General features: G+C 42.7%; 1 long non-coding RNA gene across 15 annotated transcripts; it reads right to left on the bottom strand.

Moving 5' to 3' along the window:
• Window positions 1–45,962: 45,962 nt before the first annotated feature.
• On the bottom strand, window positions 45,963–137,873 carry LOC140641187 (uncharacterized). 15 transcript variants are annotated; one of them, XR_012037705.1, is made up of 11 exons: window positions 137,739–137,873; window positions 127,796–127,886; window positions 87,292–87,641; window positions 86,732–86,906; window positions 83,414–83,542; window positions 82,760–82,857; window positions 82,528–82,672; window positions 69,723–69,821; window positions 59,548–59,619; window positions 47,260–47,312; window positions 45,963–46,336 (listed from the first exon to the last, which is right to left on the bottom strand). It is a non-coding gene; the product is annotated as an uncharacterized lncRNA (long non-coding RNA). The 15 variants fall into 15 exon arrangements; XR_012037702.1 differs by having other exon boundaries at window positions 69,723–69,876; window positions 82,550–82,672; XR_012037709.1 differs by having other exon boundaries at window positions 45,963–46,264; window positions 69,723–69,876; window positions 82,550–82,672.
• Between the last annotated feature and the right edge of the window lie 6,306 nt (window positions 137,874–144,179).

Here is a 144,179-nt window from a genome sequence, read left to right as displayed (position 1 = left end):
TCCTGAATCTGAAGTGGCCACTGTTTCCTGGACATGGCCAGATCAGTCATGGTTACAGCCATTAGCTTGCAGATTCTTAGAGCTGAGTATATTAACCCAAGAATTTGCTCCCTCGGCCCAGAAGAGTTACAATCCAGCAAACAGCATCTCCTAGAAAACGTACAGTAAAAACTCACAAATCCCAGAGCTCCAGGGAGAGAATACATGTGAAGTGACTCACTGAAAATTCAAGGGCTTCCTAGCATGGACCCCAAGAGCAGAGGTGGCAATCTCTCCCCCAGGGGGCGGGTTGCTCTCCACATTATATAGTTCCAGAAGAATTGGCCAACTCCATCCTGGTGCGAGGTGAACTCTAATATGACACCTTGTCTCTCACATGTTGTGCTCCCAAGTTTTTCTCTCTACAGAGTCTAGGGCAACTTTAAAGAGAGGTTTGACTTCAATACTACTGGAAATCTGAGCATCTCCAAACATTAAATTCTTCAAGGGCTTGGGGAGAAATTTATTTTGGCACGAGTTAACTTTAGAAGTGTTAGAGGATGACAGATGTAAATATATGGATTTTTCCCTTCATTGGTCAGAGTTAATTTCAGAAAGCAACCCACAGTTTCAAAAGATGGCAGAGAACCTGGAAAATGAGAACATTGAGACTGGCACGGTTCAATAACTCTTTCTGTGATGAGAGAAATGTTCTCTATCTGTGTCATCCTACAGATCCTGATTACATGTGGCTGCTGAGTACATAATACACAGCTAGTACAATGGAGAAAATGTTTAATTTGATATAATCTTAATCTAAACTTAAACAGTCACATGTGGTCACTTCTTGAAGAGCATATTTTTTTTCAAACCTATTTGACAACAGGTCTTACAATGATATAAAAATGTCGTATTTATGTTGGGGAAATTGGACAGCCACATGCAGAAGAATGAAATTGGACCACTTTCCAATACTGTACACATAAATAAACTCAAAATGTATGAAAGACTTAAATGTGAGACAGGAATCCATCAAGATCCTAGAGAGAATACAGGCTTTGACCTTGGCCACAGCAACCACTTGCTAGACACCTCTCCAAAGGCAAAGGAAACAAAAGCAAATGAACTATTGGGACCTCATCAAAATAAAAAGTTTTTGTGAAGCAAAGAAAGCAGTTCAAAAAACTAGAAGGCAACCTACAGAATATAGAATGGGAGAAGATATTTGCAAATGTCTTATCGTATAAAGGGCTGGTACCCAAAACCTATAAAGAACTTACCAAACTCAATACCCAAAGAATAAATAATACAGTCAAGAAATTGGCAGAAGACATGAACAGACATTTTGTCAAAGAAGACATACACATGGCCACTAGACACATGGAAAAATGTTCAACATCACTTGGCATCAGGGAAATACAAATGAAAACCACAGAAACACCATCTCACACCAGAAAGAATGGTTAAAATTAACAACTCAGGAAACCGCAGATGTTAGCAAGGATGCTGAGAAAGGAGAACCTTCTTATTTGATGGGAATGCAAGCTGGTGCATCCACTTTGGAAAACAGTATGGAGGTTCCTCAAAAAGTTAAAAATAGAGCTACCCTATAACCCAGCAATTGCACTACTAGGTATTTATCCAAAGGATGCAAACATAGTGATTCGAAGGGGCACCTGCACCCCAATGTTCATAGCAGCAATGTCCACAATAGCCAAACTATGGAATGAGCCCAGATGTCCATTGACAGATGAATGGATAAAGAAGATGTGGTATATATATATTCAATGGAATATTACTCAGCCATCAAAAAAGTATGAAATCTTGCCATTTGCAACAACACGGATGGAGCTAGGGGTATTATGCTAAGCAAAATAAGTCAGAGAAAGACAAAATCATACAATTTCACTCACGTAGAATTCAAGAAACAAAACAGATGAACATAGGGCAAAGAGAAGGAAATATAAAATAAGATGAAAATTGAGGGGATCCCTGGGTGGCTCAGCGGTTTAGCACCTGCCTTCGGCTCAGGATGTGATCCTGGAGCCCTGGGATCAAGTCCCGTATCAGGCTCCCTGCATGGAGCCTGCTTCTCCCTCTGCCTGTGTCTCTGCCTCTCTCTCTCTCTCTCTCTCTCTGTCTCTGTCTCTCTCTGTGTGTCTCTCATTAATAAATAAAATCTTAAAAAAAAAGAAAATTGAGAGGGAGACAGACCATTAGAGATGCTGAACTCTAGGAAACAAACTGAGGCTTGCTGGTGAGGGGAAGGGGTAATTGGGTGATGGGTATCAAGGAAGGCACTTGATGTGTTGAGCACTGGGTGTTATACGCAACTGATGAGTCACTAAATTCTACCTCTGAAGCTACTAGAAAAATTATAAAATGCATCAGGCAATCAATTTATGCAGAATAAAGAAAATCCTAAAATAAAATTGCATCAAAATATAAAGTCCTTATAGAGAGTCAATAATAAATTGACTGCGGAAAGTCAGCATCCTTTGAAGTCATAGCTATATGTGTCTTTCCAATTTAGAAATTTGGTTTTGGGGGCATCTGGATGGCTCTGTCAGTTAAGGGTCTGCCTTTGGCTCAGGTCATGATCGCAGGGTCCTGGGATGGAGCCCCACATCAGGTTCCCTGCTCAGGGGGGAATCTGCTTGAGATTCTCTCTCTCTTCCTCTCCCCCTCCCACTGCACGTGCTCTCTCTCTCTCTCTCTCTCTCTCTCTCTCTCTCTCTCTCTCCCTCCCCCAAATAAATAAAAATCTTATTTTTTTTTATTTTGGAGTGCCTGGCTGACTCAGTTGGTAGAGCCTATGATTTTTTTTCTTGAGGCCATGAGTTTGAACCCCACATTGGGCAGAGAGATTACTTTAAAAATAATAAAATATTAATGCTTAAAAAATTAATTAGATTTTAATTAGACAAGTAGCAAATGAAAACATTGTTGTAAACTCTTCAAACAATTCAGATAAATATCAAGCAAGCCCCTTCTACCCCATTAGTCAATTCCATTCCCACATCCTCTGGGGGCATGGCAGAAATTTCAGAATTTCTTCTATGCGCTTAGAAACATATTGGTATATAGATACAGCACAATCTATGGATTCATGTTAGACTAAATCAGAACATATTTTATTGTTGTCAGTATAGTTACACATAGGGATGCCTGGGTGGCTCAGCAATTGAGTAGCTGCCTTTGGCCCGGGGTGTGATGCTGGAGTCCCGGGATCGAGTCCCACATAGGGCTCCCTGCATGGAGCCTGCTTCTCTTTCTGCCTGTGTCTCTGCCTCTCTCTCTCTCATCTCTCATGAAAAAATAAGTAAAATCTTAAAAATATATATATATATACATGGTTACACATATACCTCATCCTTTTGCATGGCAGTGTAACATTCCTAAGGTGAATTTTTTGTACGTGGCTTATTTGACCATTTTCATCATTCTTCCCTTGTTAGAATCCTAATTTATTTGCTTATTTTTTCTATTACAAACAATATCACAATAAGCATTCTTTTATACAAGTCTTTGTGTATATCTTAAATTTTAACAGATTGCACAATTTCCCTCTATGATGACTGTATAATTCATATTTGCCATTGCCTCCTCTGATATTAGCAAAGTTTTGGGGGAATTTTTTTTGCCAATTTGATGAGTCAAAAGGGAATCTTTCTTTTTTCTAAAGATTTTATTTATTTGGGCAGCCCTGGTGGCTCAGCGGTTCAGTGTCACCTTCAGCCCAGGGCCTGATCCTGGAGACCCGGGATCCAGTCCCACATCAGGCTCCCTGCAGGGAGCCTGCTTCTCCCTCTGCCTGTGTCTCTGCCTCTGTGTGTGTGTGTGTCTCTCTCATGAATAAAATAAAATCTTTAAGAGAAAAGATTTTATTTTATTCATGAGAGACAGAGAGGTAGAGACACAGGCAGAGGGAGAACAGGGTCCCCAAAGGAAGCCCTGGGCAGGACTCGATCCCAGGACCCTGGGATCATGACCTGAGCCAAAGGCAGACACTCAACCACTGAGCCACCCAGGCATCCCCAAAAGGGAATCCTATTTAGGTTTTTATTTCTTTATTTACTAATGAGGTCAAGCAGTTTTCCATATGCCTGCTAAATTTCATCACTTGTGAATCGACTATCTATATCATTCACATCATTTTTTTAAATCAAGAAAACACATACTAAAATATAGAAAGACCAGGGCTGAATTACCTTTTTTGGAATATACAATGCCTTGCATATACAGCTCCATAAATACTTATATATGAATGAATAAAGCAGCCAACATCATGAAAATCTCTCTGAAATTAAGAGGATGGGGAGGAAAAATTAAGCCCATACTGTTTTGGGTTTTTTTTTTTTTAAGATTTTATTTATTTATTCATGAGAGACAGAGAGAGAGAGAGAGAGAGAGAGAGGCAGAGGGAGAAGCAGACTCCATGCAGGGAGCATGACATGGGACTTGATTCTGGGTCTCCAGGATCACGCCCTGGGCTGAAGGCGGCGCTAAACAGCTGAGCCACCGGGCTGCCCATCCATACTGTTTTTAAACTAAGATCCATATTTCAGAATATCAGAGGTAGACAGGTAAATGATAGGTTTATGTCACAACTTCTAAAATTCCCCATTATTCTACTAGAGAACTAAATTCTAAAAATCCAACTAAAAAATATGCATTCTATAACCCCCTCAAAAAGTATTTTTGATGGAACTGTTATTCTAAATCTCAGTAATTTTTTTCTCTAGACTTCAATCTCCCCAAATTCTCCATAACAAAATAAGAATATCTTAATTCATGTGCTTTTCATATTTCACAGAGTTGATTGCCACAGCTAAACAATTAGGATAATTCAAGCTACTTTCCATCACAAATACCCCCAAAATGTTTCCACTCCTGCCGTACTTACCAACATTGGCTCTCTTCTGGTAAGAGTACACTTTATTTTCTTGGTGGAATCTGCTCCTGACCAGTCTCAATCCACATAGCATCTGTAAGGCTGACTCCAATCCCAGCCCTCTGGGTGGGTTTAGAAGCAAAAAGTGGAGCCAATTATATATCACCCCAGGGTTTTGCAGCAGCAGTAGGGAGAGGTAGTCTCGTTCCAATGTAAGTCCAAAGTGACTCGCAGCCATTTTGCTACTTGGTCTGAAAAATATGCAAAAAAGAAGCAAAGAGGAACAAAGTCTGGAAATGGACAGAGAAATGGGGCAGGAAAGGAGAGAACCACATCTGGATCATGAAATTTAAACCATGAGATCAAGTTGCACTTGAAACCACATCTACCCATTGATATCTCAGAGTATCCTAAAATATGAAATAAAAAAAAAATTTAAGTCCTTTTTTGCTTGATATCATTGGAATTAGGGTTTTGGTCTCTTACAATGAAAAGTATCCCAACCAACACATTTGGACAAGAGGTGTATTTTTTGAGGAACCATTCTGAATTATTCGGTGTCCAGATTACCTCAGATTCCCTCTGCCTCTCTGGTTTTTAGAGACTTTGTCTGAATCTGCTTGTCTGTGGTTGACAACAGCATCACTTCTTAGGTGTGAAACATTTTTTCCATGTTATATTCTCTCATGCAAATAATGGTGTAGAAGCTATACGGAACAAATGCTATTATCCTTGTTCTAATGAGAAAAATGGAGACATAACAAAGTAACAGTGTTCAAGGTCTGCGACAATATCCAAGATTTCCAACTCTGTTGCTTCTTCTGAGCCCATGAATTTCCCACATGATGCTAAAGGTTCAGTGAATGAGCGGGAAGACCCAAGACTTGACAGAAAGGGTCTGGTGACACCATCCTGGATACTTCCTGGCCTCACGCAGTGATTTCACTTTTAATTTATACTCTACATGAAGGTGTATGGAAACACCCTCCTCTACAGTAATAAATAGCAATGGCAGAGTCTGCTTCCAATCATAGACAACACTGATCCCACCAAATGACTCAGTGAAAGGACAGTGGACACTGATACACAATCCATTACACGAAACAATTGGAAGTCACTAGACCTCTGGAATCCAGCTTTTTAAAGAAAACAGGGTAAACTGTAGTGGAAAAGTTAGGAACATGATCTGGAATTAGACAAACTACTCTCTATCATAAATAAATCTTAAAAAGAAAAAAGAAAATGGAATTAGACAAACTAGTGCTTGAATGCGAGCCTTGTCACTTATTACTTGTGCGACATAAGTATGTCATCATGCTCTCTATTTTATTCTCACTGCCTCCTCTGAGTTGGCTCAACTCTCCCAGTTCTGGTGAGTGGCAGGAAGGGGAGCAATTAAGCACCTGTTCCAGCCTTGAGAAGCCCTATCAGATCACAGGCCAAGGAGTCTCTGTCCCATGCCCGTCCTTCTTGCTCCCTTCCAGGCAGTGATGACATGGTATCATGTACTATACAGTTTGTCATCCATCTTGACTTGCATTAGAGCCAGAGGAGTCACAGGACCTGCCCCATACCCAGTACAGGCTCAAAGTCACACCTCATTCTTTACCCACATCACAAACCTCGCCTGAGCTCCGTCCCAGGCTTTCACGGGAGGTGAAACTCAGGAAAACAGGGAATGTGGCTCTGAGTACCACTTACATAGATTATGCATGGTTGGTTGTTTTTGTTTTTGTTTCTGTTTTTATCCATTAGAATATCACGTATTTGGAGAGGAATTCCTGTTGTCTGGGAGTTTGCTGCTGGGTAGAAATAGTCCTTTCTTTTTGGATGCTTTGCCTTGTTTGCTCAAACCTGAAAAGTGTCAGACACAGACATTCCTCAGCCCTCCTCCACTCCTTATTTTGTTAGCTTCTGGAGGTGCAGGCATCGGTCAGCGACTCGCTCATTCTACGTATTCCAACTAACCACCCCAGATGCAGAGATTTCTCTGACTAATGAAGAATACTCAAACCGGTCCTCTCTGAGCCTTGATTTCTCCATCTGTAAGATGGGAGGTTAGGGACAAATTTGTGCTCAAATAGAAGACAATGCATTATCTGGAGGATATTCCTCTGAGAAGTCATTTACAGCTATTCAACCTATAGACCTGCAAATTCTGTCCAGTTAAGTAGAAATTCAGGTGACTTCCGTTACCCTTGCTGTAGAAAAAAATATGTTTTGCCTCCATTTGCACATTCACTTCAAGACTTCCGATCTGCAAACGTTTCTCTTTTCCGGATTCTCTCTTGAATCAGTTGTAACATTCTGATTTATGAACAGGGTAACATCTTTAATACCCATTCTTTTTTACATCTGTAAGATAATCATCATTTCACCCTTTCTGAAAATTATTTTTAACAGCAATTAAAACATGACCTATCTCAGAGGGCTGCATTGAAGCTTTAGGATAGTTGGAAATGTCGAAGAGATGCAGATACGCTGTCAAGGAAGTAATGTTTATAAAACATAGCATGCATTAAATACTCAATAAATGTTATCTGTGATGATTTCAGAAGAGAAGCTCATTTTTCAACCAATCACTTGTTATTTTTTAACATTTAAATAAATCTTTAGATAAATGACTCTATATCAGAATTACTAACGATAGATGTCTGGGAAAAATGGACCTTCCCTCAAAATTATTAATAATAATGGCTCCCAGCCTGACCAACCTAGTTCAACAGCCACCCTTTTCAGGGAATAATGCCTTACTGAAGCTTTTACCCATCTGGGCATTTTCTTCACAAAACATAGCAATCAAAACATGGTAACAGAAATTTTACAACTGGCAACAATAGGGAATTTGTGTGAAAAGTGGAAGTAATTATTTCCAAGTACGAAGCAAGAATGTGCCTCTAAAAACAAATAGGAAAGGTTAATTCTCAGGCTTCCGGCAGATCCATTCTGCATTGTTCCAAAGTACAACCACCTTGCAGAAGCCCCAACAATAATGATTTGTTCGAGTTTTTCTTATTAAGCTTACAGCTAAAAAGACATTCCTCAGGCATTTGTTGTTGCTTACTACCAACTGCTGGCCTTTCTCCTAAGAAGGACAGAAATTCCTTCAGATGAGCGGGAAGGATGGCAAAGAATGTGAAAGATTTTATCATCTTTTTTTTCTCCAACCATATATTGTGATGAGTGATTATTTGTGTAGCCAGTGATGCAACTTAATAAAGATTGCATTCAATCTTATTTTCCTAAGTGTTAACATTTCCAATATTTGCATTTTCTATCTTGTTTCTCATTTAGAGAAGGAGCTCCTGTCAAATCTTTAGCTTGCATGGTAAGTTCAGCCAAAGAAAACTGTACCCTAAGAAAACAGTCACTGAAATGCTCCATACTTAAGGATCTAATATTATAAAAATTCCAAGGAGATTTTATGTTTTCCTCACCTTTGCTTGCTTGCAACAAACACATCCTGTCTCCAAAAAGGTTTTCTATTTTTACCTTATTGATTTAAAATTTATTTTTTAGGAATGCCTGGGTGGCTCAGCAGTTGAGTGTCTGCCTTCAGCTCAGGGTGTGATCCCCCATCCCAGGATGGTGTCCCACATCGGGCTCCCTGTGAGGAGCCTGCTTCTCCCTCTGCCTGTGTCTTTGCCTCTCTCTGTGTGTCTCTCATGAATAAATAAATAAGATCTTTTAAAATAAATAGATAAATAAATAAATAAATTTATTACTTCTATTTTATTTGTATTTTTTTCTATTTATTTTTCTATTTATTTTATTTTTATTTCTAGTAACCTGATTGGCTTCTTAACAATGATATCTAGTCCTGGTGACCAAATCTATTTCTAGCTTGTCAGTGTAGACATTTGGGTCACCACAGTAGCCACTAGATGGAATTGCCACGTGCTTGATTCAATTAAAGGTCTTCAATATCACATGTTCCCTGTCACATCATGCAGTTACTCTAACCCTCCCAAATCAAATGCACTATGCACATTCCATTGATTGCCTCCCTGATCCATCATTATCACGGCCTAGAAATGTCATCAAAAAGAAAACCATCAATTCAAGCATACCATGCAGTCCTCTGACAGAGTAGAGATCCTGGAACCAAGTTAGTCTGGTGCAATTTAGTAGAGCTGGAACTATCAAAGAGTGGCAGCCACTCTGTCTAAGACTGATAAGAACATTCCCAGTTGGACCCTAGAAGAGTCTATACCAGACACCCATGCCCCCATTCCACCCCTGTAGACCTGATTCACAGCATGGACCCAGGCCCTGCAGAAACCACCACCAAAGCAGAGCATTTCAGTGGTGTGGTTTGCAAATGATAAGTAATTCTAACTTACCAAGTTCTCAAAGAAACCTCAATCGGTAGGGATGCCTGGGTAGCTCAGTTGTTGAGCATCTGCCTTTGGCTCAGGTCGTGATCCCAGGGTCCTGGGATTGAGTTCTGCATTAGGCTTCACGCAGGGAGCCTGCTTCTTCTCCCTCTGCCTGTGTCTCTGCCTCTCTTTCTGTGTCTCTCATGAATAAGTAAATAAAATCTATAAATAAATAAATAAATAAATAAATAAATTTTTTAAAGAAATAGAATTGATAGAAGTGCACTTCCTCGTCATCACGCTAGCTTCCTTATGACTCACATGAAGCATGTTTGAAATAACAGTACATGAGAAGACAAACATAGCGTGAACTCTGCTAATCAGGGAAAGCTTCACTGAACCAACAAAATCCATCCTTTTTTTTCTCACATACTTCTCTGCATGTCTCCTGAAAATACACATGCCTGATGTGTAACCAGCCTCCTGCACCATACCCTAAGAACATTTTATTCCTTTTTGTATTCTCAGCTCCCCAAACCCATCACAACCTATAATCCAAGACCTTTTACCTGAGCTACTCACACCACTGGCGTCAGGCAGGCGGGGACCCTCCCAGACTTCTGTATACTGATCCCCTCCACACTTGTTTGGGCCAATTGCACACTTTTTATCGTAATTATTAAATAAATAAACATGGGAACAAAAAAATCATTGTAGTCCTTCTGAAAAGCAAATTCAGACTTTAGAAAAATTTGATAAAGGTGAGTAACTACGAAAAAAATTGCTGTTACGTTGGTTGTGGACCAGACATATGTAAATAATCAGGGAAAAACACAGATTTCTGCATTCAGGTTGCTCTGCATATACATGTGAGTTCCTGCTCCTTTTTAAACAAACCCTGAAAACGGAAATTCAAGACAATGTATTGTGGGAGTTTAGATGAGAAAAGCTAGAGAACTCCAGGGAGGAGGCTGTGGGCCAGCATCAAAGGTTAGTAAACCAATGTATGTTTGTGTATATTGCATTAAAATATTTAGGTTAAAAAAATTTTTGTGGGGCACCTGGGTGGCTCAGTAAGTTAAACATCTGCTTTTGGCTCAGGTGATGATCTCAGGATCCTGGGAGTCTCACTCTCACTCTCAATAGATAAAAAATAAAAAATAAATTTTTGTGCACAGTTCCCTGGTTTGACTTTTAATCAGCTGAACAAGCGCCTGCCAGTCCCCGTTGCTTCAAATGAAAGAGTTCTACCATAGGCAATTTTCAAAAAGTGTTAAGTGAAAGACTCTCTGATTAAATCAAACTAGAACATAAAGGGTCTACAGACCCAAGACAGCAGAATGGCAGGATGGAATAGTGCTCAGGAGCAGGCATGGTGAAGTTTCAGAGCAATGGTCCTTGCCTTTCCACAGGCCTGGTTCCAGGGATTTTGCTCTGCTCAGCTGGCCTCGTTTTAAGGGACAAAGCTCAAAACTCATTTTCTCCCTCCTGGGGCCTTTATTTGTCCCACCCTCACTTTAAATTACTTGCTCATTAGCTTGAGCCACTTAGAGACATTTAAATTTTTTTTTAGTCATTTTATTTCACATCAAAATATGCCGTGATGTCAATACAGGTCATGTCTGGATCCAGCCTTAGGTAACACACTGTATTTTCCACATTTTATATTGCTTATTAAGAGATAAAGATTTGGTTTTGTTCATTAATCATCTTCTCAAAAAATGTTATGTATACTTACATTGATTTCCTGTGAGAAATAATTCTTTTGACGTTTCTTAACTGGAAATGTTTTAGGAAACTCCAGACGGCAGCATCATACAGTGAGTTGTTAATAGAACTGTGCCTTTTCAAGGTTTGCTCAAAGAGAAAGAAAAATGCAGTTATAAAGGCTTGGATAAAGATTGGATAACTGAATTCATGAAAATCACCTTTTAGGGGCGCCTGTCTTCAGCTCAGATCATGATGTCCTGGGATCAAGTTCCACGAAGGGCTCCCTGCTCAGTGGGAAGTCAGCTTCCTTCTCTCCCTCTGCCCTTCTCTTCTGCTCGTGTTCTTCCTCTCTTTCTCTCTAATAAATAAATAAAATCTTTTAAATTAATTAATTAAATCACCTTTACCCTCATTTTGAAGTTTACCTTTCCGAAACTACACTGGTATCCATCAGAAGCCTAAGAAGTGCTCAGCGCTCCCCAAAGCTGACAGTTCAGACAAGCCTACAGGATCTTTGATGGGTATCTCTTCCCCTGCTTTCCACTCACTCACTGCTCAGAAACCCTTTACTAATTACTATGGGCCAGGCAGGGGTGGGGAGGGATGGAGGGATGCAAATGAATCTTCAAACCGACATGTGTGAGCCTGACCTCTGCCTTAATGTGTCTGTTAAGAAGACAAAAAAATGAAAATAAAAATAAACAACAACAACAACAACAAGGAAAAAGCCAGGCTGGAAAGAAAGAGCCTGGTTCAGCTGTAGATAGTCACAACTATGATTTTGATGAGCTTCTTATATTTCACATTCTAAACACTGATAACCCTGTTCCATGTTTATAAAATGCCTTTTTCTCCTTCAAAAATATGTGATTTTCCCTGGAGTGTGGCATGCATAGTGATTTCTTTTATGGGTATGTGATCACAGAGGAAGGGGATCAGTTCCACTCTCAGAAAACAGAGTTGATAAATGATAGAAAGATCAATAGATGATTAGAAATAAAGAGATCTATGATTTGTTGTGTTTGTATGAAGGTGAACCACAAGTGTATTCCAAATATAGATAATATCAACACCCTTAGTTCCTAAGAAATCACTCTTCCCAAATTATTATGGCTTCCACATTTCTTAACTTTTCCCACTGGGGTTGGCTGATCCGACTACTTGAAACAAAAGTAACCATATTCTGATAAGGACTTCCGAAAATCCCAGAAACAGTTCTGGGTAAACAAAACTCACGGGGAAGAACTGGCATCTCTCTCTCTCTTTTTTTTAATATATATATTTGGAGCTGTATTAAGGTTCTTAGAGCAGCTGCAGGATTCCTGCCATCCCTCCTATTAGCTGAACGACCAAGGCTGGCTCTGGAGCCTGCAAGGCCTGGGGTCCCCCTCAAGTCTGCTCTTCCACATGCACCAGTTCTTGTCTTGTTGTCTGGTTCAAGTCATCTGCTCTCATCATACCTTCTCAGAGACATCTGGGGGATTCATTTAACCCTACCATTTTATTATTTGTCATCAACCACAGGTCACGGACACTTAAAACTTTGTGCAAGTTGTTGTTAACAATCCAGGTCTCCCATACTGTTGATGCTGAGCTGCGGAAGGTGGCATGCTTAATAACTCAGCATGTCCGCTGAGAACATGAGGAGAACTTCACTGGGTTATATTTGCTTGTGGCCTTGTTGATCTGAATATAATATGATGATGTATGTTCACAAGAATGCAGGCAGTGGTAACTGTATTTTCAATAAAGTTTCATAAATGTTTCATAGTTTACATAGTACATTAAAAATGCTTTCTGCTGCAAGCAAACAGCTCGTAAGGCTTTATTCAACAGGATTTTCAGAGAAAGCTCAAACATAACTCCTCTCTCCTAATAAACAGGTATACAGTGTCGCAGAGGTTCCCTGATGCTATTTGAGTGAATGAAGTGTTAGATCTGGAAAGTGTGTGCTGTGCTCTATTCTGGGCTCTTCTACTTTTCTTCTAGCGTCCCTCACCTTAGAGCAGCACGTCCGTTAAGCACGGTCCCGGCCACTGTGCCTGCAGCCAACCAGAGAGCTTCGTGGTAGTTTTTGCAGCACTAGCAGGTGTGAAATCCACAGTATCTTAGACTCAGTCAAATTGCAATTGTATCGGAATCTCCAGGATGTCCAAACAGGGTAGGATGTGGACGTGCATATGAGTGATGTTGGAAGGACTCAGAAACCGTGGGGAACAAGGGCAGGGTTGGCAAATCCTAGCTCAACAATCACCACTATCGCTCTCTTTCCTTCTAACCAGAACCAGCGTCCAAAGTGCTTCTTGGAGTAACCGGTCTGCCAGTGGTCTCCAGGGACGATCAAACGTGGCACTTGGGGTTGAATCTACTCGCTGTTCCGCCAGGTTACATTTCAGGACACAGTGGTTCCCCCAAATATTGGCGGGCCAGAGGAGAACAGTTCTTCTAAACAAGATAAGCAGACAGTGTTGTTGCATCCTCCCCCTCGCTTTCAGGGGACTTGCCTGTTGGGGGACTAGCATTTTAAAGGCCCAGGGAAGTCCTGCAGACATGAAGCCTGGTTCCTTTGATGAAGACAGCATTTCCCACACTTGCAAAAATAACAGAAGGTCCCTCGGAATGCATGTGGCAAAACCCCCGCACTTAGAATCTCCTCGTCCTCCATGTGTGAGGCCAGTGTGCACACACAGCCCTTCAGTGGGGTGGCTATAGAAAGAGAACCGTGGTTTCCTCTCTGGCGCTCTCACATTCAACAAACAGTCCCCCAGGACGCCCAAAGTCCCCTAGAGATCTTTGCATATAAAAGGCAGTGAACAGAAGCCCCACAGCAGCCAGCAAACACTATAGAGCCATAGCTATGGAGCCTCTGGCCCATTGGCTTCCTGCCCTGGCAAGGGTACTGGTCCCTTTGTGCTGACTCCCTAAATACATGCTGCTTTTCCTGTTTACTAAGAATCTGTAAGTGACCATGTTTGTTTATGAATTGTTGATCAAATACCATAAAACTATGTTCAAATACACTATCGCCTTAGTAACCTAAGTTAAATTAGATAAACTGCACTTTGAACTCATGAAAATTAAAAGAATAATTAAATCCGAATTTTCTGCTTGATGAAGATCTCAGAGGTCTAATCCCCTCATTTTACAGGTGAGACAATGGAAGGCCAAGGAAAGAAAATAAATGTCAAAAGAAATTGATTTGGTTGTTTTTAATGGAGCAAAAATAATGCGAACTACATGTTGACAATTCATTAGGACGTAGAACAGATTTTTAGGACATTGAATATTACATTAAAGGGGCCTTGGTGATGAGGAAAATCTTAAAAACTGATTGCTTTCAAACAAGCAACTCTCCTTCAAACATGCTTATTCTGGGGCACGTGGCTGGCTCAGTCAGTAAAGCATGTGACTCCTGATCTCAGAGCTATGAGTTCCAGCCCCACATTGGGCTGGAAAAGTAAGTAGAGCTTACTTTTATCTATCATTTATTTATTTGTTTTACTTACTTATTTTGATTACACTTTTTGTTGATTTACATTCCATAAGGTAAAAGGGTACATATCACTTTGGTATACTTGTAGCCACAGAGGGGGGCCCTTTGGTGTTCCGTGCCTCAATTTCATGTCACATAATCTAACCCAAGCCTTTAACACGAAGTACCTGTGTTGACTGAGGCTATGGGTTTGCTTCCTGAAGACAGAATAAGAGGCGATAAATAGATAGGTAGGTAGAATGATAGATGAGAGACAGATACAGCTAGATTTGTCAGTTAAAAAGAGCAATGCTCACAGATCATTTAAGACTTCCTTAAATTTCAAGCTGACATGGGTCCCTAGCTTTGCACTTCACAAACACTGCTAACATCCCCAGTACTGCCTGTGCAAATATCGAGGCAAATAGGCTAGGAGCTCACTATAACAATATCATAGAAGCTGAAACAGCAGGTTGCAAAGCAGAAGACCTCATCTTTAGCTTTTCCACATTTCATTCAAACCTGTCATGTTCTGGGCTGGAGAATGAAAAGGCATCAGAAGGTCAGGTTTTCAAAGATCAAACTTTCCATTGTTCTTTGAATCAGAGATCGGGCTGTGAGTACAGAGCTTTGCATAAGAATTAGTCCTCTTCCTTGTATCAAGTCAGCTATTTTCAGCACAGCCTAGCAATCTTCGATTTCTGGTTGTGTAACTATGGCAATAAGATTAAATGGCATTCAGTAAAATTCATTTTACAAATTAGCTTCGGAGGGTGTCCGTGATGGTGATGAAATAACAATGCAAAACTACTAGGAAACAAGAGGGAAATGAAATAGGGTTTTAGAATCGTCTTCAAAATAATCCTCAAAATCATCTCGTGCCATATGGCAGTTTTCGAGTGATGTGTGGTGACTTGGAAAAAAAAGATCAGATAACTGCTTGACAGGTTCCTTGACTCAGCGGAAGGTACCACACCTCTCCACTTGCCTCTGGACCATCATACAGTGTCCTTTGTCTGTGAACGCCTATGTGTCTGTGGGCATGCCAGAGTCTTTGATCTGGGACTTTTTATACCAAATAACAGTCAAATCAATTTCAAACACCTTCATTACAGTACACAGCTCATTATGTTCTGGAATAATGTTCGGTTCCAAGCCCCAGGCCACGTTATAATGAGGACAGGAGTGCACCCTAGTCCACACACCACAGTGTCTCCATATTTCTAGGCGATGGTGCAATCACCACTGGTCCAAGTGGAAAGCAGGCACTCATTTGCAGCCTCTAAAGACGGTTTTCTAATGTTTTAAACCATTTGCCATAAAACATAGTACAAGTTGTTTTTGTTTATTTTAATTGAAGTCTACCTGACATACAATATAGATTAGTTTCAGGTGTACAACATAGTGACTCAACATTTATGTACATTATGAAGTGATCACCATGATAAATCTAGCTACCATCTGTCACCACGTAAGCTTGTTACAATATTATTAACTGCACTGTACATTGCAGCTCCTTGTCTTATTTATTTTATAACTAAAAGTTTAAACCTTTTAATTCCCTTAATTTTGTTACATTGTTAATGTTTTTTCCTTTCTGTTGGAAGCTCTTTTATGAAAACCATATGTAGATATGGAAAAGAAGACGCTGGATAAATATTTTTCCAAATCCTTAATGAGTGGTTACACGCACACACACACGCAGTATGGTACATAAAAAGTCATTCTTTTAAATCTATTTTAATTAATTAATTTTAAAAGTTTTATTTATTATTTGAGAGAGACAGATCAAGAGAGAGCACAAGAGGGGTAGGAGAAGGGAGAAGCAGGCTCCCCATTGAGCAGGGAGCCTGACTCTGGGCTCTATCCCAGGACCCTGAGATCATGACTTCAGCCAAAGGCAGACACTTAACTTAGGCAAGCACCCTTAAATCTACTTTTTAAAAGAAATTGTTTATATATACAATGTTTATTTCTCTCTACGCCTATGTCTCTATGTGTGTGGGGGTATATCAAATTCTTTTCAAAAAATAAACTTAAAACAATTACTTTACATGAAAAGTTAGAGGACAGATTGCCATCTTAAGCCACTGCTGGTTCACAAAGAAACTCAAGTACGTGGAAAGGCCAACAGCTTTATGTGTATTTATCCCTCTTATTTTGGTAAGGCAGGAAAATGAACATAACTCATGGCCCCATTTCTACTCCCTAATATTTGCACCATTTCAGTGCCTAAGTGACCATCCATGAAACTGTGACATTACACTTGAAATAAATGTGACACAATGTTGGCTGCTAGTGTTTTTCCTCTCTGATTTAATTATAAATTCTTGCTAAAAGCCAATAATAAGGGAATTACTTCACTGGACACACAAGACATTATCAAAATTACTTGTGTTTCTCTGTTGCTGGGAATATAAGGTAGTGGGGTAGAAATTCTTCTTGCTGTCACAATTGATTATCAGTGATTAATTGTTTATAACTCTAGATGGAAACAAATGCATACTGGCATATAAATAATCATAACTTGTTCTTTTGCCAGCAAGTCATAGTCTGCTTGGCATCTGAGAAAACGCTGGTATAGCAAAGGAATTGCAATGTTTTTTTTAAAAGGATTGTTACAAAGATAAAACAGGTTTTTATGCAGCATAAGCAAGTGATAACAGTTTTCATGTTAACCTTGAAACTCTACTTGAGAACAGGATCCAGCAATATTTTTATAGTTAGCCCTGAATATCTTAGAGGGATCCCTGGGAAGAAAACAGTCCTTATGTAAAAGACACACTGGAACCATCGCTTATAATGTAGTATGACAGCCAAGGTCTAGCACAGGGGCCAGATTACTAAAAGCAGTATGTTATCTGCATAATCCAGGGTCAGCAAATGGAGATGAAACAGACCAAAGGGAAACTTGAAAATCAAGTCTTGTCCTTCAACACATGTCATTAAAAAAAAAAAAAAAAAAAACACATGTCATTAGAAGCCTTGGTTTCAAGTGGCAGAGGTGATCGTATCTCAAGAATGAGAAAGCTCACTAATCACGAAGGATGCTGTTCCCAATAGGTCTATCACCTGGATCCACACCTTGTTTGCAAATGTTGAAATTAAAGACAAAGTGCCAGCTAATGTCCAAAACAGGGAAAAAATAATTCTCGAAACAACCTTCACATCAAGCAAGCACAGTAAGAAATCAATCTAGATTTATGAACAATTTTATTTGTCTTAAAAACAGGTTTGGGGCATCTGAGTGGCTCAGTTGGTTAAACAACTGCCTTTGGCTTAGTCATAATCTCAGGGTCCTAGGATTGAGCCCCCTGTCAGGCTTCCTGCTCAGCAGGTAGGCTGCTTCTCCCTCTCCTCTGCCCCCTCTCTCACCTGTGCTCTCATATATTCTCTCTCTTTCTCTCAAATAAATAAATAGATCTTTTTGGGAAAAAAAAAAACTTTTAGGTATATCTCATAAACCTAATACATTATGTTCATAAAATAAGGGTTTTGCATAAATAATGGCATTTGAGGGGCACCTAGGTGTTGAGTGTCTGCCTTTGGCTCAAGTTGTGATTCCGGAGTCCTGAGATTGAATCCTCCATTGGGCTCCCCAAAGGGAGCCTGCTTTTCCCTCTGCCTCCCTCTGTGTGTCTCTCATAAATAAAAATAAATAAATAATATCTTTTTTAAAAAATAAAAATAAATAATAAATAATGGCATTTGAGTCCCTAAAATTCATTCCATACCAAAAATTTTCAGGTCAGGTATAAATGAAGGATACACAGATTTCACTTCCAAAGACTAAATTTCAATCTCTTCAAATTTTAGGGGTGCCCAGGGTGGATCAACTGGTTGAGCATCTGCCTTCAGTTAGAGTCATGATCCCAGGGCCCAGGAATCAAGCCTGTATCAGGCTTCCTGCTCAATGGAGAGTCTGCTTCCCCTCTCCCTCTTTCCCTCTGTTCTCTCTATCTCTCTCTCTCTAAAATAAATAAATAAAATCTTTAAGATAAAATAAAATAGCTGTTTTATATCTTGGCATAAGTGTTTCTATGGATAAAGAAATGAACTGCTTTGAATCAGTATGAAATAAAAGATACGTCTTGAAATGCAAACATGGACCTGTTTTTTAAACAGGCATTAATGACCTGTAATCAAGGTACTAATCATTAAATAGCAAAACAGTGAAGAATGTGAATTTTAAAAAGAAATAAATGTTAGTGCCCTGGAACATATATACACAGAAAGCTAAATGCATAAAGATCCTTCTGTAATTACTGAAGATTATTACAAATCAAATAAGAAATTAGTATTCCAGCTTCATTAGCTTGGTAGCACCTGTTCATTAGACAACAGAAATGTTTGCCATTTGGGAGGAGAAAAGAGACTTCCTAAATAAGTATTAAAATGAACTGCCTGCTACATTTCTAATCTTTCACAGAACTTAGAATCCTACAAATGGGATTTGAAGAAGACTACAAGAAGACAGGTCTCACCCTCATGCAGTGCTGATGGGGAAGGAAAGTGGATCTGCGACGTTGGAAAACAGCTTGGGAGTTTCTCCAAGGGTTCAACATAAAGTTTTTATGTGACCCAGCAATCCCAGTCTTAGGTAAATACCCAACAGAAATGAAAATATGTATCAAACCAAAAACTTGTACACATGTGTTCATAGCAGTATTATTCATAATAGCCCCAATGTGGGAATAATGCCAATGTCAATCCACTGATGAATGGATAAATGTGAGAGCCACACCACAGGATCATATCCAATAATAAAAAAGATAGGAAGTGGGGCACCTGGGGGGGCTCAATTGGTTAAGCATCTGCTTTCAACTCAAGTCATGATCCCGGGGGTCCCCAGATGGAGCCCCACATCTGGCTCCCTGCTCAGTGGGGAGTCTGCTTCTCCATCTCCCTCTGCCCCTCCCCCCGCTTGTGCTCTCACTCTCTCTCTCTCAAATAAATAAAATCTTTTAAAAATTTTTAAAAAGAGGGATGCTTGCATAGCTCAGAGGTTGTGCATCTGCCTTTGACTCAGGTCATGATCCCGGGATCCCTGGAGGGAGCCAGCTTCTCCCTCTGCCTATGTCTCTGCTTCTCTCTGTGTGTCTTTCGTGAAAAAATAAATAAAATCTTTTAAAAAATAAAAAATAAAACTTTAAAAAAGACACAAAGTACTGCTACAACATGGATGAACCCTGAAAACATTAGGCTAAGTGAAAAGAAAACAGCCAGAAAAGACCACATATTGCATGTTTCTGTATGAAAGATTCAATAGGCAAATCTATAGAAACAGAAAAGTAGATTAGCTGTTGCTTAGGGCTGCTAGGGAGAGGCAGGGAGGGTAATAGCAAATGGGTGCTGAGATGCCTTCTGGAGTTACAAAAACTTTCTAAAATGAGATTATGGCTATGGCTACACCAATTCATAAATAAACTAAAAACCATTGAACTATATACCTGAAACAGGTATCTTTTATGGTATGCAAATGGTATCTTAATAAAGTCGAGTTTATGTTTTTGTCTCTTATTTTTCTATTATTTAAAGTATTGGGCAGCCCCTGTGGCACAGCGGTTTAACGCCGCCTGCAGCCTGGGGTGTGATCCTGGAGACCCGGGATCGAGTCCCACGTCGGGCTCCCTGCATGGAGCCTGCTGCTCCCTCTGCCTGTGTCTCTGCCTCTCTGTGCCTCTCGTGAATAAATAAATAAAATCTTTTTTTATTTATAAAAAAAAACTTTTTTAAAAATCTTGTTTTATTTATTAAAAAAATCTTTTTTAAAAATCTTTTTTTATTTATAAAAAAACCTCTTTTTTAAAACTCTTTATTTATTTATTTATTCACGAGAGACACAGAGAGAGAGATAGAGGCAGAGACACAGGCAGAGGGAGCAGCAGGCTCCATGCAGGGAGCCCGACGTGGGACTCGATCCCGGGTCTCCAGGATCACACCCCGGGCTGCAGGCGGCACTAAACCGCTGTGCCACCGGGGCTGCGCAATAAATAAAATCTTAGGAAAGTAAAATAAAGTATTTTATTTATTCATTTGAGACAGAGGGAGAGAGCTCAAAGCATGAGTGGGGGAGGGGCAGAAGGCGAAGCAGACCCTCTGCTGAGCAAGGAGCCCCACAAGTGGCTCCATCCCACCACTCAGTGATCATGACCTGAGCCGAAGGCAGATGCTTAACCAGCTGAACCGCCCAGGGGCCCCTGTTTTTGTCTTTTAAAAGACATGCTTTGGGGAGCCTAGATGGTGCAGTTAAGTGTGGACTTGTAGTTTCAGCTCTAAGGTCATGATCCCAGGTGATCTCAGTCATGGGATGGAGCACCAAGTTGGGGCCCCACGCTCAGGAGTGAGTCTACTTGACATCTTTTCCCTCTGCCCCTTCTCCCTCGAGTAAATAAATAAATCTTTTCATAAATAAATAAAATAAAAATAAAAGACAAGCTTCACCCAGCTCAGGAAGAGAATTCTTACGTTAGCAACGAAGCTGCTACAGAAAAGCAGCAAGAAGCTTCAAATAAAAGCCTGACTTTAACCGCTGGCTGCCTGTCCCTACTCACCACCAGCCCCCATCCCCCAACACACCCCTAACCACCCACTTCAGTAGCCTGTATAATCTCTCTCTTACTCATTGGTTTGGGTTTGGGCTTTTTTCTAGACAATGGTGTGCAGACAAACACTCAAGGTTTACTAAGATAGGGAATACGGATACCTCCTGTGAATGGTGGTTCTTCCCTTTCTTTTAACTAGTGAATGCCCCGCACCCCCCAGAGCCTGCCTCTGATGGAGTGGGGTGTCCGGTGGTTACAGGAGCCTGTGGATAAGGTTTACTCTCCCTCCTCTTGGGCACAAGGAGAATAATGCAGAAACCATTATAACGCAGGAGCTGTGGCTTGGCTGACAATAGAGCAGATCACAAAGAACCGATGCTTATCTGTGACTGAGAAGCCCCCACCAACCCTCTTTCTACCCAAGTAATCTTAAACCCCTTTTCATTTTTTTTAAATCATTAAGTCAGGAGGCTTTGCTGGTAACTTGAGGGAGCGCCACTGCCTCATACAACTGAATACCAAAGGACGGGCATCTCCACCTGTCCTGGAAAAAAAAAATAGGTGTTGTCTGCTCTGGCCTCCAATATTTTGGGGGAGGAAGGGTGTGTGTGTGTGTGTGTGTGTGTGTGTGTGTGTCAGTTCTTGTTCTGTTTTGTTTTGTTTTTTACTTTTCTCCCAGGGGGCAAACCTCATACGGTCCATTGGTAGAAGAAGTTCCCCAGGAAACTTCCATTCAGAGCTGGAAAATGGGTAGAGGTGCAAACTGCAACCCAGGGGAATGTTCCTGGACACTGGGAATGCTTCTGCCCGGTTGTGGGGTTTCCCCGTTGACAATGAGCAGGAAGATCACTTAATGGGAGGCTTCAGAAGGGAATTTCTTTGGTGCTCCACTGTATGGGCCACTGGACTAGGACAGATCGAACACTCTGCTCTAGCACTTGGGCCATCAGCTGTGTGTTCTTACCCGTCAATGTGGAGATCCAGTTCAAGTCCACTTCATCCCTCTTTTACAGCCTCAGATTTCATTTAGACCTTGAACCTCTCCTTCCAAAATGAATTCCCTGACCTATAGGGAAAGGAATGCCACGCCCCCCCCCCACTCCCTGCCTGCCTTCGTACTCCCCTTGCCTACAGCCTTCTAAATATTTTGATGCATGGTTTAAAAAGTTCAGGTCAGATATCAAATGCACCTGGTTGTTCAAAGTTCCTTAAAGTGAATTTTAAAAATTAGGGATGACATATTTAGATAACACACAGCTATCTTCACTTGCTGTGGAAAGCCCAATTACAATTGATATTTCAAGGTTCTCTGGAGAAAAAGAACTTTCTGTGATGTCTGAAAAGCACAGAGGGTATTTGTTATCAATATTTCCTAAGAGAAAATCATGAAGCATAGTGGCAATACCTTCCATGGGTATAGACAGCCGCAAAGCACTCTCACCTCCCTTGTCTTATGGGGGAATGCCAAAGGTCATTTGAAGTTCAGAAGATAGAGTTGTTTTATAGACAAGGAAATGAGCCTAGCGACAGAGGAAGGCTCATCAAAGACATTAAAGCAGTAACGAGAAAAAGCCAAGACCGGAACCTATGCCCCTCACCTCTCATTCAGAACCAATCTGCCTCTTTCAGTGAGTAAGCATCACACCTGATCCTGCCGCCAAATGGAGCCTTGAATCCCTTGTTCTGGTGAGATCAGTCTTGCCCTGGCCAGAAACTACATCAACAATTTAGTCAACCACAAATAGGATCTTCTACTTGCAGAGCTGTCAAGAACAAGTGTTGGAATTCAGAAGGAATAAGAAGACAACATCCATGAGGGGACTGAGGGACACCTATAAAGCGGGCTCCCTGTGCCACCCCTCTACCCATGGGCAGAGGTGAGCCTCCGAGCGCACAGGTAAAATGCCAAGTCTGCCATAGGTCTCTGGAGTTCTGCAGCCAGACATGAGGTCCGCTCCATGGATGCCACGTCTCCTGTTTCTATTTGGAATGGTGTTGACGTTGAGAAGGAAAGCTGCCTAGCATCTTAGAAAGAGCATAGTAGAGAACAAACTGAGGGTTACAGGAGGGGAGGAGGTGGGGGGGGTGGGCAAAACAGGTGATGGGGACGAAAGGAACGCACTTGCCGTGATGAGCACCAGGTGATGTATGGAAGTGTGGCATCCCCATATTGTACACCTGACACTAATAGAACACTGTATATTATATTAACTAGCTAGTCTGTAAATAAAAACCTGGAGGGAAGGAAAAGAGAGCCCTGTATGTGGAGCCAGAGGATTTGAGTTCCAACTGTGACCTCGGATGTGTGATTTGACCCTCTTGCAGGTCTATGGAAAGGGCCAGAATTCAGAGCACTGCTGTGAGGATCCAGTTAGCTAATACTTACAGAACATTTGGCAAAGCTATATCCTCCATAAATGTTAATTATTGTGATTATCATTATTAATCTAACAGACCCATTTTATAGAAAAGAAACCGACGCACAAGCAAAAGACACAGCTTAGGGGCACCTGGGTGGCTCAGTGTGTTAAGTGTCTGCCTTCGGCTCAGGTCATGATCTCAGGGTCCTGGGATTAAGTCCCACATGGGGCTCCCTGCTCTTGGAGAGTCTGCCTCTCCCCCTCCCTCGACCCTTCCTCCCTGCTCGTACTCTCTCTCTCTCTCTCTCTCAAATAAATAAAAAAATCTTTAAAAAAAAAAAAAAGACAAAGCTTATATTGAGGGAAAGATGTGTTAACTATTACTAATAATAATGCCCAACTCAGAAGTTTGCTGTGAGAATTAAGTACATGTGACATGTGCCTTCTGAAATGTAAGTTATTTTTGTTCATATGATCATACACCAGGGGCAGTCTGTCCTTCCTTTTCTCCAGGCCCCAGAGCCTGGAAGAGCCCTTCCACAGAGTCAATGCTAATTGAGTGTTCACCAAATTAAATCCACACACAGCCACTTCAAAGGATGTCAGACATCGGATCCAGAGGTTATAAGCTATCGAATTTATTAAATTTATTGGATCTATGCTTCCAGATTCAACCAAGACCTACTTTTTCACTACATTACCAATGAAACACCACTGATCTTTGATGTGGTAAGTGACCAGCCTGCCCTCTGGTGTAGACAGCCCCTGAAATGGTCTGAACCACTTCCATTGCTAAGCACATAGATTTTTCCTCCTGTCAAGTGGGTCTGAATGTCTAACTCTCAAGCATTCATCTTCTGTTTCCAGAAGCTCATCTCCAGCTAGACCAGGAGGCCAAAGGTAAGGCAAAAGGAAAGCTCCTCAGTAGTAAGCACCATAGTCCTCCTGTATCTGCAACTCACTGACTTCCTCCAAAATCCATGGCTCACTTCTTTTATTTAGCCCCTTGCCAACCACTGTATCTGTTCAGGACAGTTCTCAATTGAAAGGCATCCAGTGGGCCTTGCTGGAAAAAGAGATGTGTAGGTGCCATTGGATACGTCATCAGCATGTCCCCATGCATAATTGCTCAGAAGAGGCTAGACTGGTGCTGTATCAGGGGAGAGACAAAGGCTGCAGGGCTTCAGAATCTAACAGGTGTCTTTTTTTAGATGAGTCCTGACACCAGCATGGAAAGCCCTCATCAGAGAGGTGTAGATGAGCTGCCAGCACTGCTAGTTCCCCTCTTCTTATCTGATCCAGAGAAATTCATCTTGAAACTCCTTTAAAACCCCTAGTTTTATCCAGGAGTAAAGCCAGATCCAGGACATCTACACCAGGTATTCTAGAAATTTCAGATTCAAAGTTCTTAATGGCTGAGAATGAAATTTTAGATCTTTAAAAAAGATTTATGTATTTATTTTAGAGAAAGAGAAAGTAGGGAGGAGGGACAGAGGGAGAGTAAGAGAGAGAAACCCAAATAGACTCCTCACAAAGGTCAGAGCCTGACCAGGGGCTCAATCTCACAACTGAGATCACAACCAAGAGTCAAACGGGTAACTGGCTGTGCCACCCAGGTGCCCTGAAATTTTAGATTTTCATCTCACCTCTCTCTCTTTTTTTAAGATTTTATTTATTCATGAGAGACACAGAGAGAGGCAGAGGGGGAAGCAGGCTCCCCGTGGGGAGTCTGATACGGGACTCGATCCTGGGATCATGACCTGAGCCAAATGCAGATGCTCAACCACTGCAGATGCTCAACCATGCTCCCTCACCTCTTCTTCTTTACATCAGGGCAACCCAGCCTCGTGAAGCAATGGCCTTTTCCAGTGTAAACACTGGTTTTAACACCAACAAAAGAAAAGTCAACCAGAATCTGGTTCTTTATGAACAAACTAGAAATAGGGCTCGGAGTCACTGGAAGAAGGTAGAAGCCTATTCATTCAATTTTCTGACAAGGAAAAAAAAAATCATTCCCTGAGTTTCACACTCCAGTCCTGCTTAGAAATTATTCTAGGAACACAATGCCAAATCGTGGGCATCCAAGGACACCCTGGCTAAACCAAAAAGAAAAGCAGGTGAGCAATGAACCTTATTAGCATGTGTCCTCCCGGGCTGATGACTGTCATTAGGCTGCTAGAGGGTGACATCATTTTCTCTAAGAGGCAGTCAGCTCGAAAATGTCAACTCTCGCGGTGAATTAATTCTCGCAGCTGCCTCATGTTGCCTTCTGCTCCTTGCTGAAAGAAATGGACGTATTTCATTGCTGGGATCTGTCAGACATGTTGCTGTTTTAAATATTACATTTTAAACCCAAGCCAGCCCGAACATATTGTGTTTGGAGAAGCCCAGTAGAAAAACGTTGCCTTCAATAAAGTAAAAGGCCAAAGTGTAACACTCGGTAATCTCGTTTGAAAAGTCATCACTTTTTTGGTTCAAATTGCTTCCAATTTGTAATGGCATTTTTTTTTTTCCAAAGGCTCCTCTAGTATGAAGTTAATAGGAACTCTTACACTACAAGGATGTAGTCATCAGGTAGTCATATGGGGAGTGGAGGGTGAGAGTGATGGAGGGCGTGAGAAGGGAGACGGCTTTCAGAGCATAGATAACCCTATCTGCAAAACCAACATGTTCCAAAGTTCTGGCCTCTGATTGCAGTCCTTGTTCATTGCACCAGCCACAGGAGAAAGAAATATATAGATGGTGCTATTTATTCTTTTTTTTTCAATAAACATTATTGAATGCCTCTATCTTTTTTCCTGCTCCTGGAAGGGGCACTAGGGAAATGGATGTAAGACACTTCCCACCTGTAAGAGAGCTCCGAGTTCAGTGGGGGAGGGAGACATGTCAAGGGAAATAATCCATCTGGAAGTTCCATAGGAGAAAGAGAGTCAGTAGTTTTCCGAGAGTGAGATTTAAAGGAAAATTATGTGTGGAGGGTTTTTTGAAGATTTTATTTATTTATTCATGAGAGGCAGAGACACAGACAGAGAGAGAAACAGATTCCCCACTAGAAGCCCGATGCGGGACTCAATCCCAGGACCTCAGGATCACAACCTGAGCCAAAGGCAGACGCTCAACTACTGAGCCACCCAGAGTCCCAGACTATATAGGAATCAGGAATAATCTTCACAAGTGAATAAAACACCTTCTCATGGTATCAGAAGCACCAAAAAAAGGTCAAAGGACCCCAAAATATCTTGTTTTCTGTCTAACATATGAAACACTTTGATTTGGAAACTAATACCTTAAAGGCATCATGAGACCTGAGAACGTGAGACCCATGATGCTAATAAACACGAGAGTGTAACTGATACTGTCCTGTCTCTGACAGTAAGTTTACAGAGAAGTGACCAGGAAAGCCTAATGCCCAAAGTAATAGGAAATGAGCAAAATTAAGAGCTAGAAAAAGTGGTATGTTTCCTTTCATGGTTCTATTTTACCTTATTTTAATTTACATGCAGGAAAATACACAGATCTTAGGTGTTCTGGTTTGATGTTTCATGACTGCAACTGTTCGTGTAGCCCATGCACCCATCAGGACCCAGGACATTTTCATTGTCATAATCTCACCAAGTTCTCCCCAGCCCTTTCCAGGCAATCTCCACAGCCCCCCTGGCCAATCACTGTTCCAGTCCATTTCACCGTAGATGAGTATTGCCTGTGTTCTTCAATTTTGCAAAAATGGAAAATTGCCGTGTGCGTCCTTATTTCTGACATAGTTCTGACATCATCGTTCATACAGCACAAAGTACCCACTTGTTACAAAGACCAGTGGCTGCTTCCTTCGTCTCGTTGAGCGGTGGTCTGTTGTAGGAATGTACCACGCTCAGCTCTGTTGACAGACATTTGTGTTGTTGGCAATTTTCAGCTATTATGGACAGAGCTACTTTGAACATTCTTGTGCAAGTCTTTTGGGGGCTTTCTACTGGGTCAATAGCCAGGAGTGAATTGCTGGGCTCTAAGGTCACTGTGGGTTTTAACGTTTTTAGGGAGACTTATTATAAAAGTAGGAGCATTTAAACTTGACCTCGCAGGATGAGGTAGAAAAGGAAGTAAGGGAAACCCAAGCTGGTGGAGGAGGACAAGCAAAAGCAAGGGTAGAAAGGGAAGTGGCTGTGGAATTTGGGAAGGTGAATGGTCAGATGTGAATCAGAAGGTGCACGGAGGGTGTTCTTTCTGGCAAACAGCTCCTGGGATGTTTCCAAAAGCTTTGTTATTGTTAGCAGAGTCTACAGAGTCTGAGCTAATTACGGGAACTTCTGCAAGTGTTACTAAGCTTCTCAGAAAATGTCATTGTTTCTGGTAAGCCTAAGAAAATAGCAAGAATAAAGTCCTGCCTTCTATTCAAATAGACCCGATTTGGTAGAACTGGTATCCTACTGGGTGTTGGGTAGAGGGCCCCCCACCATCATCCAGACATCATTTCCATTGTATCTTAAAAACAGGGTCTGGACTAGAAGAGGTTCTTTCCCTGGTGGGACCCAGTCTCAGCCACCTTAATGGCACAAGCCAGTTCTCTGTCCTTTTCTCCATACGTACGTCTATACCTAAGAGCTGTTGTAGTAAACAACACAAGACAGCTTATCAGCGGGAAATGTACATCGTTCAAATACTATCAGGTCTATTTTGCCAAAGCCACCTTGAAGTGTATTATTAAATTCTTTGAATGGGAACACCTGGGTAGCTCAGTGGTTGAGCATCTGCCTTTGGTTCAGGTTATGATCCTGGGGTCCTGGGATTGAGTCCTGCATCGGGCTCCCCATGGGGAATCTGTTTCTCCCTCTGCCTGTGTCTCTGCCTCTCTCTGTCTCTCATGAATAAATAAGTAAAATCTTTTATTAAAAAATTCTTTGAATGGATTAGGATTCTTTTTTTTTAAGTTTTTATTTAAGCAATCTCTATACCCAATGTGGGGCTCAAAGTTATGACCTCAAGATCAAGAGCTGCATCCTCTACTGACTGACCCAGCCAGGTATCCCTGAATGTATTAGGATTCTTATCCATTTGATCATTAAAAAGGGAAATGAAAGGTGATTGAGGGATTCAATCTACCCTCTTCTTTAGTTTTGCAACCCAAAATATGGTGCATAATTATGAGCTGATGACCAAGATCTCTAGCTCTCCATTACTTTCCTTGTCTCTGCCAGTTATTCTCTAATAGATCCCCCCCAAAAAAGAAAGAAAAGAAAATAGATTCCCAAACCACAAATCCCCCCCAAAAGCCCTAACTCTCAAGAAAGGTATATAATATTCATAAAATTAAATACAGCAACAGCAATAAGACACACAGAGTCACATCCCCTACTACATGAACAGTCAACAAGTGATCATGTAGTAAGAGTTGGGTGCTGTTCCCACATCATCCTTCTGAGGGGATCTTATGTGTCCATAGAACTCAACCATTCATAAACTAGTCATACAGAGGATCAGACAGCCTGGGCTAGGTTACCCTTCAGTCATATGGGGAAAAATCTCAATGACATAAAAACAGAGGCTTATAGCTCACTCCCACTACTCACTTGCACTAGAATGTTGTTGGAAAGATAAGGAATAAGGAGCCATGGGACTAGTGTTTCTATCACTAACCATGTCTCCTGGATCAAGACCTGTATATAACCCTCTTCAATCTATACTTCATCTACAGGATATGAATATGGTGCCAGATGATCTCTAAGCCCCTTTCCAATGCTGGAATTCTGTGACAAAGAAAAATCACCAAATCACCAGAACGCTCATCAAACAGGCACATCTTTTACTAGACAGATCCAATTTGGCTGCTCCAATTACTCTGGTCATTTCCACGATCAATAATGTTCTCAGTGGCCCAATCAATTATGCCACTGGCTATGGGGATCATTACGGTGACGATGGAACCCTGACGGACCATGCATGATCTGCCTCTGTGCTCAGCTGAGGCTAAAGGGAAACCTGTCCAAATGTCCCTCTGACTCAGGCTCTTTTTCTCATATCATCTTGGTCCCCTTTTAGTTTTCAAGTGGAAATGACTAACGGTGCCACATGGGTAAAAGAAAACAGAGAATATGGAGCCAATATACAATGTTGGAATCTTAAAAACTCCTCCCTGGCAGAGACCCTTGGACGAGGTACAGGAAAAGCAAACTGAGTGAGACTTGCTTCTGGCCCTCAGACACACACGCTCTACTACGTGGGTGAGCAAAGAAAGAACTCTCTCGCCCTGAGATCCTAGCACTCCTGTTCTCAGGCCTTTGGATTGGGACTGAATGACAACACTGGCTTTCCTGGGTCTTCCGCTTGCATATGGCAGACAGCTTCCATCACTGTGAGCCAATTCCAGGAGCTTGAATACATTTATCTCCACCTGGACCTGTATTAGAGTTCTGGAGAACTCTAATATACCCACCACTTCCAGACATAAGGGTTCCAGGGCTGAACAGTGTTGGGAAAGGTTACATACCATTTCCCTCTCTCTGTCACAATGGACATCAGCCTAAAGGCTCTCGGGCAGGCTGCAGCTAAGAAATCTGTCCAGTTGTAGTGAATCCGACTCTTCACAAACTTGTGTACGAGAGCACTTTGACATCCTCGCAGGATGAATGTTTCAGGGGAACTGACTTTAGAAGACAACTGGCTAGAAGCAACATGATTTTACCATGACTATACACTGCTTAAATATTTTCCTTGAAACAATGCATTAATAATAGGAGCTTTAATTTGATGTCATGTCCAGAATTAGTCTTCCACTTTCTCAGGATTCAAACAGTTAAGTTGAATCAACAACCGTTCATTCATTCATTTTAAATTAATTTTTTAAGCAGTCTCTATACCCAACATGAGGCTCAAAATCACAACCACAGATCAAGAGTTGATAGTCTACTGAGGCACCTGGGTGGCTCAGTCAGTTAGGTGGCCAACTCTTGATTTTAGCTCACATCATGATCTCAGGGTCATAAGATTGAGCCCCACATCAGGCTCTGTGCTAGATGTAGAGCCTGCTTAAGAATCTCTCTCCTTCTCCCTCTGCCCTCCCCCTGCACACACCACCTCTCTTGCTCGCTCTCAAAAAAAAAAAAAAAAGAGAGAGAGAGAAATACATCACTGACCAAGCTAGCCAGGTGTCCCAAATCAACAACTGCTTCAAAACATAGAATTAGGGATACCTGGGTGGTTCAGTGGTTGAGCTTCTGCCTTTGGCTCAGGTTGTGATCCCGAGGTCCTGGGATCGAGTCCCACATCAGGCTCCACAGGGAACCTGCTTCTCTCTCTGCTTGTGTGTCTGTCTGTGTGTCTCTCTCTGTGTGTTTCTCATGAGTAAATAAATAAATCTTAAAAAAAAATACATAGAATTAAGGGGTGCCTGGATGGCTCAGTCAGTTAAGTGTCTGCCTTCAGCTCAGGTCATGATTCCAAGGTCCTTGGATCAAGCCCCATGTAGGGCTCCCTGCTCAGCAGAGAGCCTGCTTCTCCCTCTCCCTCTGCCCTCCCACCATTCTTGTTCTCTCTTAAATATATAAATAATATAAATAAATATAAATAAATAAAATCTTTAAAGAATTATGAAAGAAAATATTTACAAAGGACACATATGTATAGGACTATTATTCAAAATATACAAAGAATTCTTAAAATTCAACAATAAGAAAATAAGTAACCCTATTAAAAAATGGACAAAAGATCTAGACACCTCACCAAAGGTAATATACAGATGACAAAAATATGAAAAGATTCTCAACACTACATGTCATCAGGGAACTGTGAATTACAAAACTAGATACCACCACACACCCACTAGAATGGTTAAAATCCAAAACACTGACAACACTCCTTGCTGGTGAGGATGTGGAGCAACAGGCGCTCTCATTCATTGCTGGTGGCAAAGCAAATGATACAGACACTTTAGAAGATAACCAGGTAGCTTATTGTAAAACTAAACATACTTTTACCATAGAATCCATAAATCATGCTGCTTGGTATTTACTCAAGTGAGTTGAAAATGTATCCAAACAAAACCTGCACACAGGGATGCCTGGGTGGCTCAGTGGTTGAGCGTCTGCCTTCAGCTCAGGGCGTGATCCCGGAATCTGGGATCAGATCCTGCATCAGGCTCCCTGCAGGGAGCCTGCTTCTCCCTCTGCCTGTGTCTCTGCCTCTCTCGATCTCTCTCTCTCTGTGTCATTCATGAATAAATTAATAAATCTTTAAAAAAAAAAAACCTGCACACAGGTGTTTACAGCACTATTATTCATAATCGCCCAAACTTGGAAGCAATCAAGATGTCCTTCAGTAGATTAATGGATAAATAAATTGTAGTATATCCAGACAAAGGAATATTATTCACTGCTAAAAATAAAATGAGCTTTCTTGCCAGAAAAAAGCATGGAGTGACACATATTGCTAAGTAAAAAAAAAAAAAAAAAAAAAACCTGTCTGAAAAGACTATGTATCATCTAATTCCAACTATATGATGTTCTGCAAATGGCAAAACTACAGAGATAGTAAACATATCAGTGGCTGTCAGGGTCATGGCAGGGCAGGTGGGGAGTAGGCGATGGATAGGTGAGATGCAGGGGGACGTTTAGGGAAGAGAAACTGTTCTCTGTGATACTATAATGGTGGACACATGACATCACACACTTGCCAAAACCCAAAGAGTTCATAACACAAAGGGTGAACCCTAATGTAAACTATGAACTCTAATACTGTATCAGTATTTGTTCATCAAAGTATACCCCACACTGGGGGACCTGGCTGGCTCACTTGGTAGCATATGTGACTTTTGTTCTCAGGGTCGTGAGACCAAGCTCCTTGTTGGGCATGGAGCCTATTTAAACAAAAAAAAGTATACCACACTAATATAAGATGTTAATAGTAACTGTGGGAAGAGGAGAGGTAAATGGGAACTCCCTGCATTTCTGCTCAATTTTTCTATAAGCTTACAATTGTGCTAAAAAATAAATATCTACTATAAAACACACACACACAAAAATTTCTTTTAAAAAAGCCATAAGCCATGAATGCTGAAATGCTATCTACTAGAGGGAAGAAGGGATGAGGAGGTGCAAGTGGAGATGGAACATCTGGCTTCGGTATTGAGCACTAAGCTTCAAGACCTCCCTTGGTGATGTGGGACCAGCAGCTCCACCTCTGAGCTCAGTGCCCCCAGGTTCCCATCCTGACTCCACCAGCGCCAGCCCTTCCGTGCCACCATGGACAAGTGTCCTGAAGCTCCTTTTCAGATTAATATCTTCCTTTTTAAACCACAGACAATAAAAGTACCTCTGAAAGATTCCTGCAAGCATCAAGTCAGAGAATGCTTGTGCAGCATGGAGCAGAGTCACCGGATGTCATAGGATATCAATAAGTGAATATTATCATTAGTCATCTTGGTCCAATCACTTAACCATTTTGAACCCGTTGACTTGTGTAAAAAAATAAAATAAAGGGCAGCCCCGGTGGCCCAATGGTTTGGAGCCGCCTTTGGCCCAGGGTGTGATCCTGGAGACCCCGGATCTAGTCCCATGTCGGGCTCCCTGCATGGAGCCTGCTTCTCCCTCTGACTGTGTCTCTGCCTCTCTCTCTCTCTCTCTCTCTCTCTCTCTCTGTGTGTGTGTGTGTGTGTGTGTGTCTGTCATGAATAAATAAATAAAATCTTTAAAATAAAAATAATAAAAATAAAATCAAGGAAACAGGTACAGGAAGCGCTATGCAAATCGCTTTGTCTTATGTCTCGCCACTGTTTAGGTGATTCCTCAGCTTCTATCTGGACAGTTTGCCTTTGGGAATCACACTGGCCCTTTTCTGACCCTGGGCTTCTCTGTCTCAGTAGCACTAGCATTTTTCACTTTTGTCGTGAGGGCTGTTCTTTTCTATAATCAGCCAAATCCTGCCAGTTTGTGAATGACTCTCTCAAAACAAGTTAGGCCCTTAAGCAAATTATAACAATCAATGCCTTAGGACCGCACAAGGATTTGCTAATAAAATATGCACTCGGTGCATTAAAGAATATCTTTGTAGCTTAGGTCTGTTACCATCACAATTTGAACTTATTCCCACAGAGCAAATGCTTTGTGTGCTTGAAGAAGGTAATATGACTTGATGTCATTGACAATTAGTATTGAGTTAGAAAGGTCCCATTTTCAACAGATGCAGGTCTAAGATCCTTCAAATACTGCATGTGACTTATTTTATCAAAATAAAGCAACTTTAAGATGAATCATCTTTGTCTACAATCAGTTTAACCACTCGGCATGTTTTCCTCCTAACTTTAACCAAACCAGGAAGTCTCTCAGCCCTTGTAAAAATATTTTTCATTTACGAAATCATAAGCACTGTTCCTATGGGGATCAGCTCAGTCACCACATTAAAAATAACTAATTAACTTCCTGTGTCACTGATGAGACATCGTATCCAATACTAATCATTTTTATCACTCTCAAATTTGTAACCTTGTTTCCCCTTCCACAACATGAAGGATTTCACTGAAAGTGCATTAGCCTTATATCGTGGACTTTGAGTCATTTATCACCAAGAAGTATGGTTCCTTTAATCAACCAGCCTTAACGGGCACTGGGTTTGTCAGAGGAAATAGGTGTGTGTTTTCACCAATCAACCAGCCTTAACGGGCATTGGATTTGTCAGAGGAAATAGGTGTGTGTTTTCACCCCCTTGACTTACCATTATCTAATAAAGCAGGGAAACGTTGTTGAAGAATAAAAAACTAGATGGAAATACCTTAATTTTTTTAAGATTTTTTTTTTTTTTTTGAGAGAGAGAAGCATGAAGGGTTGAGCAGTGGAAGGAGCATGAGGAAAGACAGAAACAGACTCCTGGCTGACCAAGGAGCCAGATCCCAGGACCCCAGGATCATGACCTGAGCTGAAGACAGACACTTAACCAAGTGAGCCACCCAGGTGCCCTTGAAATTGTTTTTAAAGTTTATTTAAGTAATCTCTAAACCCAATGTGGGGCTCAAACTCACGACTCCGTGATTATGATCCACATGCTCTTCTGACTGAGCCCACCAGACACCCTATAGATGGAAATACAACATTTCTCTATCTCAGATACCAGTCACCTTATCTCTTGAAACAATTCTGATTGGTATATATTAACATCAAGCAAAACATTTGAAAGACAGGGATAAAAATTCATCCAAATCTATTTAATATCATCTAAATCTACTGGGAAAAACATTCCGGATGATCATACACTTATTGCCTTAAGAATGAAAAATACCAACAAATACCAAGAACTAAAACTGAGGGACATACCTCAGCCTCCAGCTAAGCCTACTCTTGGCAAAGATGGACAAATGCACTTGTCTTTGTCCTATAGTTGATTTTGAACATGTTAAAGCACTCCATCCAGGATGATTGAATTGCTGTAAGAGAAATGCTGTCTGGCTTTTTTTGGTCACATGGAAGCATAATGATGGGCAGGCCAGGGATCTATTTGAACAGAGGAATCCAGCCCTGTTAAGGGAGGTCTAGGGAGGAAAGAAATTGGTGCCAGGAAGCTCACTTTAAGAAAGCAAGAGAAATGAATGCAAGAAAGTAGAGCCCAAAGTTCTGAAGATTTGCAGAGGATCAGAGAAGTGAAAGGATCTTGTGAGCCCCCATGGGTAGTCAAAGTCCAAAGTCATAGTGGACCTTTCAGAGACACAAAAAGGAAAAACATCGGGTCATATAGTGCTGATCTAGCAAGCAGGGTTATGTTACCTAAACCCAGTTTTGTACATCATAGCAGTTTCTCAGTATAGAGGTATGAAAGCCGGGCTACTCGGTGCCAATGTACGTGGAGCCCTGGGGAGCAGCAGTGAATAAGACAGAGTCCTTGCTCTCTTTCAGTTTATAAGTCATGAGACACACAATAGGCTAGGAAACAAATTAACAATACAATTTTAGTAAAGAATACATGTTATGAAGAAAATAAAGTAAGGACCAGAGTGATGACAGGTAAGTAGAATGGACGGAGGGCAACTGTCAAGCAGTATTGGAACAGACCTCAATGAACTCACTGTCCAGGGCTCCTTTCCAAAGGGGCATCAGAATGGGAAGGCCAGAGATTCCCAGGGGTGCTACATGAGCCAATTTGAGATAGCCTTCATGGCTAACTTAAAAATTTAAAGAGTTCTGTGTTTCCTTTGTTATGTCAAGATATACTGCTTTTCTATTTAAGGTAGTGATAAAATTTTAATAAGTTATTTAAATAAAAAGACAGGAACTTAACACTCGTAAGTAAATAACAGTGCAGGTAACAGACAGATAAAAGAAAATTTGGAAAATAGTACAGGAAGAGCAGAATGAGTCAATTGAGTTCATGACATTAGTTGTAAATAATATTGCCGAACTGGAATCTACTGAAATGTTAGTACCCCAACTGGCATGCCCTCCTCCTTCTTCAGATCAAGAGAAAAAGAAAGTGTTGGCACTCAGCTAATTAAAAGAAGTGGGGAGCAAATACTTTTGTTCATGGACTCTAGAAAAAGAATTTAAAAGTCATTATACCCTATTTTAAAATTGCAGGCGTCAACTCAGATCTCACTTCCCCCCTGGGCTGTCCATTCATCACTTGTCCTCTAGTAATCACAATATCTGTCTTTTCAACTCAAGTGTTAAGTGCATCAAGAGCAGTGGCCATGTCATACATTATTTCATATTTATTTTATGTCCTGGCACAGTGTTAATGCTGGATCTTAGGTTAAATGGATATGTAACCAAACAAATCAATTAAGTACCATGGTTTTATGTGACCTGAGGTCGGGCAGTATGATGGTTTAGGTAGTTTTAAATACTCGTTTCTCCAATGGACAATACGTGGTAATGCAGTGTCCTGCCAAGGTGAGTCTAACAGCGGGTAGCAGATCCCTAACCACCCAGATAAAGTCACACAGTGGACAACCAGACCTGAGAGAGGGTTGACAGAAGGAACTCAGCTACAATTCAAAATAGGTAATAGTACTGGTACATTTTCCACTGGCGATGACAACTACATATTCTTAGTGAACACCATACTATGCACCAAGCATGTTTCTCTGGTCTTCCTATGTATTATTTAATTTAAAGCTCACAACATCCTTGTGAGACAAGTACTGCCATTATCCTAATTTGACAAGTGAGGATGCACCAAAAACTTGCCTAAGTTCAAACAGCCAATAAGTAGAAAAACGAGGATTTGAACCCAGGCACTCTGGTCCAGAGCCACTATATTGACCACTGCTTGTCATAGGCGATTTATAGAGACAGAAGCTCAAAGATTCACTTATTAGCTAGAACTCAGTACAGAGTAAAGACCAAGTCTTGGGGATAGGGCAGAAATCTGTATGTCGGAGCCAGAACGTAAGTTCAGTGAGGTATTGACATTTAAAGACAACTTAATATTCACCCCAGCATGTCAGGCTAGCCTCCCAAAAGTCTCCTGACTCAGGTCAGGAACTGGTCCTGGACATGCAGACAAAGCTAGGCAGGCCTGAGGAAGGTAAGGCTGGAAGCTGAACCATATGGATCTTAAATCATAAAGATCTTAAAGGTCCCCTCACTCCAGAGGGCTCTTTGGGGTCTAGCAGCAAATGTCATGACTTTCTAAGACAGAGAGAAGACAAACATAAAACACTCAAGTGGCATCTGATTCAATGCAAACCATAAGTTTTCTTATCAAATTCAAGAAGGCAAACATAACTAAAATCATCATCCTTAACTCTCACTGTTTTAGAAGTCTTAGCCAGAAGGCAAAAGTAAGTAGGCAGAGAGAGAAATAAAGAGAGAGAGAGAGAGAGAGGAGGTATAAAAAAAGAGGAAGGGAAATTTAAAATGGTAACAAACTAAAAAAAATAAATATAAATAAAAATAAAAAAATAAAAAATAAATAAAATGGTAACAAACTGTATATGATACACCACATGTGAGTGAAGGCTGAGCTACTTAGCCTCCATGTGTCATCTGTGCCCCGAACCCTCCGTCATCACCATCCAAAGTAGTTCCCTGTTGATCTGTACTGAGGCGGTCACAAATGTCCTGTGATAACTAGGAGTGACATCTGGTCTCTGCCTAACACACACACACACACACACACACACACACGCCATATAGTCTCTCATCTAAATGATGTGACCAAATCTGAAGAAGCAATCTGTCACTTCAGAAGCTCATTCAGCCAAACAGTGCTGGCTAAAAGCAATTCCTTCTTTACCATGGCACCCAAAAGAAGTTTCCTTGTTGCACTATTTACGTTTAATTACAGTCTTCAGTAGCTAAATGTGGAAATATGGGGAGCTTTATTAGTCACATTTCTAGTTAAATATTATCATATTCCTGAGTTTTATTCTAGTAATAGTTCTAAAATTAGATTGCTTAATAACAATAATGAATGTGCCTTTCTTCTAAATACAGATTAGTAATCTCAGGCTGAGAGCATGCTAAATTAAGAGCTGCAGTGCATTGTAAATTTGGAAGCTCTCCTCAAGAGCTCCTACCAAGTAAACCTAATCTTTCTTCCTCAGGATGGAATATTCCTTCCTCTTGACCCAGACCTTCCCCTTCCGGGATGCTGATTTGCACGGAGAGCAGCCAATTTCATTTCCCTGAGCCGGCCCACACGGGACCATGGGTAGGAGTGAACTGCCCTCTCTCTGCAGAGCATCCTGTACGTCAAACTATTGTAATCCAGAGTGTTTGTGTATGTGTGTGTGTGTGTATCTGTGTTTGGGGTGGGATGTGGGGCACTGCCTGAGTTGAGAGAAAGCCTCTTTCATCCAACTACCTGCAGGTTACCAGCTGGAATAGCAGACAGAAGCAAAACATGTACTTACGTCACATCAAGAGAAGGAAAGAAAAGGCAAGCTGCTTAAAAGAGGGAGGGGGGAACAGCTTTTCAGGGACTTTGGGGAAAAAAATACATTCAAAACTCACCAAATGATTGAAATGGAAGGATAACAGTGAATTATTTTCAAAGAAATAACATTTCTGCTTTTTTATGATTTTTGTATCAAGGTAGATGTGTTTGCAAATAGAAATAGATTCCAATCCTCTCAAGTGTGAAAGGAATGCATGTGATGGGCTCAGTACATCTTCACAATGAGAATCCTAATCCAGTGCTCCCTGCTGAACCTGGCATAGCATCGCTGCCCCCCCCCACCATGAGCCCTGACATCCTGCCTCATGGTGAGAGTCAGGCTGAGCCTAAGTGAGGTTACGGTGGCTTTAGATCAGGTTCTGTGTTTTTCCTCGCGTGTTCTTACACTTGGAAGACAAGCCTTCACCTCTGCGGGGGACGTCACAGAGATTTTGGAGAACTGCTGTGTATGTTTTTACACTTAACATACGAGAGGCACCAAGAAGCAACGGAACAGTCACCAAGCTTGGAGTCTGGGGATCTGAATTTGGGGCCAAGCTCTGCCATTTCGTGGACCTGTGGCTTTGGACAAGTCATGCAATCTTTCCTCCAATGCAGAATCGTGCCCAGTCTACTGCAACGCTTTTGTGAGGCTCGCATGATAGGCAGCACACAAAGGTAATTTGCAAACGGTAAAGCATCATATTAACACAAAATACTGCTCTCATTATGACTATTATTGTTGATTGTGGCTATTCATTCACTAGCTTTTCCCAACACTCCCCATACTAAATATATGGAGCTCTATGGTGAACGTTCAGTTAGGACTTGTTGATGTGCTAACATAGAAGTATTTGGGACTTCTATTCTCTATGAGGAAGATGTATGAGGTTTAGTCTGGAGCTCCCAAGAGCTAAACATGTGAACGTGACCACAACAAAGAAGTCAGCAAAATTAGAAGGCTCAATGAGAGGGTTTCTGGGATCTCTTCCAGTTCATATAGTCTGTAGTTCCTCTCTCCTCTTCATTCATACCATCCCAACCCTGTGAAACCTGACTTTGCCACCACTGTCCCTTGGCTTCTGCCCTCATGCCTCTCTATATGTTGTCCTAAAGCACGCTTTCTTCTTTGCTTTCCTCCCTAGGGTCTAACCCGAGGCTTAGCTGTGAATCAAGGGATGTGTATACCTCAAAATGTATGAATAGAAACAATGCTATAACAGTGAAATACTCTTTGGCGAACAATGCGAATGCTTCCCTTTCTGTAGGCAGGTAGGTAGGGATGGATGGTTGAAGCAGACACAGGTAGGTTCAGAGATCTTGGAAATGGTCCTGAACATTGGAGGATAGCATGCTATATTTCACATAAATACGTTTAATGCTATATGCCCTCCTGATATCACCACATCATAGGACAAATGGTGGATTCCATTCAGGCTTAGCCCCTTTAGCTGAGTAAATCTTGATGAGTTATACAGCTCATTCACTCAACACATGGTTAATGACGAAATGTGCCAGTCAGTGCTTTATGCAATAAAGGTGTATTGGTAGGGAGCGCCTGGCTGGCTCAGTCAATAGAGCATACAACTCTTGATCTGAGGGTTGTAAGTTGGAGCCTCACGTTGGGTGGAGAGATTACTTAAAAACAAAACAAACAAAACAAAATCCTTAAAAAATTGTTAAAAATTAAGATTAAGGGGATAAAAAAGATATAATGGTGGACACAAACAGGTATGGCCCCTCCCCCATGGAGCTTACATCCTAAACAGCATTACAGTCTTTAATCAGAGAATCCTACAAATGAATTTACAGCTACAGTAAGAGCTACAGAGAAGAAGGGCACTGTGCTAACACAGTGAACGATACAAGAAAACTGATGTGGTCACAGTGGATCAAGGAAGTCTTATCTCAAGATGGTGTGATGGGGCTGGCATTGAAAGGCAAAGTAGGAATTCTGGGGCCAATGAAGATTTGGGGGTGGGGGTGAGGCAGCAAGGACATTCCAGCAGAAGGAACAAGTCCAAAATGCCCACTGAGGCTTAGTTAAGCAAACCACAGGAACGTCTGTGTGATGGAAGAGCAGAACATGAGGAACAGGCATGAACTGGGGCCAGACAGGGAGGCCAGCAGAACATGGCGGCTGGGTGAAGGATCTTGGTCTTCACCTGAAGAGCAGGCCAAAGTCATTCAAGTGCTAGAAGCTGGTGATGGCATAATTGGATTTGCATTCTGAAAAGATCCTCCAGCTGCTGTGGAGCAAATAAGTTCAAGAAAGTCAAGGGTGCCCTGCTGGTGATGGGCTAAGTCGGGATCCCAGACCAAGGTTGGAGATGACAGAGGTGCAGGCCCTCATACATCACCATGCTGACTACCTGTGCACAATTTTGGAAGGGTTGAGTCCTAAGCACCTCTGAGATCCAATTGAGATGTCAAGAAGGCAACTGGATATAAAAATCTAAGGCCAAGAGGAAAGGTCAGGGCTGACAAGAAGATTTGGAACTAGAGCTAACAAATGAACCATGAGACCTAGCCAGGAATGAGGTTATCTCATGAGAGAATGGAGAGGAAGAATAATCTCAGAACCCTCATTTCTTTGGCTATAAAATAGGAATTGTAGCAGCTATTTCACAGAACTTTTGTAGCTGAGCTGTAGCAGGCAGGCAATAAAAATTCAGATGTATTCTGATAGCATTAAGAAAAATAAAAAATTAGCCAGTTGCAAAGCAATTTACAGGATGAGCCCATTTTTAAAATTATTTTTAGAAGCGTATTTTAAGTTCTAGAAAGACAGACTAGGACTTTACTTTGCATTTATGAACGAGGGCTGTCAGGTGATCGGGTGAGGACAAAGGATGTAAATTTTCTTTTTTTTTTTTTTTTAAGATTTTACTTATTGATTTGAGAGAGAGAACCAGTGGTAGGAAGGAGCAAAGGGAGAGGGAGACAGAAGCAGACTCCTTGCTGGGCAGGAAGCCCGACGTGGGACTCCATCCCAGGACCCCAGGATCATGACCTGAGCCGAAGGCAGACTTTTAATGGACTGAGCCCCTGAGCCTCCCAGAAGCCCCAAGTGATGTAAATGTCTTGTGGTCCTCGATCATTCCTCAATTGCCTGCAGGGAACACGCATTCTTTCTATCGTGAGAAAATAAAATGTCTCACTGTTTCAATTACATGAAAGCACTTTTCCAACATTAGAGCCAAAGATGACGAAACAGCCTGAAACAGCAGGCTGTGAGGGTGGCCTGGGTCTAGCACATGTGGCCGAGAGGCTTTGTTTGAGGCCAGTTTGTTTCCAGGTCTCCACCACAGACACAGAGAGGTGAAATCCTGGCATCCGACCCACTGACTGTTTCGGTCTCAGCTGACCTGGCTGGCTTTCCATGGCATACACAGCCTGAGAACCACTGGCCTTGCCAAGCCCTTTGTCTGCAGTTGTCCACAAAGAATGGCCACAGCGCAGAGGTCCTCAGAGGCCTGGAAAATCCACACCTGATGGCCACACACAAGTGAAGTCTTTGTAGCTGTGCCTAAAATCCGGTTGCTTCCTTCTCTTCTAACCAATAGTCTGGAAGCTTACAATTAGGTTACATCCACGCTAGCATGCTCAGGGTGAGCGTGCTGTCAGGGAACGTGACCCTGAGCATACGAGGGATAACAATGCTTGTCTCTCTGCTTAGCTCTCCCCGGCCTTTGGCCTAAGTGAGGAAGGACCCACAGGCACTTGTGGATAAATGCTGTCCGGTGTGATGGAAGGATCTCTATTGTGGTTGTCAGGAAACCTAGAATGTGGCTCTAATCGCACAGGAATCATCTGCATGACCCTGACCAAGTGCCTTGACTTCTTTCTCTCTTTGTTTTGTTTTGTTTTAAAAGATTTTATTTATTTATTTGAGAGAGAGAGGGAGAGAGCACAGAGGGAGAGGAAGAGAGAGAAGCAGGATCCCAGCTGAGCCCCCTGCGGGACTCCATCCCAGGACTCTGAGATCCTGAGCGGAAGGCGGATGCTTAACTGACTGAGCCACCCAGGTACCCCTCTCTCTTAGTTTTTATCTGTAAAATGAAAACCATTCTCTCTGGAAGATCTCATGCAATACATAGGCTGAATCCACATGCTGACCAGCAAATAATTTATAAAACACATTCATTTGAGTGTTTGGGAGCAGGCTGACAAGGAACACCCTACTACAATACTACCTCCCACCTCCAATCACCAAGACAAGGAACACCCTACTACAATACTACCTCCCACCTCCAAGACACCACCTCCAATCACCACCCCCAGTCAGTCTTCAACATATTCCCTTCCTCCACTTTCTCCAAAATGCTGATAGCTATCAGAAAGTATTTTTTCCTTTAAAGATTTATTTATTTATTCATGAGACATGAATAAATTCATGAGACATGAATGAGGCAGACATTTATTCAGAGACATTTATTCATGAGACGTGAATGAGGCAGAGATACAGGCAGAGGGAGAAGCAGGCTTCTCATGGGGAGCCCGATGTGGGACACAATCCCAGGACCCCGGGATCACAACCTAAGCTGAAGGCAGATGCTTAACCGCTGAGCCATTCAGGCATCCCAGGAAGTATTTTTGTTACACACCTATTTTCTATTTCCCCTCCTACCCAAGAAGGACAGACAGATTGGTTGTGTTTGCTTGAGGTATCCTCATGGCTAAAATCGAGTCTGGTAAACAACAGTGCTTCAAAAAAGTGATGAATGAATGATTTTGAATGCCAACAGGTCCTTTTAGGTGATAAGGGTCTTGCAAGTTTCCCAAAATAAAGAGCATGTAGGATTCTGACTAGAGTATTGACACAGAGTCATGGGTTAAACACTGCTCCCCCCCACCCCAAAACCCTTTAGGACATTAAGCCTTGATGCATTGAGAGAAGAGATGCACACAGTGGGTACAAAGACCAGGGATCAGAAGACCTGGTCTTGGTTCACTTACTAAAACTTAGTAAATCTCTGTGAACCTAGGTCTCTACATCTCTAAAATAGAGGTAACAATAGTACTTGCCTTATAGGATTGGGGTGGGGTTGAATGATTTTATACTGGGCAGGGATGGGGTTGGGGAGTTCTAAGTGGAAAAGCATTATACAAATACAAACTGCTGTCCTATAAAGAACCCAAGGCATTTGATACTGCCAAAATGACAAGGGGATGCCAATACAAAAAAAACGGAGCTAGCTTTGACTTGGACATCCGTGAACAGGAACCAAACTAAATGGGCTGTAGTGTATTCTAGGCCCAAAGAAACAGTCTTTGCAAGTACTGCTGGCACTTTCAAGGAGCTTCCCCCCACCACCTCCTTTTTTTTAATGTTCTAAACACTTACCTGAATCTGTTACCAAAAGATTCATATAAAATGGGCTGGGATACCTTGTTTTCTTCCAGACATTTGCAAATCTTCTTCAGAGGTGTCTGATCTTGGCAAATAATCGATTAACATCAAATTACCAGGATTTTATTTCTGTAACATAAGTAATATAACTAAAGGTGGTTATAGACAATGATGTGTTCCCTGAGCACAGACCATGAACTCATGGACGGCACCTCACAGAACCGTGAGTCACGGGTGGCCGTCCACGGGGTTCAGCAAAGGTTGCCCAAGAGAACCAGCCCTCAGCCATTATGTGCTACTTACACTACAGAAGAGGTATTTCAAAGGAAAAAAAGGGAGCTGATCTGCTATTCCATACGTACCAGAAATGTTAAACTTCAATCATCAGAAAAATATTAGAAAAGCAGACACTTGTAACTACACCAATTGTTTTTTTTTTACACCAATTGTTAAATATGATTTTTTTAAACGTGATCAATATGGCATGTCTCGGTTTCTTTTTTGTTTTGTTTTGTTTTTCCAGATCAAAGAACTCACTAAAAGTACCCTTCTGAGAAACTTAAAAAAAAAAAAAAAGACATTTGTGTAAAAAAAAAAAAAAAAAAAAAAGACATTTGTAAATTTGGCCTAAAACATATGTGGTTGAAAGCCCTTGACTTTTGGCCTTTATTTTTTTCTCTCTCTCTTTTTCAAGGGAGCTTCAAAGTCAGAGCTTGGTGGCTTTGGCAGGGCCCTGCTTTGAAGACTTGGGAGGAGGGAAGTCAATTAAAAACAGGTCACAGGATGTAGCATTTCAGCTAAACTAGCTGCCGATCTTTATGGATTGGAAGCTCTGAGCCATCAGCCCCAACTTCTTAATTGCGGCAACATAATTAGCAGATCATAACATCGGCTCTTTCGGCAGAAGTTGTGACTGGCGGTGAGTGATTCTGACCCCACTCCCACCCCTTTTTCTGACAAGCATGATTATTGGGAGAAGCGATCAAAGTCCTTACAGGACGCAGTCAGATTATACTCTTTAAACCGAGTCTGGACCACCCTCCCGCCCTGGCTGCACTGCAAATGACCCTCGCGGGCTGCTTGAAAGACACATCAGAGGGCATCCGTATGCAAAACGGTTCCTTGCCCACTGTAATTTCACATAATTGCAGGAGAAAAAAAAAAAAGAATTTGTATTATAAGCTGAAAACAATCAAACCAGGAGAAATCCAGAAAGCCCGGCTCTTCACCCAGCGGACTCAAATAAAATTGTGACCTCTTAATTAGAACTGCTGCTGCCACGGCCATTTGTTCCATTCGGATGTGACTCGGGGCCTTGAACTTGAAAGCCTTGTCCCTGTTGTAGCAATCCCTGCTTCCCTCCGCTGACAAGGTTTACTAGCGACGCGGTTGTCCCCTTTAGGAGGTGTGGTCGGTCTCACAGGGTCGTGGGGGTTTTGATTGCTTTTTTTTTTTTTTTTTTTTTTTTTTTTTTTTGCTTTGCTCTGCCTGGACTGCCTGGAGTCCTGGGCCGGCCTCCCCCCGCGGTTGGCAGTGTGCTCTGAGCCGCGCCGAGGTCGCCTGGGCCGGGGGCAGGTGGGCTCCCGCAGTGCGCGGGAGCAGGTGCAGCCGCGAGGTCGGGCCCTGCAGCAGGCAGCGCGGGGTGGGGGTGGGGGGGCCGCAGGGGACGTGCGGGCGGGGGGGGCCCTCGGCTGCCCGCAGGTGCCACCCTCCCTGCCGCCCGGACCCCACAGCTCCCGCCCCGGGGGCTTCCTGCATCTGGGCCACACTCGTGGACACCTCCCCCTCCCGACCCCTCCCGGAATGAGAATCAAGGTCAGTGTCCTTTGACCAGTTCAGGAGGCACGGGGCTCATCTGCCGGAGTGCGGGGTACATTTCCTGACTCCTGCATCATTGATCACAGCCCTTTGAATGAATGACAAGTAAGTAGGCTCCGGTGAGTCTTAGGGGACTTCTCTAAGTGACTTTGGGCTGGGGAGATCCTAGCTGAGCCTCCCCCCGCCCCCCCCCCCCCCCCCGCACCCCTGGTCACCTGCCTCGTGGGGTAGGAGGCCGCCTGTTACTTCCTCCTGATGAAGGGTAAGTCCTTGGCTGAACTGAGAAGATAAGCGCTGGCCCAAGAGTACATTGCGGAGAGAGAAGCAAAGAAGTCCATGCGTGTGCTTCGAGGGAAAGGAAACAAAGTCTGGGCCCTTCTCATGAGCAGTGGCAAACCCCCGTAACCAAATTACGATCTGTAATCAAAATTAGAGACAGTTTATGTGATCCAGTTACTGTCCTGTCATCTGTCGTGGATGCGAGTCCCCGAGGGGCCTAAAGACAACCGTGTTTATTTTCCTTTACATGGCAATGGAGCTAATTACAAAGGCCACAAAATAACATGGAAAAAATGTTCACAAAGCCGTATTATGTGGGAAAAAACAAAAAACAACGCAAAACTCCTGGACGCAATATGAGTACAAGTATGTAAAATCACATCAGTGGTTTGTTCAAATTATTGTTTTTGCTCTGAAACAATATCATCATTGTTCTCCCTTCACGTTGTCGTATTTTTGCCTGTTGATGCCTTCGGTGGCGTTTGGGGTGTCAGTGCATTTATTTCAGTGTGAAGAATACGTTGGTCTGTTGGCCACAGGTCAGCTCCGCTCTGCTCATGGGGCCAAACGACAGGATGGGACAAGGCCGGGCCACAGTCCTTACAAAGTGATTTGAGGCTTGTCACGTGGTGCTCGGTCTCTAATGAAGTCTCGCAGCGGATGTGGGGACTTGTCCTTGGATGCGCTGGGGAGTGACCATGGCAACAGCTCACAAGTCCCCCAGGCTTACTGCTCGCTGTTACACATCCCTGCTGGGCTTGGGGCGGGGGGGGGGGGGGGGGGGGGGCGGCGGGTAGCCAGGCTCAGACAGGGGAACAAAGTCCTTCCCAGTCCTTCCCATGCACACAAGCTCACCTGGCTGCCAGAATAATGCCGAGACTGGGAGGAAGGATGTCATCCCTACATGGCATGAGGAGCTTGTAAAAGCCTGCCAGCTTTAATCAAGGGGCTGCTACTGAGAAAAATGAGACCTGGCCATTCCCTTGGGTAGGGGGGCAGGCCCGTGGTCCTGTACCCAGCTCTGGGTGGCCTATCCACAGTACTCTGTACCCTGCGTTTAGTGTATTTTAAGTGCATTACATTTACACACCCACCCATACATGGTAGCGGAGGCCTCCGTTGTACAGATCGCTTTCCTACTAGGAACTGCTCAGGGTGAGAGACTTGACATTATACAATCCAACAAACGAGAAATGTAACCAGTATATATGCAGCCCAAAGCATTTGCCTTCCCTTTTAGATTTAAAACAAATCATCAGAAAGAAGAAACTGCCAACAAAATCCAAACCAAAGAAATATAAAACTTCTCTTAGAATAGAGAAGAGCTCTGCCTTGTATCCCATGGCAGAAATAGTGTAAAACCCCTGCCGGGGAAGCAGAGTGAGCGAGCTAGTGGCTGGGTGGGTTGTAACAGATTGGGTTTGTTTCAGGAAACTGTTTTCTAACCTCCAACTTCTCTTCATGACATTCCTCCTCTGCCTCGTCTTTGAACTCTCTGACAGAGAGCACTTTACACTCTCACCTTCCAGCACCCTCTACCTCACCAGCAAACGGATGCCTATATGTCAAGCCTAGCAGGACCTGGGACATCATCTGGGTTCCCGGCCGACAGGTGAGGAAGTGAAGGCTCAGAAAGAGTAAGCGACCCCAAGTCCCAAACCACAGCATCTGTTGGCACACCTGGTCTTACTCTCCAACCCAGCCATCTTCCACCACAGCCAGGACGGTACCATCTGTGAACCAGAAGAGAAAAAGAGAAATAGATGGTAAACACTCCCTAAAAAGTGGCAATAAAATAAATAAATGGTATCCAATCAATAGTCATCACTACTACCTAAAAAAAGAAACAGTCAGTAGAAAGAACCCTCCGGTCTTCCCTCCATGTTATTTGCACTGACACGAACCAAGCCTCTTCTGTGCTCTGGGCACTTGACACATATTAATTTAATTCCCACATGGATATCAAAGTTTTTTTTTTTTTACACTTATTTACTCATGAGAGACCCAGAGAGGGAGGCAGAGACACAGGCAGAGGAAGAGGCAGGTTCCCTGCAAGGAGCCCGATGTGGGACTCGATTCCGGGATCACATCCCGGGCGGAAGGCAGACTCTCAACCACTGAGCCATCCAGGTGCCCCTTTCATTTTTTAATCCAAAAGAACAAGAAAAGGAAGATCCATAATCTTACTATGTAAATAAACACTGTTGCCATTTTGAAAACAAGAGGGATATGTGCACATGTACAGAAAACTTAAACAGACAAAAAATATATATAAATAAAATGTGTAAACCTTCCTCCTGGCCCCTAACTCTCCATCCCTCTCTCACAAGCCAACTTCACAAACTCTCATGATTCCCATTCCCCCTCCTGTGGATGCGCATTCATAGGATCCACATCTCCCCATGCAACATTCTTCAACATTTTCACCCACACGCACACATGAAAAAACCCGAATATACCCTTTGTTCTGCATCTTACTCTTATCCACTTAATATTTTCAGACAACCTTCCATGCGGCATATACGTCTTTATTTTCAAAGTCTGCCCAGTACACCATCCCGGGGATGTACCACAATTTATGTAATTCCTTCCCTATTTGTAACACCTTGCTTGTTTCCAGTTTTTCCCATCAGGGAGGCATCATCCATTCCACTTTGCAGGGAGAGGAAGTGGGGCTCAGAAATGATAAACGGGCTCATTGTTTGATCTTGCTCTAAAATTTAAAAAACAAACAAACAAACACAGAACTAGCACCTAAATCTACATTTTGTTTTGTTGCCTTTCTTTAATACTTGGTATTTACCCAGCTAACCCAAGGCACGAGATCTGCCAAACACACAGTAGAGCTTTTTGGTTGTTCCTCTGACATCAATTTTTCTATCGATTCCTGAGAGTAAACACTGACCCTCCAGAATGGGAGACTCCCCTCTGGCAGAGGAGAAATGGGACTTTCTGAGAGGTTGAGAGGGGTGGGCCCTTCCTCCTGAACCTCAAGGTCAGGGCAGAACAGCTCACCTCCAAGCAAGATGGAGTGACCCTGGTTCTCACCGCAGCTAACTGTGCCACTCTGTGCACAGGGGCCCACAGGGTAGTGGGGTAGAAAATGCCAGAACCTCAACTGGATGGGTGGTGGTGTGGCAACACAGGGCCCCCAGACTGGCTAATTATCTGGACGGAGGGAAGAGACTGGTTCTTTACCGGCCAGCGGGGAAGGGGAATGTGGCCTCAGTAGGGCCACACAAGTGAACCCAGCCCCCAATACAGCCTGATTTCACACTTGCCCGCAGGGGGTTAATGACTGTGTGTGTGTGGCGGTCCCAGATAATAGTTCCCTTTTCCAGAAGCCTTTAAGTCCTGTCAACAAGCCTTCTGTTGCTATGCAAAACTGCTGAGCCTCTTCAGTAATTCCAAGCAAGGTAAAGTGCCCGGCCTCCTGACCCTTTTGTAAGATATTGTGCCGCCACTTGTCCGGGCTATCCCAGAAGATTCCACCTTCTTCTTGTAAACAGTGACTGCTTTAGAAGGCCGGTCTGGCAATCCCTCACAGCAAGGCCACCGGATGGCCAGCTGCACTGGGAGCTGCTACTGGCCTCTCTGATCTCAGCCCCCTGCTGGGCTCCCAGCCCTTCCCTGCAAACCAAAAACACACTTGTCGTGCTGAGGTCCTTGCACACCAAAGAAGTCAAAGGAACTGGTGGAAGAGCTCAAGGCGTGAGCGCTATTCAAAATAACATCAGCTTCCAAGACAGGATGGGGACCCGTCTTGCGCCAGAGATCACAGGGCTGAATGACAGTGTCATCTATGTTGATGAAAGCTGAATAAATGTGAGCACGTAGGGACTAGACCATTAAGGGAAGAATCATGATTTGCTCAGTGATAGGGAAACACATCTAAGAACCTAAGCGCTTTCTAATTTGCCATCAACCTGAAACGGTGGCTTCCCTAGTCAGTTTGTACAGATGGCCTCTCTTTGCTCCAAAAACGATTATCCTGCACCGTGGTTTGCAGTTTTATCATACTTTTATCTGTCGCTTCATTTGATGCTGAGAAAAAAGTGGTTCATAACATTCCGAACTTGTGTTTATCTGAGAGTCCATGACATCGGGAAAACACAGCTGAGGATGTGCTCAAGTAGGTGCTCCGAGACCATTCATCAGCTTCACCAAGTTAGCTCACTTTCCCCCAAACCTCTGCGCTGGTACCTCCTCCTCTCCCGGCTCCGGCATTAGCTCCCCCACATGTAAGCACTGGAAAGAAGTGAGAAGATATTTTGCTTCAAACAGAGCTACATCCCTAAAGAGCTACAAATCCTTGTTTTATACTATCTGAGGTCCATCGAGGGTCTGAATAACACTCAAAAGCTGCACTTGTTGAGAGCGTCTGGATTTGCCAAAAGCCCAAACGTGTAGACAGCAGACAAACTGAACGATGCCAAGGAGGACGTTGAGAGGAATGAATGAACTGTAAACGTGGGACAAATAACACATTACTTGAGTAGAAAAGCTGAGAATTTTAAAGACATATGGGCCTTGCTGTCAGATCTTTATGACTTATCCACTGGGGTTTTGTCCGTTCACATGTGCCGTTTACTCATTGTCTTTCCATTTATATTTGGTTTATGTACAGGGAGCTTAATGCCTATGTATTTATATGGTTGGCAAATCTCCCTCTGGTGCGTCTGTTTTTATTCATCAACTTAAAATACTTGCAAAGACCTTCCCTCTTTAAGTCCCACACTAAAATCAGTGGCTAAAAAAAATAAAAAATAAAAAATAAAAAAAATAAAATAAAATAAAATAAAATAAAATCAGTGGCTAAATGAGAGGGTCCCTTTTAGCAAACGCCAGCCTCTGATTGATGCTGGGGTCCCCCCACCCCATGTTTTAAAACTGGAATTGGGAAAGATGGTCTGTAAAAACAAGGGAGGGGGGAGGAATATTCAGACGTGTAGCCCTAAGACACCTGCTTCCAAGCAACACAGCGGCCTCTGCAAATGTCCCCAGATAGCCTCAGGAATCTAAATTGCAGATAAGAAAATCACTCTGTGGATTATTAGGTAAATTTTACCTTCAAGGTAAAAGGAAAATCACCTCTCAAGCTTAGAAATGCAACCAATAGATCCCATCTGCAAATTCAGCTCTCCAGAGGGATCTTAGGAGCAGCCTTCCCCCACCCCTGCAAGCCCCCTCCCTGCCCCCCCATCCTCCCCCTCAGATCTAGCACAGTTGCCGTCAGAGGGATGATTTGGAGAAAGAGAACCATAAATACATGAACAAGTGGATAACAGGAGCTCAGCCACATCTTCCCAGTCCCCCAAACGTTCTAAACACGAAGAAAAAATGAACACGGGGGTGGATTGGTGACTTTGTTGTTTAACCCACAGTCTGGTTGGCCATCTTTACCCAATTTCTAGCGACTGGGACTTGGAAACTTTGAAGTGCTTTTGATGTAGGGGGATCTCCATCTAGTTCGCGTCTCAGGCTAGAATGGAACACTGCACATTCTCAGTGAAAATTGCAGGGTTTCGCCACCACCGCACCACCATCCAATGGTGTTTTTCTGTTGTGTTGTGGTTTCCAGTTCCAACCTAGTTTCTAAGGCCAGGATGTCGATTATTCAGAATTTACCCCTCATGCCACCAGGGTCTGGGGAGACAGAGCCCATGAATGGATGCTGCACTTTCAGGTAAAGTACCAGGAGGGAGGAGTGTAGCTTGTCTGCACAGGACAGTAGAGGTAGCCCTGCAGTCTGGCCGGGAGCCCTTCCACCTCCAGTCTCTTGGGGTAGTCAAGATACCCCTGGGCTGAGAAACACATTCCTGGACAACAGAACTCACATTGTTCTATGGCTTCCAGAACCGGTTTTGGGTGTTGCTACACAATCGTCACCCTGTGTGTGCAGCGGCCTCCTTCTCCAGACAATCACTTCCACATGCTGGGTTTCGGAGCTGGGAGGAAAAAGTCCCTGAGTGTGGTTTGGCCACACACATCGAAGAGGACCCCGTCTCACGCTAATGTGGTGTTAAGAAAGGTTTTACGCTATTTACTTAAAAAGCTAACTCTTTACAACAGTCTTCAGTCCAGGCACACCCTAATGTCATTCTTGTTGAAGTTGGGGTTTCTTGCAGCAAAAGGACTTCCCAGCTTGTTGCAGAGAGCCCAGCATGAAAACCGAACCCTCAGAAGATAAATCAAGGGATCCAAGGTGGGGTCTTGAGCAAAGCCATTCTCCACAGCCCCCCATGGACCTGGGAGGGAGCTGAGCTGTAAGCCATGGCAGAGATGCACCAGAGAAGCTCCTGGACCTGGACTGTCTCAGGGGTACCTAGTAATGTCCTGGGAGAACTGAATGTGTTGGGGTGCAGCAGGCTCCAAAGAAACATTTGCAGAAGAGGAATCCCTGAGACCACCGCACATTTGTCAGAATAGCTCAGCCTCTGCTCTGTGACCATCCAGAGCTCCTTCTGAGGCAAGTGTAACACACTTCACTTCACCTTCTAGACAGTCTGACCTACTGGAAAACAATGATAAATGCAAATCAGAAAGGTCCAGTGAGTAGATGGGTCTCTCTCTTGGCATGAGGCATGTGACCTTCTCTTGGTTTCCCCGCTCTATCTTTAATGGATATCTCTGGGTGAATTCTACGTATGTGGATAGGAGATGTTGGGTCACAGGCGTGCGGTCTCTTTTAAGCAAATATACTTTATTAAAATACATTTGGATGTGGAAGATGGTGTGAATTCATTTGCAAATGGATCTTGGCAGCTTTACCACAGCATTTACAATAGAAATCCTGAAGGTACGAGTTTTCTCATTATGTTTCAAGTGAGATCAGAGTAACCAAAATTGCCAACAGTTTTCCAAATCTCACGTCCCAAGCCAGATCTACCTACTTAGAGAAATTATTTTACTCTTATTAATACTAAGGGGAAAAAAGTGAAGCAAATACCTGGAGCACAGAATAACACATGTCTTTAAGATAGGACTGTCATGGGACACCTGGGTGGCTAAGCGGTTGAGCATCTGCCTTTGGCTCAGGTCGTGATCCAGGGGTCCTGGGATCAAGTCCTGCATCAGATTCCCCATAGGGAGCCTGCTTCTCCCTCTGTCTATATCTCTGCCTCTCTCTGGTCCCTCATGAATAAATAAATAAAATCTTTTTTTTAAAAAAAAGATACAACTGTCACAGTTAGACCTTATGGGACCCCTAGCTCAAGCAGGGCCTCACGGTGGGCACTGCGTAGGAGAGGGAGTGAGGGAGAGTGGTCACAGAAGCTGCACAGGTGTCCCAGGTCATCTGAGCAGACTCAAGGACAGACAGAAGGTAATACGGAAGATAGCCAAGTGTAGGGGATTTTTCCCAAAATCATGAAGGAAGCCTATTACAATCTGATTTTAAATAAAAGCCACTCTACCACAGCAGCTCTGAGATACTTCTTGAATGTGTCATCACTCTTTGCTCTGCTGTTTGGTTCACCTTTACCCACAGCAAAACTTGAGCCCTGTGTCCTACAGCCCAGGAAACATGGACAAGAAAAGGTCAACACGTCCAGTGAAGTCAAAGTGTCAGTGAGCAGGATGGACCAGTAAGATTTCAAGGAAAGAATTTGTGAGGCATCTTTTGAATGAAGGCGGAGCTTTGAAAGAAGGATACAAGCTTATTTGTTTGTCTCTTGGAGCCTATCAGCTGAGACTGGGCTACTTTCGAGGTGAAACTTTTTGTGTTATGTAGCTTTGCTTTGAGATATTTCCCTAGGTCCCCTGGACATCTCAAGAGAGGAAAACATAATTTCTTTTTCTTTTTTAAAGATCTTGTTTATGTATTTGACAGAGAGAAAGAGCGCACAAGCAGGGGGAGCGGCAGAGGGAGAAACAGGCTCCCCACTGAGCAGGGAGCCCAAGGTGGGACTTGATCCCAGGACTCTGAGATCATGACCTGGGTGGAAGGCTGACATTTAACCCACTGAGCCACACAGGTGCCCCAGAAAACATAATTTCTAATTAAGTCTTTTTTTTTTCACCATTAAGTCACAGCCTTAACAAGAGAACTTAGTAAACTGTGCCCTTGGGTTGGCTACTAAGGAGGTAGCAGCAAGCCCCATGGTTTGTTATCTTTCACTTCCCTCTTCGACCTGCTTTTCTGTTTAAATGGGGGAAAAATGAAACAAAGCCTGTTCTCAGTTTATTGACTGCCTAAGTCACGTCCCACTTAGAAAGAACCTCTCATGCCATAATGTCAAATGTCATTCGGTCTAACATACATAATTGTATTAAGCTACTGTAATGATCTCTAATGAGACATTGAATTTCCTCCCAAGAATCAGTCACCAAAGCACATTTTTTTTTCTGACGAGTTAATTAATAAAATACGAGGCTCCTTATGCAAAATATATACCAATGTTTCCCAAGTGTGGCGATGCCTTCACCACTCTGAATAAAAAACCTGAGGCTTGAGGATGATACAGTAATGAGGGCTGGGATTCACGCTGATGCAGACAATTTCACAAGCCTTCTCTTACAGAATAAGAAATGTGTGCTGTGCGGTAAGCAAGGCAGGCAGAGAGCATGGCCAGACCACTGCCAGGAGGGGCTTTCCAATCTGACACCAGGGAGGAGTCATTCAGCCTCCCCAGTTTTGTTCTTAAGACTGTAAAAGGCATCTGCCAACACTGCTGTCTGGTTAATGTTGACTGACTTCTTTGAAGATTGTAATTACAAAAAGATATTTTTGGAGAGTCAAATATACAGAGACACAGATGTTCAGCTGGGAAGTACCTGCTCCAAATATACTTTCATAGGATCAAGAAAGAGTTCTACATGTAAATCCCCATGAAACAAGAGAAAATTCTAGCCTGAAATATTTATCAGTCACTCACTGCCATCCTGGAACAGAATTAGATCCTACTTGTTCCAAAGTGCTCTGCAAAGTAATAAGTTGGACCTTGAGAGAACGATGACAAGGCAAGTCACAATTTAGCAACCATTAGGCAATCACCGTCAACAGGCACTACCTTGGACCCTAGAGATGGTTTCTACTGGTAGAGAATCATAGCCCAGACACCAGGATGCTCCCTGGCCCTGCAGAGCTCCCACCTGGACCCCAAAGGCTCTCGAAAGAGGTGCCGGCCCAGGCTCTGCTTCTTTTATCCTTTTGCCACAGAGAGAGTCTTTGGAATAAAGTAAGTTCTGAGCTATCAGATTTGGCTAACTTATGTAGATCTAGAGAAGCCCCCCAAATCTCCCTAAGTTTTGATGTCATCCAAGTCTTTAGAGAGTCTTGTCTCCCAGACAGACAGGATTCCCAGGGCACAGGAGCCTCATGTAGCATCAAGTGATGTCACTATTGGATGTGAAAGCAGTGCTCAGATATAGCTCTCTGTATCAGAGGTAATGCTGGCTGAGTCATTGTTTTTTTCTGGCTTTTCAGACCTCTCTCCAGAAAACACCTCATAATGGACCATCTCCGAGCTCATCACTTACTGTAATATTTTTTTATTTAATAATGCTGGTGGTGAGCAATGTCTTAGTAAATATTCCATGACAACAACTTGAACCTTCATTATTTTAAAGAAATCAATCTGTAAGGTTGGGCAATCTCTCAAAATCCACATAACCTGTAAACTTTGAGCCTGTGCTTCCTGTTCATTGAGTCACATTACCTCGGTTTACAATTTACTACGTTATATCAAAGTTAAGTCAAAGAAAAAGAAAGCTTCCAGGGTCAGTGTAGAGTGGTGTTTATGTGCATACAGACTTTGGACTGGGTCAGTCCATCAACAACTCTTTATTGACCACATGCTATATGCCAAGCACACAGTAAACAAGAGAGAAAAGATCCTTGCTATCTGGGGTTCGTTCACTCGGGTCGGGATTAAGGATAGAGGGAAACAGACAGACTGGCACACAATATAAATACATACATGAGAGGGAAGGAGAATGAGAAAGAATGCCAGATAATCAGAAGTGCTGAGGGCTTTACCACTGTGTGATACGATCACAAATGACCTGGTGGTTGCTCTCTGAGCAGCTTCCTCCACAACTGAGCCCTGGGGGACAGAAGGAGTCAGCTAGGGTCAGAATCCTGCTCCAGCTGGAAGGAGCAGCTGGTGGGGGTACCTGGGAGGCTCAGGCGGTAAGCGTCTGCCTTCAGTTCAGGTCATGATCTCGGGGTCCTGGGATCCAACCCTGCCTCTGGCTCCGCACTCAGCAGGGAATCTGCTTGAGGAGTCTCTCTCCTTTTCCCACCCCCTCTGCCCTTCCCCAGAATTGTTGTCTCTCTCTCAAATAAATTTTTAGAAAATATTTTAAAAAGAGAGAGAGAAAGAACAGCAAGTGAAGCACAGGTAAAAAGACAGACAGCTTTGGTCTCAAGCTCCAACTCTGTTTGTGTGACCTCAGCACACTACTTTCACTAGGCTCTTAAAGATCATCCTTCACAAAGGGCAGAGGATCTAGCTCACAGGGACTTAAAGGAATAAATGGGAATGGCACATAGTTATTACTCATTAAGAGGTAGTTGATTTTCTATCTCGATACACCCTTCAAGATCCAGGGCCACTAAACTCTCACATTAAAACTTCCCTATGTCTTGACTTTTTTGTTTGTTTGCTTGCTTGTGTGTTTTGTTTCTTTGAGCAAGGGGCTACCAACCAAACAAACAAACAAACAGCAAGGAACTTAAAATCAGAGAAGAGCCAGATTATGAGTTCCTGGAAAGCTTATAAGTCAGGGTTAAATTTATAGGAGGAAATGAAATGCCATTTATTTTGGGACAGGGCTGACTCCTGTGTTAGGTAAGTTAGCACGATCCCTTCGGCCCACAGCACTTTAGGTGAGAGTGTCCGCGAACCCTCTTGCTCAACTGCAAACTCCAACAATGAGAACCGGAAATAGACAAGACCGCTCAACTTATGCTTGTCTCTTACTGCACTTTCTTGAGATGATGAAGACATTTTTTCAAAGACGAGAGAACATGCCAACCACCAGACGAGAAAAGACCTGCCAGCAACGGAATACCCTAGAAGTCCACACCCATGCATCCCCTTCCCTGCCGGTGGTCATGTGCTACTCCCACTCATGATCGTGTCCTTTCTGCCTCCCTGGCATCATTCCCCTGGACTGCCCTCTGTAAAACTGTAGGTGTCCAGCCGTGGGCAGAAAGGTCAGGTGTTAAGGCTTGAGCCTGCCAACTCCTCCAGCTGCCAGCACCCCAAGTATATCCCTCCCTTTCTCTTTTCCAAATCCTTGTGTCTTGAGTTACTGACTTATTTTGTGATGAGTGTATCTGAGTTTGTTCAGCAACAACAGTGTTGGCAAACCAAGTCAGGAGCCGTGCTTTCCATTTGTCCAGCCCCCTCGGGATTCTCAGGACAGCGCAGTTGGCCGACAGTGTCAGGGCTCACCTGTTTGGTTCGCAAGTCACTGGCTGTGATAGATCCATCAGTAACAAGGGGAATCAAAGAAAATGTTCTAATTTTTTTAAAATCACAAGGCAAAAATGAACTTTTAGGTCAAGCGAGGTATTTTAATATCTAAAATTACTGATTTGCCTTTATGATAACACCATCATAAAATTTAGGGTCTCACATTGTCTTGGGGATGGGGTGGGGGCATGGAGGCTAAGTCTGCCACCATCACATGCCCCAGAGGATTTTCTACTAAATTGCTGAGCTCGGGCAAATTGGGTAAAAATCTTGGCGGGTGGTCTAAGGAAAAGCAGGGCTGGGGGTAAGGGGGTACAAGGAGGAAGGACATGCCGTCAGAGGTTCTGGAGACATATGGTGAATGGGGTGAACAGTAATTCCTGTTCTTCCCATAGTTAAAAATGATGAGGTACAAAGCAGGCTCTAACATGATAGAGCCTTAGATAGGTTGGCATGCAGGCCTATTCGGGGCAGCTCCATATGCCCGCACAGAAAGAGCTGAAGAGCAGCGATCTGGTGGAAAGCAGAGCTGGGGTGCTGGTTTCCCATTCAGCCTGTTCATAAAGTACCTCGTGGCCACTTAGGGTATCTGCTTATCTAAGGAAACTTTGAGGCAAAGTGATCAATGGTGGGCGGAGCAGAAGAGCTAAATCTAAACTGAACATAACCCCAGGCACACAGCGACACTCCCATCCCCACAACCCAAGTCTAGGGCACCAGTATATTCCTTAGATTCTTCCCACGTTGTAACTGTGGCCAGGTGCCTAGATTGAGAGAAATGCTAAGAAAGTTGCTTTCCCAAAAGGTAAGATTTTGGACCCATTGAGGAAGGAATGGCAAACTAAGTCATAGAGGTATGCTAGCAATGTCATACCCGTTGATTGTTTTTTGTTTGTTTTTTACAGAAATGAGATGAAAGAAACTTGTAAACATTTGACACTGTGTGTTTTTGCTCTATCATGTCAGAGCCTGCTTTGTACCTCATCATTTTTAACTATGGGAGGAACGGGAATTACTGTTCACCCCATTCACTATATGTCTCCAGAACCTCTGACGGCATGTCCTTCCTCCTTGTACCCCCTTACCCTCAGCCCTGCTTTTCCTTAGACCACCCGCCAAGATTTTTACCCAATTTGCCCGAGCTCAGCAATTTAGTAGAAAATCCTCTGGGGCATGTGATGGTGGCAGGGCAGCCCGGATGCATCAAAGTGCAGAGTAGGTGAGGCCAGTAAATCAGGGCCATGCCAGAGGCACGGGAAGTCCAAGAAGCCCGGGTCCCCAGGCAGACTGGGTGCTAAATGCACACAGGTTTCAATTTTCTGGATTGTATTTCAACAAAAATGACTTGTCTTCTGGGTCATCAGAATGCACAAATTGTTGAAGCCATTAATAATGAGACATGCCGTCACTGCTGTAGTCATATTGTTCCTTGGCATGAGCTTTTGTTCTACTTTGGCTGCCCAAGAAGTGTCTGGCCTCAGAAAAGTTACCAAAGAAGTGAGCTGCTTGGATGGGGCTGTCAGTGTTGACTCCAGCAAAAAAAAAAAAAAAAGCCAAACTGAAAATTTAAAAACTCCCCCTGGAGACTGAACCCTTAGCAAGGGCAACCACCAGATAAAACTGTCAACTTGGCTTACAGTATCCCCATGCCAGGCACTAGTGGGGCTCCCTTAGCTTGGCCACCTCCCATCAACAAATTTGATCTCAAGGAAACTTCTGCTCATTTACTCTCGAATGAAAGGTGAGCCTTCCCTGTGACCTAGTCCAGGGAAAGTCACATTATCAACCTAACTCCAATTGTAAATAAAAGGCAGTAAGGGGATTCACACACCAAGACATAAGGAGAAATCTCCTATTTTGCAGGCAGGGGCACAGTGGCTACCATGGTTTTTCCTGAAGCTAAAGTTATTATTGTACATTTTTAGTTAGATAACACATCTATAAATACATTTTCCTCTTCCCATTAAAACAATATAGATAAGGGTCAAACCGTCTATCACACAGTGCATTCCTGGTATCCTCAGTTCTGTCTTTCCTGAGGGAGTTGGTGGAGTCAGTAATGCATCTTCCAAGTCTTGTTACAGCCCCCCGCATCCATGTATGTGTATTTACAGGGAAAAATGCAGAGAATTGCTCAGTGATTTTTTTTTTTTTTTTTTTTTTTTTTTTTTTTTTTTAGAGAGAAAGGAGACAAAAATACTAGTAAACATTTGATACTGGGTGTTTTTGCTCCACCATGTTACAGCTTGCTTTGTACCTCATCATTTCTAACTACAGTATAACATTTTTTTATTAAAGATTTATTTATTTATTATTTATTTGAGAGAGAGAGAATGAGCAGTGGAGCGGGACAGAGGGAGAAAGACGGAAAAGCAGACTCCTCTCTGAGCAGGAAGCCCAATGTGGGGCTCGATCCCAGGAACCTGAGACCATAACCTGGGCCAAAGGCAGACACTTAACCAGCTGAGCCACCCAGGTGCCACACAGTTTGACGTTGCTAGTCATTTTCTTTGCCATTCCCTCCTTAATGGGTCCAAAAACTTACCTTTCTGTAAGCACCTTTTTTAGCTTTCCTCTCAATCCAGGCACCTGGCCACAGTTACGATGAGGGAAGAATCTAAGGAATGTACCAGAAACATAAGATCAGAGTGTCAGACTTCCAGAGTCTCTTAGGTTGAAAGAGCAACAAAACAATTTCCAAGAAATGAATCTCTGTTTGCACGAAAAGCCAATGTGGAGACACCGTGTGCATTTACAAAAGGAGAAGCTGAAAAGGAAAACTTTTAAAGGGAAAATAAATTGCTGAGGCCTGATAGTGAAGGAAGGCAGGGATAACCACCATCCTACATCAGCAGGAATACTAACGGAAAAAGTTACTCTTGGGGATTTTATGGGACCTGGACTATTTTTGCACCTCCCCTCACTGGTCATTTGAGAGGACAGTGTCCCTAAGTACTTTTCCAATATTCACACAAATTTTGATAGAAGACATCCTTCATCTACGTGCTCTTGGGATTTGGCTCATCTGGTGTTTGTTCAACTCAATGAACTCAGTTGGGTGGTAGGGCGTACAGGGAACCAAAAATGTGTAGAAAGCAGGTGCCAGCCAAGTTTGTGTTTGAGGTGGTGTGTTAATTTAGATATTATCACTGCTAAGGGAACATGCTCAGATTCAAGTTGCCTGACCTCTGAGAGTTCCCAAATAAGAAACCTAAAATTTTGTATAGAAGGAGAGTGGGAGCCCAGGTAAAAGTACAGTCTGAAGTAATAGAAACCCACAGAACAGTCTACACTCCTGAAGGTACTAAGAGGTCGACCCAGATCCCCAGGTTCCAGTCCCAAGCCTGCTGCTCATTTACGCTACCCCCTTAGGCACATTACTAAACCTCTTTGTTTAAACCTCATCCCTCTTTCCCATCTGTAAAATAGGGATGATCACAACTTTTCATAGGATTGTGATGATTAAATTCAACAATTTATGTAAAGCGCCAATTCAATGCAGGGCCTGGCACACATCAAACATTCAATAAAAGTTTGCTTTCATTAACCTCAATAATGTACCTGGTATTAAGCCACTGAAATCCTGCTATTTGGAGGTCTAAATGATTTTATGATAAGTAAGTATTACTTTGCATTTTTTCCCCTACATAAAAGAAGGACCTGGATGACAGTGACTGGGACAAGCTAGCTCCTAAGTAGCTAGGTAGTCCCTACCTCATGACTCAGCCGCTATCATGTGTCTGTAATTCCCAAACCCTAGAAGTGGACTTTTTTTAGAAATTGAGACTTTCTCAAAAGGGTTCTTTTACACTGTAATAATTTCACCCTGGATTCAGCCTCCAATTCTCTAGGACTCCTTGACCAGTCCAGGGCCATCTAGCTCTGAACGCAAGCTTGAAATGATTTAAAAACACACAGACACACACACACACACACACACACACACAAAGCATAGGTACCATCAGGACAAACAAACTCCTAAGAGAACTCCAGCCAGCATCTGCACTTGAAAGCACGGCCAATTTGCTTTCTCGGGAGGGAGAATAGGAATCACAGAAGGTGGACAGGGCTCGGGTTCAAAAGGATAGTGAATAGCCCGCTCATCTGCCTTAGCCATTAACATCCTTGACTTTTCCCATTTGCCCTCACCTCCTGCAAACCCCAGCATTATCGAGGGCACATCTGAGTGCCTGATTCTATGTCTTTGAACAAGGTAAAGCTACAGTTCTTCCCTCAAGAGCAAAATTTGAGACTTGTCAAGAAATAGCGAGTTCTGTTTGCCGGTGGATTGAACTCAAATGCCAGACTCTGCCTTTGTCCCTGACCACACCAGACGGGCCGTGTTTATTCAGTGCCTTGGGCTAAGTCTTCTCTGGGAGCAGGGGAAACAGAATGTGCTCCTCACCGCTGGGTTTATAAAGAGCTCTGAAATCCCTGAAATTGAGTTGTTTGAAGTCAAGCTCTCTCAAGGTCACAAAGGACCATCTTGGAGAGGGAGGGGCTGGGGCAAAAATCCCAGCTCTCCTGGCTCACGATCCAGATGGAGTTACAACCGTGCGCACACACACACACACACACACACACACACACACACACACACGGTTCCCCAGAATCTTCCACCAATAGAGGCCTCTCAGATGTGAAAATGAGGACTCCCTCTCCCCTCTGCTTTCTTCAGAAGAACAGAGCAGGGATTATACCACCAGCTGTTTTCTTCTTCTTCATTTTTGTTTACGGTTTCTTTAGCTAAATGACATCAGGAGGACTGGAAGCATAAGGTTCGGTCATGGCATTTTTGCTGCATCACTTGATGCCATTAATCCTGAGACGGCCAAGCAGGTGGTTTCTAGGGGATTCCCCTCCAGCCTGGATGCTCATTAGGCTTTGGGAGAATCGGTAAGAGAGGCGGAGGAAAACAATCAGCCAGGGGCTGAGCCTCCCAACGTGGCTTTCTTTGTGCCAGGAGACTTTCACACTTTCACAGGCGTGGCTCAGCCTCTGTGGCTGAGGGGTGCCCCCCTCCCAGTGCAAGTCTGGGGGGGACGCAGCTCCCAGGCACTGGCTCAGTGGGGGAGAATTTGGTTCTGTGCCCCAAGGCTCTACTTCCTAAATGTGCCTGCCAACTCTTTTCCAATTCCCCTTCTAAGTAATCATGGTTATTTGACTGCAGCCCTGAGTCCCACAGCATCTCAGCCAGACTGGGATGGTTGAAAATGCTTTCAGCAAATGAAAATGAAAAGCAAGGAGAAGAGAAGCAGGAAACACAGCAAGGCAGCATGATGTCTGCCGGTCAAGTTGTTGTCAAAGCACTTGGAGGAGAGAAGGTGTGGGATCTCTGGATTTCTTCTGAATCTACACCTTCCAAGTGATTGATTGGACTGACTCCCTTTAAAAGAAAAGAGTTGGGACATCTGGGTGGCTCAACAGTTGAGCGTCTGCCTTGGGCTCAGGGCATGATCCCGGGGTCCTGGGATCAAGTCCCGCATCGGGCTCTCTGCATGGAGCCTGCTTCTCCCTCTGCCTGTATCTCTGTCTCTCACTGTGTGTTTCTCATGAATAAATAAATAAAATCTTTTAAAAGGGCCCCAGTTACAACCACTTCTCTACAAACTTGTAACCTTACCTACCAAGTGAAATATGAAGAGAGAGGTGCCCTCAATCCCACCTTCCAAATCTCATCCAAGTGCATCTGAGGGGCAGAGCCTAATTTTACCCATGATCCTACCTGCAAATCCAGAAATGTTCAGCAAAGACTATGGAAAAGCATACTGAGTGCCAACTGGCCATATTCCGCACAGACAGATCCATTACATTTGCTGTCCCCAACGCTGATGCCCAATGTGACCTGTCATTTATCAATGTCCCTACATTGTTCTTACAGATGCCTTGGCCTTCCTCCATTACATCCCATCCCTACTATAACTTCAGGGCTATAGCACATTTCTGGGGTTCTACACATGCTGATAGCAAACTCTGGAAGCAATTCAAGTGTTAACAGTAATCTTACATATTTCATTTCACAAAGTTTGCCAGGCTTCAAAATATTCAGTTAGAAGCTGTAGGGAATGAAAATGAAGAAGACAACTCTTTCGTGGGAAGACCTGCCATCCTACTTAGTGGGGCACCCTGTGAACACAAATCACCCTATCACAGATGGAGCACTGTAACGTCAGGTATGTGAACCAAGCAAATATCACACAAAATTGCCATGCAAATTAAATCCAGGGGCGGGATGGGATTTCAAAACAAACAATAAAAACTCCAAGTATTTTTTTTATAGACATATTGTCGGCACATTGTCATACATCCACACATGTAAGTCTAAGTACAGTCTTTACATTTTAAATTTAGTTACATAAACTAAAAAATGTTGCATGTCACTGTTTTCAAACCATCATCACACTGTTTATTCGTTAACATTTTATAAACAAGAAAATCCAGCAATTGTCCTTATAATTAGTCTTTCTTGTTCAATGAGCTTACCTAACAAGCAAGAATTCCCTCTAAGCCCTTCTAAAATGCCGGTGTTAGATCTGTTGAGAAGCCTCCTTTTTCCCTAGGAAGTTAAACACGGTTCATGAGTGCCTACCCTCCAGAATCTTGCAACAGCTCAGAGGCAAATTAACTGGCAGAAAACAATACCCACTACTTATAAGCAAAGGAAATCCTAACTGAGTAAAAGATCTGGCTATAGTCATCTGCTTTTGCCAGCTTGTATTTTCTCATTAAGATAATACCTGTTTGGTGGGGAACACGCAAACACAGCACCAATTTCCCTTCCCATTTGCTAGGCATCATTTTCCTAACAGAAAATTGCCATGCAAGGAAACATGGTGTGCAGGTGAACCTTGGACAAATAGGAAGGGCCCGTTGAGTGAGAGCCGGAACAATGGAATTGTTCCTCTGGTCTCTTAACCTTATACAGAATCTCTGACAGATCCAAGTTCTGCGTGATTACTTCTACAAACGGGAACATCACAGCCTCCATGAGGTTCTGGGTTTCAATGTGCTACTGGCTCTACTTGGTAGAAGGGGCTTTGCTGGGAGAATTGGCACTCCTGCTACTTAGGGCTTTTCAGAGCTGCAGAGAACACACAGCTTCCTTCCCTTCTCCCCTGGAGCCAGGTGGATAACTTAAATGAATCAAGCAGGTGGGCGATTCCATAAGGCGTGTGGTCACTGTAACACACTGGCAAGCCAACGCCTTTATTTTATTTTATCTTATCTTATTTTATTTTATTTTATTTTATTTTATTTTATTTTATTTTATTTTATTTATTCATGAGAGACACAGAGAGAGAGAGAGAGAAGCAGAGACACAGGCAGAGGGAAGCAGGCTCCATGCAGGGAGCCCGACACGGGACTCGATCCCGGGTCTCCAGGATCACGCCCTGGACTGAAGGCTGGCGCTAAACCTCTGAGCCACCCGGGCTGCCCAACACACACACATGCCTTTTAATTGGAGGTGACGCTGGGCAGTTGCAGAAGCTAAACATGCAAGCCTCATGTTATCTGCAATTTTCAAATTGGGACATAAGAATCACTATGTAAAATGCGCCTGAAGAAGAAAACTAACAACCACAGCAACAACTATGTGGTCCCAACAAAGCAAGTCCTCATCAAAGACATTTATCCAGATACCAAAAGAAAGTTACGGGGTTTTTCGCCCAAGTCCCATTTTCTGTGGGCTCACCCTGAACTTCCTTTCCTGTGGCTTGTAGGTCACTATCCCCTGGGACCCGGCTAGAGGCAGCATCCTAGGCTCTGGTGTCAGACACACCGACATGATGTTCCAGCTTTCCATCCGTCGGATGTGGGATCCGGGGCAACATTCTTGGGCATTCTGTCCCTCATTTTCTCTTCTGTGAAGGCCTGGGAACATGACTCTTAGAGAATCAAATTAGACTATTTAGGTAGGTGCTTAGCAAGAGCTTGGCCCGGAGTAGGTACTAAGTAGCTTGACAGTTCCTTGTCATGCTTCCTTGGACACACTCTTGTTTGCGCATGCTTATTTTGAAACGGTATTGTCCCAAGTGAAAACTATTCCTGATGGGTTCAGAACAACAAAGTGAGACAGGCCTGTTATTTCACAACATTGCAAGCCTGGGCTTCTACTGTAGCAGTGTGAGACAGATGTTTTAATAGTAGGTCACACTGTTGATTCGGGATTTAGCTCATCATCAGCTCAAAAAAAAAAGCCCTCAGCAGCCTCTTAAATGTCAGTTTCCAATCTGGGCATACCTTCCTAGACTAATGAAATGATGTGTGGGTACCCCAAATATGCTACTGTACATGCCTTACTATTTGATTTCAGATGGTTTGGTCTGAACCCACTAAATCTGTGGTAACAACCAACCTCCCAAGCATACGAAGGATGTGGGTTTAGAGTCCAATGGCATGTGTCGGAATCCTGGCTCAGTTTCCCTATCTGTAAAATAGGGGTAATAATAGACCCTACCTCACAGGGGTGCTATGCAGATAAAATGAGATAATGGATAGAAAGCCATCAGCAGAGTTCCTAGGACATAAGCACTCAGCATGCATTAGTGATGATGATGACGACAATGATGATCATTTTTATGTTATCAAAATACCAAAAAGAGTAGATGGCTCTGCTACTCCAACAGAGCTGGGAAATGTTTGTTCAACGAGACAGAAATCATCTGCCAGAATGATTATTCAGTGCCTATTTGTGTTTCTTGGGTCATTCTGACAAATCATGGGCAAGGATGCAAGAGAATGGGCTGATGAGCTAGGTCCTTAACTAAGGCTTAGTGGACTCCACTTTCCAACGAGTCATCCCTACCTTAAGATCCCATGCTCGTGTTATCAATGCCTTATATATGAACGTAATTTCCTCTAAAGCTATCAGACTCCTGCCTGTCCCACCACCCAGGGTGTGTGTGTGTGTACTCACACTTATGTGTTGGGGTGGACAGGCGAAGAGGGTGGAGATGATCCAGCTCTGGTGCAGGAGCTCTGGGCACAAAATAAGATTATTTTTCTGCCCTAACAACATATACGGTGGAGGAGCCACTGTTCCTTAGCAATTGTCTCACCTTCCTCCACTTCAATCTTACGTCTCCTGCTTTCAGAAGTGTATGTGAAGCTCCTGCTGATCTAAGAACTACTATCCTCATCTTTATACTCTTAAAAGCAACCTGTGCTCCCCAAACCAAGAAAATAAAATCCATAATCCTCCTACCTCTTCTTTTTGGGGGCCGCCACTGTTGAGACCCCGCCTGGTTCTCCACTGTTGTACTGACTCGACAGCACACGTGCACAGAGGGCTGATTATTTTTGCTTTTGGGTGTTGTTGACACCACATTACAAAGCTTGGTTTGGATTCGCGTACTATCCTATAGGTTTCTTCTCCCTTTTAACAACCCTCCTGGGCAATCCTCCCAACTCAAACTCAAATTCTAAACAGGCGCATAATATTCCCTACTAAATGTGTACCATCACTTGGCAGTTGATGGACTCTTTTTTTATTTTTCTGGATTTTGATGCTAGGAAACAATACCACTGTGTGTGCGCATGTGAGTGTATGTCACTGGACGTGTCCTTATAAACATTCTTTAATTTCTAGGGCTAGATTTTTGCGGACTCAACAGGATTTGTCACTGTATTTTATTACATTCTGCCAAATTATATAGTTGTACTCTCTCCCTGATTTCAGGTTGTTTAGCCCAAGATCCTGCTCCCCTGAATATTCCCACGGCCCCAAGCATAGCAGTCTGCAGCTGGTTCTGCATGGTCCGTGTGCCAAGGCTGAAAACCGCAGGGCAGCTGGGGCCCAGCACCATGGATTCCCTATCAGCAGGGTCAGGACAAGGGATGCTTATTGTCACTCTTGTGGAAGACCAGGCAGCCGGTCCCCAGCCCCAGTGTGGAAAAAACAAGGACAGGAGTCTGGCATTTTGCACCAAAACATGTCTCATTCTCCCACTGAAATCATTTTTATTTTTTTAAAGTTTTAATTTATTTATTCATAAAAGACACACAGAGAGAGACAGAAATACAGGCAGAAGGAGAAGCAGGCTCCCTGTGGGGTAACGGATGTGGGACTTGATCCCGGGACCCAGGATCATGACCTGAGCCAAAGGCAGACGCTCAACCACTGAACCACCCAGGTGCCCCTGAAACCATATTTAGACAGCAGTTATGTTAAGCTGAAGTGACATCACAATGCTCCCAGTACCAAAGAACATGGGGATGAGAGAGTGAAGGATTTGGGGGCCAGTAGAGAAATCGAACTAATGCTGGCACCACACTTTGACTGGAGAGTGTACTTTGGATGGCCACACAGTAAATGACCGCATAAGCCCCTACTGGTTTCTGAGCTGGGAATTTATTCTGGCATTCTGAGGAGGTATTTAGAAACAGCAGAGTTTACCTTGTAGCGTGGAGCTAATGGCCGAGTCCAAAGCATAGTTAGAGACAGGGTGAGCTAAAACCTTGGACAATGGAGACTTCTTATATTAGCATGCTCCCTCGTGGCCAGGGGGACCCTAAATCAGAAGGGGTGCAGGCAGGGAGGGCAGGCCCACGGGGAGACTCTAGCAGGCCCAGGAGGGAGCGTGGAGTCTGCACGCCACCCTTTGGCACCAGGTCCAGCAAGACTTTCAAGAGAGATCCGGTGAGGAAAGGGCAGAGAGGCTCACATTGCAGGGGAGCTCTCAAGTACAGAAGAATTTCTGTATTGGCACACAACTGCCCGAATAATGCCATGGAAAGAAAGACCTGAGTATGGAGTAAGACTCAGCAGAGCATGACTTCTGGCAAATTTTTAAGCTCTCTCAGTTTTGGCTTCCTTTTTCAGAAAGGGTGGATAGTACCAATAGCCATCTATAGGTATCCGTGAGAATTAACAGAGACAGTGCACACGAAGTGCTCAACATCAGATGTGGAACATGGTAGGTGCTTGGTGAGCGTTAGATACAAGGGCTCTGACTACCCCATCACTACGCCTGTTGTGGTCGCTACTCCTCGTCCAGAAGCACCCCCCAGCCCCAGTGCTGCATGGCACAAGCTCACTCCGAAATAAGTCACAGAACATCTCAGCTGGCCTGTCACACAACCCTAATCTCTATATGTGCCAAATCCACCAGGTACAAGGGGATGGCAGTGGTGGCCATCCTTTCGGGACTTACGTCCATGGGTAATCATGCCTCCAGAAAAGTGTTAGAAAAATACAGCATGATAAAAATGATGGCTAGGGTGAGGGAAATGAGGCACTGGGGAGCATGGTCATGGTCGATTGAATCCCAAGAATGGCTTCAAGAAGGATTGGACTGGGATTCTGGAGATGGGCCTGGGGTCCTCTGACACTCATTCCAACCCTCTGCAATGCTTTCAAGGTCACACAAAAGAGGGGGCACCTGGGTGGCTCAGTGGTTGAGCATCTGCCTTCGGCCCAGGGCCTGATCTCAGAGTCCTGGGATCAAGTCCCACATCAGGCTCCCTGCGGGGTGCCTGCTTCTCCCTCTGCCTGTGTCTCTGCCTCTCTCTCTCTCTCTGTGTCTCTCACAAATAAATAAATAAAATCTTTTAAAAAAACGAATTCACACAAAAGGAAGAAGTGGACCTATGACCTTCAGGTATCTACTTTTTTAAGGGCCTTTAGTTCTTCTCCAGCAAAGCAATTCTCAGAATCTGACTCTGCAGAACTGTCTGGTCTCTGCGGGCTCGGTGCTGGTGAAAATGAGGCCGAGCACTGCCCCGCTGTCCTAAAACCAACTCGCCACCATTTCCCGGCAGGTGCTGTGAACTGGCAGAAAGTGAGGGACGAGGGAGCCATCTGGACCTGATTCGAGGCGTGTGCTCCCCTTCTGATTACAACACACGAAGTCCAACCATTTCTGGAAGGAGAGAGACTCCCGTGGCCATCGTGTTAGTAACCACTTGAATACAAACGGGACAACATTTTTCTTTTGTCTTCCTGCCAAGTCTCCAGCTCCAGAGATGTGGCTTTTAGGATTTCCCATAAAAGCCCAAAGTGGCAGCATAAATAAACTTACCACAATAATTATTCAACCCCCCCCCCCACACACACACACACACTCCTCTCCAGCTGCCCCATGGAAACCCTTATCTTTCCTCTTCACGAAGCTCTCTGAGATTTATGGCCTCATTGAGGATGGATACCACCTTCTTTCAGGGGCAGGCCTGTGCCTCAGGTAGCTGTGGCTCCTGGATGGTCTGCATAATTAAATCGGGGCTGGGGAAGAAGGAGCCTGTTAAGATACTGGCTTGTTTTCTTCAGAATTATATATTCACAAAACAAGCTACTGGCGGTGAACTTTATTTCTCGACTACGTTCCTATGCTGCTGGACGGGAGGGTACAACCACAGTTTTGAGTCACTGCAGTATGGTAAAAATGCATGGGTTTTAGAGGGACCCACCGTTTAACAACTTGGAAGCAGCGGGACCTCAGACAAGTAACTTAAAGATCACTGAGCCCGAGCTTCCTGGGGAAGCTTCCTGTTATAGGGAACAGGCTGTTCCCTGTTATAAGCTTCTTCCTGCTATAGGGAGATGAAAATTCCTAGGAAGGATTCTTGTAAGGATTGGAAATACTATTTACAAAGTGTCTAATGTCATGCCTAGCGCGAAGTGGGTTCTTTTTTTTTTCCTTCAAGTTTTTACTGAAATTCCCATTTGGCAACATGCAGTGTAATGTTTATTTCAGGTGTAGAATTTAGCATTTCAACACTTACCTTAGGACACCCGGTGCTCATCACAACACAAAGTGGGTTCTTAATCAATGGCACTTATGCTGGCTGTTTTCCCATGGCGAAGAACTGGATCATAGTTCTCTGAAGGGGAGAGAATTTACAGCGTACTAGCTTGGTTTTTTCAGTGGTATTTTCTCTATAAAGATTAACACAAGGTTAATGATACAAAGATTAATACCTTTTATAATATCATAGCATGTAACGACCAAAGCTGACGTAAAACCATTATTTGAAGACTAGGATGGAGACTCCCTGTCTTGGTCCTGTCCTTAGGAAGGGCCTTTCAAAGACAAGACTGGGCACAGCCATCCCAGATCTAGAAGCCACCCTCAGAAGAGGGATCAAGATGGTTGGTGGCCCTGTCATGAGTATCGATCGAAGAGCGATGAGTGTGATTAGTTGTCCTCCTCTCTCATTAATTAATTAGCACATTTAACAAATGTTTATCAAGCACATCCCGTGTCAGGCTTTGTTTTAAGTCTTAGAATAAAAGAGAACAAGTCTTCTGCTTCATGGGGCCCCTGATCTCCCATAACATTCCTATCACTAGATCAGGGACCGAGGTCTTAAAAGCCAACATTCCAGAGTAGGCTATCCACTAGGGCTCGTAGGCACTGGCTGCATGTGGGTTTTCAAATTTGTAATTTAATCGATTAAAATTAAATAAAATTTAAAAGTCAGCTCCTTCAGTCACATAAGCCACATTTCAAGCACTCACTAGCCACATGAGGGCTGCAAGCAGAAAGAGCATTTCTGCCATCACAGGAGTTCTACAGGACAGCACTGCCTGGAGGCTTTGCAAGCCCACACCATATGCACGGTCACAGGCCTACAGGATCCGGGGCACAATCAGTGTGTCCACAGCTGTCTAACCTTCCAGAGCTGTCCCAGGCATGTCTCATCAGAGATGAGAACTGAGGCTAGACATTCTCTGCTGCATCTCCACTAGCTCTCCTCCTTGAATAATCATCAGACAGGAGAGACCCTAGCTTGTCTATAATCAAGTCTTCTTGTCTGAAAAAATGTCCATTGTTTTCCAGCTCATCCAGCACCTTCTTTATACTTTATCTGCCTAAGCACCAAGGAATGAATGGAGGACCTATTTATTGACGCCCGTCTGCTTCATCTGACCCCTTGGACCCATTTGGTTCCCCCATTATGGTTTTCTCATGGAGCCCCAATCTTGTGGCTTTCACATTTCGGTTGAGATAACTACTCTGGGTCTTTTCTACTTTGCTACCATGGCTGGACACAACTCATTGGCTCAGACCCTTGGCACGATTTCTTAAAAATCCCTTTATATAGACATCCTCTGGCCCTCCCTTACTACTTGGTGCTGAATGTCTCATACCAGCAGGAAATAACCAAGGTGCTGGTTTTATAATATTATTTTTTTTTAATTTATTTATTTATTTATTCATGAGAAACACAGAGAGAAAGAGAGGCAGAGACACAGGCAGAGAGAGAAGCAAGCTCCATGCAGGGAGCCTGATGTGGGATTCAATCCCGGGTCTCCAGGATCACGCCCTGGGCTGAAGGCGGCACTAAACCGCTGAGCCACCCGGGCTACCCTGGTTTTATAATATTCTTTAACAAACTTAAGAATATCCTAAAATTCTAATATTAGTAAATTACCATGTCATGAAACTCTATGGTATCAGGATTCGTGCTTGAGGTGTTCCCAGCCAACTACACAGAATCGAATGCCTGACGCACATGAACTCGGTGTTGTGAATACTGTGCTAACTGTTCAATTGTAACTTGAAAACAATGAAGAAAGCTCAGGACAGTCTGTCACAGTAGAAGGGCATTGGCTTGGATAATAAAACTTTCAGTTTGATTTCAGAGTGAATCAAAGGATTGATTCTTTTATGTAACCAATTTATCTTCCTCATTACCTTATGACTGAGCTAAAATCAGGTGTCCCTTAACATGCAAGCATGTTAGATGGCCTCACCTGCTCATTTTTGCCTTCCTAGTCCCTTCTTCCCTTTGAGCAGCTCAAGCATAGGTGCTACTCAGGCACACAGTGTGTCTGGGCAGATCCTTTCACTCTGAAAACATAGATTCACTGTTGTGGGTTCGCTGTGAATACTGGCTGCTGGCTGCCTCACCCACGTCGTTTTTCACCTTCTCTCCCTCCCTCTCTGTCTTGACTTACACCTGGCCGTCTCACCTTCTCTAAATGTATCAAATATGTTCCAGCCACAGGCCATTTGCACCTGCCATCTTGTCTCTGAAATAGCTACTTTCTAGGTGTACATAAGTTCAGTCCCTGTCGGGATCCCTGGGTGGCGCAGCGGTTTAGCGCCTGCCTTTGGCCCAGGGCGCGATCCTGGAGACCCGGGATCGAATCCCACGTCGGGCTCCCGGTGCATGGAGCCTGCTTCTCCCTCTGCCTGTGTCTCTGCCTCTCTCTCTCTCTCTCTCTGTGACTATCATAAATAAATAAAAAATTAAAAAAAAAGTTCAGTCCCTGTCTTCATTTATGTATTTTTCTCAGAAAACACTTCCTTGAGAGTTCTATTCCCTTGTTCTCTTTAAAATTCCTGTAGCAGTTTCCACTAACAGAAAATACAACATACACATTTATAGACTATCTATTCCCACTAGAATGTAAATGCCATGAGAGCAGAGACAGTATCAGTTGACTCTTGCTGCATAATAAATCACACCAAAACTCAATGGCTAAAAACAGTAGCCATTTAGGGGCACCAGTGGTTGAGCATCTGCTCTTGGCTCAGGTCGTGATCCTGGGGTCCTGGGATTGAATCCTGCATCAGGCTCCCCCTAGGGAGCCTGCTTTCCCTCTCTCTGCCTGTGTCTCTGCCTCTCTCTGCATCTCTCATGAATAAATAAAATCTTAAAACAAAACAAAACAGTAGCCATTTATTTAGCTCCTAACTCTATAGCTTGGCAATTTGGACTGTGCTCTGCTGAATGGTCCTCCAGTCTGGGGCAGGTTTGGTTGATCTTGACTACAGCTTGCTCAAACATCTGCATTCATTAACTAGGTTAGCAGAAAGCTGGCCGGGTTTTGGCTGGGCTATCTTGTTTCTTTTCCATGTGAACTCTTACCCTCTAGCTGTCTAGCTTGGACTTACTCATATCGCAGTCAGGGCTCCAATGCACACCTGATTTTTGTCTCCTTGAATGAATCACATTTGTGACAGGGCCATTAGCCAGCTGAGATTTAAGGAGTAGAGAAATAGATGCAGCCTCTTGCTGAAAGGACCTGTAACACCTTTTTGTAGGATCCTAGATTCAGGGTGTGTGTGGGGGGATTTGTGGTTATTTTTATCCTCTCAGGAACTATCTTTGTTCTAGTCACTTCTGGATCTCTAGCATTATACAGTGGCTGGCTCGAAATAGGCTTTCAACAAATACTTTTTGAATGACTAGAGGTAACTGCAGAGGCCCCAAACCAGGAAACACCAAATCTGTTGGAACACCGTCACAGATGGATGCTAGGGCTGTGACTGTCACGGCTAAGCACCCACCATCACCCCTTGCCTCACGGCTCCCACAGAAGATGTGCTCCCACAGAAGATGTGCTCCAAAGTTCTCCCTTTGTTTTGCTGGCCTAAGGCATCCGATTGGCCCAGCTTAGCTCATGGGACTGCCCCGTGACATGGAGGGGAGAGACCAGGCTACAAACACATACTCTAATTTCCACAAAATAAGAAGGAAATGGATACTCCTCCTCAAACCCCCATAGACATCCAATATAGATACACTATTTAAGAACCTGTCCCAATGCCTATGTTTGGTTAATTGATAACAATGGTTGATGTCAGGCAGCCTGGATGGCTCAGCAGTTTAGCGCCGCCTTCAGCTCAGGGCATGATCCTGGAGACCCGGGTTCGAGTCCCGCATCCGGCTCCCCGCATGGAGCCTGCTTCTCCGCCTCTCTCTCTGCATCTCTCATGAATAAATAAATAAAATCTTAAAAAAAAAAAAAAAACAATGGTTGATATCCATCTGTGTGTATCCACACACACACACATGCAGTATTTTGCAGAGAAGGGAAACTTTAAATTCAGCCAAATAACAATTCTCTCCAGAAACAGCTGTTTGGTGAATGAATTAGTTATTTTGTTTCTTTAAAAAATCATGTGGCTTGCTCAAAGAGGCTGCAAAGTTCTCCGTGTACCATTATCATTACAAAGGGATCATTAGAATGAGTGGCTAGGAAGTGCTCTATCATTTAAAGCAGTCATATGGGATAACACACAAAGACCCTGTATCACTGTCACTTGAATAAATATGTGTATTAAAAAGGGGAATACCTAGAATTGGTTACTGTCGTGCAGAGCAGCAGACAATTTCAATTGTATTGTATAAAGACTTAGAAGCAATAATAGGATCTCATGGCCTTTAAATCAAAGCTTCTTAAGAAGAAAAGAGAAGCTATAGAAAATAACCCACACAAAACTGGTATAATTTTTCATTTATTCCCTCCAGGCTTTAGAAGGCAGTTACATAACCACCAGCACCCTGACACGCATGCGTGAACACGCACCTACACCATAGTGCCCCAGTTTGGGATGAGATTCCTAACTTGAGGGCTGCGGTTTCAAGGAGTCGGAGGAAGCTATAGCGGCAGGTGGGGCAGTACGCCCGCCCGCGGCCTGCCCACCCCCCTGGCCTTGCCATGCCAGGAACTTCAGACTCCTTTCCAAGGGCTAGCACCTGCCTTTCTCTGCTGGAGGGCTTTCTCTAACCTCGGAAGCCTGCTTTCCTGTTTGGCAGGCCAGAAACGGCAGACAGTTAACGCTCCTTGACCAGCAGCCCTCACCCAACAACCAAAGGAGTAGCATACAAATGCCCAAGCCCCCTCCCCCTTTGAACAGGACAATTCCGAGGCATGGGTTCCTCCAAGAGAGCACGTCTGCCAACTTTCCCCGGGTAGGGATGAAGCTCAGCAGCCCACAGGGGCAACTGCTCGATAAAGCAGCTTTGGTGGCTGTCCCCTTTTCTGGTTTATCCCCCCAACCCACTGCCGGAGCCTCCTTGCCTTCCGAATAAATTGCTGCCTGCAGGGTTGGTTTATACGGGAAGAGAAAACTAATACAAAGCTCCAACTTTCCAACCACCCTCTCCCCTAAGAGACAATCTGCCCGGGTGGTTCCTTGGAGCTCCTTGGTTTTAGAATGTGGGCCAGGTGAGAACACAGAACCCCCGAGGGAAGCCTCAGGTCAAACATTGTGAGCTATTTATAGCTTAAGGAACAGGCCGGATTTGACTGGAGGATGCTGAGGGTTTGGGGCCTCGAGGAATGCACACCCAGGGTCGAGGGGAAGGAAGACGGGGGAAGGGCGAGGTCTCACGCCCCCACCCCATCTTCTCCCTGGGTTTGGAAGAGTCATGCTAGGGTGGGCTCAAATCAGAACACTGCAGATGAGGCCCATCTCCTTGATTTCACTTGCAAATCCTGCTTTCTCTAAACCTCTAATGTCTTATCTTTAAAATGGGAAGAATAATAATACTATCGACATCTGAAGTTTGTTAGAATTCAATGAAGCGCTCCACGGAAAGCGCTAAACCCAAGCGAAGCCTGGCCCCTGGTAAATCTAACAGGGACTTCACTGTGAACGAATACTTTTTTTTTTTTTATGATTCTCTTTGTAATTGTAAATAACAGAATTAAACCCTGAGCTTTGAAAAATTAAATAAATAAATAAACCCTGAGCTTTGGATTTGTCCTCCTGACCGGCCGAGGGTCCAAGATCAAAGAGTAACATAAAAAGTCAGAGTTGTTGCTCTGTTTCTAGCCGCTGCGCCACCCCCCCAACAGCCCCTGCCCCCGGTCTCTGGTTCAGGGGCGCACACACCCAGCCCTGCTGACTGTTCCAGTCCATTTCCTTCCTGAGCTGGAACTGGGCGACCCCAGGGCAGGGCGTGGAGGGACAGGGATCTCACGTGCTTTGAGAGATGCACAGCAATCGCAACAACAAAAAAAGGGAGAGTGCTCCTGGCTACAAGGTTAAAGTCTCCTGTAAAAAGCGCATTATCCCAGATCCTCTCCTGCTCCGCTCCTCTTCACCGCGTGAGCCATTCTGCAGCGCCGGCAGCCGTCCAGAGCCATTTTTCAGGCGCTTTGCAGCAGATGTGATCATTATAAAATGCACCATCAGAGGACTATGGTATTTATTTGTTTTCCTTAATTTCAATTTTTACTAGCTTTCCTTTAAAGACAGCAAGGCGCAGATTGAGCCATAAACTGTCAGATTCTGTATCTTCTGAGGCTACCAATTTCCTAAAATGTGAGATGATTTAAATTTCCAATCAAACGGACAGATAGGAAAATACATTGCTACTCCGGTAGGAGTTGTAAAGCTCTCAAGCTCTGTTTTGCCCCTTTTAATCTTTATCAGCACAGAGTATTGATACGGACAGAGAGAAAATAATTGCACGTGCAAAATGAGGAGCGGTTCACCAGAACCAGGTTGGGGTACGGGTGGGGAAGGGGGGCTGCAAGTAATTCCGGACGCCTCACGGAAGAACCCCCTTTTTGTCCTGGCCCAGCGGGCTTGGGCGTGATGTCAAGAATCACGAAGCTCGTGCAAACTGCCCGTTAAGAATTAGTAGGCAGGATGGCTGGAATCCTGCCTGGAACCGAGTTTTGGAAGCCAGCCACATCAAAACTAATACGTTGCAAAGCCCAATCCAGACAATGACGATAAGTCCACTGTGGGAAACATAACAGGTGACACTGGTTTTCTTATTGTTGTTGCTCCGGCTTGTTTCAGGCCGCTGGTTTGTTTTGCCTTTGGCCAGACAAGATGCAGGGAGAAGGCAGGACATCCTCTTGGAGCGCAGTGTCCCTGATGGAACCATTTACCTGGCAACTTGAACACCTAGGAGCTTGCTCGCCTGGTGCTGGCAGATAAGGATTTGAATGTGAGGAGCGGAGGGTAGGAGCCCGAGGGGGTGGAAGGCGGGAAGCAAGCTAGAATACACCGCGTCGATAAGCCAGCTTTGACCGTAAGCACTTGAGGCTCCGGCCTGCTGGAGCCTCTGGTGGCTGCAGACACAAGCCTCAGAGCTGTCCCCCTCCGCGGCCAAAGAGGCTGGGCTTTCCCCCCACAATTCCTGCTGGAAAGCGGGCTTCCAGGGTCATCAGCTCCAAGGGCGGAGCCAGACCCTGGGAGTCCACGGGACCGTGCCTGCAGAGGAGAGGGGACAGGACACCAGCAGCATCTGCTGCGAAGTCCACTCTTCATGGTGGACTCTGCTCCCGCCACAGGCCAGCTGGTGGCCGGGAGCCAAAGCAAGCACCAGGAAAACGCGATTCCAGGAAGAGCCAGCAGCCCTGAAAAAAAAAAGGCAATGGTCCTGCAAACATGTGGTGATGTTTTGCTAGGCGCACGGTTGTGGGCTCGGCAAAGGGTCCTCTGAGGGGATTTGCAATGCCTATCAAACCATCCAGAAAGGAGCTTCCAGCCCCGCGGTGTGATGGTGTTCAGTGGGTAACAGGCATGGAAAAGCGAAGGCCTCCGGGGACGCTGGGCTCATTAAACGCAATCCTGTTTCTCCTTCCTTCACTGCTGAAACACACAAGCCCAAATCTCCCAAAAGCCCTAAATTTGCAGCCATAGTCATCTCTTTAATTACTGTGTCTGGTTCACTTTATTTGCAATCATGGGAGCTTTTTATAGCCCTTTCACATCTCTGTGCGAGGTGTCAAAGACTCCTGAAGACCCAGTGGGGGAGACGTAAGGGAAAGTGCTTGCTCAGGCCAATGAGTATGCTACTGCCCTTTCTCTAGGTCACTGAAAAGGTAGTTAAAGCTGCTCAAAACTGAAGGAGACAGAAGCCGGCAAAGCACTAAGGTCAGAGGGACCACAGGACTAGACTGATCAAAATATGGGGCAGCCTAAGTAGTTTACAGAGTGAGTACAGAGTATGTTCTAGTAGATCCTCCCGTCAGAACCAAGGGCTTCTTTCCCAAGGAGTGCTGTGGGCTGACAGCGCGTGGCCTGGGTACTGTCTAGGGAATGATCTTAGCGAAAGGGGCTGCCATGCCAGGGAGGCGTCCCTTCCCTGGAAGTAACCCCCCTCCAGTCTATGAAGGGTACAAGCCCCCTCCACCTTGCCTCATTTGGGGTTCTTCTGAAGGTTGTACCAATTCCAGAGCTCCCTTTGGCTGGGCCCGCCATTGCAAGCACACAGTCACACAATTCAGCTGCCTTCCAAACAGGGAGAGCCCTCCCCAGTTAACTTCCTAAATGCAAAGTACTGCTAGAGTCTATGTCTTGGGGAGCCCAACTTAAGGCAGCTGCACACCATAGTTTCTGTATGAAATGACAGATGTGCTGGGGCCCTCCGTGTCCAGGTGTTTCTGGAAAGTGCTATGTTGAGGAAAATATGCTCAAGGCAGAAATGGCACACCAAGGGTGGTTGGGAAAGACCCGGGTGCCTGGCATTCCCATGTATATTATCCTACAGTGTCTCATTGCATTCTGAAAAATTCGTACATTGAGAATGATTGAAAATGTTAGTGCATAAAAATGTAAATTTCTGCACTGTAAAATAAAGAACTAGTACCACAAACAAGGTAACAGGACAAGTGAGAAATTGGGGAAAGGATCTGCAATATATGTGAGAGACAAAGTGATAATTTTCTTCCTATGTAAAGAACTCGTCTTGAAAATAATAATAATAATTTAAAAAGGCCAGCCATCAAAAAAAAAATAAAAATAAAAAGGACAAGAAGAGTGAATTGAGTTGGCAGAAAAACAAATGATAAAATGGTCTTTTCACTTATAAAAAGATATCCAACCTGACTCATAAGAGAATGCAAATTAATACTAACGTGAGATGTCATCTTCACCTAACAGATGAATCAAGATCAAAAAGTTGAATAGCATGCTGGGTTGGCATATGTGTGAAGTAATAGGTATTCTCATAAAATTCTGGCAGGTGTATAAATTGGTACAACCTTTCTGGAAGGCAGATAGGCAGTTTTAAATCCATAGATCCATTGACTCAACAAGAATTTGGCTCTTCGAAGGGTTGATAAATCCAAAATGTGTGCAAAGGCACACCTGCAGGGGTATTCATTTTAACATTGTTTATGGTAGCAAAAAAACCAGAATTGTTCACCATTACATGCGAAAGTAAATAAATGTATAGTAAATCCATTAATACTATACTCTTCACCTGGCTCTGCCCTTCCTGGCCCTGCAAAGGGTCAGGTCCAGGGTGAAAGGGCGCTGAGGTTAGGGGAGCTCACTGACTGTTCAGGCCGTCAGTTAGGCTGAGCCCGCCCCAGTGCCGCCCCACGCACCTCACTTCTTTCCTGGGTTTGGTCAATTTGACCATCATCCCGCTGGGCAGCAGTACCAGATTCAAAACTGTTTTGCAATGTTCTTTCGGATAAACACTGACATCGAAACACATTGTATCACCGTTTATGTTTTAACAGATTACGTAACTAAGTTGCTCTTGCTTTAAGAAAAAATTACTTCTATTGTGAGTGTAAATTCTGGTATTTAATTTTTGGATGTTCAGACTCATCTAAAGGAACTCTTTTTTCCCAGTAATCTTTCGTCAGGGAGTTTATCAAATAGCTTTCAGTCACAGAATGATTTAAAAGCAAATCTTCCCTAGGTTCATCCTGTTTGTTATGGTCTGAGGCGTTTTTATTCACAAGGGTTCTAAGGATTTTTATATAATCTGTGTCAGCCATAAATTTCTGTGTTAAGGGAGCGAGAATCTTTGGAGCAAAGCTCTCTCAAAATGTTTTTCAAGGTACTAATTTCTGAAAAACAAATCAGAACTTGCCAACCCCAAAGCCTCAGAGATGTTCACCTGCTTCTTCTCGGCAGGATTAAAAATTATTAAAAGGCCCCTTGGATGTTCTTCAGAGACAAAATTCCAGTGGTAGGAGAGGAGGAAGGCGCAGTTCCAATCATCTGTATCCACTGCCCACCCACTAATGCCTGCTGTCCCTTCCATAGGCGGGCCTGGTATCCTTCTCCTAGCAGGTGTCATTCACACACGCACGTTTCCCCAATTCTGTGCGACGCAGGTCACGTGGTACTGTGTCGAAGAGTTGCCAAGGCACATCAACCCTGAGTCGCACACCCAGATCTCAGATGCCCGTAAACCCTGGATTAGCACACACCGCCTGCTGACGCAGCTGTGCCCGTGAATCCCTCAGACATGACAAGAAGGGACAGGGGATGAACTGCCCCAGGGCTCTTGTCAATCCACTTCGAGTGTCCAGAGGACACATGAAGGCGCGGGGCTATTTCTTTCTTTGTGGAGCTCTCCCGATGAGAGGGGGAAGGGACCCCACCTTTTGGAGAATGGGGAGACCATCCCTCATGTTCCACAAATGAACTCCTGCGTCATCAATCACTGGCGCTTGAAAGGGCCTTGATGCCATGATGCATCATTCTCGACTGTAACCTGCGCGTGGGCTTTAATTGCTCCCGCTAACTGCAGGAGAGACTACCCACCCGCTGGCTTCGGGAGCAAGCCCGCCATCGGTCCCTTGGCAGCCGGGGCGCCGCGAGGGTCTGGCAATACCTTGCCCTGCCAGCCTCTCCTGGCCTCCTGGGCCCCTCCCCCTCCTCCCAGCACACTTTCCCACAAAGCCCCTGCTCCCTTCAACCCCAGGCCAGGAATTCAGGGTGAGGCCTGGAAGCTCTAGGGGGAGTCGGTGCCCCTGCTGAAAGCCCCAGCAGATGAAGGGCGTGTGCCAGCCCCTGGCGGGGAGCCTGCTCCTGCCTCCTTGGGCTGACGGATCCTGGGAAGTTGTGCCAGGGACTGGGGGGGACGGCCCGTTTTATTAGGAGTCCAGGCTGCGACATGGAGCCCTTCCAAGGTGTCTTTCACATGTCCTTGCTACTCCTCTAATACGCCAGGATTAACCCTACGCAGAGCACACTGGGCCGCAAAGAGCCTGTAAATTTTCTCTAGAAGCCTGGCTCTAAAACGCTGGCCTGGCTTTTGGCAACCACAAAGCCAAGCAAAGGAGCAGCGCCGGGCCCGCCTCCCCTCCGCGCCGCGTGGGCCACACTGGCCAGGAAGCAGAGTGCTGGACCGGGTGGCCGGCCTGGGTACCGGGAGGGTGACTGGAGGTGGCCCTCGGGCTGTGAAACCAACACTTGGTTTCCAGGCATCACTCCCCACACTCCTCACCGGTGCTCGGGGCTCGGGGCTCGGGGCTCGGGGTTCGGGGCTCGGGGCTCGGGGCTCGGGGCTCGGGCCCAGCCAGCCTGAGCAGCCCCAGGCTCCCAGGCTCAGCAGGACTCCACGCTTGCTTTCATGCCCTGCTGCTGCCCTCTTGAAGCTCTTCCGACTCTCTCTTTGAAACGAAAAGCCCTGTCATGGCCTATGGCCATGGGCCCTGCAAATGACGGAGCCAGTCCTACTCCTGGGCTTTAAGGAGCCAGAGGAAGCCCTGATGGGCAGGAGAACCTCTCCTGGAACTCCTCGTGGGTTTGTTGTTTCGAGATGAGGGCTATGGGCTTTCCAGCGTGTGGGGGGTCAGGTTCTCCCAGCCCCACCGTGATGCCTTTCTTTATCGCCAAGGCCCCCTTGACAATATTCTGAAAACTCCCTAGAAATTAATTCCTACTGACTCATCAGTCCACTCCAAGCCCTGCTCTGCGTACTCTGTGTGCATTTTATCATCTAATCCTCACCACGGCACTGCGAGGCGGGCACCATCATTACCCGGTTTTAGAGGTAAGGAAATGGACTCTCAGAGAGCTCAATTTGTCTCAAATCAAACTCAGATGCAGTTAACTCCAAAACGTGTAGTTTTAACCACTAGACCATACGGCTTGATTATAAAAGGAAAATATGTTCTCCGTTCCATTGGCAGTAAGAGTCATGATTGATGTGTCGATGGTGAGTGCGGGAGATGAAGGCTGGTTGGAAAGAGAAAAGTAATACAAAAAGTTTCTCCCCCCCGACCCCCACCCAGTACACAGGAGGAGTTAAACTGATATTGCCAGAATACCATAAAGAAACATGAATCTCCTGTAATTTTTTTCCTGTTCACTTTGGTCTGAGCTTTATTTTTAAGGCTGCTGGTTTGGGGGGAACTGTGCACACTTTTGGCTCTTGGACTGTGGGATTCATTACCCCAAAATGGCTCTCAGGCCTCAGGGTTGGATATCTTCTCAAATGCATTCACCAGACCAAGGATAGGCCCAGAATCCAACATCAGGGAAGTTTCCACAATTATAACCATCATCATCTAACAGTCAAAGCCAATGTTGATTCACTGCTATGAGCCAGCCATATATATCAACTTCTTCAACTCACATCCACCATATAAGGGAAGCATTATGATTGTAATTTTACAGATGAGGACACCGAAGTCTAGAAAGATGAAGTAATTTGGTGAGATCACCTTTCTGGTAACTCTCAGAGCCAGGATTTGAATCAAAAGTCATGCTCTTGGGGCACTTGGGTGGCTCAGTGGTTGAGCATCTGCCTTTGGCTCAAGGCGTGATCCCGGGGTCCTGGGATCGAGTTCCACATCAGATTCCCTGCAGGGAGCTTGCTTCTCCCTCTGCCTGTGTCTCTGCCTTTCTCTCTGTGTCTTTCATGAATAAATAAATAAAATCTTTAAAAAAAAAAAAAAGTCATGCTCTTCATTCACTGCCACACTATATGAAAGCTGAATGTCCTCTGTCAAAGACACTGTTCAGAGGACAGACACTGGAGATTAATCATCAGGATAGAAGGTCTAGTGAGGACCCCTGGTCTTACAACCACAGTGTCCTTCCCTCTTGCTGCCCCCCGTCCCCCATTGACATACTGCGGGCGGGATGTGTGCTCACTGGGAATGAGACTCCTCTGGACGCAGCCCAGCCAGCACTGGGCTAAATGGTTCTTTATCGATCTTCATTAGATGACAGATGTCCATGACTCAAGAATATCATCTCCCTCAATTTCCTAACGACCTACCGGGGAGCAATAACTGGTTAATCTAAGAGACTGGGGTAACCCCAACGTAGTTCCTGACAGATACTGCTTGTAAAACCACTCACCTAAGGACAGAATTCAGAAGTGAACAGAGAAAACATTTCATGGATCCCAATATAGCTCATTTAATTTCTTGCTGTACCACAGAGAAGTATCGGTGGCCCTATTGGACAGATGGCAAAGTAGAGATTCAGGGAAATTTAGTAGCAGAAGTCCCAGACCACTAAAATAAAACCCAGGGTCTAAACCGTGAGCTGAGTAACATCTCTAAGTCCTGTGCCAGGAAGCCCAGCACCAGCCCGCCGCCTTACACAGAACTGCTTAGAGTCTTCTCTCACAGCATTAACTGTGCTCCCAAGGCCAGGTGTAGCTTCCAACCCTCCCTGCCATGGTATCCTTTTTTTTTTTTTTCTTTTTTAAGATTTTATTTATTTATTCATGAGAGACAGAGGGAGGCAGAGACATAGGCAGAGGGAGAAGCAGGTTCCTTGTGGGGAGCCCAATGGGAGACTCAATCCCAAGACCCCGGGATCAGGACCTGAGCCACCCAGGTGGCCCCCTGCCATGGCATCCTAATCAGTCCTAGCTACTCATTGAGGTTTTTCTTGCCCCTGAAGAGGTTCTATACAAACCTTTTTTCTCCGGACTGTGTCACACTAATTCAGAATCATTTTAATGGGACAATTTCATGTTTACAGAATATAGTAATAGCAACTTACCTTCTGCCAAACCCATCTATCTTCTTTTTTCTTCCTTTCTTTCCCTCTAATTCTGTGACTGTGGGAACTGATTATGCTTTAGAAAAAGCATCGCACTAGACGTCATTCACTTTGCAGCTGGAGAGGTTACTGTGCACCAAAGAAAAGCATAATAAGAGAGAGCTTGGGTCCCTCTCTCTGTCCACTCACCACCATCACCTGCAGACGCACGCGCTCAGAGGCACACGTGCACACAACCTTGCGCGAGCCCACAACGTGCACACACCTGCACAGACACACGAGGATGTGCTCACATACATGTGCGCACGCAGTCCTCCACATACAAACACACACACCTGTGTGTGGACACACAGGATTGGCTCACTCCCTAAGACTCACTGGGAGCAAGGGTTCTTAGAAAGCAGGCTCTTCCTGTAAACAGTGTTCTTTCTGGAAATTGCCCCTGCCCTCTCTACTCAGACACACCCCCTTTTTGCTGGCAGACAGCCTCAGGGACTTACCTGGTGTATTTTATTAAAACAAAGGCTACAGTCACTTTCTAGCAATGACTGCAATGTGACTCCACAGTGTAAACAGAATTTTTATTTATTTATTGAGCAACAGGTTTTTTTTTTTAATCCACTGACAACTTTTTCAGACACATTTCCAGCTTTACTCTAGATCTAGAATTATAAAAATCAAGAGCAATTATTACTCGGAAGTGACAATTTTCTTTATAAGGGATTCCCCATGCTTGGAAAGAAGTGTCTCAGTGCCTCCAAGACATGGCTATTAATAAAATCTAACTATATGCCTAGCTTTTCAGAGTCCTCCTTACCCTGTAAAGTTTGGGGGATGATCACCACTGAACCCACTGATAATTATAACTTAAGGTTCTTTGGAATAAACAAAAATGATGCTAAAAGGAACATCTGACTTGAAATCAAAAGTTAAAATGTGTTGAGTAGAATTAATTGCTTGAGACAAAGAAAAAGGAAAACTGCTTCAGAAGGCATTCAGAAATTCCAAAGGTAAACTCAAATAGGTGAGAATAGATGTGATCTGCAGAACTCCCAATGTGGGGCTGCCCTGGAGTCTTTTTCTAAGACTTGCAGTCTTGAGGCTACCTCTATACCCAATGTCCAAATCTCTTTCTCTTCCCTTGCTGCCAGCTGGTCATCAAGCAGGGCTAAATATAGGCCAGCCTTTTCTTGTTGTTTTTCCCTTCACTGGGGAAAGGATCATATTTTAGTCCAGAAGAAAGCAAGGGGATTGACTACTTTTCCTGGAAAGTGTATGTGTCTAATTCTTAATTTTGCAAGAACCAGGCAGCATAAATTCAGTTTATTAAAACTCTCACACATTTGAGAGAGTGGTGATATTTATCCCTCCTGAACTTTAAATTATCTTGGGTAGTGAAAGAGATCTTTAATTATGTATAGACACAAGACAACAGAACACAATGTGCAGGGTTTCTTTATATATATATATATTTCCCAAGAGCAAGAAAATGATAGGTTAAGCATTTAATATTCTTGCAGACTTCATTTTTATTTCCATCAAGTGCTGGAGTAAGTAAAATTTTCATTTTGGCATTAAAAAAAAAAACCCTCTGTGGTATGAAATACATAGGTTTAAAATTGGCCTGATGTTTTCCCATTAGATTCAGGAGACTAGGAATTCGCAAGAATAGGCTTTTCCAATTTTCCATGGCATCTAACTTTACTTCTAGAAAGAGCCAGAGAGGAATAATTGTACATGTGCGAAGCACTGTGCACTTTGCCCAAAACGTTTACATACAGCATTTCATTTTGAGGCTCACAACCCTGACAGGAGCTGCATTATTCTCTTTTCTGATCCTATCACAATGATGAAGTTAGAAAAGTTAATGGCAAAATACTCAAGGTCTAGAAAAGTCGGGCACTTTGACAAAGGTTTACAACCAATAAATGCAGAGATTTGAACCAGAAGTCAGAATTCCCAAATCCTAAATCAGGCCTTTTGACCACACTTACCACTGGAATCTAATTTTTCAGTAGAGCCTCAGATCTCTGGCAACATGGTGTAAGACATTTCTTTTCTTTTCTTTTCTTTTCTTTTCTTTTCTTTTCTTTTCTTTTCTTTTCTTGCAACATGGTGTAAGACATTTCTTTTCTTTTCTTTTCTTTTCTTTTTAAACATTATGTATTTATTTATATGAGAGTCAGAAGAGCACCAGCAGGAGAGGCAAAGGGAGAGAGAGAATCTGAAGCAGACTCCATGCTGAGTGCAGAGCCTAACATAGGGTTCGATCTCACGACCCTGAGATCATGACCTGAGCCAAAAACAAGGGTTGACACTTAACCCACTGAGCCACTCAGGTGCTCCTGGTAAGAGATTTCTTAACAGAGGACTCTCAAGGTGGTGCAGGAGAGTTGTCAAGCCCTTCTGAGGAATTCTGGACTGAACCTCAAAGGACCTTCCTCACCCCGCCTCAAACAGTATCTGTGGTGAGTACACAGGAATTGCCTCTTCTCTAGCTTTGACCTCTCTCCCAATACCCATTAATCAGTCTGACTACCAGGAGGGCCAGGCTGAGAATGTGCCTTTGGCTGATTATTCCAGGGTCAGTGAGCAAAGGCGCCATGAGTGTTGGCCACCACACAAGTACAGGGAGTGGAAGTGTAACTTAAGGGTCAGGGCCATGACTTTGCTTTCCAAGGGGTATTGGGGACCTGAAAGTGTGCATTTTTTTTTATAAGCTAGCCTTCCTGTCCTGAGTACTTCCACTACACATTGTTTTGCCTGCAAATGACTAATTCTGTCTTCCCAGTGCAAGTCCTTTATATTTGGCAGGAGCGTGGGGGGTGGAGGAGGGGTGGAGGTAGTACACTGTGTAAATCATATTCATTAAAATTTTAATTCCACTGCCTTTATCAGATCCTTTTTTTAAGGTTGTCAGGAGGAATTTCTTCTTTTTTTTTAATTTTTTTTTATCTGAGAGAGAGAGAGAGAGAGAACATAAGCAGGGTGAGCAGCAGGCAGAGGGAGAGGGAGAAGCAGACCCCCACTGAGCAGGGAGCCTGATGTGGGGCTCTATCCTAGGACACTGGGATCATGACCTGAGCTGAAGGCAGGCAGGCACTTCACTAACTGAGCCCCTATCAGATTCTTTATCAGACCTTGAAAGGGTTTCAAACTGGGAGCTGGTGGAAACTGATGGAAGCCTCCCCACGGAAGTGTTTTATTGGGCAAACTCTGAGGTCAATAGTGCTTTCAACTTGACTGCTCCCGACACAGCACTTGTTCCCTTATGCACTACAGGCTCCTGCGTCCCGCAAGATGACACCCACTGCTTACCTGAAGGCAAGTGTCTCAGGCTGTCCCCCTTAACTTTGGTCTCCAGCTTAGGACAAAGCATGGATATTTCCTGATAGGGTTGAGACACAGGGAGGCAAGAGGCTCAGATCCAGAGAGAATGGGGCATCTCCTCTTTGGAGTAACCAAGCAGTCAAGCGAATCTGAAAAAGAGAAGCTGCCAAGGGAGAAGGGGTTACTGAGATACCACAAAAACCCCACTGGACAGTTGTGCCTCTAATGGAACCACCGTGGTGAGCTCTTGGAGTTCCCCCTACCTCCATTGCAAAAAGCTGACCCTTCAGCACCAAAGGGCATCAGGAAGAGGAGGTCCCTCCCTCTTCTCACCCCCCACAGCCCACACCCTGGCACAGGGCGCAGGGTAGATTTCTCTCCTAATCCCAAGGCAGGAAGTACGAGACCTGGTGACTAGCTTCCTACTCTGTGGAAATGTGCTCTCATTGGCTTGCTCTCCATCCTCACCGCCTCGGTCACGTGACAAACTCTTTGCAGAGTCCCCAGTCCTCTGCCGCCCTGTGCCTCCTGGAGACACACACACTTACTGCTTTTGATCTCCTTTTGACGGGCTAACCCCTCTGCACAGGCGGATCTGTTGTTTGTATGCACTCTTTTTAAACTGATGGAGAAGCAGAGGTGCAGCAGTGGCTCCTTTGATTTTTATCTCCCGCATATTGACCATAAATCCTCTCGTGTGTTTTTAGAAGTGACTTGCTTCCTTCCCGATTTTATTTTCAGGAGGTTAAGAAAGTAATTGGACAAGGAGTAAGGACTCCAGGCATTGTGATTGTGGCCATGCACTAGACGCGTGCCACTCTCTGCTTGTGTTCCAACTGGGCACAGCAAGCAAACAGAAGCATCTTTTCTTAAGTACCTCTAGTCGTCATGTCGAGATCTGAAATTACAATAAGGGACAAGATTATTGTTATTTTATTATGAATCTATATTTATATCTGCTTCGTTCCAGAAACGATTCGAAGCAGCATTATGTATGAATTTCTGATCCATGTGTGGGAGCAGTTCCATTTGTTTTTTTTGGTTTTTTGTTTTTTTGTTTTTTACCAAATCCACTTGTTAATGATTGATATGTTAATGATGTGATTAATCCATTGGGCTTGATTCATTTATATCATCATTTACATTTCATCAAGATGTGTTTTCAAGGAGACACTTGATGTCCTCAAAATGCTCCACTTCTCAGCATGGGGACTGCTATTTGCCATTTAAGCAAACCAAATCTGACTTTCTAACTGACAGGGAAGCTGCAATCTACGTGTGTGGAGGTGAAGGAAGCCCACCAAGGCTTCCAGAACCCTGGAGGAGCCCACTTTTTCTTACGCCTCTGTTTTTTTTTTCATAAGGTACATTTCTTGGTAAGATACACAGGTCTGTACAATGTTTAAAAGGAATCTAGGAGAGAGTAATCACCACCTACCCCCAGAAGACTGAAAAAGTGCCCAAAAAGCCTTGGGCCCCGGGCACTAGAACGGCCCTGCAGCCGGTGAAGAAAGCTATGTGGGTGAGTACTGGTCTGTGACACCTCACCGTTAGGATGCAACCTTCTGGGCCACATCGGTGTAGGCAAAAGTGGAGTCGAGTTCACGGGAGACAGAAGAGTTAGGCCAGAAAGGGGGCACGTGAGTGTTTTCAGTAGGACACAGAACATAAAAACGTTTTGAATGCACAGTGGGAAAACTGGCCTCTGCTTTCATTTTTATTTTCAATTCCCTTTCAGGGCTTCCAAGTACCTTCAGGAGAAAGTCTCTACTGAGTGGTAGTAGACATTTAACACCCCTCTCACTCCGGCTAAGTTGAACTGGCTAAGTAAGAAGCTGGCATCGGGCTAAGAACTGGGCAAGCAACAGTAACTAGCTCCAATCTAGTGATTTGCTTCCTTTCTCATTGTATTTGGATTAATGGTGAGCTTCTCTTTCTATCAAGGAATGCTAGTTGTCTGCTGAGGTAGTAATGCGAAGGTCTTGTTTAAAATAAATGTATTTAAGTATTTTTATTTTTTTAAGAGTTTATTTATTTTTTCATGAGAGACACACAGAGAGATAAAGAGAGGCAGAGACACAGGCAGAGGGAGAAGCAGGCTCCATGCGGGGAGCCCAATGCAGGACTCGATCCCAGGACCCCAGGATCACACCCTGAGCCAAAGGCAGACGCTCAACTGATGAGCCACCCAGGCGTCCCAAGTATTTAAGTATTTTTAAATTAATTTGCAAAAATTAAAATAAATTATTATATAGGTGACATGTTAATAGTGACATTTGGGGCACAGGAGAAAAACATAAAGGGTCTTTGATGCAAGACATGAAGCTGATGTCCTGAGAACAAAGTTGGCATCAACCCCAGAAGAGCCGAGTCTGAGACCAATATTCCTACTGATAAGCCATAGGAGGGGATGAGTGTCTAGCTATTGATCTCCCCATCTATAAACTGGAAATGATAAAAATATTAACTTGACTTCTTCACAGATTTGTGCTGAAGGATCAAATGAGACAGTGTAAGGGAAAGCCTATTACAAACTGTGAAGTATGATATCCATGTAAGGGATTATCACAATACTTGAGCATGTGGGGAAGGATCAGGGAGGATAAAGGCAAGCCAGGCGGAAGAAAATTAATTAGCTAGAAAGTTCTACCGTCCTGTTAGGTAGATGGGCCTGGGTTTGGGGCAAGGCAGGTAGTGGCCCAGGTTATCATTTGGTTTGTACCATGACGGCAGGGATGAGAGGGAAAGAAATCAAAAACAAAAAGAAAGACCTGCAGGGAGAGAAGAGACAGTCGGGGAGACCTCGAGTCTGGGCGAAACCATCATGAGGGTAAAACCACCACTAAACCACCACAGAAGGCTCTGTGCCCCTTCCCACCTGCTCCTGCCCCCGCACACGGCTGCCTCCCGCTGGGCCCTGGAGCATGCAGCCAAGCGCTCTGGGTCCACCACACGGGTGGCTGCTGGGTGGCCTGCCTGAGGTGTCCTCGGAGGGGACAGAACGGGGAGAGCAAACCCACGAGGCTTCCCTTGGCTTTTCACAGCCAGGGCCCAGTACAGAGCCTGAGAGAATGGGGCCCAGGAAGCATCTGTGCAGTGAGCGCAAGGATGAAGACATGGAGGGAGGAAAGGAGAGAGAGAGAGAAATAAAAAGCAAGGAAGGAAGGAAATACAAGTGCCAACTTCCAGACCACAGCCCCAAAGAGCTCAGGTGGTGAGGCCAAGGCCAGCATCACCTCCTGCCCCTTTGCTGTAGCAGTGACAACCAGGAGGCAGCAGTGGAGCCAAGTGCGGGACCTAGAGTCCTATGGAACTGAATGTCACCCTCCCTTTGGCCATCTGCTCGCTGTGGGGCACAGGGCACGTTCCCACCTTCCCCGACCGTGTGTCTCACGACACCATGGGAACGCGCAGGCCGGCCTCATGGAGTTACCGAGATCAAATGGGAAAAAACACGTGTACACGGTAGACGGGCCAGGGTTGTAGCTTTAATTCCTACGGCTGTTGTTGTTATTACATATGCTCCACAAAAATGCAGAGGAATTATTTTGATTCCGTAAAAAAGTGTGACACGATATGGATTTTCATTCCATAAACAGATTCTTATACTTTGCTTCCTAATTAGACTGTATCTGTCATGCCTGTAATTCCTGTGTAATTAAATTGAAATTAAATGTCAATTTACTTTGAATTACAGAGTAATTCTATGTATACATGCCACGCAATCTGCATTTTGTTAGGAGATGACAACCAAAAATATCCTGACAGTCCCTCTGTAATTACACAGTGATCTGATTAAGATCAGTGTGACAAACTACCTGCCAAGTCCTGAAGAAGAAAAACTAGGGGCTGCGGGAGGGGTCGGCAGAGGTTAGGTGTGGGAGGGGCGGGGGAGCTCACCGCTGACCCCGCCGCTCCCCCTGCAACCCACAAAAATCCTGAACCAACGGTGATCATGTGCGCAGGCAGTGGGGGAGATCTTTTAAAAGAAAAAAAGAGAGAGAGAGAGACCTTAATTATAGAACATGCTAACTGGCACTGCCTCCTCTTCACTCTCTAACCCAGCAGTTTTAATTAGGTTGGCGTCTGAGGTCCCGAATCCCCCACACCCCAAAGACAGTGATAAATGGAGAGAGAATATTTCAAACCTCATCCAGGAATTTTATCTTTCTGTCATACATATAAAATGGCTTCCATCCTCCAACTTTAAAAGAGAAAGAGAGAGAGAGAGAGATGGAAATAATTCATATTCCATTCTTCTGTACCCAACACGCAGGCTGATGTTATATCATTCCTGAGTGCAGGGGCCCCGGGAAAGGTGAGGTAAGTGGGCCCCGGGGGGGGGGGGGGGGGGGGAACAGAGGCGGCCAGGACAGGGAGGAGCCAGGTCAGGAGCTCCCATCTGGGAAGACGCTCACGGACATGGAGGCACAGAAATGGAAAAATCACCACCCGTGCTTTCTCCCTCGTCTCCTTGCCCCAAGTCTACTCTGTGACTTTCCCTCAGCCTCCCAGAACCTGGCTTTGCCCCTTGGTGCCCTCCTCACCCGGGGAAGCTTTCTCCCATCAGTCAGCTAAACTCAATCCTGACACTCCTTTGGGATGAGGAGCTGGTTATTTTCCGCTTCCTCAGCAGAAGTTTCCTTTCTCTGCTCCTCCTCAGGCCTCAGACCCTGTCCTGGTTGAGCCTGCAGGGCCCCCAGTGCCAGCCGTGGGGGCAGTGGGAGGACCTCGGAGCTCACAGGCCCCAGTGCATGGGAGAAGGGGCAGGGCATGGGCTCTCTTTCTTACAAGATCTGACCCCAAACAAGTTGTTTGACCTCCATGAGCCTCCATGAGCCTCAGTTCTCCCAAATATAAATGGAAATGAATATAAACTGTCCTGACTATTGCATAGGCTCGTTGGAAGGACCCCTGAGCTATGGTAGATGGAGATGTATAGGAAAAAGTAAAGACCCAGGTTTGGTACTACGATCATCTCCATAGGAACTATGTTAGAGTTCTCTCTTTTGCAGACGACTAAAAAGCCAAAATGTTCACAGTGGATGTGGCTTTGGGCCTGGCCAGGTTCAATAATGCAGTGTCGATAGATCCTGTTTCTCTGCATCTCCAGCCTCTGCTGTCAGCAGTGTGGCCTCCACCCTCAGACCCCATGCGGGACCGCATGACCGATTCAGCTCACATCCCACTCAGATCAAATTCAGTGAGAAAGAAAAAAAAAATTCAGTGGGAAAGAGCATATCCCAGAAGCACTCTCTCCAATCCCAGAACGCATGATACAACGATCACTTGGTCACAAAACAACCACCGTGACCAAGGACATCAGCGATGTGAAGTGGATTCTGATACACTTGCCCAAGAATTTGTTAAGGTCACTGCAATTGTTGCATGCATTTCTTGTGTTCTGAATATTTCAGAATTTTGCATAATGGGCAACATGGAAAAGTCAACAGTTTCTATTTTTCTATCTGCCAAATTCCATAAAAAGTACAACATTCTCTATGAAAAGGAATTTGTTATAGCTGAATCTCTCTTAAATCTCAGCCTATCACTGCTCGAAAGGTAAAGCCATCTATCATCTGTGGTTACCTTTTCCATCTATTTGGTCATTTTGGAATGTATCTCTAGGACTTCGGCTCCACATGTTGAGCTTGGCTTTTCCTTTAACATTGATTTTAACTTGGCATGGCTCTCTTGATCCAGAAGGTCAATTCAGCTGTTCACAAACTAATAAAGCTACATGTTTGTCCTTGCCTTTATGTTTTCCTTTTTGTTGAACTAATTATTATCTGGACAAGGGAATTGAAAATTCATAGGGTATATAAAGAGATACATGGCAAAGCAAGTGCCCCCAGGCCACAGGCCCAGAGTCTGTCACTATTAAATACCCGTGTGTCTTTTCAAACACATGGGTGTCCTATGTCTATACAACTGTTTATAGACATATTTCACTTTTCCCATGAAGGGCACATACTATAATTTTTTTCTGTAATTTGCTTTGGCTTCTGTTTTAGTTTTTAAAAAGACACTAGGTCTTTTTTTTTTTTTTTTTTTTTAAGATTTTACTTATCTATTTGAGATGCAGAAAGAGAGAGAGAGCACGAGCAGTGAGCAGGGGAGAAGCAGGCTCCCCGCTGAGCACGTAGGCCCGACTTGGCTCCATCCCAGGACCCTGAGATCATGACCTGAGCTGAAGGCAGATGCTTCACCCATTGAGCCCCCCAGGCACCCCAAACACTATGTCTTGAATGTCTTGAAGAACATTCCATACCACCACTCACAGACTATCTGAGCAGCTATTGATGAGCTGTGATATGCAATTATAAACCATTAGATTAATTACTAGGCTATTAGATTAATTACTAGAGGTAGAACTGTCTCATCAATTCATGTGGGCATTCTACTGTTTTTTAAATTATATTAATTTCAAAAGGTTGTATATATTCACACAGTACAATAATTAAAAGGTCTAAAAGTGTACTTAGGAAAAAGTAAGCTTCCTGAATGCCACTGTGTGAAAGTCTTACAGTTTCCAATGCTTCTGTTACCTACTTCCTTTATATGTGTAAGAAATGCAATGTTCTACACCTTCCTTTTTCTTACTTAACCATGTATCTCTGCTATATGGCCATATGTCAGCATGGCGCTCATTCTTTTTTTACAGCTGAATAGCATTCTACAGAGGGATGTGCCATAATTTAATTCAGCCAGTCCCCTTTTGATGGATTTGTAGGTTATTCCAGATTTTGTTTTGCTAGTTCAAACAATGCTGCAATAAATAACCTTCTAGACACATAATTTGGCAAAAGGACAAATATGTCCAAAGGAGGATACATTTCTAGAAATAAAACTATTTGGGCAAAAGGTAGCTATATTTTTAAATAGGGTATCTATTGCCAAATTGCCCTCTCTGGAGGTTTTACCAATTTATATTCCAACAGAAATTCATTAGGGGTGATTATTTCCCCATACTCCCACCTTAACAGAATACACATAATGCATGAAGGAGCTTTTTGATCTTTTCTAAATTGAGAAATTAAGTGGCATTTCCTTATGGTATTAATCTGAGTATCTCTTCTTATGAATAATCATTTTAATATGTTTTAAAAACATGTATATTTCCTTTTCTGTGTTCTGACCTTCCATAGTTGTCTATTTGTTTTGTTGGTTTGGTGTTCTCTGCCTTACTGATGCATAGGAGATTTTTGTATACTAAGGAAAGTAGCCCTTTATATGAATTTTAAGTTACAATTTGCCATTTGTCTTTGATTTTATTTCTTCGTCATCCTAAAAAATGGATTTTTATATAGCCTAACTATCGGTCTCTGATATTAAAGGCTTTACATGGTACACAGAAATGTCTTCTTCACCTGGAGTTTATTGTTTTAATGTTTTCTTCTCATTTTTTGGCATTGTTTTAAAAGTTGATAGATTTTGCATTTAAAAATTTTTATAGATACTGATAAACTGTCTTGCAAAGAGTTTATATCAACCTATGCTCCCAGGGACACTGAATGTTCACTCTGTGAAGTGTCTGCTGTTTGTCTGCTGTGAATTGTCCATTTTTGCCTCAATCTTAATATCCTTGAGAGCAAAGACAGTGTCATCGGTTTAATACATCTTAAGTCACAGGAAGGACAATTAGTGCAATTCTTTTTTTTCCTGGGCATAATTTCTGCCCAAGTAAGGATGGTGTCTCACATCTCTGCTTAGCCACCTTCCACATGCATATATGGTGCTGGGAAGGTAGGTCACGGGTTATCTGAGATCACAGTTCTTGAGGCACAAATGAGAATCATGGTCTAATTGTTCTTGGATTTTAAAAAATTTATACATAAAAATTTACAAAGCATGATAGCTAAAAACATATTAACTGCATATCATGGATTTCCTTTATTGAGGTGAGGGGAATGCATGATATCAGGGCTCCTCCAGAAAGTCCAGAATGCTACCAATTAGGAAATTCAGGGAACTACACTGGTTCCTGAAGGGTGAGTCCCTGGGGAAAGTAGACAATGCAAAAAGAGAGCCTGTGCCTGCTTGAAATCATGCTGAACCCCTAAATAGGGTGTCTATTTTTGCATAATAGAAGATCTGGCATATAATTTATGGAGTGTCATTAAATATTATTAAATATGGACCTACTGGTACCGAGAGGCTCTTGGAAAACAGTTCTCTCCCCTGCGGCCTGCTCTCCTTGGGCTTATGTGTAAGTTAATTCACTCCCTTAAATGAAAAAAAAAAAATAATGAAATAGGGCACTTCAGCATCATGTAAAAGCCTTCTGATGAATTCAGCTCTCTTTCCCATAACACTGGCAAACAAATAGACACTGTTTAAACTGGCAGAAGAAGAGGCTGGGGGAAAATCAGACTTCCACCTTTCTAAAACTTACTGGGTTGCTCCCAAAGAATAGATCTCAGCCTCATCTTCCTTTGCTAAGACTCCAAAATCTTGTTTCATATTGAAGGAACTTAGTGCCCAATGAGGTACCTACCAGTGGATACTTGTCCTGTGACAGCTCAGCGTGTTTCTTCTTCTGGTTACAGCCCTCAACACTCCTTAAGGCAATCACCTGTCTCCAATTTCTGTGTTTTTATTTGTTTATTTTTAACTTTTTTTTTAAGATTTTATTTATTTATTCATGAGAGACACACAGAGAGAGGCAGAGACATAGGCAGAGGGAGAAGCCGGCTCCCTGCAGGGAGCCCAATGTGGAACTCCATCCCAGAACTCTGGGATCATGCCCTGAGCTAAAGGCGAACGCTGAACCACTGAGTCACTCAGGCATCCCCAATTTCTGTGTTTAAAGGATGAGCTTGACCCCATGCCTGGGGGGACTGGCATGTGACTTAAGTTCATGAATCACACTGTCTTCTTTATTCCTCAGCTGTGGCGGTTAGAACAAATGAGACCAAGACCTGAAGCTTTTCTTGGAATGACTGGGAAAGAGAAGTACTCTTTCTGTCGGGATACCAAAACTGACAGCTTGGCATCAAGGGTCTGCTTGAGAAGGAAACTAACTGGAACAAGGTAAAGCTGAGGGATTTAGGGAGTGTCCTTAAGGCCTAAAAATGTGATATGACTCTCTGGATCCAGCTATGTCAGAGACAGGTCAACTGATTAATTCCTAGGCTGTTAGAACCAAAAATTCTCACTCCCACCCCCACCCCTTTTAAAATTGTAGTTCGAATTGGGTCTCTGTCAATTACAACCAACGGAGTCCCAACTAACACAGTGGACAGACTGGGTGAGGAAAAGTCCATTCTTCGTGAGTGAATCTCTGAAAACTTTCATAAATATGGTCCCACATCAATCAATCAAGACAACATATTAAGCCCGAGAATATCTGTGATGGTTCACATAATCTAATTTAGTAATAATGAGTAAACTGCCATTAATTTCTATTTGCAATCCCTCTGCTAGAAGCCTTTTCTGGCTTTTCATTCCTGTAAATCTCAAAAAGATACTGTACATCCATTCTACTTTGATGGGGGTAAACAGACATTATAAGGCCTGCTCTGTCACCCAAACTGAAATCCACACAGTCAGAAAAGAGGTCACATAGGGGCAGTTGGGTGGCTCAGTTTGTAAAGCATCTGCCTTCAGCTCAGGTTATGATCCCAGGGTCTTTCGGTGGAGCCCCAGAGCCCCACATCAGGCTTCCTGCTTAGTGGGGAGCCTGCTTCTTTCTCTCCCTCCCCCCTGCCCCCTGCTCACGCTCTCTCAAATAAATAAATAAAATCTTTAAAAAATTTTTTTTAATTTAAAAAAGAAGAAAAGAGGTACACAGGCATACACAAATATCCACGTGATACCATTTCCTGTCAAACTGCTTCATCTTCACAGAGGCCACTTGTGTGAAGGACCTTGGGCTCACCTAGAGCATGATGATTCAGAAAGACAATTTAAGAAGCAATTTAGTGACAATAAGAAGTATTTTGAAATAGATTAATGAAAAGGATTTCAGACTCCACTTCTCTGAAACCCTGCAAATGTAGGATGGGCATCCTCACTTGTTAAAACCAGCTATGTTTTAAGGCAAGAAAATGTCCTAGACCAATGGTTCTCACGCTTGCTTGCATATTAGAATCACCTGGAGAGATGACAGACTCATAGACAGTTTTCTGTGGGCGAGCCAAGTTGACAGAAATGAAGTTAAGTCCTATTCTAATACCTCCTGACTTCCAACCTGAGTTTTAGCCCCAGGATCTAAAAACGGTAACAGTCAAGTGTGTGGCTATATGTGTGTATATTCACATACACATAATCATACACACTCTTTATTTGTGCCATTATCTCATTAAATTCATTAAATCCTCATCATAATGCTACAAATTAGGTACTACAAAGCATGAAGTACTTACTATGGTTATGTCTTATTAAAGATTAAAGGTATAGTCTAAGGAGTTTGAACATTTTTTCCAAGGTCATACAACAGGGCAAATCCAGGGCTTTAAACCAAGACTCTTAGCCACTCCAAATACAGATATGACAACTAGTGTCATGATTGATGCCCGAAGTCAATAACTGAACTTTACTAACAACATCATTAGAGAATTGGATAGAGTAATACCACTCACAAAGGGAAAATAAGCAAAGCAAACAGTTCTTAAAAATAAAGACATAGCATCCTAGAGAGCTGAAAGCAGCCTCTATTTAACCCCTCAGAAGCCAATTTTAAAAGAAAAAGAAAGAGAACTGTTGCCAGCTTATTTGAAAGGTTTACGTATAAGAAACTGTATTGCCCTCTGTTATTTAAAAGACCTATAGCTCATTCTTTCCTTTAAGATACAATCTGAGTCCCAACAGATGTCTTGAATGTTAATGTGTGGGTCCAGAGAGGGGCATCCCACAAGTATAATTCACACCACCAAAAGCCACAGTAACGGGGGTGGAGAGGAACATTAGATTTTTCCAGTGTGTAAATTACACAAGTCCTTTGTTTTTTGTTTTGCTCTCCTTTGACTCCAACTAAATGACATCAAAAACATACCTCTTTGAGAGGCAGGTAGGCTATAGAAAGATTTTTAAACCATCTAGAGGGACACCTGGCTGGCTCAGTGGTTGAGCATTTGCCCTAGGCTCAGGACATGATCCCAGGATCCCGGAAAAGAGTTCCATATGGGGCTCCCCACAGGGAGCCTGCTTCTCCCACTGCCTGTGTCTCTGCCTATCTCTCTATGTGTCTCTCATGAATAAATAAATTTAAAAATCTTAAAATTAAAAAAATAAAACCATCTAGAAACAGGAGCAACAGGTATATAATGAAGAAAAGAGTCTGGTAGAACACTAAATTACAAGTGTTCATGAAGGGCAGTTTATTTTTAATTTTTTTAATAAATATTTTATTTAAAATCAATTTGCTAACATATAGTATAACACCCAGTGCTCCTCCCATCAAGTGCCCCCCTCCGTGCCCGTCACCCAGTTACCCCATCCCCCCACCCACCTCCCCTTCTGCAACCCTTTGTTTGTTTCCCAGAGTTAGAAGTCTCTCATGGTTTGTCTTTCTTTCTAAATTTCCCCACTAAATTTCCCTCCTTATAATCCCTTTCACTATTTCTTATATTCCCCGTATGAATGAAACCATATGATGACTGTCCTTCTCCGATTGACTTACTTCACTCAGCATAATACCCTCCAGTTCCATCCATGTCAAAGCAAATGGTGGGTATTCAACCTTTCTGATGGCTGAGTAATATTCCATTGTGTATATAGACCACAGCTTCTTTATCCATTCATTTGTCGATGGACACCGAGGCTCCTTCCCGTTTGCCATTGCTGCTCTGAACATTGGGGTGCAGGTGTCCCAAGTGGGGTGCAAGTGTTCCTTCAAATCACGATGTTGGTATACTTTGGATAAATACCTAGTAGTGCAATTGCTGGGTCATAGGGCAGTTCTATGTTTAACTCTTTGAGGAACCTCCACGCAGTTTTCCAGAGTGGCAATATCAGTTCACATTCCCACCAACGGTGCAAGAGGGTTCCCCTTTCTCCACATCCTCTCCAACATTTGTTGTTTCCAGTCTTGTTAATTTTCACCATTCTCGCTGGTGTGAGGTGGTATCTCATTGTGGTTTTGATTTGTATTTCCCTGATGGCCAGTGATGCAGAGCATTTTCTCATGTGCTTGTTGGCCATGTCTATGTCTTCTTTGGAGAAATGTCTGTCTTCTGCCCATTTCATGACTGGATTCTTTGTTTCTTGGGTGTTGAGTTTAATAAGTTCTCTATAGATCTTGGATACTAGCCCTTTATCTGATAGGTCATTTGCAAATATCTTCTCCCATTCTGTAGGTTGTCTTTGAGTTTTGTTGACTGTTTCCTTTGCTGTGCAGAAGCTTTTTATCGTAAGGAAGTCTCAACAGTTCATTTTTGCTTTTGTTTCCCTCTGAAGGGCAGTTTAAAGAATTGGCCTCTACTATGGTAACAAACAGGACAGTACAATCTCAGGTTCCTTCCCAGCTCTGGTTCACTTGATCTTCCCTAGGCCATGCTTCCCATGAAGTTATATTTTTGATGTGTTAATAAAATCAAGAAAACCTCATGATGTCGTAAGGGTTATTTATATCACAATTCTATGCCAACGTCACTGCATTTTGTATGAGGAGAGCGTCAGTCTTTCAGCTCTGGCCATCGGAGCCTCTAATGGTACTGGTAGCCTGCCTGAGCATCTTTAATGGCGTGCGTCTCTGGTTGCCAACATCCATATGCTTTCGCAAAATATACTGCTGATGGGTACTGAAAAGCTAATGGAAAAATCATTCTTTGATGATAAAACATCAATGCTTGACTTTCTGGCTTAGTAAAGTTTTTTCACATTAGGAATGGCCAATGGGGACCTATCATGATGTCTCTCAAAGAGATAAACATACTTGCAACTGTTCTTGCAATTTCTGATAATGCTAATTTGAATTAGGATAAACTTCATAGATACTTAACGTGTTGATGCTTTTGTCAGGTCTTTCAAGTTTTTGTATTCCCCTTCCTCCTAATATATGGCAAAGAAGGTCTTCTGGTTCCCTGCTTAATAGGAGAGTATTGTGACATTCCTTCCTTCCTTCCTTCCACTCACTTATTGATCACCTACCGAATGTCAGCTATTGTACAGAAAGAGTACATGAAAAAAGACTCATCCCCAGTGTTCAATCCTCATAGTCTAGTGAGAAGTGAGGAATAGCATGCAAACACTCAAGAAACAATGTCATCTGAAATAACCAATTACTGTAATAGAAGTTGGACATGAGTGCAACACCACTGCCCACTTGGAGGCTGAGAGAATTCTTCCTAGAAGAGGTAATATTTGAGCTGAATACTGAAATAAAAGTAAAAGTCAATGGGGAAAATGAGAAGAGACATTTCAAGACATTTCAGTATGTGTAAAGCCAAGACATGTTAAAGAACACAGAATTCTTGGAAATATATCCAATGGCAGATTCTGACTAGGTCTTTAGATGGCGCACTGAGGAGTTTGAATATTACCTTGCAGGCAAGAGGGAGCTCTTTATGAGAGGGGTTATAGAAGGTCAGAGATAAACTCAAACAGATAGTGTGTTGTCAATATGACCTCATCTGACTGAGGTAGAAACAAGAACAACAAAAAAAGTTACTCTGTGGCATGAGAAATTTCATTGAGGCACAAAGGAGCATTTAGTGACAGTATCATTTGCTAAATATTGGAATGTGCTCCTCAGAGAGGTTGGAAAATCACCTCAGGAGGTCTTTAAGAATAGACTAAATTATAATTTGTCTTAGATGCTTCAGATGTGATTACGCGTTAGGGCAAAGGGATTGACTTCAAGTCTCTTCCAGACTTACAGTTCTATTGTTCGTAGGATATCGTAGTGAATAGAGCCTGTGTTGGTTAGCAATTTGTACTTGATCCCGTGGTTGCAGATTGATTACAAGATTACAGAAGCAGAACGTTCACTTGAGAAATATGCATAGAATGAACACCATATGCAGGGGAAGCTATGGATCTGATGAAGATGGAGCAACCTAGTTGATGAGAGTGGTAAATCTCCCCTGACTTTCTCAGAGGCTCATGCTATAATATAACCTTGATGTAACTCCATTTCTCTTAAGGCTATCTGAACACTAGAGCCGGCATCATCAGGCATGAGAAGACGCAATAATGAGCTATAGCAGGAATAAAGGAACTCATCCCAGATTAACTCAGTATGTGGAGTGCCTTGCGTCATTGCCTGGGAAATTAGTTAAAACTAGCTCTTATTGAAGGTGCCCTCTGAGAATATTAATAATCCCCCGAAATTTCATCGTTTTAGAGTTTAGCAAGTATGTCCATGGGTATTATTACCTTAGCGGCTCTTCCCAAGAACACTGCGGTGAATAGGCTTTTACAAATGAGAACACTGAGGCTGGGGAAATTTCAATAACCTGCCCAGTCTATCTAGCTACCAAGTAGCATAACCTGGATTTAGCCAATCTCAAAACACTTTATCTGAATCTCAGTTCCTAGCAATCTTTCCACATTAAGGGAACAACAGTTTGGCAGGACTGGGGAAAAGAAAAAATGAAGCAACTATCTAAATAAAATAATGCTAAATAGGGATCCCTGGGTGGCTCAGTGGTTGAGTGTCTGCCTTTGGCTCAGGGCCTGATCCAAATTCAGGGATCGAGTCCCACATCGGGCTCCCTGCAGCGAGCCTGTTTCTCCCTCTGCCTATGTCTCTGCCTCTCTCTGCGTCTCTCATGAATAAATAAATAAAATCTTTAAAAAAATGTTAAATAAAATGATACCAAAAAAACAGAACTTAATTTTCGTGTCAGGGTCACGAATAACCCCAAAGGAGATTTTTCAAGGGCAAATACCTACTCTTGGTAAAAATCTGCATTCAAACAAAGAAGAATCTCCCAAGATACTGATGAGGTAACAGACTAAGGAGACACTAATAATAATGATGATGACAATGATGAATTAAACCTAGTAGTGAGGTTTCTAATGTCGTTCCACGTGACATATCTCATTAGCAAAATAAAATAACACTGGATTGATAGTTTCATTAAACTATGTATAACAACTGAATTTTATCAAAACTAGAATACCACTGATTTTAAGATGCACTGTTACCTTATGTCCTACTAAGAAAGAAAAAACATGGCCAATTACAATATGCCACTGATTTTCAGGCACATCACAACACCAGGGATGCTAAATGAAGAAAAATTCTGCATTTTAAAATATGTGAAATATAATGGTTAAATACATTTACATCAGGGGTTTAATAATAACTGGAAGCACCAGGGACATATATCCACTTTGGCATCAGTGATCTGTCTCTGAGCTGGGTTTTAGATCAATGGAGGACCTCCTATATATTCGTAAAGAAGTCACAGTCCAGGAGCTTAGTTTTAACGCCAGAAACATCGTCTTTTTTTTTAAATATTTTCATTATACTTTTTTTTTTAAGATTTTTATTTATTTGTTCATGAGAGACACAGAGAGGGAGAGAGAGAGAGGCAGAGATACAGGCAGAGGGAGAAGCAGGCTCCATGCAGGGAGCCTGACATGGGATTCAATCCCGGGTCTGCAGGATCATGCCCTGGGCTGAAGGCAGACGCTAAACCGCTGAGCCACCCAGGCTGCCCAGAAACATCGTCTTTAGAGGTAAATGGTAAAGGGTTTTGTTCTGAGAAATCATATACAACAGTATAATAGTAGGAAAGAGGAAAACACTTTATTAATGTAAAATATTCTAGGAACCATGGAGTTATGGATTCATCTAACAGAATGTGGGGTAGTCATCTGACCTGTAAAACCCAAAAACTGGAAGGGGAGCCACCCAGGAGATGGAACCTAGAGTATGGGGACTTCAAGACCAAGAAGAGGAAGGTGACCAAAGCATCTGGGTAGCCTTTGCACTTGTCAGTAGAAAAACTTCCATATAGGGCAGCTGGGGTGGCTCAGCGGTTTAGCGTCGCCTTCAGCCCAGGGCATGATCCTGGAGACCAGGGATCGAGTCCCGCATCAGGCTCCCCACATGGAGCCTGCTTCTCCCTCTGCTGTGTCTCTGCCTCTCTCTCTCTATGTCTCTCATGATTAAATGAATAGAATCTTAAAAAAAAAAAAAAAACTTCCATATAATAAACCTTGAAATAGTATTTTCCTATCAAAAAGCAGAAATATTTTCAAATGTGATGAATACTATCAAATTGCCTTCCAAAATGTAATAATTTACAGGTATTAAAGTACATGGAAATTCTTATTTTCCCATAACCCTACCCCCCCTGGGGTATTGTAAGTTACTAAATTAAGAATACAATAGATACAATTAAGAATACAATAGATAAAATATGAAAAATCATATCTTATATGAATTCAAATCGTAACATTGTTTTTTAAAAACATTTTATTTATTTATTGACAGAGAGCACACAAGCAGGGGGAGCAGCAGGCAGAAAGAGAGGGAGAAGCAGACTCCCTGCTGAGCAAGGAGCTCCATGCAGGTCCTAGGATCATGACCTGAGCCAAAGGCGGATACAACCTACTGAGTCACTCAGACACTCTCCAAATCTTAGCAGTATTTCCAAGGTTTAGAATATTCTTACTTGGTTTCAGGGATGTTTGGGTCACTCAGTGGTTGAGTGTCTGCCTTTGGCTCAGGGTGTGATCCCAGAGTGCTAGGATCAAGTCCCACATCAGGCTCCCCTCAAGGAGCCTGCTTCTCCTTCTGCCTATGTCTCTGCCTCTCTCTGTCTCTCATGAATAAATAAATAAAATCTTTTTAAAAAGAGAACATTCTTACTTGGTTTTACATTATCTGAATTTACTCTTCTAAATCATTTGTTCATGGGTTTTGTACAGTTTCTTATATTTATTATCTTCGATGATTTGTACAAACTCTTCACATATAATTGATATGATACTATAATATATAGTTATTATATATGTATTTACTCAAAGGTTATTCCTTGACCTGTCATTTGTTAATGTTATTTACTGTGTGTATGTGTTGTTTTTTTCTACCATAGCATGTTTTTAAAATTTCATATAGTGATACCACTTACTTAATCTTTTTCTTTATGATTTCTGAGTTGTTTCACATTTAAAAAGCTTTAGTTACCTGAAAATCATAAAGTATTGTCTTTAGTATTTTTATTGCTCTATTTTTTTACATCTAGACCTTTAATTCTATGGAATTTATTTTTATAATTTGGTATGAAATAGATATTTAACTTTTTATTTTCAAAAAGAATTCCAATTGTCCTACTGTCGTTTATTATAAAATACAGTCCTGCCTCATAGATTTCAAATGTAATCATTTTTTAAATCTTAAAAGCCTTCTTTACTTTTCATTGATTTATTTGCCCAGTATGCACCAATACCACAGTGTTTTAATTATATTATTAGAGAATTTCTTAATATTTAGTAAGGTAAGTCTCTCCATAAGGAAATCACTTTTAAAAAATTGTTCAATCTTTTGAAATTTCTTGAAAGTGTTTGAGTAATCTTCCACATATAGTTTTGCAAATAATCTTGAAAGAAAGAAAGAAAGAAAGAAAGAAAGAAAGAAAGAAAGAAAGGAAAGAAAGAAAGAAAGAGGAAGAAAGAAAGAAAGAAAGAAAGAAAGAAAGAAAGAAAGAAAGAAAGAAAGAAAGGAAAAGAAAAAAGAAACAAAAGAAAAGAAAAGAAAAAAAGAAAAAGAAAACTTGACAAATCCCCTTCCACTAACTTCCCACCAAAACTAAATTAGGGTTATGATGGGAGTTTCAGAAGATTGATAATGAATTTAAGAAAGATGCCCTCTTGAATGCTACATTTATTCAGCCCTAAATCTCTGTGGGCAAAAAGCCATTGCTGACTTCATGAAGACTTAACATTTCTTATTACATCTAGTCTAAGACTTTCCATAGTTGTTGTTGCTATCATTAATGAGATTTAAAAAGTTAATGTTAATTAATTATTTCTTGCTGAGTACAATTAAACTATCTCTAGATACTCACCTTGCTTCCAAACACCTTGGTAACTTTATTATTAGTTTGAATAGTACTTCACTGAGGTTCATTTGACTTTCTAGGCCTATGTTTTTTGCATATAATGGATGGTAACTATGTCCCTTCTAATACAGATGCTTATTATCTTATTGCATTAATTAGAATCTTCAAAAAACTTGAAAAAATAATGACAAAAGCTATTCCCTGCCCTCACCTCCTGCCCCGAATTTATTATTTTTTATTATTTTTATTTGTTTTTCCTGCCCCGAACTTAAAGAGAATATAGTTAGTATTAAATGTGGTAGATGCTATACATGACTAATACCAGTTTCATTTTCTTTTAAGCTTTTATTTTTATTTTTTAAGTAGGTTCCATGCCCAGCATGGATCCTAATGCAGAGCTTGAACTCCTCACCCTGAGATCAAGACCTGAGATCAAGAGTAGGATGCTTAACCAAAGAGCCACCCAGGTGCCCCTTAAGATTTTATTTGTAAGTAATCTCTATACCCAACACGGGGTTGAACTCAACCCCAAGATCAAGAGTTGCATGTTCTACCAACCCAGTCAGCCAGGCACTCCCGTTTTCTGATATTTTAGGATTTTCCATTTCTTCTGATTAGTTTTTGAGCATCCACAAAGAATACATGCTAAGTTGATATAGTTACTAATGTACTATCTTCATACTCCTTGAATAAGTCCCATTTGATTACACTCTATTTACGAAAACAACTTAAAGCATCCTGGCATGACTAGAATAAATCTCACTTGGCTGTAAGGTATTTCTTTATATAGTCTTAAATCTATCATCTAAGATTTCTGCACCTGTAGTCATCAATAAGACTAACTATAGTTTGGGAGTACTTCCTGTGCCCGCACACTCCATGAACCACTGAGCACGTAACCCCACAGTCATCCTTTGCCCTGCTTTATGGAGTTTCTCTTTATACCCTCTCAGCAAAATCTTAAGAGAACGCCATACTGGTCTTAGAGCTTATGTTGCTCTGCAGGGCCTTCATTTCTGGAACTCTGCATTGCAATTTCTGGTTGTTTCCACCCCCCCACACACACCCCCACACCCCCGCCAAACTCCACAACTAAGCAAAGCTTGCTTGGTCTTACTTGGGTTTCTTATCCTTGAACCTAGGTCTCTGGGTCTGAATATTTCCTCCAAGCAATAACCCAAGATTGTAGGGATTACCTCATCCACTCCCTTGTCTCAGGGATCATGGTGTACACTGCCTGTTGTCCAATTTCTAAAAATAGTTGTTCTGTATACTTTGTCCAGTTTTACTGCAGAAGGTTAAATCTGGTCACTGTTACTCCTCCAAGGGTGAAAGCAGAATTCCTAATGCCTTTCTGATGACAGATATTTAATACCCTATTTCATTCTGCATCAATTCTTTGTTCAGTTTGGATTTTGTTCTCTTGAAGTGATTTGTGTCATTTTAATTCTATTACAAAATGATCTAATTCATCTAGGTTCTCAAACTTAAAGAACTATTCTCTTCCATTGGTAACATTGCCAGATTTAGCAAATAGCAATAGAGGACACGCAGCTAAATGTGAATTTCAGATAAACAATTAAAAAAATGGGGAGGGGGGGGTACCTGGGTAGCTCAGTGGTTGAGCATCTGCCTTTGGCTCAGGTCATGATCCCAGGGTCCTGGGATTGAGTCCCACGTTGGGCTCCCTGCAGGGAGCCTGCTTCTCCCTCTGCCAATGTCTCTGCCTTTCTCTGTGCCTCTCATGAATAAATAAAATCTTAAAAAAAAATTTTTTTGTACAGGTATGTCCCATATTTGGGATATTATTTGAAATATCCCCCACCGTAGATTATGTGTTGTTTCTCAGAAATTCAATTTGACTTAGTGTATGGTATTTTATCTGGCAAGCCTATCCATGAAGCATTTTTGTAAAAAAAAATTTTTTTGGTTTTAATTGATGAAGCCCAGTGTACTTGTAGATTGTAGGTGGTAGGTTTTTTAAATTATAAACATTTCTGCCTGATATTTATTAACTTCTTGCTCTCTTGCTTTCATTTGTGGTTTATTTTGTTATCCTTTTTCTAGTTTCCTAAGTTAAGTGTTTGAGTCATTTGTATTAAAATAAAAAAAACATTTAAAGTCATGATTTTTGCTCTGAGTACAGCTCTATTCACATAATGGAGATTTTTCAGCAAAGAGAGCTCATTTGCATTAATTGCTAAAGCATTTGTAATCTCGGTTTTTTATTTCCTCTTGATTCAAGAGTCATTTAGAAAAGCTTTTTTTTTTTTTTTTCGAATTCTAAGTGGTTTTTTATTATTTTGTTTTACCATTGAAATCTAATATTTTGGCTTTTTGGTCAGAATGTGTCCTACAAGTGTTCTAGTTTAAGAAAAAAAGTTAAAGCTTTTTGCAGGCCAAGTATATAATTAAATTTTGCACACACTTTATAAACATAAGAGGAAAATACACGTATTCCCTCTTTATTGGGTTTAAATAGAGAAATATAATAAAGTTGGTTAACTGCGTTATTTAAATCCTTCAAGTTTTTACTTGTCTTTGGCTCAGCCCAGTTCACCTTGAACAAAATCCACAATGAACTTTTGCTTACGACCTGCAAATGCAACAAGCTTTTCTCTCCACGATTTATGAAGCATTTTGAAACATGGCTGAGTAGCTATGAAAAAGTGTCCTTTTACAGGGATTCATTAGATAATGTACCATCGAAAGCCAATTAGCTCCTTGTCTAGAAGATAGTAAAGGCCAAAAACATGAATGAGATTATGTAAGCAAGATGCCTTATACAATTCACCAAAGCCAAAACTTGCCCATTCTTCTACATAAAAAGCATGATAGTCATTGTTTTCATTAATGGATTGCTTGAAGGGATCTAGATAAGGCTCTGAAAGATTTTTGTAAGGTTTTCAGTTAGCCTCCAAAGAAAAAGTAAAGCAAAAATCAGAATTTTCCCCCCCACTCTAAACAAGTTGGTGAAAGCAACAACAAAAAACTAAAGGTCGGATACCATTAACACTAACTTGTCAATCACAAAATGAAAGCAAGAGTGAAGACTACATTTATATGTAATAAACAGTTGTCTTCAGTCTTCAGATTTTTGTGAAATAAGTAGACTACACTTCCAAAATGTGGACTTTTTTAGTTTTCCAAGCTTCTTGATGGACTACCTATTTTTTGAAATAGAGTTGAGCCTTGAACAACACAGATGTTAAGGGCACAGACCCCCAGCACAGTCAGAATTCACATATAGCTTTGGAACTCCCCCAATACTTAACTACTAATTACCTACCCTTGACTGGACACCTTATTGATAACATAAAGAGTTACTTAACACATAATTGTTAGTTATATGTATTGTACACTGTATTCTTACCATAAAGTAAGCCAGAGAAAATATTTTTAAGAAAATCATAAGAAAGAGAAAATACATTGATAGTACTGCACATGATATTTATTTATCATTTATCATTTATGAAATACCTAGACCAAGGAAGGAGTGGTATTACAATTGCAAAAACACAAGGAGTCTGTGATACACTGATATAGCTAGTGCTCTCAACTTCTCTAAGTTTCTTAGAATCAAACCCTAACATGCATCACTAACCTTCATCTATTTCATCAGGTGTCTTTCACTATGAGGATTACTGCATAATGGTCAAAGCAAAAGCTGAGGAATTAGATCTCAAAGGCTCAAATTCTAACTCTGACACTTGGTAAATAAATTATGTAATCTCTAAGGCTTGGTCCCTCGATTGCAAAATAGAGATGATGATGATAATGCCTCCCTCTACAAAGCATTCACCACAAACCTGACATTCAACAAATATTACATATTGTTAGATGGTATGTTGCAAGCATACTGTCTTGATTTAGCAAAATCTCTAAACAGAAATCATTTTCACATGTTTTCTCAAGAGCAATACCATCCATGCTTTATACAATGAGAAATCCAAATCAATTTCAAAGACGATCAATGGCATCATGTTCCAATCACTACAACTGTATACCATTTTAGAAAATTCATGAAAGGTCTTCACCTGAACCATTGACCAAGCCAAATCAATGACCTCAAGCATATAGTACACATGACTTCTCCAAGAAGGCTGTTCACAAACACTCTCCCTCCAACTTATCCAAGAAGGATGACATTTAGTAATTCACCCTACACTGAAAAAAAATTCTGCGTTTGGATTGCAGATTTCATAACAGTCAAGATCCTGCCTTTTTTCCCGTGTTGTATCCAGAAGCTATGACAATGCCTCGCTCATATCAATGTCCAATATGTATGTTTTATTGAGATGTAATTGACATGTAACATTGTATTCGTTTCATGTGTACAACATAATGATTCAATCTTTGCTTAGGTTGCCAAAACAAACAATCACCATGTTAAGTCTAGTTAACATCCATCACCAATGCGTACTTTCAAACAAATGATGCAAACAGTATTGACTGGGAAATAAAGTACCTATTTACATTCTTCAGTGAGTATAGAGAAATGCAAATTTACGATCATCCTGCCAAAGCCAACCTAAAATTTAAGTCTGACTTTGAGAAATTGTGGTAAACTTCACAAGGAAGCAAACACAAGAGGGGAGGCAGGATGGCATAACAGAAAGCCCAAAATATTGGGAGTCAGAGTACCTGGGTTTTGGACCCAGCTTAGCTGCTGAGCAAGTCACTTCATCTCCCTGAGCTTCAGTTTCCCAGTTTGGAAAACAGCAGATGCTTTGCCTGTATAACCACAAAGTTCCAGTGAGGCAGAGGGTTAAGGAGGGAAGGCTCTGAAACCTGGAAAGTAATGCACACTACAAATGAGTGTCTGGAAATGTAAGGTATAGAACTGTATTCATTACACCGAGCACAAGAGGCATAAGATGAGTCATAAATGGAAAAATGCAAGAAATAAAAACAAGCAACAGAACTAGTTCCTTAAAAGAAAAAAAATCCAAAAAGGGTTTCTAGATAGCTGATGTTCATTGTTTGATATTTGAAAAGAACACCTAATTATGTATGCAGTACTCAACTACTGGAAAAGATATTTTGTTTTGTACACCTTTTCCTCTTAATTTTTGCACAGAATTAAATTTATTAATGGTCTTTATTTATAGAACAAGAAATAGCTCCGATGCTTACGTGGTTCCTTTCCTAACTTGTCAACAGAGCCCAGAAAATGGGTGAAATATGCTGATGGAAGAATTTAAGAATCTCAGAAAACAGAGGGCACCTGGGTGGCTCAGTTGGTTAAACATCTGACTCTTGGTTTTGACTCAGGTCGTGACCTCAGGGTCCTGAGATGGAACCCCATGTCAGGCTCCCTCTTCAGTCTACTTGCGATTCTCTCTCTCCCTCTGCCCCTCCCCCCAAATCACATGCTTTCTTCCAGTCTCTCTCAAATAAAATAGATAAAAATCTTTATAAAAAAAAAAAAAAAAGAATCTGGGACACCTGGGTGGCTCAGCGGTTAAGCACCTGCCTTCAGCTCAGGGTGTAATCCTGGAGTCATGTCCCCCGTCAGGCTCCCTGCAGGGAGCCTGCTTCTCCCTCTGCCTGTGTCTCTGCCTCTCTCTGTGTGTCTCTCATGAATAGATAAATAAAATATTTTTAAAAAATAAATTAAATAAATAAATAAAAAGAATCTCAGAAAACACATCTACTAGCCTATGTGCAAATACAAAAGATTGCAGAAGAGAAAAAAAAAGAGGAAAAAAAAAAAAGAGGAGAGGACATCCATGCAACAAGTAAATTCCTTCTAGCAGGTCTCTGAAAAGCAATTAGGAAAGAATGTTAGTCAACTTTTGCAGTTGTTGAAAAAACTGCTGAGATAGCCAGTGACAAAATTGCTTTATAAAGATGCTGAGGAACCAATGAAATGCTAGTTGCATCTGCTTTTTCTTTTACTGGGTTGTTTGATGGAATATTCTTTATAGTTATCTGGCTACTTGTTAGAAAATCTTTGTTTTGAAGATTTATTTACTTATTTATTTGAGAGAGAGAGCGAGCAAGGACACAGGGGGAGGGAGAAGCAGACTCCCCACTGAGCAGGGAGCTGGATTTGGGGCTTGATCCCAGGACCCCAGGATCATGACCTGAGCCAAAGGCAGATGCTTAGCTAACTAAGCCACCCAGGTGCTCCAGAAAATCTCTCGTTTTAACAGCTTAACCTATAGAAAAAATAAGCCATGGACAAGGTGGGTAAATGTTTAGAACAGCATACAGAATCTCTTGATTATGAATGTCTAAATGTTTTCTACCTTCATATACATGTGCAATCAGAGCCACTAAGAAAACGTAAGAGCCATGATTCATGCTGTGGGAAATAATGTTTCTGAGGAGAAGAAAACGTATTTTCTTAATTTCAAATAGTCAAAATTTTGTCAATAATTTCCTTTTAGCTAGTGCCCATTGCAGTTGAGCAAACTTTTAAAATTCCATTTCTCCTAAAAAGCTGTATTTTGTTTCCTTTCACTGTATTTTCTAGAATTATCATCATTTCCTTCTTCACCATATCACTTCCATCAGCGCACAAACATTTTGTTTTTTCTTTCATTAAAGAAAGCACCTGGATCCCGTGGACCCTTCCACTCTTGCCTCATTTCTCTGCCTCCTTTTGTATCAGAATTTTATGAAAGAATAGTTGATGCTTCTTCACCTCATCCTCTCCCCTCAACTCACTTCAATAAGGACTTGGTCCTCACTGCTCCATTGAAACCACTCTTAGGGACATCACTGAGGCTCTCCCTACTCACCAAACACCATTTCACTCCATTTTTCATCGACATTTGACGCAGCTGCTTCCTTTTTCTTTTTTCAAATGTTTTCTTCACTTGGATTCCAAAAAAAACACTCTTGTTTTCTTCCAACTTGATGGGCCACTACATTTTAGTTTCCTATGCTAATTCCTTCTCCTCCAAACATCAAAGCACTGGAGTATTCCAGGGCTCAATCCTGCCTCCTCTCCTTCCCTCTTTCCTATGTTTGTTTATTTATCCATAAGCCTCTTAACCAAAGTCTGTGGCTTTGATTAAACTTTGACTTTGATTAAACTTTGATTAAACTTTGCTTCCCACATTTACATCTCTGCCTCACTTCTCACCTCTGCTCTAGAATCATATATAGAACCACCCGCTTGACATTTCCACTTTGATGTCTAATAGGTTTCACAAACCTAAGATTTTCAAGAAGCAACTCCTTAGTCCTCCCTCTCATGCCAGGCTCCCCCAGTTTTTCCTAGTAATAAAACAAGAGTTCCACTCATCCACCCTCTTGTCCAGGCTTCTATCCCTTCCCTCCACTTTACAACCCATCATCCCACTCCCACTACTTAGACTCCATCTTCAAGATGTATCCTGGCTCCTTTCTGGCATCTACTACTACCACCACATCAAGCCATCAACATCACTCACCCAGGCAGCATTGCTTACCAGGCCTTCCCTCAGGATTAGTCTCCTTGCTCCTCCAGGATCACCTCCTAAAGACCTCTGTTGACCCAGCCGCCTGAGTCATCTGCTAAAGACAAACGTCTTATCACAGCTCTGCAATCTCATCTATCACAGGCAGCACATGCACAATGCCGTCTTAAAGAGCACATGTTCACGTGGCCGGTCCCCTCTGGATGTTCAGAACTGCATTCAAATAATGGCTCCTCAAAGAAACTTTCTCAGTAAACCTAGAATAGCTCCTCCCCATCTCTTTGCTTTCCATCTTCTTTAACAGCAAATATATTTTGCTTTATAGCGCTTGTCACAACAAGAGAGACTAATTGGGCCAGTAACACTTTGAGAATGTGACCGGGGTGTAGCACTCCCCAAGGGTAGCCAAAGTGTCTTCAGCTGTCTTTTAATTATACACCTGTAAGATCACTCTAAAAGAGCAAGCTTTAGCAAATGTTTCTGTGTATGCAGGGACAAAAGCACGGCGGGCAGCTGAATAATACATGTGATATAATTGACTCCAATAAGCAAGAGATAAATAAGTAAGTGAAAATTAATCATTCTCAATAGCCACACGACCCATAAATATAGGAAAAAATGCAACCTCATTAGCAATTGGGAAATGCAAATAAAATTATAATGAGATGCTACAGTTCAGCCCAAATGGCTAGAATCAAAAATAATCACAAGACCAAGTGTTTATCGGCATGGAGAACAATGCAAACTCTGATACACTGCTGGTGAAAGTGTAAATTGGTGTAATTAATATGGAAAACTGCTTGGCAGTAGCTATTAAAATTAAAATTGGTAAAAAGAAAAAAACAAAAACACCCTAGTTCCCACAATTCTATGCCAGTTATATAACCAAGAGAAATGCAGCTATGTGTGTATCAAAGTACAAGAAATGATCACAGCAACAAGGTTTTTACTATAAAAAACCAGAAACAACCTATATATCCATCACCAGTAGAAGAGATGAGTAAACTATCATAGATTCATACCATGGAACAATGCTACTCACCAGTGTAACCGAATTACCAGCTCTATCCAACTAGAAGCTTGCTCAGAGTAATTTACAGTACAGGACTCCATTTTTATAAAGATTTTAAGAGGTAAAGTTAATTCACGCGATTGGCAATCAGGAAAGTAACAGGAAAGGGAATGCTGGGGAGTGAGAGGATTCTTTATGGAGTACTGGTAACATTCCACTTCTGGCCTTCATTGGGGGTTGCACAGGTGTGTTCACATAGTGATAAACCCATTTCAAAATAAGTTGTGACCTATTCATATAATTTATCACTATTAACAGGTGTAAATGAATATACTGCTGCTATATCCAAAATTTGAATGAATTTCAAACATAATCTGAAGCAAAAGAAGCCAACATAAAATAGTACATACTACGTGATTCCGTTTTTACAATAAATTTAAAAAGCAAGTAACATTAACTAATGGTTTTGGAAATCAGGAGAGGAAGGGGAAAACAATGAAGGAATCTTGTCTTTTTATATCGAAGCACCTCATTCGGCTGATTTTTCTCGGGCTCAATTTTCACTTTTCTCCATGACAAAAACTTGTCTCCTGGCTGCTTTGCAAAAAGATCTCCAGGAATGTAGAACAAAAGAGAATGGGGGTAAAGCCTGAACTATGGCCCAGGACAGAATGGTTCATTCCTAGAGCACTTATTTGCATTCAGCTTGAAGGCCAGGAGATTAGCATTTCCAAGAGAAAACAATTCCCTGGCCCTCCGGGTCCTGTCTCATCCTAGAGCCCTGAATCACTCCTTTTCCTCGCTGCTGCCCTTCTCCACCAGAGACAGAGCTGCACAGAGATGGGGACAAGAGATTTCAGAATCACATTTAGTTTGTAAAGGGCTCTGCTGTATTTGGGGGATAAAAGCACTTTGGAAATATATGTGATTATTGTTGCATTAGAAGTAAACCTAGGATAAGAAAAATCCATTAGCAAGTGTTTCTGCAGAATGCTTTCTCAGGTGGCCATTCAGAGATACATTTGAAGACACAAAACGGAGGAGGATCCAATTATATCTTCCTGATAAGAAATACTTTAAGTGTCCAACAAGTGCTAATCATGGGAAGCCATCGGAGGGCTGCAATTTCTAATACAAGCAAAAAGCAAATCCCTCCCTTAAGGGTAACAGCCAAAAGACTTGCTTAAATAATACAATTTTTGAGACTTCCAAAATAACTTGCCTGTATTTACCCAAGCAAAGGCCATAATAACAACTTGATCTTACAATGTGCCACCAGCCCAGCAGATGTGAAAACCCTAGAGTTTTCTCTCCCTCTCATAAATCTGTAACATTAGGTCAAAATCTATTACTTCAAATTAGGGTTGAAATGAGAGCAGAAATTGATGTGCGTATTCTAACACTAACAAGCTAAGCTATCTTGTTAAAGATCCTTTCAAATTTGTACGTAATGCGTAGGCTCAGCCTGTACATAGGGGAGAACAGTGTTTCGGCCAAAACATGAGTGTCATCTGTAAACCCCTTAAGTCTCTGAGCACATAACATAGTGACGGTTAGTTACCTTCCCTTTTCCCTGGGGAGTTACATCCTTCTCTCAAATTTATTTAATCCACTCTGAATAAGAAAAATAACACAGCATAACTATATTGCAGTTGGTGTCTGGGAGATGGGGTCATTATGGAAACCACTATACATTAAATACTCTCTAATTTGACCAACCATGCAATAGATCATACCAATATCCTCATTTTACATATGAGGTTAAGAAAACGTCCACAATTTAGAGAGCAGGTTTTAAAGAGGAGGATTGTCTCCTCTCCCACACTGGTCACAAGGGAATATCCACAGATGTCTTTTGACACATTGTAATGAATCTTTGAGACAGAAGATTGCTGGTTCTAAACTGGGCACTCTTTAGATTTTACTGACATCTTGAAAAAGTCAACTTACTCAAGAAGATTGGTTAGCTGTTTTTCTATTTACAGAATTCATCCTTCAAGATTCTGTGTTTGTGGTAGGTGACTAGGTACTCAGGTAGACTTTGGAAAACATCTTTCAGAACAAATTCCTTATTTTACTTTCTTTTTTTTAATTAAAGATTTTATTTATGTATTTGACAGACAGAGAGAGCACAAGGAGGGAGAGCGGCAAGCAGAAGGAGAGGGAGAAGCTGGCTCCCCAAGGAGCAGGGAGACCAATCTGGGGACTTGATCCCAGGACCTTGGGACTGTGACCTGAGCTGAAGGCAGATGCTTAACCAACTGAGCTACCCTGGTGCCCTCTTATTTTACTTTCTTAAGGGTAGGGTTAATTTATGTAAACCTTCACAGGGAGCCCTATAAATATGAGCCATATGCCTTGATGTAGCAGAACACTCAGGATGTTGCTGAGGCCAAATGGAATCCTATCAAAAAGTCCTTCAGAGTTCATTTCTCCTCATCCTTGAAAATGAGTTTAAATTACCTTATTAGTGAATACTGCTATATGTTTCCTGATTGCTCTACCACCCAGAGATTACATGGTGTTTCATTAATTACTTCCAACTATCAAATTTTCAGAGCAAGGTGATCTTATTTGTGGGATCATTTCTCATAATGAAAGAAAACGTCAGTCTCTAAAATAGGTCCCATTCATTCTTAACCCTGTATCTTCATTCATGTTATGGTCCTTGTTGGAAGAGCCACACCCCTATCTCTTTAAATCTAATCATTCTTCAAGACCTAATTAGATTTTGCATCTGCAGCCATCATTGACTTACATCTGCCTACTGCTTTCTTGATTATATGCACTTTACCTCTCCTCTCTCGGCTCCTTTGAAGGCCTATCTTCGTGTCCTGCATACACTGGCACTCAAAACAATATTGTTGATGATATGTCATTTGTGGACTGTAGTACACACTTTAGTTCTGAGTCATGTGTTGTTCTACACTGTTCACCTCTAAGTTATAAGTGCTAGTCTGGCGTATTTAACTGAATTACATGTTCCTTAAGGGCAGAAATTAAGCGGTATATACTTCTTTTTTATCAAACATAACCAAGAACATACTAGTGCTGGATGAATAGAATCCTAGAATTGCTGAGTGAGTCACACATGCGTGCACACACACACAATGTTCATAAAGCCTAAATGAGATGATTTATGCAAAGTTTATTAAATACCAAGCTCTCAGCAAAAAAGTACTTACCAAGAATACACACATACTTGATTTCTATTTAACCAAAGACTGCCGTCTTCATTTGAAACAAATATCAAAGTGACAAAAAGGCAAAGCAAATCACACTCTGGTGTTTGGGAGAGTGTGAGGAAAGGGCACTTCCATAAACTATGAAAAGTGAAGAATATCAATATATCCTTTTTTGGAGGGATATTTGGCAATATGAAATGATACTACAAATAATCATCTGTTTCTTAGTTCTTTTAATTTTTAAACTCAAAATTTTCCCCATCATAAATAGACCCATAATGCTTTTTAACACTGATACTATATGATAGTTTGAACATAATAAGAATAATGATCAGTGATAAAATAACTCAAAAATAAGCCCAAATAGAGCAAACCTGTCTTACACTAATAAGGAACTCTTTGTGTTTTTGTTTGTTTGTTTGTTTTTAGGAACTCTTTGGACACTATAGAAACGGAGGACAGTTGCTGCACTTTTGTTTCGGAGTGGTTTTTTTTTTTTTAATTGATGTGTAGTAAAGCTCTCATATTAAAAATTTTGAAACATTGCTACATTGGGTGAGAGCACAGATTTGGGGGCCCAGGCTGCTTATATTCAAGACCCAATTCTGCCTTGACCTTGAGCAGGTGACTTATCCTTGGGCAGGCGACTTAACCATTTCTCTGTGTCAGTTTCTTTATCTATAAAATGAGAATAATAGTAATACCAATTTAGGACCATAGTGAGGATTAAATGTGTTCACAGATCTCACACTTAGAGCAGTGTTATGAGGAGCTTCATGAGGGTTTGTTTGATTATTATCATCACTATTTATGTATCTATTACGTGCTAGGGGCTGAGGATATAGTGGTGAAAACTTCATAAGACATATATTCTAATGGAATAAGTTATATTGTTTGTAACAATAATGGTAGAGGACTGTAACATCCAGTGAAGTGAGTGGATAGATCATCCAGATGGAAAATGGACAACAGAACAGTGGATTTGAATGACACATTAGACCAGCTGGACCTAACAAGTATATATAGAACATTGCATCCAAAACCAGCAGAACACACATTCTTTTCAAGAGCACATGGAACATTCTCTAGGATAGATCACACGTTAGGCCATATAACAAGTCTCAATAAATTGAAGAAGACTAAAATCACATCATGCATCTTTTCTGCCCACAATGCCATGAAACTAGAAATCAATTACAAGAAAAAAATCTAGAATCTAAATACATGGAGGCCAAACAACATGCTACTGAACAATGAATGGACTAACCAAGAAATCAAAGAAGAAATGTAAAGAGTACATGGAGACACATAAAAATGAGAACACACACACACACAAAAAATGAGAACACAACGATCCAACATCTTGGGATGCAGAAAGCACTTCTAAGAGGGAAGTTTATAGTGATAATAGACCTACTTCGAGCAAAAGAAAAATCTCAAACAACCTAACCGTACAGGTAAACAAGCTAGAAAAAGAACAACAAAGTCCAAATCTAGTAGAAGGAAGGAAATAATAAAGATCAGAACAGAAATAAATAAAACGAGGACTAAAAACATAGAAGAAAAAAAGAAATTCAATAGGTTGTTGACTAAATCAACAAATACACACTCCTAAAATTATGATAAATATCCTAACAGAAGAATCATAGTAGATAACAAAAAAGATACTAAAGGAACATTAGGGCTAGTCATATAGGATTATCCAAAAATCAATGGGAAGAAGAATATTCTAGACAATGTGAAGAGGATATGCAAAGGCACATTCAATAAACTGAAGAAAACTGAAATGGCTCAAGACCAGAAGACCAGGGAGTGATGGGGAGACTGCCACAAGATGAAGTTGCAGATGTTGGCAGGGGTGAATAGATCAGAGACATAGGGACCATGTTAGAAATTTGGGATATATTGCTTAAGCTCAGCTGAAAACCAGTGAAGAGTTTTAGGCAGGGAAGTGACATGATTAAATTTACATCTTAAAAAAAAATCATTTTGGCTGGAAAATTATGTAGATCTTGAGTTCTTATACATGAGCACAAAGACACACATAAGTTATTCCATACTTGGAGGAATTCAACCACACATTCTTTTTTTTTTTTTTTTTTTAAAGATTTATCAATTTGAGAGGGAGAGATTGAGAGAATGTGCATGTGCACCAATGAGGGGTGGGGCAGAGGGAGAGGGAGAAGCAGATTCCTCCCTGAGCAGGGAGCCCAATGTATGGCTCCATCCCAGGACCCCAGGATCATGACCTGAGCGAAGGCAGATGATTAGCCAATTGAGCCACCCAGGTGCCCCACATTCTTTTTTATATATAATTGAAACACTGTAAATTATATAAATCTATTATATACCATACATTATACGTTTAAACATAATATATTATATAACTATACATTTATATATATGCATGACTGTGAAGATTTGTACTATACACAGTGAAAGTTATTCTGGATCCAATCTCACCTAGCAGCAAGGTGGAGGGTTCCCTCACATTTCCAATAAGCAATTCTTAGACAGCAGTTAGATGTCTGAGAACTCAACTCAATTCTGACACTCTGTATCTACCCAGAGATAGCGTCAGATCCCTTAGGTTAAGGGCTCAATCCTAAAAGTCTTCCCCCACTACTCAGGTTGAGCCATAAAATAAATGATACACATCTATATAGACAAAAATGGAATAGTTAAGGGCAGGGGAAAAGCAAGTTCTAGGAACACGCAATTAGTAATGATAAGATTTTTGTGAAAATAAAAAAGTATCTATGAATAAATGAATACAAACGTAAATGTTTATCCAGATCTAAAAGTATACACATCAAGCCATCAACACTAATTACATGAATAGTAGGGTCAAAGAAAAGGTGAGCATTTACTTTTTACTTTACCTGTTTCGGATTATTTGAATCCTTTATAATGAATATCTATCAATTTGCAATCAAAAGCAAGCAATATGGGCACCTGGATGGCTCGGTCTGTTAAGCCTTTGGCTCAGGTAATGATCTCAGGGGTCCTAGGATAGAGCCCCACATCAGGCTCCCTGCTTCTCCCTCTCCCCGCTGCTTGTGCTCTCTCTTGCTCGCTCTCTCAAATAAATAAATCTTTTTTAAAAAAGGCAAGCGATAAGATATAAAAATAAAATCAAGGCCTACCTTTGCTTTATGTCTGTTTAGTAGAAGTAATTTATAGCATAATAGAGAATAAAGACACAAGCAGCGAGTAAAGTGAAAGAAGATTGATCTATGCTATTTATAATTTTTAAAAATAGAGGCATATAATTAAAGTATTTCCTGTTAATTACTGACAGGCAGAATTAAGGAATCTCTGTCAGGCATTATTGATCAGGTAATACAACCTGATGTCAGACTAATATATGATCTGTGTGGGGGTGGGCTTTCTTCTACAACAGCTTCCTCTTCTGCCGGCCTGCTTCAGTTTGTCTTTTTGAGAATAAATGGATGTTGAAAGACTTTGATCAGAGTAGAATTCAGAAAATGTCAACTCTACAAAGCAGTATTACGAAGTCCTGTAGCCTATGCCTGTCCACAGGTGTCTGAAAAAATCATGAAGCCTCTAACAGCTCCTAATTAGAGGGACAAGCTAATTATATCATGGGATTAAGATGTTCTCAGCAGAGACATGAGAGGGTAAAGCCATCTAATTCAGTATGATTCATTTCTGACTCAGCTGAATGACGGCTCCCAAAATACCAGTCCTGTCTTCAGTAGTTTCAAGATAGCTACTAGGAATTTGTACCAACAAAATATTCTGGTATTCTCTCAATGAATCCACCATATTATAGACCAGCCTTACTAAAAACATCTTCTCCAGAACACTAATTCTGAGGGCATTTAATAGGTGTTTTTAAAAGGTGAGGGTGGGTCACTGCTTAAATGAACTTCAAAAATGCTGAGTAAAATAAGTTCAGGAAGTTTTTTTCTTGGACTTTACAGAGCTTTTTTCCTTCAGACTTCATTAGTACATAATCGTACTAATGTCAATTCTGAATCTTCAAGATATTAGTAGAATAAGTAGTATCTTCAAATTCCAACTTTACTCTAGAAAATCCTTTTGTTGGTAATATTAGGGAGATGCGAAGGATATAGTGGGGTTTACTGTTCTTTTGGAACCCCGTGATCAATCCTAAATCTGGTGCTTTAGGCTCTAAAACAAGTTCTGGTTGCCCTCTTGCTTTCCTTTTTTAAAAAAGTCATGTACTCCTAACTCTGGGAAACAAACAAAGGGTTGCAGAAGGTGAGGAGGGTGGGGGGATCAGGTGACTTGGTGACAGGCACTAAGGAGGGCACTTGATGGGATGAGCACTGGGTGTTATACTATATGTCGGCAAAATGAATTCAAATATTTACAAATAAATAAGTCAGTCAGTCAGTCAGTCAGTCAGTCATATAACCTCAAAAACAAAATTTGCCATGTTGTCCCTCTAAAGAATATTTCCAACTTTGGCTCCGCATGCTCAGTGTGGAATGTGTTTGAGTTTCTCTCTCCCTTTCTCTCTGCTCCCCCCGACAAATAAATAAATATTTTTTAAAAAAAGAATATTTCTGTCCTGTCCTAGTACAGTTACAAACACATCAAAGGCTGAACTTGAAAGGAAGCCAAGGTATACTGAGTTCTTCATTCATTCCCTCCTACCGTCTCCCGTCCGGCTTAGCCATCTTCTGGCGAGAAACACACAGATAAAGCTCGGCCTTGGCTACAGCAAATTGGGTTGGCAGATGTGAATACACAAAAGGAGACTTGAGTCTTCAAGTTGAAAGTGGTTAGTATTCCTCAACCGTGTCAGGTCATCACTCGCAAATTTCCTAGCTAAGACTTTACCACTTTTTAAATATAAATGTAAGCTAGTAGCTGGACAACTCATGTTGAAGTCACCATAAAAATATAAGAAAAACATTCCTGGAAACATGGGGCAGCACACATTTAAAAGTCTCAAAAGTGTGTCTTTCCACTGATCCACAGATGAGTCCACTTTTACAAACTGATGGCCAAAATATGCGTAGCAAATGGTCATAGACACTTGATTCACAGTAGCCAAAAAAAATCATAGATTCGCACGACAGAACTTTATTTAGAACATTAAAATGATGCTGTGGAAAAATATCTATTAATGTGGGAAAATACATATGGCCACATATATGCATTTTTAAAAAGAGATATACCTAAATGCATATGTACATATATACTGTATTTGCATAGATTATATTAGAGGACACATAAAATGAAAATGGTAGGTACATCTGGAATGGAAAACTGGAAGATGGAGGGATAGGGGAAGGAGATAGACTTCTTCCACTATGTCTTTTGCAGTGTCTGAATCATTTACCATAAATAAATTAAAATAAGGATAAGAATGAAATGGAGGGAAAGAGGGCAGGAGAGAAGGGAGGGAGAGAAGGAAGGATAGACAGAAGGAAAAAGTGGGAGAAGGGAGGGAGGGAGAGACTCTAGGGTGGCATAAAGAAATTACCAAACAAATTTTATTTTAATAAAATTTTATTTTATTTTACCAAACAGATTTTATTTTTAAGTTAGGGGGTTGGGGAGTGTACACACAAGCGGGGGGAGAGGCAGGGAGAGAAGCAGGCTCCCCACTGAGCAGGGAGCCCAATGCAGAGCTGGATCCAGGACCCTGAGACCATGACCTTAGCCAAAGACAGATGCTTAACCACCTGAGCCATCCAGACACCCCCCAAAATGCATCTTCAATCCTTATAAAGCCTCAAGTAATCCACTCAGGAGATTGATAATTCAAGCACATCACTTGATAATTGTTATTCAAATTCTCTACAGATTATTTTAAATTTTGCTCATTTGATCACTCTGTTTCCAAAACAACGTTAATGTACATCTTCTCCTATTTTTTGAGATTTCTGCCTTCAGTAGCATGAAACTAGGGTGCTCTTAAAGGTATTCTTGTTAGTTTCAATCTTTTATCACCATGATATAGACTGTTTTTTCCCTTTACATAATTTTAGTCTAGGATTTGATTTTCTATTATTAATAGGTTTGGCTTTTGTTATCATTATTGTCATTATTGGTATTTGCTTACATTATCTTTACTCATCCATTTATTTTCATCTCTGTTGGGTCATTTCAAGTTATATGTCTCATAGGAAACATACAGATGGATATTAACTTACCAAAGCTGTAGTTCTTTTTTTTTTTTTTTTTAATAGAGTTCTTTAAAGCATTCACATTTATTTCTTAGACTCTCTATTTGTCCCAGTCATCATTTTGGTGTGTATTATATCTATTGTGCTCTATTGTTTATTCTTTGGTAAACATAGCAGATTGATGGTATTTGCTTTATGCATTGTTTTTATTCCAGGTTTCTGCTTTAATTGCTTGGATATAATACTCCTGTTTCTGTTACTTGGTAGTTTACTCAAGTGTCTAACACACATATTTAAACTTATGTTAAATTTACAAAAGGCTCGCATTTATCTATCGAAGCCTAGATTCAATCAGTACTTATAACCTCCTGTCCTCTCCCCTTCCCCCTGAGCTTCCACACCATGAAATTATATGGGAATTTAGTTCTAAATCTTATTATATTCTAAATAATTAATGTTCAATTAAATAATTAATGTTCCATTATAAATTATGCTTATTTTTCTGCTCAGTACTGCTTCCATATCTTCCTTTTGAGTTGGTTTTTAATATTGCTGAAGTATATTGTCTATGAATCATTTCATGTTAAGTTTCACAAGTGGCATCTTTTTAAGTGTTCTGTTGCTTAAAACATCCTACTTTACCTTTATATTTGAGTGGCAGGTTGATATGGTCTAGGATGCTATTTTCTCAGAACCCTCTACAAATACTAATTATATGCATTCTAAAGTCTCCTTTTGATTGCTCTATTAATTATCTCTTCAGATATTTCTTTTTCTGTAAAACGCAATGCCTGTCTTTCATGCTAACTGTTCTCTACTAAGGTATCACGATTTTTGGTTGTCAGGTCATCATTTTATTAACCCTTTCCTTTTAGCCCTGTCCATGCTTAGCCTCCAAGCAATGACCAAAGTGGTACTTTCCTTGTGAGCTTCACCAGCCACGGCAGACATTGCCCTGTCTCCCAGCTTTGCAATGACTACCTAGAAAGGGGAAAGGAGGAAACTCCCCTCCAGAAAGCCTCCCCAGCAGCTCCCAACCATGCCCATCCTGGTCCCTACCCATTGCCTCCCAGCTCAGAGCTCCCCTGGGACCATTAGCACCTCCTGCATCACCTGCTCCTGCTCTTTCCTATCATGTGCTGTGGATTCCTCCTTCAGTATGATCTCATCTAAACTCTAGCTTTCAGAGCTGCCTCATCATTACTGGTCCACTGACGCTATGCCTTCTCTTTACATTTATTTAAGATTTGTGTGTATTTGTGGATGGAACTGGAGGGTATTATGCTGAGTGAAATAAGTCAATCGGAGAAGAACAAACATTATATGGTCTCATTCATTTGGGGAATATAAAAAATAGTGAAAGGGAATAAAGGGGAAAGGAGGAAAAATGAGTGGGAAATATCAGAAAGGGAGACAGAACATGAGAGACTCCTAACTCTGGGGAACGAACTAGGGGTGGTGGAAGGGGAGGAGGGCGGGGGGTGGGGGTGACTGAGTGACGGGCACTGAGCGGGGCACTTGACGGGATGAGCACTGGGTGTTATTCTGTATGTTGGCAAATTGAACACCAATAAAAAGTAAATTTATAAAAATAAAAAAATTTTAAAAAAAGGTTTGTGTCTATTAATTATAAGGACTTGGGGGATAGAGGAGGGCGACAGTAGAGAGAAGGTAAGTCTGCTCAATCCAGGCCTTTGGTTTCATCCTCAGCCTTACTAGCATTTTAAGTGACACACACCCACACACATGCACACGACCTCCGTATTTTAATGTTAAGTCTAAATAATGAGGTCTGCATTGCTTCCTCTCAGGAAGAGCAAACCACACTACCTCAGTGACATGCCTGAAGTGTACAGTCTTCCCTAACCACCTTTCTATCCACAAAATAGTTCCCTCAATTTATTTTTAACTCTCTTTCAGAATGAAGATTTGGGTTACCTGATAAGGAACGACTGCTTCTTGGTTTAGTGACCCTTGGTACTTTTGTGTACCTGTCAGACACTTCCCCCCACCCCACACCCCCAGCCTCCCTCACCAAGCACTCACAGTCTGCATGAGAGACACACAGAGAGAGGCAGAGACATAGGCAGAGGGAGAAGCAGGCTCCCTGTGGAAGCCCGATGTGGGACTCCATCCCAGGACCCCAGGATCATGACCCAAGCGAAGGCAGATGCTCAACCACTGAGCCACCCAGGTGCCCCTGGAATTTGCATTTAGATGAAGTTACAAGACCCTGTGCCAGAGGCCACAACTACACACACAGAACCAAACAGACACAAAAATGTGGTCCACTCATTTTCCCGCTCCACACATGCCACCAAGACCAGCATGTGCACTTCACATCAGTCGTCTCTCAGGGCAAATGTGTAAGGAGCATTACTAAGTTCTGTATAGAAACGTAGAGGCCCATGCTTAGGGCTGAAACGTTTTTGGCCTCTGAGATAAATCTGCTTATGACTGCTAAATACAGCCAGTTTCCCTCACACTGTGATAGGTACAAATAAACACAAAAATGCACCAGGGAGGGGCATTAGTGGCTCAGTGGCTCAGTCTATTAAGTAAGTGTCTGCTTAGGCTCAGGTCATGATGCCGGGCCCCTGTGGTCAAGCACCACATCCCTCGGGCTCCTTGCTCAGCAGGGGGTCTGCTTCTCACTCTGCTTGTGCATGAGTTCTCACTCTCTCTGTCAAAGAAATACATAAAAATCTAAACAAAAATATGCATCAGGGAGAAAATTCACAGTGAAAGGCAATCTAACATTGCCTTTGAGCCCAGACTCTGGTTGAATTAATCTTCTCTTCAAATGTGTGATCTTAGCCAAATTACTTAACCACTCTGGGCCTCAGTTTCCCTGTGGATAAAACAGGGAGAATCATGGTATGAAATCCTGGGAATTGTTAGGAAGTTAAATAACTTAGTGTATCCACAGTGCCTAGGACTGACACCCAGGAAGCCCCCGCAAGTATCTGCTAATTGGACTAATTTTACTCATAATTGCTGCTACCCTGTTTAGCAAAATAGACTAACTAGTGACTCTACTTTGGGAAGAAGTACATCTCTCTCTCTCTCTCTCTCTCTCTCTCTCTCTCTCGGTATTTTTCTGACTTCCTACAAAGAGATTATTGTCACGGACATCTCTGCTGAGCAGAGCCCTCCGAGGGTGTGGAGATTACAAGCCCGGTTGCCTGGGCACCCAGGAGATGTGTGACTGTATATCCTTCAGAACTCTTAGAAAGTTGGGAATAACTCTCTGTAGCTCAGCAAATTCATCACCCCTCAGCTGTCTGGGGAACCAACTGGCCCATAGGTGCAGACCTGCTGTGTCTCACACTCTCTCTAGGCACAACTCAAAGAACCTGGCCCCAAGGCTCAGACAGCCTGCTTCTGCCTGGATCATGCACATGATCAGCTGCTGCAGTTTTTAGACTTCACAGATGGCAAATGGCTGTGAGCTTATTGGAGTATTGCTCAGCCTCTAGCTGAGAACATCTCTTAATCAGTCCTAGGGGTCCAGGCTGACCAGGATTGATCACGAAGGCACCCTCACTGCCAGGCCCTGCCAACAAGTCTCTTTTCATCCCCTTATCTTAATTTAGCCAGCATCCAAGCTTTGCAGATTACCGGCTTAAGTGCTTGAGGAGGATGGGAAGGACAATGAGAAAGCAGTTAAAGATGGTGTTGCTCTTGGGTTATAGAAAACTGCTTATGATTTAGGGGGTGGAAGTGGATAGAAAGAGCAGAATGATGAAAGGTTCTGTTGTGTTTTTTCCCCCCTTCTCTTCATATTGACCAGATGGATAATAGTTTGAGCAAATATTTCTTTGGCCTTCCCCCTACCTCTTCCATTGTTACTTTGGCCTCAAAACCCCATTTGAGGATGCATTTGTTTGCAGTTCTCATGAATGCAACAGGTCTATTTACTAAATCCTATAAATCAATAGTCTACTCTGAAGACATGAGCCCTTGTCTTGCTTTCCTGGAGAGGGTTGCTTAAAGCATAGAAATGCATTGTGCACACACAGCTCTGTCATTTCTTCGATGGTCAACTGACACACACAGTCCTACCCAACCTCGGTCAGACAAGAAAAGCAGCTATAAGAAAAATGCTTTTCATCAGAGCATGCCAGGGCCACACCAAGACATGGGGGTGCCCCCAAGACTAATGATTTGCTTTCTCAGCCAATGGATTTTTATTAAGATATTGACAAAAAGGACACCTGCTGGATAAATTAAGAGAAGAGTGGAATCCCAGTGGCAGCCTGCCTCGCTCTGCTGCCCCAAGCAATCCACCTCTCCCTCACACTTGCACACTCAACTCTGCAAAACAAACGCCCTGCAATTAACCAAATCTACATACCCTAAAGGCCATTTAGTGACCTGAGGATCTGCCTGAGGCCCTTTGGTTCCTTACACCCTGCAGGCAGAGCATCGTGCCAAATTATTCCAACAATTCAACCAGAGCCATTCTCATCCAGAAAGGAATTCTGGTCAATATAAATTTCCCCATTTCATTACATTTGCAGGGATGCTTTTGTGCCTTTCATATATCAGCGCCCCAGACAACTCTCCAGCCCTGCAAACCCTGAATGGGAACCAGGTGGAAAGAAGGAGGAGGGGGTGGAAGGGGAAGCCTTGCTCTTAAGCCTCAGGGCAGGCTTTCTGGAAAGGAGGGCAGGTCAGAGGCCAGACAGACCTGAGTGTCCTGTGAGTATGAGGCCATTTTCTAAACACAAAACCCACAGGATGAAAGGGACCAAGAATGTGAAGTCACAGAGAAGTGCCAGCTTTGGTCATATGGAATATCATTCACAGAATTTACAGGCATTTCATTTCCAGTGTTCCCTCTGGTTTCTTTCCTTTACAAGCTTCTTAACAGAACACTTGAGTTGGTCTCGCATGGCGTGATCTACCCCTTCTATAGTGCTGAGGTCCGGGAGGAACTAACGAGGGCCATAGATGTAACTGTTAAGTTTTCTAATAGCCACATTTTAAAAAAAAAGAACCAGGTGAAATTAAATTTAATAACCCCTTTAACCCACTGTATCCAAAATAGAATCATTGCAACATAGAGAACTATTAAAATGCATTAATGATTTTAATACTGTATATTGGACGATGCAGTTCTGGAGGCTCTTAGCCTCATGGTGAGATTAGTTCTCCTTCTCAGGGAGTTTCAGTCTGAAGAGACAGAGGAAGTTTGAAGACTATATGTCTGTAAGTTAGAGTTACTGAAGGTCTAGTCCAGAAAGGAAAAAAGGAAAGAGGGAAGGAAGGCAGGAAGGAAGGAAGAAAGAGGTGATATAGTTTAGTGATTAGAGGTCAAGGTTCCCAAGTAGGACATAGACTCAACTCTACTTTTTCCTGGAGGAGTGACTTTGGATGATAAATGTACTTAACTTCTCCAAGGTTGTTTCTTGACATCATAGGGCTGTTTTGAGGCCTGAACCTAATAAGTAATAGAGAAATATCTCCAATTACATAAATTATGAAATCTTTATTATTATTCATATAAACATTATATATATCATATATATCAAATACATTTTTTTTGTTTTTTAGTTTTATTTCATTATTTTAGAAAGAGAGAGAGTGCGAGTAGGGCTGGTGGGGAGAGGGAAAAGTAGGGTCCCCCCTTGAGCAGGGAGCCTGGCACAGGGCTCGGCCTCAGGGTCCCGGGATCATGACCTGAGCCAAAGGCAGAAGCTCAACTGACTGAGCCACGCAGGTGCCCCCAAAATACATACTTTGGCAAGGGAGGGGCAGAAGGAAAGGGAAAGAGAGAATCTTCTATTTGTAAAGATTTATTTATTCATCTGAGAGGGGGCCGGGGGTCAGAGATAGAAAGGGAGAGGGAATCTCCAGCACACTCCCCACTGAGCATGGAGTCTGATGTGGGGCTCAATCCCATGACCCGAGATCATGACAGGAGCCGAAATCAAGAGTCAAACGCTTAACCGACTAAGCCACCCAGTCACCCCTATCATTCATATTTTTATGAAGAATTGGGCATATTCTCTCATCTCCAGCTCACTGAAGAGAAGATTTCTAATTTATCAATGGCTGATAAAGCTCTATGATGAGAGCGAGAAAGAGAGAGGAGAGAGGTAGTTAGCTAGTGAGTGAGTTAGAGGAATAGGGAAAGAGAAGGTCGATGTGGAACTCCCCGGTAGGGAAACAGGGATTCCCTGTAGACAGAGACCCAGACCCCGGATTGGCCCTGTTCTGTGTCTGAAAACACGGAAAGAAGGACAAATTCAGAGTTTAATACGTGGGAGCATTCCCCCGACTGCTCTAGGGCTGGTACACAGGGCCCACAGTGACCAGAGCCCCTGCTGGCCACCTTAGCATGTTAGCTCTAAGTACAAATCTGTGCCTTATGGAGAAGAGGAGGAGAGAAGTGAGCAAGGACAGGGGAGGTCCGCCAGCACCCGGAGTGGCCTTCATACCCCCAGCTCTTCCTCCATGGGCAGCAGGGTGGTGCCCAGAACACAGTCCCTCCTCTCTGTCACTGTCCTGTTCTCAGGACCAGGTGATAAGGTGCAAATTAGGACATCAGTGGAGAGAAACACAAAGCTTCTGAAGTGCGAGGTTGTAACCCCATCTGCCATTTTCCCCCCTCCCCCTCCTTCCCGTATCCCTTCCTACAGGTCCTACCAGGGGCCCTTAATCTCTGCTGGGCCATGTGTTCACGGGAGTTCTTTAGCTGGCAAGGTAGCTTCTGGCTCTGCATCTTAAAAAGATCTCCCCTCTACGGAGCCAAAAGATGCTTTTGCTGTCAGTTCTAACTCACCCCCACGGTTGGTTCTGCCCTTGGGACATGTGTAATATCTTGTCTACGGGCCCTTCGTCAAATCCACCAGGGCAGCCGTCACATTCCCTCTTGCGCTTTTTGTGTGCCAGGCTAACAACTTGGGATTCTTTAGTTCCCTTCTTCTAGCCAAGGCTTCCAGACCCTTCCTTGCTCCGGAATCTGCTACTTTTTTCTCTTTTTTTAAATGTTCTCTGAAATTGCAATGCACAGCGTGGAACACACTCCTCCCACCATGCCCCGAGCAGTGACCAGTACAGTGGGCTATTGTTTGGGGCACTCGGCTTGGCAACCGCGCTGCACGTCCGCCTCACCATCCTCCCGGCCCATCAAGGCTCCCTCTTCTCCCACAGTCGAGGCCGATGCCGTCTGTTCTCCTTCCACAGGGTCTCTCCTACCTGCCCCCCACCTCATCCGCCCACCCCAGCCCTGCCCCTGCCTAGGGCTTCATCATCACTCACCTGGATCACTGACATGGGCTCCAATGGCTTTACTGACCCCGGCCTCTCCCCCCTGCAATCCATCTTCCACCCTGTTGCAAGATGGATCTTTCTGATCCATAAATCAGTTCACATCACACCCTTAGACAGAAACAACTGCAACTCCCTGTGGTCTTTGGAGCAAGCGTTAACCTCATGGTATATCATCCCGACTTCCAGTGATCTGGCTTTAAGCTATTCTCTTGACCTCATTGTCCTCTACACCCTTCTACCCATGCTGGACCTTACTCTTCCCTTCAGCTTCAAATATTCATACTTCCTCCCTGGCTGTAGAATGCATTTTGGTTATCCTTCAAAGCCCAAAGTCAAAGGCATTTCTCCATGATGCCCTTAACGACCATGGAAATCCTACACCATATTTGTCATATTGCCTTACTGGGCCTTTCATTTATCATTTCTTTTGCTCCTTTTTTTTCCCCCCTTTCCTTTTCAACCACACATTGTCCCTATACTCAATGAGGCTCCAGTTCTAATGAGAGAAATGGCCAAGCAAAGAGCAAACAGAATTATGAATGCTTTAGAGGACGGCTGTGGGAACCGCAGGTATAAGGGGTAGGTGTCTAACCAGACAGATTTGGGTGGCACAGAGCCTTCACAGAGAACAGTTCATTAAAACAGAATCCTGACATGAGTGGGAGCTCCAGGCAGAGGGAGTTATCTGTGAAGAAGACGTATGACAAGTGAGATCATGAGCCACAGAGAGCAATGAGGTTGCCAATTTGTGGCTGCTGTGTAGCAAAGGGATGGGTCGTGGAGGGCACAGAGCTGGGACATTGGTCGAGGCCAGTTCACACAGGACACTGAAGGTTACATTTACAATGTGGGGCGTCAATGAAGGATTTAAGAGGGGGGTAGTGATGTGCTGAGATTTCGAGCTTGGAAAGACTATTTAAGCAAGAGTGTGGAGAATAGAGGAGAGCCAGGTTGTAGTGGAAACAGGGAGACCTTTTAAGAGGCTGGAACAGGGATCGCCTGGGTGGCTCAGCAGATGAACATCTGCCTTCGGCTCAGGGTGTGATCCCAGGGTCCTGGGATCAAGTCTGACATTGGGATTCCTGCATGGAGCCTGCTTCTCCCTCTGCCTATGTCTCTGCCTCTCTCTGTTTCTCATAAGTAAAAAAAAAAAAGAAGAAGAAGAAAAAAGAGGCAAAGACAGGTGAAGAGACTAAAAAATGTGAAGGAATAAGAAACATCAAATGGTGAACTTGAACGTGGACAAGGAGGAAGAAGGATAAATGCTGGGTCTCTATTTTGTCTTGTTTTGTATAAACCACCTCCTAAGAGGTAGCCCCACCCTCAACAAAGTTTAAAGTCCCTGGTAACAGGCACAACCAACCCCTCAATCGGCTCTAGATCCTCCGTGTTGCCATCAATGGTGTTTTGCACAAGTAGAGACTTACCAAGCTTTTGCCAAGTTTGCCCAAACATTGAATTCTGGGCAGGCCCAAACATTGAACTTATGACAATGTCAGATCGGGCACCAATTTTGGAAGGTCACTTGGAGAAAGGCCTACAGTTGGGTCATTCCATGTTCATCCGTGCATTTTTCACTCCACAGCTATTTACTGAGTGTCTCTCAAATGCCACGCATTATTTCAGGTGTCAGAGACACAGCAGTAAATGAGGCAACAAACTTTCTGCCTTAATAGAGCTTATTCTACCAGAGGAAGACAAAAATAACTAAGTAACCAAGTGAGATAAAAATATAAATTCACAGGATGCCTGGGTGGCTCAGCGGTTGAGCGTCTGACTTTGGCTCAGGGCGTGATCCTGGAAACCAGGATCGAGCCCCACGTCGGGCTCCTTGCAGGGAGTCTGCTTCTTCCTCTGCCTATGTTTCTGCCTCTCTGTGTCTCTCATGAATAAATAAAAAAATATATTAAAAAATATATAAATTCACTTAGGTATAATTGCCAAGGGGAAAAAAAAACACAGAGTATGAGGTGGGAATAACCAACCAAGGAGGTAATAATTAAGATACAAACTAGGTGAGGCACCTGGGTGGCTCAGTGGGTTAATGTCTGCCTTCGGCTCAGGTCATGATCCTGGGGTCCTGGGATGGAGCCCCATGTGCTCTGTGCTCAGTGGGGAGTCTGCTTCTCCCTTTCCCTCTGTGCTCACTCTCTCTCTCTCTCTCTCTCTCTCTTTCTCTCTTGCTCTCTCTCAAATAAATAAATAAAATCTAAAAAAAAAAAAAAAAAAGAAAACAACAAACAAACCTGGATGACAAGAAGGCAGGAAACACATGTTAGGAAAGTATTTAGGTACAGAAAGAGCAATATGCAGAGAACCTGTGTATCTGGGACATAAAAGGGAGGGAGAGTTGGGGAGGAAAGGGCCAGGAATGAGTTCAGAAAGGTGGGAAGCTCACATAAGGCCTCACAGCTCATGAAAAAAAAAGTTTGACTATTCCACAGGAGATTGGCATGATTTGACCATGAAGGTATCCTTCCCTCCATCTGAGGTTGTCACAACCTGTTCCTCATATCCTTGGAGAAAAGCAGAACAGTTTCCCATGACTGGGCTTTTCCTGGGAAGTTTCCACAGGGAGCCACCCAAATCACATGAGCAACCTTAATTTAGGAAAAATTTCACCCAGTATCTTTAGCAATATTATTTATCATGTATCCAGGCACAGAAGGGTACCCAGCACTTGGTCTAATGAGAGGACCTGAGCCAAAGAACAGTCTCTATGATCTGCCCGCTGTGCATGGAGCCTTTACCTCTGTTACCTATCTCTTCTCAGAACATGAGGACCTGGAACATGTCAGCAGACTGGGACAGAGCCAACAATGCCTCTTGTAACTGGAGCACTGTACCAAGATGCAAGCAAAGGGAAGGAGGCTGGTGCCCTGGTCATGCCAGGCAGTGGCAAGAGTGCCTATGCAATGATTTCAGATGAGTTTGAGGTTTGAAGATGAAGGAAGAAAGGCTGAGGAGAAAATCTGGCATTGTGCCTCTTACAATGAGAGAGTGACTCAGCATTAAAATCACAGCTGTGGGTGGCTCAGTCAGTTGAGCAGCCAACTCTTGGTTTCGGCGCAGGTCATGATCTCATGGGTTGTGGGATCGAGCCCCTCATCAGGCTCTGCATTCAATGGGGAGTCTGCTTGAAATATTCTCTCTTTCTGCCCCTCCCGCCCCCAAATAAATAAATAAATCTAAAAAAAAAAAAAATCACAGCTGTGGGACGCTTCTCTCTCCGGGTTTCCCCAAGAAGAAATGGAGGTCATTAATTCTGAAGCTCCAATGGAAAAAAAAAAAAAATGGAATAAGCCAAGATCAAAATGAAACCATACAACGAAGCTAGATGGGACAAGTCCTCCATTTCCCTCCATACCCTTTCCATACCAGGTCTTCTCTGTACCTTGAGGAGCCAAGAGAACTTTTTAGAATAAGAAAAAAGAAACCAATATAAAGTGGGAAATCATCAATGGCAAATGGACCTCTGATTAGCGAGCACTGTTTTGTTTTCTCTTATAAAGATTAAAAATACGAGGGCCTGCCATGGTGTTTTAGTCACTGTCAACCCCACCCCTACCCTGCCCTGACTCTCCCAAAACAACAAAAGAAGTCCCCATCCTTAGAAGAAGCCTGTTTTCAATGATCTCTCAATTCAAAGATGATTGTGCCTTTTGCTTGCTATAAATGTGGTTGGGGCCATAGCATACACTCTGGGGTCTTGGGTTCTTTTGCCCAGTCACTGGGATTTAATCAATGCCCTCATAGTCAAATGGCGACCATGTGTTAGTGATCTCACAGATACCCCATTGTAGTGCTTCATTATGGTTTTCCTTGGAGGGGGGAGGAGTCAGGGGGAGTTCTGCTTAAGTTCCAGCATGTACAAAACACTGCTGTCAGAATTTTACCCCTAGTAGTAGCCTGAGCATGTCATTCTAATCCCAGAGGAACCATATTGGCTCCTTGTCAAATGTTGAATTGATTTTAAAATTGCTTTGATGACTTATATATTCAGTGCACAGTCTGGGGCCTCTGTTTATCTCTCCATATGAGCCGAGGCGCAGCTTGAGAGCATTTGAGGCTTGTTCTATTGGCCATTTGAAAATATAGGTTTAAGTCACATGGAGCATGTACTTTCGGTTGCAAGAGTCTCACATTTGGAGTTCATTCCTGGCTGGCCTCCAAAGCACTGAATGAATAGATCTATTTAAGATGAAATTTCAGCTTTATCTTTACACAGAACGCTTTTGAATTAAACATATACATAAGTTGCGCATGATTTTATTTTGGGTTATATAGCACATGAGAGCTTGAAAGAAGAGAAGAGGAAGAGAAAACAAAAACACTGCCCAGCCTACTGGTTAAATTGGTCACATGCTACCTAGTTTCCCTTCCAAGTTCAGCCAGGTGTTCCATACAGCAGGAGATCTGACTTTTGCCTGAGTCTCCCTCCAGGATAGATAAGAAAATCTTGCCAGCATGGAGTGAAAATTCAGAATTGGACTAGAAAGATGAGACTTTTGTTCACCTAGGAATTGATTAATAAATAAAAGAAAGGCGGAAGAAACTGAAATAAAATCAGGAGGAAATCTTAACTGTGGGCCTGCAGGGGAGACTAAGCTTTTGTGTTACGGGTTAGATTAGTGAGGATGATCATTAGTTGAAATTAGGAAAATGGGAAGCAAGACAAGAATGTGATACCCTGAAAAACCAGGGTCCTCGGAGCTCTGCTTGTTTGATCATGACTAATACAATTCCTCCCCCCACCCCAGGGGGGAAGGGTGCTACACAAAATTCCTTATGCTTATGGACGTGTTTGATGGATTAAACAAAAATCTAACCTGGGATAGCTATTACATTGCAAGATGCATGCTTAATACACGTGGACTTGGTAGGAAATGTTTATGACAGAAGGCAGAGATGAGTCAAGGCTGCTTTTTAAAATTCAGAAGGTTAAGGCTTATGTTCCCCAAGGTCCAGAGAGCTAATGATTTCACTTTCTGATCATGCTGTGTTCCTATCTATATTGGAAAGAATTCAATTGTTTCAATCCTGTCTCTAGAGAATTAAAATACCCTTAAGTCATCTCCCTGGATGTGAGATGATAGCAAGCAAGCCCTGAATTAGCACTCCTCACCCCATTGCAGGGTTCAATGTCCACTGGGTGAGTCAGAAAGAAAGAAAATGATGTTACAGCCAATCCTGGCCATGATCTATCAATACCATCATTCCATTTTCTAAAACATTGGGCCTAAATGCTGAACTCAACAGAGAAAAGTATACTGAATCTGGGGCATGAGGACAGCTGAAGCATTCACAGCACTGAAGTTGCCAATCCAGTTCAGAAAGGGTTAAGACCTTAGGTCAAGGCAAGATGGGATCAGTTTGTGTCTGTCAGTCGACATGTTTCAGAATAATGGTTTTAAGTCTCTTTCTTTCCACTTTGACTTATTCTCCATCACACTTCTCCTCAGGTTGAGAGGCCCCAGAGTGGCCGTGGGCATGGTGCATAACCGATAAAGGGAAGTCGAGTTGGGGAATCCCTTGGCTTGGTTTAGGATGCTATATTTATGAGGTGTTCAGTGGCTTCTATGTATAGTTAAGTGATCACTAGTTATACCAGAATAACAAATGACTTCAGAGACCGTCCAATCACCCATAGTGCCAATTCTCCCAGTGTTGAGACATGAAGAGACAAAGTCTGAAATAATATTATGATGGGAATTTGCCCCACAGTGCCCAGTACTAAAAGGCTGTGGGTGGCAAAAGAGAAAAAAAGTTGTGTAATGCTAAGATCCTGAAGCTATTCTGTTTGGTATCTTTTCTGGATTTGTCATGTTAGTTGTATCTGATGGCTTTATCGAATGTATGATTTGTTGTGATTTCTTTGCTCAGTCTAAATTAATATTTATTTTTACATCTAACTTATATTTGTAGTTATGTATTATTTTCCTAAAGAGCCCTAAAAGTGATTCACCACTGTGGAGGATCCAAGAAGTCAACTAGATAGCATCAGAGACTATAGACAAAAGGTTAGTAGAGTAAAACTTTATGGAACCGGAGACTCCAGAAGCTGAAGGACATAGACGATCAACATTGCCAGAGATTCTGGTGTAGCCTCCAGATAAGCCTGCTCTGACCAACCCTGCCTGACCAGACCATCACTGGATTCTGAACAAGATCTTTCATTCTATTTTTTTTAAAAGATTTTATTTACTTATTAATGAGAGACACACAGAAAGAGGCAGAGACACAGGCAGAGGGAGAAGCAGGCTTCACACAGGGAGCCCGATGTGGGACTCGATCCTGGGGACTCCAGGATCACGCCCCGGGCTGAAGGCAGGCGCTAAACCACTGAGCCACCCAGGGATCCCAAGATCTTTCATTCTAAACAACTTCTTCCCAAGAAGGACAGAGTACCCTTGAAGGAGAGCTTAATTCCTGCTAGGGTCATAAATCTTGTGCCATGCTCCTTCCCACCACAGCTATAATCCTTCAAGGGCTGGACAGAGGACCCTGTAAAGAAACTGTGATATTCTATCACAACTCTTGGTTTGATTCCTATTATCACTTAACCTCAAGGTAGGAGGTATCAAATCCCAGGCCCCTCCCCATCACCTCAAATCCCCATTTGTTTCTCTAGGAGGCCAGGCTCCTCATACCTTCCAGGATAAAAGGAAACCAAGCTCAACATGATTTCCTTAATCACTAGAACACACTCCTTCCTTCTTCCAATCCGTAAAGCCCTTGAATGAGTCTTCTTTTCTGTAACATAAGACTTTGTGTAGTGACCTAACGTGATTCCATTATCTCTCTACCTCTCTGCTTCTTTCACAGCCCACCTATAAACTATTCTCCAAAGGATGTTAATTAATAAAAGAAAGTAGCTGACAGACTGTAGTGTGGTGTCAGGACCTATTATCACATATACTTCCTCCTGCTCCATGAAACATAATTGGGACATAAGGCCTCAAAGCAGTTCAAGTCCATCAAATGGGTGAAAGGAAGGTATTTTCAATATAGGCTATTTTCATATTTATTCTTTTTTGTTGTTGTTTGGGAATTTATTTATTTATTTATTTGACAGAAACAAAGCACAAACAGGGGTAGTAGGAGAGGGAGAAGCAAGCACCCTGCTGAGCAGGGAACCTGATGAAGGGCTCGATCCCAGGACCCTGGGATTCTGACCTGAGCCGAAGGTGGACGCTCAATTGACTGAGCTGCCCAGGTGCCTGCTCCCCTTGCCCAATAGCAAACTCAAGATAATCAATTTCCTTTGTCCATGTAGAGAGGCAGCCAGGTTTCTTTTTTTAAAACACAAGACAATTCAAAAGAAAAAAATATATAGTAACTTTGAAAAAGTAAAGCTTAGGTAAGTTTAAATCCCATGTAATAATACTGACAAAAAAAAGTTCTCAGGTATATGAAGCTACTTTAAAGTGTGTACGCATTATATGGATTACTTCCCGTAAATGATGTTATGCGCAGGTCAGCAACCAGTTACAAACCCACATTCTCTGAGATGTGTTGTCAATTACTTGTTAATGAAGTTGAATCTTGTGTTCAAAAGCATCAGACTGCAAGTATAATAAAACCTAGCCCCATCATTTCGAATGTCCGCAAGTCAAGACAGCACTGCAGTGAACACCACTGAACCTCCTGCTTCCTGTATCCTCTACCAACATAACATAAACAGTAAAGTTTTATCAGAAATTTCCCCAGACCATAAACAGCATCCTACAAGAGCCATCCTATAAAGCCAATGGTCCTGGCTTCCTGGAGTTCACACCTCTGTACAGTCTCCTCCCACCCTGGATAGGGTTTGGTCACTGTGGCCTTTAGAATACAGCAGAAGTCATGATATGTCACTTTTGAGATGAGGTTATAAGACTGTGGCTGTTGGGGCAAACTTGTTCTTTCATTCAATCTCAATCTCTCTTTTTCTTCTCTCTCTTTCTGCCCCCCCCCCCCCCTTTCTCCCATCACTTCCTCTGGGGGAAGCAAGTGGCCATGTTGTGAGTTGCCTTACGGAGAGGTGCATGTGGTGAGAACACAGAAGCCTCCAGTCGACAGCCAGTAAGAAAATGAGGTCAGCCAACATCTGAGCGATGGAAATTTGGTTGCTGCATCCCTCACACCAAAACCCAGTCCAGACTTCAGTAACTTATTGGTTGAGGCCTATCTCTATGACCTCACAGAGATGAGGAAAGCCTGTGTATCTGAGTGGGTCACATGCTAAAGACCTAATCACCTCTCTTGTTCAACCAAAATACAAACAAGTGTATTTAAAGGCCATGAGAATAGGGTAGAGTACAAACACAACCATAAATGGTTCTGGTTCTGTTTTGGCTTTAAGCACATCATGTCTTCTTAATCCAGGAAGAAGAAACATGCTCAGACCCCACATTTTATTTGCTTATTTATTTTAAAGATTTTATTTGCTTGAGAGAGAGAGCACGTAAACACACAGAGGGAGAAACAGACTCCCTGCTGAGCAGGGAGCCTCACATGAGACTCCATCCCAGGACTCTGGGGATCATGACCTGAGCCAAAGGGAGATGTTTCACCAACTGAGCTACCTAGGCGCCCCAAGACCCCACATTTTAGGGGCATGTTTAAATCGCCTGGCACTGCGTTTCCTGCAGGAGATTTCTTTGATTGACTTTGCATTTGCTGTGCATTCAGAGATTTTTTCTGATAAGTCAATTAGTGCTTTTCAGAAACTGTTAACTTATGCAATATGTCAAGTAGGAAAAGCATTTTTTAACCTACCAAGGGAATAGAATATGAGATATTCGATTCTGAAAGTTCCCAAGGTAGAGGTCAATAGCCACTAAGTCACTGGTATTTCTGGTGCAGATTCTATGGACAAGAACTCAATATTTCTATCCCAGAACTTTGCAGAGAAGTAGATTAGATTTCCAAGTGACTGTGCATACTTCTCATAGGGCTTATCACAGAGCAAGTGTACCCTGGACAGACCAAATAGTTTGATGTCAAGCCCCTCCTTCCCAGGCAAAAGCTAATGAAATTATAAAAGAAAGCAAGCCACAATAAAATAAAAAGCAAGTAACATTCTAAAACAGCAAGAAAAAGGGCACCTGGGTGGCTCGGTTAAGCATATGCCTTCGGCTCAGGTCATGATCTCAGGGTCCTGGATTGAGCACCGTATTGGGCTCTCTGCTCTGCAAGGAGTCTGCTTCTCCCTCTCCCTCTGCCTGCCGTTCCCCCTGCTTGTGTTCACTCTATCTCTCTCTGTCAAACAGATAAATAAAATCCTTAAAAAAAAATAAAAGAGCAAGAAAAGTAATACACAGGCACCCTGTGATATCCTCCTCATGAATTTTTGCTTGATTCAAAGATGAAATATACTCAGTATACTAAAATAGAACAAGAGCTAGTGTATAACCAAGGAAGATATAGAGCCAAAGCAACATATACTAATTTGCCAGAACAAAGTAGGGATTTTTCTGATTTCATAAAAATTACCAATCTTTGCACATTTTAAACAATCAAAACAAGAAACGTGCTATGTTTTTATATGTAATAATGGGTCACAGTGAGTAATTTTTCTTGTCTATGTTCCCACTGAAACTGTTTTTCCATGAAGAATTTACTGCTACTCAATCCTGGAATTTGTCTCATAAAAGACACACAGAAATCTACTCAGTTATGTCATAAACTTCTCATTCCAGGCAACCAGGAAATAGAATCTTATTTACAAACTTAAAATAGAAGCTGCAATAAATAATTACTGCCAGAAGGCTAAAAATAACTTTTAGTCCTAATTACTATTAAAATAATACAAGGAAATGCGGGAGCCCTATTTTCCAGCACTTCCTGGCGATGCAAATGCCAAAGTGTCACTTGGCAACAGTTGGACAAACAAGAGTTTTGTGTCAATCAAAACAAAGCAACTGGGATGCCTTGGGGGCTGGGGGAGTTAGGGACGGGGGGGGGGGGGGGGGGGGGAGGGTAGTTGGCAGCTTCTTTATGAACAAGATTATTATCTGTACTCTACCCCAGCCCTTTCATATTTCTTGCTTTCCCCAAAAATCACTTATTAATTTCCCATTAGGCTGAATCAAGAGGAAACGTTCTCAAGTATTGAATAAGCATCTGGTCATAATGCGAAACAACTGTGTCCATGAATCGGCACCTTTCTAAAATTGAGTTTGACCAATGAAGCAAGCAGTCTCTAAGAACTCTCCTGTTCAACGACATCTGTCACTAACTGAGATATTTCCAACTGCTCCAAATTTCCTATCTGCCGAATCGTTCCCACATCACTAATAAGTTCAATCTGACTCTGCTAAACGAGTATCTTCTGTGGGATTGGATAGCAAGTACACAATGCCCAGCAGAACGGACGGCCCGGGTTTGAACCTCACTGCACCACACTGCTACGTGGCTCTGGGCAAATAACTTAATGCGATTTGCAACAATGGCCAAGAGGAGCAATAGAATCTATTTCATAGGGTGGCTCTGGGTATTAAAAAAGATAATGAACATATCACATGCCTGGCAGAGTGCTGGGCATCAAATAAGTGCTTAGGACGTGTTGGATCTCACTATTCCTGCCTTTTTTTAAAGTCTTATTTCTGTTGTTAGTATTATGATTATTGCAAAACGATGACATTTGACCTCCTAAAATAAATGTCCAGGGGCATACTCACAAGTAAAAGCTTGACTATGGCCAATGCATTGACAGGCAATGTCATTAAAAGATACATTTATCAAGGCGCCGGGGTGGTTCAGTGGGTTAAGGGGTCGACTCTTGATTTTGGCACAGGTCATGTTTTTAGGGTCATGAGATCAAGCCCTGTGTGGGACTCCGTGGGTGAGGAGCCTGCTTAAGATTATCTTTCTCCTTCTCCATCTGCCCCTCTGCCCCTCCCCCTCCATGCTTGCTCCCTCTCTCTTAAAAAAAAAAAAAAAAAAAAAAAAAAAAAAAAAAACTGTCCATTTATCAAGCCCAGACAAGTGTATAGACCCATGATAAGCACAGAAGAAACAGGGTGCAGGCTTAATACTCTCAGAATCAATCATGTGTATTCTCTGTCCCTGTCCGGAGTCGCCAAGCTATTTCTCCCAATGTTCTTGTGTGATAACTATTTCATATCTGCTATTAACACATATTCCATTCTCTTCTTGAATCCAGACTCTTAGTCCCCCCCCCACAGCTGGCCCCACGGTAATTCTCAACTTCTCCAAGGATAGAATTCAACAGGACAAGGGATGAAAAGAATTCTTGAGAAATTCATCTCCGCACCAAAGAATAAACTAGAACCAACAGGAATTCTGTAATTTACTTATGTCCTTATTCAAGCGAAGATAGGATGCACCAAGAAAAGAAGGCAGGAAAGCTGTAGGCTAAATAACTCATCTGGAAGGCGGGGGGAGGGGGAGGAGGGGTGGAGGGGGCAGCTCTTAAATGAAGTCTTCTTCATAAGAGCAAAATTCCTGCAGGGTAAGTCAGCTGATTGGTTTTTAATGGAGTGCAAAGTTTAATCCAGTTACAAACTAAATCGTACCTAAATCAAATCGGAACCCCTCCAGCTGACTATAAAAAGAATCTGAAGACGTGCCATTCCTGTTGCTTTTCCAAAGACCTCACACCTCCATGCAGTAGTCATCACCATATATAAAACATAGGAATCATTTACTGGTAACTCTTTGGGTTAGGATTTACATTTCATCAACTGCCTTTGGGGACAAAAATAAAAAAGAAACTGTCTTCTCTTTCTAAGGTCAGGAATAATCTGGGGCTTTTTTTGAATAATGGAAGAGACCATATACTCTGAAAGAGGGTTATCAGTCATGCAAAGGTCAACTTTCATCTATTTTGAACTCAGCAAAAATAAACCAGATAGTTGATGTGTTTGAAGTTCTGACAAACTGAGAAAATGATCAATTACGTCAAGGGATAGAACTCATCTGCCCATGGATTAAAAAAAGAGAGAGACAGAGGGGGGAGTGGGGGAAGGACTTCCCATCCATTAAGAATCTATTATGTGTTGAACAGTAGTGTTTTATGTAGACTAAGTCATTTACTCTTCATAACAATCCAATGGTGAGAATATTACTATCCCCATTTTAGAGATAATCAAAGAAACTCAGGTTCAAAGAGCTTAAATGACTTGTCCAGACTCCTACAGCTAGTAGTGACTCAGCCACGCACGAGAGACCAAAACCCATCCCTGGTCTTTGCACTGTACCATAACCTCCAAATGGACCAAGTTACTTTACACATGTCCACAGACTTTAACTTTTAAACACGTTTAAAAAATTATTAACCCAAGTGTTAAGAACTCAAAGTGAATTTTTATAGAGAAATAACCATATAAATTGAAGGCATGAAGACCAGTTTGCAAAAGAGTAACAAAGCCGGAATCCCACAAAAGTAAAGAGTTTAACAGCTTTAATTGCTGTTGCATACTTGTTGGTTATTTTGGTTTTCTTCATTTTCTCAGGTAAGGTGTTTCAGTTTGTGGGAGAAGAAAGGTAAAGAACTGCAGTTAGTGACACCAGATATTAGCCAGGGACTAGTATTAGCCAGGGACTAGCTGGTTACAAGAAACAACTCATTTAAATTAATTTAAGTAAAATAGGAAGAACAGGGGGACTCAGGCTGGGATTGGCAAACTGGAGTGAACATGTATTCCATCCCCCACCTTGAAGGGTTCACTTCTTGCCTTTGCTCTGCATTGTCAGGTTGCTTCTTTCTTCTCTCTCTGAGGATAATTCTCCCTGCCTCTCCACACTTGGGGTAAAAAAAAAAAAAAAAAAAAAAAAAAGTCCCACTTTTATCATGTCCCAGTTCAAATACTTCCCTGAAAAAAAAAGAAATCTCTGAATAAATTTGCAAATATTCCTTGGAATATCTGGTTCACTGGAAGCAGATTTCTTTTCTGCTCCAGTAGCAGAAAGGGGTTTTTCAAATACTCAGCACATAGACCTGCGACTTAGTCTGCTCAGGCTGCTAGGATAAACTACTATAGACTGGGTGGCTTGAAAAACAAACATTTATCTCTCACAGGTCTAGAGGCTGGGAGGTCCAAAACTGAGATAAGTAGGTAGCTGCTTTCTCACTGTGTCCTCAGATGGAAGAGAGGGAAAGAGAGCTTTGGTCTCTTCATCTTATAGTAAGGGCACTAGATCCCATCAGAGAGACTCCATCTGCTGCCTCATATAAATCTAATAACCTCTCAAAGGCTCCATCTCCCAGTACCATCCCACTGGGGTCAGGAATACAAACATTCAATCAATAACAATCTGGGGGGACCGCTGCCTTGGTTCTCAGACCAGACCCCCTTACCAAGGAGTCCTAGTCCCACATTTCCTGGCCTCTCCTTCCATCCCCAATCTTCCTTCAGCTACTGGCACTTCTGCTCTCTGTTTCATCAACCGGTAAAGCTCTAGAAGAGCTATTGGACGACTTTGGAGCAGGGGTAGTTTGGGCACTGCAAGCTCTAGCAGCAGGTACACATCTCCCCACTGAGTCTCTGATGGTGGTCCCAAATATGGCAACCTGAGACCAGATTTAGGAATAGACCTTTCCAGATATTTTTTTCAGACACTGCCCCCTGCTATGGTATCTTGGGCAAGTCACTTCTTCCCTCTAAAGTTCAGTTAAAAAGTGAGAAGATCTGAGCAGATGAACCCTGAAGTCTACAGATCTGGGACCAAGACACAATGCCAGCTTTTCCACGCTACCATTCATTTACCCTGAAGTCTATATGACTAGACTGGGTGCTTAAGCTACATTTACCCTAGTTTGTGTCACAAACTAGCTGATGTGTATACTTGTGAATACACTTATTTTGAGTTCTTCAAAAATCACAATCAATCAAAAAAGTTCTGTTGTCTTTACGAGCTCTTCACCGCAGCCAGAACTCCAGGGGATTCATCTATTCATTCATTTCTTTCAACTATGGTGAGCACCTATGCCAGGCGAAAGGAAAAGTGCAACACACAGCAGAAGCTCAGAGGAAGCTGATCTTCAGTGGGGAGACAAATCGCCTTCAAACAACAGCAGAGAATATGAGCAGCTTTAATGAGGGTTAACCATTATAGCAAGCTAAAAGACCTTTAAAGTTCAGAGAAATGGGAAAAAATATCAGTGATGATGTTTGTCAAGTTCTTAAATGTGTCTGAGAAAGCTGAGTCCTTACCAGACCACCTTCAATAAGCTGTCTCTTGGGAAATTAACAATGCCACAAAAATATATGGCAAAAATTGAGCACAAAGGAAAATGGGAGTATTGATTCTTGGTTGGTTCCTAACCCCATCCAGCTCCAGTTCTTATGTTGTTACTACAAGTGGGGAGGGGTGTGGCAGAGAAGGTAAGGGTGTCAGATGTGTCATTCATGATGCCATACTCCAGCTGTCACATGGATATTTCATAGAAGTCCCAGGCCAGGGTCTTCCTGGTCATTTCATTAACGCCCATCACCATCACCACCCAACC

This window comes from Canis lupus, chromosome 10 (genome assembly GCF_048164855.1).
Source record: "Canis lupus baileyi chromosome 10, mCanLup2.hap1, whole genome shotgun sequence".
NCBI lineage: Eukaryota > Metazoa > Chordata > Mammalia > Carnivora > Canidae > Canis > Canis lupus.
This window is presented reverse-complemented; position numbering and strand designations above follow the sequence as displayed.